Source organism: Camelus ferus, chromosome 15 (genome assembly GCF_009834535.1).
Source record: "Camelus ferus isolate YT-003-E chromosome 15, BCGSAC_Cfer_1.0, whole genome shotgun sequence".
Lineage (NCBI taxonomy): Eukaryota > Metazoa > Chordata > Mammalia > Artiodactyla > Camelidae > Camelus > Camelus ferus.
The window spans coordinates 27,910,571-28,054,749 of NC_045710.1; the positions used below are offsets into that span (position 1 = coordinate 27,910,571).

The 144,179-nt window shown below is 40.7% G+C and overlaps 2 protein-coding genes across 11 annotated transcripts; one reads left to right on the top strand and one right to left on the bottom strand.

The window, feature by feature from the left end:
* Positions 1-3,162: 3,162 nt before the first annotated feature.
* TMEM178A (transmembrane protein 178A) lies at positions 3,163-52,408 on the top strand. 3 transcript variants are annotated; one of them, XM_032497390.1, is made up of 4 exons: positions 3,163-3,716; positions 38,697-38,810; positions 41,600-41,737; positions 51,414-52,408. In XM_032497390.1, the coding sequence occupies exons 1-4, from the start codon at positions 3,317-3,319 to the stop codon at positions 51,653-51,655; spliced, it is 894 nt and encodes a 297-aa protein (XP_032353281.1). In that variant the 5' UTR covers positions 3,163-3,316; the 3' UTR covers positions 51,656-52,408. The 3 variants fall into 3 exon arrangements, with proteins under 3 accessions (XP_032353281.1, XP_032353282.1, XP_032353283.1); XM_032497391.1 differs by lacking the exon at positions 3,163-3,716 and adding an exon at positions 5,502-5,633; XM_032497392.1 differs by lacking the exon at positions 3,163-3,716 and adding an exon at positions 21,786-22,030.
* Positions 52,126-107,731, bottom strand: THUMPD2 (THUMP domain containing 2). 8 transcript variants are annotated; one of them, XR_004326251.1, is made up of 13 exons: positions 107,590-107,731; positions 100,305-100,440; positions 98,524-98,921; positions 97,594-97,671; positions 95,206-95,258; positions 90,066-90,153; positions 82,912-82,983; positions 82,308-82,422; positions 75,479-75,587; positions 65,668-65,787; positions 61,219-61,360; positions 54,440-54,616; positions 52,141-52,260 (listed from the first exon to the last, which is right to left on the bottom strand). XR_004326251.1 is itself a non-coding variant. In XM_032497387.1 (11 exons), the coding sequence occupies exons 1-10, from the start codon at positions 107,713-107,715 to the stop codon at positions 65,694-65,696; spliced, it is 1,269 nt and encodes a 422-aa protein (XP_032353278.1). In that variant the 5' UTR covers positions 107,716-107,731; the 3' UTR covers positions 52,150-52,260; positions 65,668-65,693. The 8 variants fall into 8 exon arrangements, 4 of the variants coding, with proteins under 4 accessions (XP_032353278.1, XP_032353279.1, XP_032353280.1 ...); XR_004326252.1 differs by lacking the exon at positions 54,440-54,616 and having other exon boundaries at positions 52,126-52,260; XR_004326250.1 differs by lacking the exons at positions 52,141-52,260; positions 54,440-54,616 and adding an exon at positions 60,005-61,012.
* Positions 107,732-144,179: the final 36,448 nt, after the last annotated feature.

The window sequence follows — 144,179 nt, forward strand, 5'->3', positions numbered from 1 at the left end:
TTCTCCAAGGGAGATACTGGGGATATCAGAACTGGAGATGGCAAAGAGAAACTTAAGACAAGTGAAGAACAAACTAAGTTTGAAAACATCATCGAGGGCACAGCATCGCCACAGCTAAGACATGCCTCCGCGTTCTGGTAGGATATTGGCTCTCCCATCACCCTGACTCCCCGCCAAGTTAAAAGCCCTCCTGCATCAACTGCATTCTGGCTCAGACGTCTGCTTCTACTCGTCTGCAGGTATTTAGCTCAGGTCAGGGATTAGACTATGTCAGCTTTATGATTTAAAAATGTAGGAAACAAAATTCTTCTTTTACAGTTGCCCCCCAATATGGAAGCCTCCAAGTCTGTCAGGTAGACACATAAATCCAAGATCTATATGCTGATGATAACGACAGTATCTCCCATGGAATCCTTTTGGTAAAGTTTAACTCATCCTTTGAGAACTAACTCAAAAATTACTGTCTCTAAGTAGCCTTCCTGACTCCCCCCAGGCAGTTAGTCTTTTCATTGTCCGTGTCCCCACACACTTTGTTCTTATTTCTCCTAGAGTGCACAGAAAAATCTGCGTGTCTGTCTCATGCCACGAGACTGGGAGCATTCTGAAGATGGGATCCACTTATTCATCTTTGCGTTTCCCACTCCGCTAACAGAGTGGGGTTAGTGGATGCTATTTCATTGTTGGAAATATCCAAAAGAGAAATTTTTAAGAACATGGATGGAGCAGTACGCAGTTGCTGTAGCAAAACCTGCTTACACATATCATATGTCACATCCCTGCTGATGCCGTTAATGCTGCACCAGCAGAGGCAGTGCTCTCATTACATGCTGCTGGCCCATATTTGTAATGTGTGACATTTTTTATGAAATCCTGTCAAGGGTAATCCATCATATAGTAACCATTGGATTATATGCTGAGACTGGTCTTAAACATAGACATAAATGAACTTCAAGTATAATGCTATTTCCTGAGGAGTCTGATCAAAGGGTTCCAGCTAGGAAAATGAAGCAGAGCCTTATGTTCTTTTATGTTAAACAGAAGTGCCTGAAAAAGAGGTTTCCTTCTGTCTACTCCAGGTGGGGACATGGTTGGTTATTGTGTGAAGATAATCAGGTGACTCTGAAATGTGGCAGAATGTTTATTTCAGTGTTTGAAAAGGGGATGAAGAATTGCTAAGGGTTTGCCCACCCTTGGGACTTTCAAGGTTTGTAATAACTTTATCTCAAGAGGCATTTTTTAAAAATAAAAGGACACATGACAACTTGAACGAATTGCAGATGTCAACTGTGGGCTCACAGTTAAATATATTCTGTCTGTGTATCCATAAAGATCTAGGATTTTACACATATTATAGAGCATAAATAAAAAAAGGCTTCTAAGTCTCACCATTTTTGTGCAAATCCAGATAAGACTCCTTTGATGAGCTTAGCGTTTCCTGTTAAGGAAAAGATTATAGGTGAGAGGGACACTAAAATTATAATTCTTTGTCTTCCTTAATTAGACTGGAGCTCACCATAGATCTTGCTGAAGCTGTGAGAAAATCCAAGCAATAATTCACATTGTCAGGTCAGCAGAAGTGGGCACAGGAGTCCAACATGACTGAAAGATTTGCTTAAGTGATCTATCTGTGAACTGAACCGCTCAGAAGAGGTCCACAATCTTCATGGGAAATATACCCTCTGAAAATGCTCAGAGTACAAACAGCAATGACAATAAATCCCAGCAAGATTCTTATACCACCTTTACAGATGTCATTTCAGGGGAAATATATGTCATATTAATACCAACTGATGTGGGGCACTAATTAATAAGTCCCATTAAATTGTGGAGTAATGACATTTAGCATCTAATGAATGCCTCATAATCTTTTGATCATTAATATTTCATAGCATAAGAACACAAGACTTGGCATCCCTGGGCCCATGCAGCCCAGTTTTCTGTCTGTGACTTGGCCCCAAGGGCATTAAGAGGCACAAGGGTATTATTGCTCCTCTGTTGTAAGACTCCACAACATAAGCGATTAACTCTTTCAGGACCCTGGGTACTAACGTTTCCTCATTTTAGGAAATGTGAATCTGCCAGCCATTCTCAGAATTGACATCTGTGACTGCAAGGTGCCCTGGAAAACAGAAGCAAGCTGAGATGTTGACTGATGTGTAGCACTGCTTCGTTGTTGGCCCTCCCAGCCCATGCGAGAAACTTGCACAGGAGAAAAAATTCATTCCTTTGATTCATTACCAAGAGCTTTCTTTATTCAAAGGCAATAATCACCTCACAGAGCAGGTGCCATTGCAAGGGCTTATTGATCCTACGCGCTTCTAGAAATTCCAGGAGGCCGTCACTCGGGCGGGAGATGGAGGTGGTCATCCAAAAAGAAGCCCATTTCCAAATGAGCAGGCTGAAGTGAAGTGACAGAAAATCTCTGGTCATGGGTCTGTCGCTCCAGTGACACTCAGAGCCTTTTCTTTCAGAAGAAGGGGCTGGAGCGGAGCGAGCGCTGAGAGGTGTCCGTGGGCAAGTGACAGGGAAAGGGAGGACGGCAGGGAGACAGCTGCCAAGGGGCTGTCAGGCTGCAGCCTTCAGGAGAAAGGGTCCTCAGCTCCGGATCGAGATTCCAAAGAGTTAAACATCACCACGCAGCCCGACCTGGAGGGGATTTGCCTCTGGGTACCAAACGGGACACTGATCAAAATCAACTCGGACAAGTGACGAGACTGAGTCCTATGCTGGCGGATGTCTTCTCAGGTCGTTGGAGGGGAGAGGACGGCAAGCAGTGAGCTTGGGGGTAGAGGAGAGAAGCGTCGCGTCCCGGGCAGGGAGAGAAAGGACGAGGAGCGGGGAAATAGAGGGACAAAACGCGTGGAGGAAAGAGAGAGAGGAAGAGTTGAAGAAAAGTAAGGGTAAAGTAGGGACGGGGTTAAGGGGAGAGAGGAGAGGGGAGGAAAGTGAGGGCGGCGAAAGGGAAGGGGTCGCCGGAGAGCTGGGCGGTCCCGGAGATCGGGAAGTGGGGAGGAGGCGAGGGGGTAAGGCAGGGCAGGGGGCGTGCAGAGCCCGGCGAGGGGGTTGGGGGCGGGGGCGGGGGCGGGAAAGTGCGAGCGGCGACGGGAGGCGCGGGGCGGCGGGCCGGGGAGGGGGCGGGCGCGCGGTCGGAAGGGAGCCGAGGAGGGAGCGCGCCGGGCCGGGAGCCGAGGGCGGGCGGGAGGTGGGGGGCAGGTTGGGGAGCGCGGTAGGGAGCGCCGAGCCTAGTCGAGGCCAAGTGCATTGTGTCTGGCGGCGGCGCGCGAGCCCACCGGCGGCCGCGGCGGGGCGGGCAGCCATGGAGCCGCGGGCGCTGGTCACGGCGCTCAGCCTCGGCCTCAGCCTCTGCTCCCTGGGGCTGCTGGTCACGGCCATCTTCACCGACCACTGGTACGAGACCGACCCCCGGCGCCACAAGGAGAGCTGCGAGCGCAGCCGCGCGGGCGCAGACCCCCCGGACCAGAAGAACCGCCTGATGCCGCTGTCGCACCTGCCGCTGCGGGACTCGCCCCCGCTGGGGCGCCGGCTGCTCCCGGGCGGCCCCGGGCGCGCCGACCCCGAGTCCTGGCGCTCTCTGCTGGGGTTCGGCGGGCTGGACGCCGAGTGCGGCCGGCCCCTCTTCGCCACCTACTCGGGCCTCTGGAGGAAGTGCTACTTCCTGGGCATCGACCGGGACATCGACACCCTCATCCTGAAAGGTGAGCGGCGGGCGCGCCCTGCGCCCTGGCGCCCGCGCGGGGAGCGTAGCCTGAGGCTCCCCGGGGGCGCGCGGGTCCCCGCCGCGGCCCCCGCGCATTCTTTCATCTTCCCCGCCGCCTCCTTTCTTCATCCCTCTCCCTTAATTTCCCCTTGGCCTTCCTTCTTCCCTCTCGCTCTTTTTCCTTTCCCCGACTCTGTTTTTTCCTCGTCATCCTGCTCTTTTCTCCCTTCTTCCCTGAAGTCTCTGCTTGAGCCCCTCTGCCTCTATCTCCTTTCCCCCTCTCTTTCCCTCACCTCCCGTCCTTCGCTGTCTTTGTACACCTGCCTGACTTGGAATGCATGTGTGGATATTCTGGACGCTGCTCCACAGGAGGGTAACAATCAAAAAACCCCGACCTTTCCCAGCCTTCCCTCAAGGTGTGCTTTCCTTTTAGAAATACCTTTGGAAGAAAAGTGGTGCAGACCTCCCAAGAGGAGGAAAAGGATTTTTCCTTGTATAGTACTGATGTTGGGAGCAGACAGAACTGATATAGTCGTGCCAGCCTGGCAGACTAATGGGCAACTAAGGAGGCCGCAGAAACCTTCCTCCAAACCCACGAAGTGCAGGGTTCCTTTGGGTTAGACCTCAGATAACATTAATGCATTGGTGGAGGCAGCTGATCGCAGTTAGGACATCTAGTTTTTTTTCACCCTTCCTAATGACTGGGCACACAGCATCCTCAGTGTTTAGTCACACCAGGGCAAGAAGAGCGGAAAACCCGACGAAGTCTTTTAAAGTAGAGCTTTCGGTATTTTCGCATGGAGTCACTCTACAAAATCACTCTCTTACATTTGAGATACCTTGTAATCTTGTTTTTGTTGTTGTTTGGTTATTTCACACTGAACTGTAGAGCATCAGTTTGCCCTTTTGAAATCTATACAACACCTGACTCCCATGCGTGTAATCAAATCCTTTGAATAAATATTTATGTATGTGTGTATATACAGATATGTAATTCATGTAAAAATATTCAAAGTGACAATCCTATTGCTGAAGCTTCCTTCTGACTTTCAGAGCTTCACCCTTAATATAAATTCTTTTTCTCTGAGTTGAAAAAAAAACCACCTTCTTTCCCTTGGAGTCATTATTGAAATAGAAAGGAGTAAGTCTAAAATCAGTACATTTTAACATTTAGTAACCATTCAGGAAAGCAAAGAAAGAGATTTGTGTTGAATTCTAGTTTGGAATGGAATTACATAGAAAGGAGAGGGTTAATAACATGTTGGCTTTTAGAGTCTTGTCAGTTGGCATATTCTTCATTTCTCAAGCAGTGTCAACTTCCTCCTTCCTGTGGCTAGCTCAGCCGGGGACTGCCATCTGAAATCTGTCTGTGTGTGGAAGGACTCCAGCGCTTTTGGGGGGGGGGGAATCAGACATAGTAGCCTTCCTTTGGGAAGTGCACTTAATTCTTTCCTCTCCTAACTCGCATCCAAATCTGATTTCTCCTCAGGAAGATGCTGCATAATTAATTCTGATAGTAGCATTGTACATGAACAAACTGTAAAAGCTGAATGTGGAGGCTCTGTTATGGAATGCTCATTTAGGAAAGGCAATTTTGAAAGCTAAGCAGTGTAGTCTGTCTTTGGAAGTGACAGAGCTGCATTTCCTTACACTCTTCCTGTGCCTAGAGTATTTGATTGCATGTAAATTGGATCTAAAGTCATGCCTGGAACAGCAGAGTAGAATTCCTTCAAACCAGCGGCAGGAGAGGGAGCCCACGAGACAGTTGCTCATTCCCCGCCTCCGCACCTGCCCTGGCTAGCTGAGATGCCCGGCCCCCCTGGGGCAGTCCAGAATGAAGTAATCCTAGAGGCTGAAGGAAGTTTGGAGGTGATCAAATCCAACCGCCCACCCGCTGCTCAAACTCCCTTCTTCTGTAAGTCTTTCTGACAAATGGTTATCCATCCTAACACTTCCATGAGACAGAGCTGTGTACTAGTTAAAAGAATTCTGTTTTTCTAGTCATAAGTCTCAGATTTGTACTATTGATGGTGTTTAGCTCTTCCTTCGTGTAGAACGCTAAAGGGTTCTAGGCTGTAACTGGAAGACGTGGGTTCCTTTGCTGGCTCTGCCGCTAAATCGCAGTGTTTCCTCCACGTGCCCTGTAGTTTTCTTGCCCGTAGTAGGAAGGCTCACGACTCTTTAAAGGATTTTCTGATTCTAAAGTGTGTCACTTTTGTACTAATAACAATGTTAAGTTAGTTTTCTGGGAGGTCAATGAGCTGACATTATTAAGACGTGAGGAGTTTGGAGAAAATGACGGATATTTGGTACATTGTAAGATCATAATTTGTTGTCTGGGAGATGCCAGAGTGCCTCAAGTCTTTTCAACATTGCTACTGATCTACTTTGGGCTACTTATATAACTCCTGTGGATCTCAGTTTCATCATCTGTGAAATGAACAGCTTTAAAAATCTACGATTCTAAGAATAATTTGAACAGATGATTTTTGACGCCCGTGTTAGGTAAACATTATTACCTTTGTTTTGGCATCTGACATTAGTGGCTGTGGTATGAATGTCTTAAATGAGCCCTGTATAGCTAGAAACTGACATCACATCTAATTTAAACATGTGGACAACTGGGGCCCCACGTTTCATTCTGTCTTCTCTGAATTACATTATGAGTCCAAACATTTAGAAATCTTAATGATAGGAAATGAAGACAAGCAGACTCAGATGGAAGAGTCGGGAGCAGTGGAAAGGGCCACAAGGAATGCCTGGCGTATTTAGTGAGCTTTTGAGAGAAAAAGAGGTCAGCCTTTCTTCATGTGGACTTAGAGGGCAAAGCCGGATGGTGGGTAAAAGTTGCAGAGGGAAAAAGGTAGAGTTGATGTTATGGAAGACTTTCTCACAATTGTTACTGGAGGCCAGGCAAGTATTTCTGAGCGATTAGAGGAGAAAGAAACATACAATGTGAACAATGAGAAATTGGTTTAGAAATGCAGTGTATAGGCTCTGTTGTGTTAATCTACTTGAGAGAAATCACATGAGCCTGAAAGCAGTGATCATTGGGACATTTATTTGGGAAAATCATCAAACTCTGTCACCCTTTCTTTGTGATTCTAGTTTACTTCTAGGCTGGAGTGACCCCAGAAGGTCTAGATTGGACCTCCAACCAACCTTCAATAAAAATGGAGGTACAGTTATTGATAAACCCAGTAAGAACCAAGACTAGAACTCCCTGCTATTCTACCAGGCTGACAAAGGACCCTTCACCAGCACAGTTTAAATACAGTGGTTTTTCTAGCAGCAAGTCCCCTTACTAGCACGGTATTGTCCAATCCACATTTCACTGTCTTGCCCACTGGAATAACATGGGACCTTACAAATGCTTTAGAGGTAGTCCCACACTGTATTTCCATAGTTTACTATCCAATGCCATAAATGCCCATTGAAAGCCTGCTGTGTGCACGGTAGTGTTAGGAAGATTTCAGCTACACAGGGGAGGCGGGGTTCTTTTGTATTTGAGTTGATCAGTTGCCTAAGTTGTTTTTCCCTATAGGCCCTTCTTGCAGCTATCTTTTGATGCTCAGGAAGCTTTGCTGGTCTAAGTAAAGACTGTCTCTGATCAGTATGCAAATGAAGTCATCCTCCGCCCAGCAAGAGGAGGGCTAGAACAGTTGAAGGAGCCTTGTGGGAGGAACTTGAGAGAACTGATTTAAAGAACAGGGCCTCAGGCCCCACTGTGCCACTGGGACTGTGATGTTAGAAAGAAGCCTTTAGGCCTAAAACTCACAAAGAGCCCGTAAGGTAGATGGGGATGGCATGGATTATATATGGAGCCCAGGGATTGAGAGGAGTGACCTAAAGATAGGTTCTTTATTCCCTTGTTCATCTAATTTATTAACTCAATGAACATACATATTGAGTGTCAGGTATTGTGCTAGGTGTAGACGATATGAGTGAACAAAATGGATAAAAAAGCCTGCCCTGATAGAGTCGACATCAAATGGTGGAGTTATTTTCTAGTGGGTTACACAGTAACTACTCTTAGTAGGCTATGGGAGGACCCCTTTGGGAACGCTGCTAGCACTGGTGGGTAAATGACAGGAAATACAGTGCAAAGTGCTGGAGAGCTGTACCCTTTGGGGGACACCTGGCCATTTCGGTTCCAAGGGCAATTCTTATGTTTAAACTCTGGGATGAACAGTAAAATAGGAGGACAGATGGAAAGAGACTCAGTTGGAAACATTATATAATGCTTCTTTCAGTTACTGAAAACACTGACTTTAATAAATAAACATTGATGAGTCTTGTGAATACATTATGTGGAACTTTGGAGAAATTAATTTTGAATAGAAATTAGTCATCAAAATGATATTGAAAGTGCCAACTGTTCTAACTGGACTTCACTTTAATTAAAACAAATTTAATTAAAAATTTTCATTAAAAACAACTGGCATTACTTTTCAAATATATATACCTTGTTTACATAAACCAAATCTTAATATGATATATTGCCTGCAAGATACAAAAGGGAAATGAATGTTGTAGTGTTTTGTTTTTATGAAGTGAAAAGTGAGAGAATTTCAGAAATGTGAAGATTAAAATTCTGTGGGTGTAATGTTAACTTGTATAAATCATTTGGGATTGAATTCTTGAAACTTGAAATAGAACATGTCCTTGTGGTTTCAGAGCATTTTTCCTTTAATGAGATAAACAGAGATCTCAAAGACAGTAGGACATAAATACTTTGTCATTTTGCTCTCTGCAAGAAAAAGAAAGTAGGAGAATTGGTTGGAATTCATTGGGTCTCTTCTTCAGTCTGCTAATGATTTATCTGTTTCCCCTGTTGGCTTATTTTCCATGAAATTAATAGTCTGTGTAGGACCCACCAAGTTCTACCTGACACAGAAGAAATAGATTGATGATTTTCTTCAGCTTGTTTGTAGACCGAAGTATCATTTGTGTTAGAATAATTATCTCCCAAGAGCAGATGTATCTGGGAAATCTGAGAGACTAGTACTCTTTCTCCTTCCTGACCCATTTGTTCACATACTGTTCGCGGACCTTCTCTTGAACCAGAAGATGCTGCTGGCATAGGGGTTCCTCAGTTTTGGGGGTTCCAGGGGTATCATTAAGACTTCCTTTTCCTTTCTGTAATTCTCAAGGCAAGTAGGTCTCCAAAATTGTTTTAAGCATCACTCTTTGTCATTGATCTTTACTCATTTTAAACCTAGGTGCATGGACTGTACTAACATACACATCATAGAACACAGATGAAAGCAAACTTCGAAGGGATGTGGTAATAAATAGAAATAGAAGTTCAACTGTTTTCACCCTACCCATGTTCCAGAGAACTGCTTGTGTGCCCACCGGCATGTACACATTCCGTTGGAAGACTCCTTTTCCCATTGCCCATCAGCAAAGTCGAGTTTCTCATCTGGGCAGAAGAAGGAGCATTTTTCCCATCGTGGCTGAACTCTACGATGGGACTCCCAGTCCACCACTGTATCACACATACTCATCTCATACATAGGAGAGAAGAAGATGCATTTTATTTCTGTATCATCCCTAACAGTAGGCACAGTGTTACCTGTGCCTTTTTGATTAAACAACTGCGAGCTCATACTACACAAATCTTCATGACTAGATTTGTAGTTTTGTCCCACAGTGTCTTGAGGCTGAACAGACCCAAGTGTGATAACCGATGTTTCAACACAGCCTCTTGCTAACACTCCTGAAGGTTATCTTGCAGAGAAATTAAATTCTTACTCGCCATCCTGCTATCCAAAAAAGACACCTGATCCCATCCTTTCCATCCACCCAGGGAAGTCGTCTCTTAAAAGTGATTTAGAAATGCTAAAAGTGGATGGTGCTTTAAGCGGTTTGTCATCAGAATTGCCAGAATCAATGACATTTCTATTTGCCATGTCTTATAGATAACATTTAGCAACGGCCTTGGGGGGGAAAAAGAAGATTTTTTGGCTGTGTCATAGAAATTCACATCACTTATCCCCCCATCACTGCGATTTCTTCCTTAGCTCCTGATTTTTTTTCCTTCAGAGCTCAAAAAGAGCCCTCAGACCCCATCAGGCAGACTGCTCGTAATTGCAAGTGTTCTTGATTGTCACAGAAGATAGGCTTTTGTTGGTGGAGCGTCTGGAAGTTTCATTTCATTGAGGGAGGAAAGGAGACACCCAGTGCCAGTGCTAAGTGTGAGACCGTGAGTGGTAACATTGAAGGACTCTAGGCAGGTCACAGGGTTTTCCCAACAGTTACCAAGAGTGAACTCTCCTTCCATCTTCTAGTGCATCTGCAGGGCAGTCTACCCCGGATTACTGATCCGTGACCTCTGCCAAGCAAGCCATGACCTCGCGTTGGCTGTCTCCTTATTCCTAGAGGCCACCTTTCCTGTGTGCACCTTATCTTTCAGAGAGGTTCCGCTGTTCCTTCTTTGATACTCAATTGTGTGACCACCTGAAGCCCATTTCCTTGTATTATTTGCTGGCTGGAACAATAAAAATAATCAAATATGCTCACCCCCTTCACTTCCCTCCCCCTTGCAACTGGTGAAATGAAAGGAAGAAGCTGAAAACAACCAAACTGGAACTTTGGCAGATAATACAGATAGCAAATATATCTCCTTTGGAATAAAGCATTAGCTCAATAGATTGGGGCAATTCAGATAAGATCATTTTAACCCTGTAGACTTGCTTGAGGTTTAACAAATTAGTCTCTTCTCCAATTGATATTTTTTTTTTTAAAACCTCACACCATTGCTATTGCTGAAAGCTTTACACAACTGGTGGTAATGATTTTTATCAAAATAAAGGCATTTGTCAATAGAAAATGGACTTTATCTTCAAAACCTGGTAAAATGTATGACAGTTTATTTGGGTTTTGTTTGTTTGTTTGTTTGTTTGTTTTGCTTTCTTGCAGCATTTCCCTGTGGTTAAAAGTGATTGCAGTGATTAATCTGTTTTATTGCAAGTTTTAACTAAAAGCATGTGACTGAACTTTTTGGAGCATGAGAGAGTCTGCCTGGGCCGTCATGAAGCTGACAGCCTTTGTTTGCTTCAGAGTAACGGGAAACTGCAGGCTGTTCTCCATCTTTCTTGTAACTCAGCCAGATAAGCTGATTGCAGACCAAACAATAATGTCATGGGGACACCCATCAGGGAACGCATTAGCAAGTGAAAAGGGGGAACAATACAAACCATATTTCAGTTTCTGGTATCTTGACTTACTGGGGACACACTGAATTATTTTCTATAACTTGCTGGATGTCCCTCATTGTTCAGATGTCTAAGTATTTTGTTCATAGGTAAAAATCAATCAACTCATTCCTCCTCTAGGGATCAAAAGAATGTCATGTGTTCCTTTTGGCTTTTCCAGGTTATTTGATACCACACAGGCAGACAGGGAAGCGATTCCAGAAATATCAGTGGGAAATTCTTAATATATAGATAATTCCAGAAGGTTTAATTGTCCCTTTACAATAGGTCGCTCAACTGTAAATCAACACCCATGAGTCCAACTGCCACTCCAGTAAGCACTGACTTGCATACTTAGGGTCTGTAACAGGCAAGGTTGGGAGAGTTGGGGTGGGGATAGAGGTGGGAGGCTATCTGTGAATTGGATCTCTTTTGCATCCATTTTGAGACGTTTTAATTTGGTGTAGGGGATGTGAGCATTTGCTTCACTCAGAAATCAGTCAGGATGGGGAGGGTATAGCTCAGTGGTGGAGTGCGTGCTTAGTATGCACAAGGTCCTGGGTTCAATCCCTGGTACCATCATTAAAAAAATTAATTAAAACCTAATTACCTCCCCCCAAAATAAATTTAAAATGTGAAGTTATAAAAAAAAATCACTCAGCAATGTTACTGGGTGTTGAAAAGAAATGCTTTTTGAAAATGAGGCTGCTTAGTGAAGAAGACGGGTGCTATGTCCTCCTCGTCCTGTGAGGTTATGCTTTCTCTAACTACACCCAGAGTAGTGAGGAAGAACATCTGAGGACGTGGCTGATGGGTAATTTGAGTTTGAATTAGCATTCTTATGTTCTCACAATTTTGAAAACTACTTCTAGTAATGCTTCGAGTTGTTGTAGCATTTTAAGCCTGTGCATCCTGTTAAATGGTATTCAAGGAAGTTACCCTGAAAAACAAGAGAGCTGATCACCTGTCAAGTGACTGAAGAATTGTGGAACTGATCATGAGAGTGACAGTTTGACATAGTGGAAAGTAAACTGTAGAGGGGAAGAAACCAAATATATAATGGCCGTTGGGAATCACCGAGTCTGCACCAATGGAAGCTTAGCGTATGTTGTATGCCACCGGTACTTAATCATTTATTCCAGGTGATTTAATCCTCAGCATCTAACATATTTTGGGGAAACTTTGTGTTCAGAAAATGGAAGTATTGGTTGAAGGAAACTAAAACTAACAGATACTACAAAAATAAAGAGGCTGAACTTGAGTGGCAGGAAGAGTGACAGTGACTGCTAACATGGACATTTCTGAAAAATACTGTCTTTTTGTTCAGATGTTTAAAACAAACAAAACAAAAAAGGCACAAGGAAACCGTTTACTATTCAGCAGTGAAAGATAAAATCCAGCCGAAAGATATCCGCTGAAGAAACATCAAAGTCATGTGTTTTTTTCCCTTTTTTCTCAAGGGTTACCTTTTTCTTTCTGAAAGAAACTCAAATTGGTTGGAGGAAAATGGGTAAGCACATGTAGAATCAAAGATTAATGGAGTTGAAAGGAGCTTTGAGCCATGATCCTCACCCAGTTTTTTTCACTGTGATGCGGTGATAAGGTGATTTTCACGTGTGCTACACGTGCCTGTCAATTACATCATAACTCCCTCCGTTTCTCTCTGAAAGTGTATTTTCAGAATATCTGCGAAGGAAGGGATGTTGTCATCAGCGTAATCTCAAATCAGTTTTAATTTATGAAACAGAGTCTGTCATTTGGACAGGGGAGGTGCTTTGATCTTGTGTCAGAAGAGGCTTAGAGACTGCAGTCTGATTGGCCGTGGAAGTGGGGGCTTTATCCAGATTGTCTAATTTTTAGGGGTGAGGCTTGTACAGGGAGCTGATGGTTACTGTGAGCATGGCTACTTAAGTCTCTCAAAGTCATCCCTAGGCACCACCACTGATTATGGAAATTGGGAGCTGTATTAAAATAACTCATTACCTGTTAGTCTGCTGAACCAGTCCCAACACACCTAATTTGAGAAAGTTTAAAAAAAATGACGGGAGAAATCATAAAAGGTCACAGTTTGGTGTGTCCTCCAAAAGTGACTGAGTTATTGAAATAAATATGTCTGAGAGCCCCTGAGAGGCATTAAACAGAGCAATTCACCCTTCAGTAAACCACACGTAAGATGATTCTGCTGCTGTATTTGATTATGCCGTGGGGGAAATTGAGTGCTTCTTACTAACATGCCCTAGATTTTCATTTTGGAAGTTTGTGGCAGGGGTCTTCTTCAGAGCGTGTTTTTATTTCTGAATTATCACACAGTTCTTGTTTGAGCACTTTCCCAGTTCTGTTTGTAGGCTAACATGGCAGACCTGGGTTTTTTTCCCTCCTGGCCAAGTATTCTCACATGTAAGTAGCTTTCTGGAGTTGTTTTTATTCCTGAAAAGGTCAGGTACAGAAGCATTTCTGATTAGGTAGGAAACATTATAATTTGGGTTGTGAGTCTAGTTTTTCAAAATGCAATGAATAAAATGCTTGATAAACATTTACCCGCTCACATAGGTGGGTTTAACAGCTAAGGATCTTTTAGTGCCAAATAACAGAAAACCTAAATAAAAATGGCTTACCCTGTAAAATAAATGTATTCCCTCTCATAACAAGAAGTCTAGAGTAGCCTGTGCCTAGGCTGATTAATTAAAGATTGACTTCTCTTGGGCTTTAGTTGTTCCAACATGGGTGATTTGGCCTTCAGGTTTGTCTCTTGCTGGTCACCAGCTGGGCTGTCAGCCACTTCCTCACACAGGAATAGTACAAAGGCTAAAGCAGGAGAGAGGCCGTGCACCTTTTTGGTAAACCATTCTTACAATGAATGTAATTTCCCAGAAGTCTCTCTGCAGACTTCCCATGGGTCTCATTGGCCAGAATTATGTCACATGACCATTCTTAAACCAACCCCTGGCAAGTAGAATGCGATTACGATGATTCCCTTAGGCCAATCAAGCTCCCCCCTTATGGAGGCTAAGGGTTCACTCTCCCCAGGAAGCACTTGCCTGCCTGACCCCTGAACAAAATCTGGCTATTTTTAGCTAAGGAAGTGAGGATGTTGTGTACACAGCCATAGTGTCCACCACAGCAGGGAGGTCCAAATGGCAGTCCCATTCTATCTGGGATCATTCCATGGGTAGAATCTGGCTGAGAGGAGAACCTGATTTCTAGCCCGTTCTTCAAGATTTAGCACATCCTCTCTCCACATCCTGCCTTGATGGGAATAGGGGAGGAAAAACATCTTTTTCCCTCTAGATTCCTGAGTTCTCAGGTTGGGTCCCTATAAATGGACTGACAAAAGACAGATTAACAAGAGAAAAATACACAGAAGTCACTCACATGTGCATCATGCATATAGAGCCCTCAGAGTTGGGTAACTCAAAGGGGTGGATAGAACTTGGGATTTTGTGGCATCTTTTTTTTTTTTTTAATTGAAGTATAGTCAGTTATAATGTGTCAGTTTCTGGTGTACAGCATAGTGTCCCAGTCATGCATATATATACATATTTGTTTTTACTTTCTTTTTCATTAAAGATTGTTATAAGATATTGAATATAGTTCCCTGTGCTATACAGAAGAAATTTGTTTTTTATCTTATATGGCATCTTAATGAAAGAACAATAAAGTTTTAGAGAACTGACAAGACAAAGGAAAAGGACTGAGTTTCTAGGGCGGACAAATTGTGGGAAGGCAAATATAAGGAGAAACTAATGGTGGATAAGGGCTAGTATGAGCAAGGATTGCTATGTGGATTCTTCTCGTACCATCTCTGGACTGATAAGGGTCTAGAGTTATCTCCAGTAGTAAGTTTCTGTCCTTCCTGGTAGAGAGAAGGAGGGGGCATCTTTACAAATTTAGATCCAAATAACAGAAATTATTTTAGGCAAAATAGGGGAAGGGCAGGGAGATTTCCTTGTATCTGCTTCTCAGTTGCCTTCAGCTCAATATAATTCTCATGCCAAAGTGGCATATTCTTCTGTTCTTCATGGGCATTTGGAAGCACCCTGAAAGCCCTGTGCTTTGCTTTTTGAAGTGCTGTTTGTGACTCTTTAATCTCTAGTAACCCAGAGACTGCATGGTTATTTTTGAGGAGGCTTATTCATAATTGCACTTAAAAAGATGGAATGCAAAATGTTTAAAATTGTGCATTTGTGGGGATATCGATGTACTCTTAAGATCTGATAGTGCAGTTGCTGTCAGTTTAGCACACATTGGACTTGATGAGGTCAGTGTTACAAACCTGGAAGGCCACCTGAGGAAGCGGTGGTTTAGCAACATATGAGTCTGTGTTTGGAGTGGGATGGAGGGTGCGTGTATTAAGATGAAGCCCAGGCACTTTGGCGGGAATGTTCAAGTCAAACCACTCCAGGGCACTTCACCTTTCCTGATGGACTTGCTGTGCTCCTCCTGGACCTCTAATTTGAAACTGAGAGGCCTATTTATTAAAGCCCGATGCCTCTTTAGAGCAGGAGTTACAAAGCAAGAAAACAATCTGAACTGTGGCAGATGGGCTGAGTTAGCAGGATTTGAGCACAGAAGTCTCAGAAGATGGTGTAGAGCCACAAGGTATGTGGGAGGACATATATTTGGTCCACCAGATTGCCTGCCAATTTGTAGGTTCAAAAAGAAAAAAAGCAAGTGAGGAGGCAGGAAAGAAAGGAAAGCAGGAAGGAGCAAATGAGCAACTATTTGGTGACTCTTTGGGGAACTAACTCTATGGGATCTTGTTTCTTTCAATATCTATTAGGTACATTTCTCTTTCTAAAATACAACCTTCATCACGTCTTTCCTTTGATTAAAAATCACTGACTGATGGATTCCCCCCAAGTTAAAAATAGATTTACCAAATGATCCAGCAATTCCACTCCTAGGAATAGACCAAAACAGGGACTCCAGCAAAAACTTACATGGGAATGTTTGTAGCAGCACTATTCACAGTAGCCAAAAGGTAGATACAACCTAGATGAGCTGGTGAACGGATCAACAAAATGTGTTGTATTTATATAGTGGAACATTATTCAGCCCCCAAAAGGAATGATGTACTGATACATACTACAACCCAGATGAACTGTGAAAACATTGGGCTAAGTGAAAGAAGCCAGACACAAAAAGCAAAGTATTGCATGATTCCATTTATATGAGTTGTCCAGAGTAAGCCGATCCACAGAGACAGAAAACAAGGAGGGAGGAGTGGGGACTGACTGCTTCATGGGGATAGGGTTTTCTTTTGGGTTGATGGAAATGTTCTGGAGATAGAATGGTTGCACAATGTACTAAATGCAAAGGAGTTACGCACTTTAAAACGGTGAATATGATCAAAACCAAACCAAACCAAACCAAAAATCTCTTGGCGGATTTCCACCGCCCACAACTGCACGCCTAAACTTCTTTGCAGGTCATAAAAAAGCCTGCACCATGTGACTCCAGCTCCCTCTCTAGTTATGTACTCAGACACTTCTCCATGGAATCTAGGAAGAGGCTCCACCAGACCAGTTGCTCTTCCCTCAGTGCACATGCCCTTCACTCTGTGTCACCGTGGAACTTGCTTCTGCTGCTGAAACCCCGTCTTGTGCATCTGGGCACTCTTCTTTGAAAGCTTCCTAGTGCTATTGCTATTTCCTCTCTAGATTTCCTTGACTCTCCCTCTAACCTCTCATTACCTGCAGAATTAATCTCTGTTACACTGAGACCCCAGTGTGCTCTGTGCCTACCTCTAGTATAGTACTTTCTACATTGCCTTGTGGTTTATTTCCTTGTCTGTTTCACCCCTACCTTAAGGTCAGGGACAGCCATTGCCCTGCTCAGTATCTGACACATGGCACTCTTCCCCTTGAATAGCTGTTGAAAAAAATTGTACTGGATTGATTGAAATCACCATTATATCTGGTCCATTCTTTTTCATCCTCTCCAGCATTTCTTGTTCAATTCAAGGACAAGGAGAAGAGAGAATTATTCTGAGCTTTCAAAGACCAGGACACTAATAATTCAAAGAAGACAAAGTACTTGGCATGTTTAAAAAAAGCAGTAATAGTAGTATATATTAAAAAAAAGCATTTATGGTTGCTTTTATTTTTGAAGTCTTCAAAAAATCGGTGTAAAATGAACAGGATGCTTCTTTACGGAGGATTTTCCTCATAAAGTATTCTTAATCCTTAATAGAAGGATTACATTATTACTGCGATTTTCTTGTCTTTCTGCTTATACCCCATAGTAAGTCCCCACCTTCAAGGAAATGTTCCTTTGTTGCTCTTCTCTTCATAGGACCTAGCCAGGGTGGTTTTTCAAATACACTAGAAAATCAATAGATGGGTAGGGTTTTCCCAAGTTTGTTATAAGTATTTCTTTATACACTTTTGGCTTATTAAATACTCTGTTTTTCAATAAAACTGTTGCCAGTCCAATTACATACTTGCTTTCACCAGAAAGCCCAGTAGCTAGAATGAATCACTGAAAAATTGCCCTTTCATCAGGCTCTTGGCTGGGCTATTCTGATGCTGTGTCAGACGTCTGAGGACAGAGGCATCTGTATGCTGGAAAAAGCCTGGGGGACCATGCGGGGTTCAAGAGTGCTCTTCAGACTCTTTAAGCAGAGAGAGCTCTCCAACAGACTGGTGGCTTTTCTGATGTGCTGAAGTGATCTCTCCCTCAGCAAGCTTATTTTGCAGTTTATTGAGGTGACAAGAATCACAGACTCGAGGCACCTGCTTCCCTCTGCTGTTAAGTAGCTGTGTGACCTTGGGCGAGTCACCTCACCTCGGCAGGTCTTCATCTTCTCATTTGTAAACAGAGAGGTTGGATTGGTGTAACCTGGTGGGTCTTTTGCAGCATTAACTGGCTGTAATTATAGGATGCCCAGAAAACAGCAGCTTAATTAACTCAGCAATGTGTAAGGACAGAAAAAGGTCAGTTCTCTCCAGAAGCAGGTAAGCGTTAGGATGCTCCAAACATGAGAGCCTTTTTCTCTTTTCAGTTGTTCACCCACATGTCTTTCCTTTGCTCTTTTGAATGTGACATGCTTTCTTATTGCTAATTTTCTTTTTCATTTCCTGAGGCTTTCAAAGGAGAAAGCAGGACTTTCTATATTGTTCCAGGAATTCTCTTCTGTGGGAGCAGTGTTTGCCATTTGGTTGAAAGGACTCCACTATATAATTTTTCTCTTCTTAGATAATTTCCCAGGGAATTGATAATAATAAGTTATATCTGGTTTTTAGGAACTGAAGTTAGAGTTCATAATAGAGAGCAGAAAAGGAGTACCCTTTAGAAAATTGCATAGTATAACTTAAATTTTGCCTTACTTGCTCATTTTAAATTTCGTTGAAGAACTTTTGAAAGATTTTGATGAAAGAAGGAAATCATATACTTTTTCTTTGTTACAGGAAAAAGTTCTAGGTTTATTCCTTTTTTGCTTCATGAGAGTATTAATACTCATAGTCCACATGAAGTCAAAGAGAAATCCACAATTATCTATTATGATTCATTTTATTCGAAAGTTTTAGAGATGTGCTTTCTGAATTTAACAATCCACTGTGTTAAATACCTGAAAGTTATATCTGATCACTTTAATTCATATTATGAATTTTTTTTGAGATATATCTTTTATTTTATTGAGGTATAGTCAGTTCACAAAGTGTCAATTTCTGGTGGACAGCACAATGTTTCAGTCCTACATATACATACATATATGCCTTTTCATATTCTTTAATTCATTTAATGAATCTTGATTATTCATTTGTTTCTTTTTTCCCCCCCTCAAATGATATTTCAGGCAATTTGCCACATATTGTAATTGACATAACAGTTAATTTCACTGAAAGTCCTACTCAAGAATTTTGAACATGGTATGACTTCCCCTGACCCCAAATTTTCTCCTTTATGTGGATGAAAGTGTATGTCCAGATAAACCTTGTTAGCCATCCATGGCAATGTTGATAATGGCAAATCTCCTGCTCAACTTCTGATGCTTGATTGGATCCGTTGTTTTTACTTAAATCCTTCCCCACAAAGCAGAGATTAGGTAGATAAGACAATCGTCTGTGTCCTCCCCATTTCGGTCAGGCTGATTCTTATTGAGAGAGCCCGAGGGTGAGTTCCAGAAGACAGAATGGATATGGTGTAAGGTGTTGAGGATACCACTGTACCTTGGGCCCGTCATTTTGATCACCTGGAAGACTTAGAAGATTATCTAAGAGGAGGGAAAAAAAACCTGTTCAAAATAGGTGAACAAAACTGCACTGAATGGTGATGATAAAGAGGGGGGAGAGGCCCCTCCATGGAGAATGAGAGGAGGTCATCCCCTACTGGTCTTAACTTTGGTCTCTTGATTTGGGAAAATATATTTCTTAGAAAGTTTCCTCATTCTTTTGGGATTTTGTTTGTTCCCTTTTACAAACAGTAACACTAGGAATAGTCTTACGAGATCCGTGGGAGACTATGAACTTGGAGACTGAAATTACTCTGTAGTAACCATATGACAAGGAGTGTGATATTCATGGAATTTGTAAGAAAAGGCACCAGCAAATTCCACCATATAACTCAAAGCAGTTTTTACAAAGAGAAGGAGACATGTTCTCTGACTAAGCTTAAGTGATTGAGGAGAATAACATTGGTGTTGCTGCTGTTAATGACCATTTATATACGGAGGGGACTGTGTCCATGAGGAGGGTGGGGAGATGAGGAACCCCGGGAACTGGGAGCCACTGGTCTGGTCTTGGCTTTTCTGCCACTGGTGGGACCTTGGCAAGTGAAACAAAAATTCATTTAAACCTCTCTAACTCTCACCTTCTCATTTTTAAAGTAAAGGATTGGACTTTATGATTTCAAAGAGTTTTCTGAATTATTACATTTTATGATTTATTTAAAGCATCAGGAGGTAAAGGATGAGTTTTCCAGATAGCTAAAACCTACCTTTCCAGTTTGGTGCAGCCATTATGGAAAACAGTATGGAAATTCCTCCAAAAACTAAAAATAGACTTAACCATATGATCCAACAATCCCACTCCTGGGCATATATCCAGAGGGAACTCAAATTCAAAAAGATACAGGCACCCCAGTGTTCATAGCAGCACTATTTACAATAGCCAAGACATGGAAATAACCTAAATGTCCATTGACAGATGACTAGATAAAGAAGTTGTGGTATATTTATACAATGGAATACTACTCAGCTATTAAAAATGAAATAATACCATTTGCAGCAACATACATGGACCTGGAGATTGTCATTCTAAGAGAAGTAAGCCAGAAAGAGAAAGAAAATTACCACATGATATCACTTACATGTGGAATCTTAAAAAAAAGACACAAATGAACTTATTTACAAAACAGAAATAGACTCACAGACATAGAAAACAAACTTATGGTTACCAGGGGAGAGAGGGGGTAGAAAGGGATAAATTGAGAGCTCGAGATTTGCAGATACTAATTACTATATATAAAATAGGTACACAGTAAGTTTCTTCTGTATAGCACAAGGAACTATATTCAGTATCTTACAGTAACCTATAATGAAACAGAATACGAAAATAAATATATGTATGTATATGTATGACTGGAACATTATGCTGTACACCAGAAATTGACACAACATTGTAAACTGACTATTCTTCAATTAAAAAAAAAAAACACCTACCCTTCCATGCATCAAAAACTTGTTTTTATCTAGCTGGATGGATATACTTACTCAATGCATCATGCACGTCTCTGCCTTCTGAAACTGCACTGAATTTAACTTTTGCTTGATGATTCGAGGTTGTCGTTATGAACTATGATGTAATACTCAGGTACCCTCAGGGAATACAGAGGTGTGTACAATGATGTCCCTCAAAACTAAATGATGCAGTACACTACTCTTTAAACAAAAATGGTTGTGCTGATTCTGATCCCTTTTTTAATGCTTGCTGCTTTTCTAAGTAATCTCTTCTTTCTGCTTCCATTGTCTATTTAGCTATCCCTTGTTGCATTCCTCTTGGCTGCTTCTCATGGGGTAGGAATAGAGGGCCACAGAGGAAGCAAGTTGGAATTAGGTCTGGAGTTAGGGCAAATAGTCTTTAGGTGAGGTTTCAGGAGGCACCCTTGAGAATGAAATATGAGGACTTCCTCAGGTCACTGCCCGGGGCCTTTGGGGTGTACTGTGCTGCAATACGCCACCCATTGATTAAGTACAGCATCAAGGTGTCTGGTGCTTCCTGTTTATGGAATGATGTTTGTGGCCATCCTTCCTAGAGGAGAAAATAAGAACAAGAGCAGGGCAAGAATGACAGAGCCCAAGGGACAACAAGAGGGCTCAGAAATAGGAAAAGGTCACTGAAGGACAGATGGGCGGATCTGTGAGAGCTTCCAGCTGATTGACAGGCTCAGCCAGGTATCATCTGTAGGGCATCCCACACGTCATCCTGTTCACAGCCTTGGCCGGCCAGTCCTTCTCCACCATGACAGCCCATCACCACCTTCTTTAGGTAACGCAGGGACAGGGGGATTGGCAATGGCAAAGTTGAATTAGGACCCATGGATGCTGAACTTCCAGTTCATTTTTATTCCCTGGATCCTCAGGACCACTGGTGGTAGATTAAGAAAATGTAAATTGGTTATTCATTTTCTGTGTATTTACATGGAGATGCCACCTTATTAGCTTACAAAATACAGTGTTGTCCATTGCAGCATAAACGTGGACACTGACTAATCTGCACTTCTTTAATCTGCAAGCTTGGCAGTTTGGAGAAGAAGCGTCCTGCCTCCTCTGTCCTCCCTCCTCATTGTCTCACCTCACCCATCCAGCAAAGCAAAAAATGTTATTTTAGGCTATGGGAGCCAGATTTTAAAAAAAAATACCACTGGATTTCTCTAGGCTTTTCTGAAGTTTTAAAATAAATTAAAAAAAAAAAAATCAGTGTTACGTGGGCCAGTCTCCTGTGGGGCTCTCTTTGCTGTGTTTTCTAGGCACTCATGGAATAAAAGCGACCAGACCCGGTGCTATCCTGGGGCCACAGCTTCCCTGCCCAGGAGGGAGAAAGGAACTCATCCTGGACAGCGGGGAGCCAGAAGGGCCTGATATCTGTAGCTGTGGATCCAGGATTGTGTTCATGTAACTACTGGGGACTGACTGTATGTCCCACCCTTTTGGGCAGGGGAGTTAAGTGTGCCACTGTTGTGTCCCACTTGTGTTAGCTTTTTCCTCTTTTTTAACACATGAACTTTTGATTTATTTATTTTGAATAAAAGTAGGTTTATTTAGAGGGATCTACACCCTATAGCGTACTCCATCTCAGAAGGCCAGAGAGGCCACGAGGCGCGGGAGTGTGGTTAAAGTAAAAGCAGATACACACTCCATAGGTAGGGTGCGGGCCATCTTCCTCAGAAGGGAGAGCCGCCACCATGTGCGGGGTTGTTAATTTTTATGGGCTCGGTAACTTGATGTGCTGACAAGTGGGAGGATTATTCCAGTTCCTTTGGGGAAGAGGCTGGGATTCCACTGGGCCATCACCCACTTTCTGACCTTTTACAGTTGGCCTCGGAACTGTTACGGCGCCTGTGGGAGTGCCTTTTAGCGAAAACCTGAACTTTTTAGCTTTTTCCCTTCTAAGGCTGCCCCCCCCCCCCCGAAAAATACTGTCATGGTTGAGCTCAAGATTCTGGAATTACAGTCCTTTTAGGAATGTAGCCTTTGGTCTTATTTATCCACGGCTTTGGGTTGACTTCTTTGTTGATTTGGGCTGATAATCATGCAGTCTGTTGGGCTGGTTCTCATGATTTTGGCTACCTTAATTATTGCATTGTGCATGGTCTGCGCTGTTCAAATAATATCTCAGCAAAAAGGATTGGACCAGCTCAAGAGTACAGGCATCTGCCTAGTTCCTGTCTGCTTCTGCCTCTAGCCCTTTGTGTCATGTTAAATGAATCATCTTGCGTCCCTGTTTTTCATTTTCCTCTCAGTGAACCCAGAGAGAATGATATTTATCTTGAGGCTTAAGATTTAGGGTCACTAAATATCAGGCACTAGTGAAATGTAAATTGTTGCTGTCCGTTTGATAGGACCATTCACACTGCCTCGATGTAGTTTACATCTTTGTTTCTTTCTAATTATAAACGTTCCTAAACACACGCTCGTTACAGAAAATGCAGAAAACAGCCAAGAAGAAAACAAAAATCAACTGTAACCGTGTATATAATCCTGTTTAAAAAGTCTGATTTCTCTTCATCCAGTCTTTATGCAAATATATACACAAAGACATATTTGCGAGAATACGATATATATTGCTTTATATCCGGCATGAAGCCACAAGAAGCTTCCAATTTTAGTCATTTTTGATATCTGCAGAGTATTTTAACCAGGGGATGCATAGCCTTCTAGTTAGCTAATCTTTCTGACTCCTGTCTTGCCTCATATCCCGTTTTTTTTTTTGCCCACCTGACAAAATCATCTCTGGGAAATAAAACTTGATCCTATCACTGCCCTGCTTAAACCCTTCTGTGGCTCCTGATAACTTGCTGGAGGAGGCTGTGCAGTGTGCAAGCAGGAGCTCTCCCTGACTGGTCTCTGCCAACCTTCCCTCTCAGCTCTCTATTTCTCATCACGCTCCATCTCACACTTTCTGCTCCAGCGGTACTGAACCTGCTGTCCGTCAGTCCCTGTAAATGCTCCTTACCTCTCACCTTGCCTTTGGCTGTTCTTCTGTCTGGAATACCCATTCCTGCCTCTGATGCCTACCGCCCCTGTGACCTGGCTGACTGGCTCCTTTTTAAAATTCACTCCAGGAGAGAGTCACTGCCCACCCACCACCCTGCCATCAGGAACCGGTTTCTCTGGGCAGTTCTGTAGCAACCTGCTTGTATTTCCGTCACTCAAATGACTCTGCCCGTCCACCCCCCACTCCAGTCCATTCTTCACGCTAGGGCAAGAGGGAAGTGTGTTTTGGTTGGTTTGCTTTAAAAAGTCAATTCTGATCATGCCATTGATTCTGGTTATGCACAGTCTGTGGTGGCTTCCACGGAGGTTCATGACAGAGACCATCTCGATCCGCCATGATCTAGCCCCTCTCTCCTCTCTAGCGCCATCTTCCCTGACACCCCTCCCCAGTCTCACAGGCCTGCCTCGTCCAAGTCTTTGTTCCTGACCACTTCTCCATGAGGATGATCCTGCTCGTTCTTGGGACCTCAGCCTTCCTGGACTGAGGCTCTGCCTTTCCCTCAGCGCTCAGGCACCCTCTTCCATGGTCTCCGAGCACTGCGTGCTTCTCCTTAATGTCAGAGTTGTAATTTTGCATCTATTTGTGCTATTATTTCAATAATGCCACTGTCACTCTCTAGACTTTAAGCTCTTGGAGAATAGGACTTGTGTTCATTTTTAGTTTATAGATAGGATTGCATTGGGGAAAAGTCACAAAATCCAGTAGCTGAGATGAGACAAGCTCCTCAATAAATCGAGCAAGGTAAGACCGATTCAGTTCGATGTCACCATGTGGGGCAGTGTAGGAGGCATGGATTAAAGGTGATCGTGCATCAAAAGTGCCTGATCTCCTATAGTCCTTGGAATAGCCTGTGAAATCAGCATTATCAGCCTCATTTTAAATAAGAGATTTTCATAAAGGTAGCAGGTGGCAGGGCCATAATGTAGTGTTAAGCCAGCCTGGAGGAAAGGGGGGCACCGTGTGGAATGAAGAAATGCTGGCCCAGGTTGTCCGTTGGGAGGTGGTGCACCTCCGGGTGTGTGGTAGTGGGGCCCTGTGTGTTTGTCTGCGTGTCTCACGGTGCATTTTGGCAGCTGGCTGGCTGGTTGCACAGTCTTAACCCAGCCAGGCATTGAAGTGGTGCAGCCAGAAGCAGGGAGCGCTGCGGGGGCTGAATTTATCTCTGCTCATCGGTGCTCCTGGGAATTAATGGTGTTCTCTGAGTCCTTTTGCATTGCCCTAGAAAAGCAGGGGCAGCTGCTGGCCAGGATGCCAGAGTCCTCAGAGAGCAGTGTGTTAAATCCTGAGCAAGACATCACCAGGTGCTCAAACCTAAGAAATCTCAGGTACTTCTGAGCCTGGGGGCAACGGAGGTGGCCTTTCTTCTAGTCCAGGGCTTTTAAAGTGACCCCCAGAGGGGGCTGAGGACTGTGGATGCCTTGGGACACTGGCTATCTAGCCCCAGGCTTTGAAAACCAAATGAAGGCAAAACCGAAGTCTCTGTAGAGGAGAATAATCCATAAAGGATGTTGCCAGAGAGTTTTAAAACATTTCTTCCAAATTTTCTTAAATTAGGTTTTTCTTTTAATTACGTAGTTATCCTTCAGAAGCTTGGAACAGTCTCACTCCTTATCAACATATTCCTTGTCAGTTATGCACAGGCTCAGGCTTATGGTGCCGAGGGTGATGCTTAAGTACAAGGCAGCTGGAAGTTGTTCCCCTTGGGTTGCGGGGAGTGATAGGAATGCTAATGGGCTCTAGTTCTGGGCTGAGCCGGCAGCTGAATGAGAGGCCTTGCCCAGCCCAGGGCTGGGAGGCTGGGCAGGGAGCAAACGAGAGGCTCATTGCCTGGCTGCTGACCCGACTGGATGAAGGGGGCTGGGTGTTAACCTTTCATTTTTGTGATTCTGATAAGCTCTGCCTCCTCGCCGGGTTCTTAACATCATATCCTCAAATAGCTGATTGAAGTGATGCTCTGCAGAACTGCCTGTTGGCACTTTTTGGCTCTTTTTCTTCCCCCTGCCCGGTTGTGTACATCATTCTTGCTGCTTGATGTAAAATTAGGGCTGGAAACATTTTGTGGGCATGTTTGGATGAGATGTGGGCATGAAATGTGGCAGCGAGTGTGTGTGTGTGCGCGCTTGCGTGCGCGTGTGTCAGCAGGTACAGTGAGAACAGTAGTAAATAAGGTACAGCTCTGGACTGTGTGCAAGTTATTTGGTCCTGTCCTCGTCCTCAGACAAGGACTTGTGAGGACTAGATGTGATAAGCGCTGTTGGAAAACAGAAAGAATTACAGCTCTCCTTCACGCTGTCATTGGAACTGGGCCAGAAGGACCTTTCTGTTTCAGGCTCAACCCCTGCCCAGTTATTTTGACTGCCTGAACTAGGTGGGTAGGTGGGTAGTTCTGGTGGGAGGAGGGATGGTGACTTCAGTTTAGAGTGTGCAGCTGGGGGGCGGGCCCTCATTTCCTCGCACACAGAGAGGTCCCTGGAGGTGGCAGTTCCTCTGGACTGAGAAGCAGTTTCCCCTGCCCATCCTCACTTCAAGTACTGAAACCCCTCCCCCATCTGAGGTCTGTGTGTGTCTGGGGTGCCAGGGTGGAATCTCTGCCCTGAATGGCCCTCCTTCCCCTCCCATCTTCCCCGTGCCTTCCCCTTTCTCCCCTAGCCACTCCTGTGCCCCTTCTGTTTTTCCTCTGTTTTAGGCACCAGGAAACCTCGGCAAGCAGGTAAAGAAATCTTTGCCTGCAGAGGTTTGGACAGTGATTTCCTCCAGCCTTTGTTTCTGCTTCCTTGCAGGTAGAGGGCAGTGTGAAAGCAAAGGGGATGGAGATACCCAAATTAATATTATGATAAAAGCAATGCCACCTGTCAGTCTGTGCCTGCCTGCTCTGTCCTTGTCCACTTAAGAGGTCTAATTAGGCGTGATCAGATGTAGTCATGGAGATTCTCCTCTGACCAAGTCTGTGAAGATACCTAAGGACTGATTTTGGAAGCAGATGCAGATTCAGTGCCAGCTCTGTCACTTGTTGGCTTTGGGACTTCAGGAAGATTATTTAACCTCTCTGAGCCTCAGTTTCTTCCTCTGTCAAACAGAACCTAGCTCATGGGGAAAATGTGGGTAAAGCTCTCCACTGGCACATAGCAAGCCCTAGGTAAATTATCATTGCTATTTAGTTATGTGGCCGTAGGCAAGTAAAAGGCACAGGCTATCTGCCTCATGGAACGTACAAGGATGCGTGAGAAGGCACTTTGAATACCACATCACGGCTATATAATAAATAAAAGTGTGGTTATCATTTCCCTGTAACTACTGAAGCAGTTCGGGTGGTCTCGGAAGTATGCTTCTCTGGCTGCACATTCATGCCGTGATTTAGAAATGCCTGTGGAGCTGTTGGAGGAGCTGGGAAACACATGGGAAATAGTGGTAAAGGCTGCCAAAGACAGAGGACCCTGCCCCGACTGTCATCTTCCTGCCGTGGCTGCCAGTGCTTTGAGATTTGGCTTCTTCTGCCATAAGGTTCTTGCCACCGGAAGGCGGTGAGCGCCATCCCCAGCTCCTGTTGGAGTGAATCCTTGATAATGCATCCAAATTGGAGATTTTATGGCTCCTTTGTTTCTTGTCTCTGGTACCTACCAGGCCACCTGATTAGGAGAGGGTGAGCTGAAGAGGTAAAAGGAAGTGACGTTCAGACTGGGCAGTTTTGCTTAATCATCCTTAGCCTTGATCATTACTTAGAAACTGTTGAAAATATTGTTTAAAAACAGCTTATAGTGTTTTTTGAAATTGATTTCAATCATCTGTCAGAACCTGGGAGTACAACTCCATCACTGAGCTAGCCAGCAACAAAAAAGGCTCTCTTCTTAGATCCTGAAGCTGGCTTTCCAGGGGCTCCTGGTTTCCATTTATCTTGATGTGTCTCTGTGACACATCCCGTCGTAAATCCAGCAGCCCATCTGGTGAAGGGGACATGAGAACATTGCTCATGAGAGCGAATATGTTTATGTTTTTTCACAGTCTGAGCAGAGCTGTTGCCCTTGTCTGAATTTTCATAAATGAGCCCCACCAAGCGTTGCTTTCTTCCTCTCCCTGTGCAGTGGGAATTAGTGAATTCAGCTTGGTCCAGGACTCATGTTCAGGAAGGACACGTACTTTTGAAAGTGTAGATCAGTTTGAAAGATTCTATCAAGGCACCTGCAAGGGGCCAAGAGTGCACTGCTTTTAAGGATAATTTGCCCCCAGACACTGCCAGCCCACTCTAAAATGGGCAGCCTTTCTCCAGTAAGTTGCTCTTTTCTGAGTAGTTGGGAAACTGCTAAAGCCATCAGTATTTATAGGTCATCATGTAGCAGGCGGGAGTTCTCTCTTTCCCTGTGTCTCTCTCTCTCTCCCTCCATCCCTCCCTTCTCCTTCCTCCCCCACTTCAGAGTTATGGTTTAGTTTCATTTTGTTGTTAGTTTTCAGTTTTTGTGGAACTGTATTCTAGACTCAGAAAGTAGGTCCTCCATCTAAAAGACACTTGCTAAATAAATGTTTGTTGAACAAATGAACAGATGAAAGAAAGAATAAATGAGGAGATGGTTGACTTTTGAGGGCAAAAGGTAGTGATTGATCCTAGGCCAATAATTTTCTTCCCAAGTACTGGAGACAAGGGTGAAATTACAAGTATTGTAGTCCCTCAGGTCAGGATTCACACTTTCCTGGTCTGGCTTATTAAGTGGGTGGGAGGAGAGCGAGTGGATGGACACTGCCCTTTATTTAACTTCAACTGTGGGCTAGGCATGGTTAGGACACTTTGTTATCTCATTCGACCCTCATGACAATTCTGAGATTGTATTACTACCATTTTACAAGTGAGGAAATGGAGGGTCAGAATGGTGCAGGGTACTGTTCTCAGTCACACAGCTTGCTCCAAAGCCAATATTCTAGTTTGCATTCTTGTATGCTGCTTCTTACACACGCATATTAGACGCAGGAAAAAACCCATATTCCCAAGTTTCTCCCAATACTTGGAGTACAGAGGTTTAACCTTCTGATTAAATAAATACATTATATTCATCGATGCTCACACTAAGTGAAAAGGTCGTGGAGATTGGCGAGGGAAGAAAGCTTCAGTTTGCTTCCTGCACTGACTGTTTGGGTGCCTTCCTGAATCCAGGAGATTTTAACTTAAGGTGCGTGTTAACAACGGCTTTAGACCCGTGTACTACAAGACAGCTTTTGTCCAGACTGTATCGATCTCTCTGAGGTCGGCATGTTGTGACTAGGGCAAGAGTAACTAGAAGTGACTGTTGGCCTGTCCCTGTAACACGGGATCCCCTGTGGGAGGGAAGCTACCACAGTGCGTGGCGGCCCTGCCCCCACTGAGGCGGTGGCTGTGTTTGGCTTCACATGAGACGGGGCTCAGGGAACAAGGCGTGGGATGCAGCGCTGGTTCCTGATGAGTCTGCCTTCTCTCCAGTGGCATCATCACATCCCCCTTTCCCACGCTGGCAACTCTGAGATGGAGAAAAGGAACAGGACCTGTCTCCCCTTTGTGGTTCTCCTGTCTCCTGCTAGAGAGAGCAGGTAAAGGAAAGAAGATGAAACAGGGAGAGAAAGTGAGAGGGGGAGGGAGACTGCCCAGCCAGCTGGGCTGAAATCCTCCATAAGCCACATAAAATCACATCCTCTCTTTAGCTTCTAATCGTAAATCCCCAACCCACCAGCTAAGTCACTGATGTATGCCGTGATGGTTCTGAGAAACTGAGAATCTTTGGTTTTCAAGTTTTACATATTTTATTACTTTTTATTGTAGACCCAGCAAAATAACTAAATTAAAGGAAATTTAAATTTTAATTCAGCAAACCAGTCATCATCCACTATGCTAACCGAATGACAGTTTCCACCTTTGTACAGGATCAGACCTGTTTGAACAGTGTTATTTCTTGTTTTCTCTACTGTCACTATTTTCTTTTAAGCTGATGTTCAGAATCTCTGCAAGAGGTTGAACCTATCAGGCTTGGCCTGAACCCTCCCTCTTTGGACCCTAGAGATGATGTATTTACAGTTAAAGGAACTCACCTGAGTCTTGCCTTTAAGGAATAGTCCAGTTGTCTAGGTTTGTCAGGTAAATAAAATAGTAACAGTAAAAGTAGTAGTAGTTATAATAATGATGATGATGATGATGATGATTATGGAAGTTTGCACTAATAGTATTATACAAATATTTATGTTATGTAAGTATTATATGTTTAATCCTCCTGTGAGATAGACTATCACTGTCTATTATTACAGCTGAAGAAGCTGATGCCCAGAGAGGTTAAGTAACTGGCCAAGGGCACACAGCTAGTGAGTGATGAAGCCAGAATGCAAATCCAGGCTGTCTTGCTCCAAAGAGAATATAGAGTGAACACAGATATAATCCCATGCTTCTAAAAAGTTGATTCTCCGTTAGAAATAAGTAGCTATAGCTGAACAAGCTAGTATGTTGTGGAGAAAGAATCTAAGGAAAGAATAACGTTCACACCTTTCAGGCACTTGCTTTTGCTTTAATTGGAGTCTTACTCACCTTCATCTGGAAATCTCCTCCCTCCAGTACAGCAGCCACCAGCCATGTGAGACTACTGAGTACTTGAAATGAGGCTTGTCTGAAAGGAGATGTGTTAAGAGGAAAATAGACACAAGGTTTCAAAGACTTGGTGTGAAAAAAGTGTGTAAAATACCTCATGAATAATTTTCAAAATATTGATTGCATGTTAAATTAAAATATATCAAACTTAATGTCACTTGTTTATTTTTGTAGTATGACTGTTAGAAAATTTAAAATTATACATATGTGTGTGTATGTGACTTGGATTCTGTTTCTGCTGGACAGTGCCACGCTAGATCTACTGATTTTATATCTCTCTCCTTCATGATGGGTTTGCCCTTCAGCCCTGGTTTTGGTCATTTGGGGCTTAAACATCAGCTTTAAGCTACTGTCCTTGGTTTATTTATCTAAGTGAGGGCTATTCATACTCATTCATGGAGGTGATGAGGAAAACCTTTTCTTTTGTCTGTTGAGCACCCGATTCCCTCTGAAATTAAATCTTTTGGACGGGAACGTGGCAGCCAGCCTGCCCTGTGACCCCACAGTTGGTCTTTCCTCTTGAAACTGAGGTGTGTGCAGGCAGAGCTTGTGGGGAAAGACTTCTTCATTTCTCTGCCATGGGCCAGTTATGGAATCCCAGGTTGCCTTCGAAATGCAGACTGTTCACGGACCCCTTCACCTGCTGGAGAAGCTGAGCGTCAGTTATACCGTAGTCATCAGCCACTGTAAGCAACTTTTTAAATGTCGTGGACCTAGAAAAAAGTCACAGCCTCGGCTCTTAAGGAACTTGGGACGTCCAGAGGGAGGCAGACTTTCTGATCTGTTCGGAAATAACAAAGACAGTAATTAGAGCCAGATTGTGTGGCTCTGCCTGTAACATCAAAATAAAGCCAGAGAAGAGAGGGAGCTGCGTGGGCTGCAGTCTTCAGGGAAGACGTTTTGAATGAAGGCTGTGGGCCTGGAGGGCTGAGTAGGTTTTGGACTGTCATCGGGTGAAGGCTGTAGATATAGGGGAAATGGGCACGACACTGCCAGGGGACACATCTGGGCGGGGTGGGGGTAGCACCTGCGGACCAGTCACCGGTAAGTGTGAGTGAGTCGGGGACAGAGATAGATGATGAAGGTCCATAACCTGGGCTTGATTCAGGGGGAAGTTGATGGTATGTTCTTGGATGGGGCAAGACAGCTGGATGATGAAAACCCCAGGTTTGTTGCTCTCAGGGACCACCAGAGATTTCTCATTTGTTTGCCTAAGTGTGGAAGTTGGTACATTTGCACAGCATTAAAGCTACTCAACAATTAATTACGTAGCACTTACTATGGTTCAGATGCTTTATTTTTAAATAAATACATAATTATAAAATAAATACATAGTTACATTACGGCAAGTAAAACTGTGTTCCACTTACAGTTATCAATATAAAGAAACCTTTTAAGTTCATGATACTGTAAAAGACAGGTGGATAGAGCAAAAATCTGAAAGGTTTTCATGCTCTACATTACAGATGGGCAACCGAGGCTGCAGCGGCCCCAGATCTTCACACAGCAGATTGATCTGAGTGGTGCCAGGGTGGGATGGAGGGTGGAGAGGTAGTTGGCCAGGAGGCCAGTTAGCCTGCCGTTTAGGAGTGAAATGGACTCTTTATGGTCTTCTGAGAGGTGCTGAGAGTGGAGAGGAAACACAAGAGCCACTAGTTAGACCATTGTTCAGGCAGTTCTTTCATGTGTCTCTTTATCTCTATGTGCACTTGAGTTGCTCTGCGATACTCATTTAGGGGACAGACTCCTAGAGTGTGGCAATGGTTCTGTTGGTGAACGTGGACAGATGCCATGAGATAACTCGTAATTGAATGCTGACATTTGTAGAGTGCTTAGAGTGGGCCACATCCTATGCTACGTCTCTTTCAGCCCTCACCATAACCCTATGTCTGTCTTTATTCCCTCTCTTACAGATGAGGGAACCCAGGCTCAGAGAGGTTAAGTAATTTGCTAGAAGTCACACAGCTGAGATTCAAATCCAAGTCTGGCTGACTGCAACTGCCTCTTCATTGGTTGACCCTAATGACTTTTTACAACATCTTCTGCTTTTTTTCACTTTTCTTCCTCATTTAACCTAGAGTGTGGGTTTCTGTAACTTAGCTTGGAATTTGATTTATTTCTGCAACCAGCAGAAACAACAGAAATTCGCCAGCTCATAAGCCCCATTTTTCACCCTTGTGCAGCATATTTATATATCTTCTTCTATGCTTTATGGCATTATTAAAGTGGCTCTCCTTGGCCCTTTAAGAAGCTAATTAATCACTAAAAATAGACCACAACTTGTTCTTTTCAACCCCCCGCGTGTCTCTTCCCCCCATTGTGTGATGCCATCTGGTGCTATGAGCTCATGCTTTTTGTGTTCCTTTGCAGAGAGCCAGATTCATTGCTCTCAAAACCCGGAAAGCCAGTTAATATCAAAGTTTGCATGCACGGCTTTGAAAAAATTTGAATCTAATGCCTCCTTGTGGATTTGCCTAGTATCACTTTTTAACATAATTTCGCACGGAACTTCTGTCTTTACCACCATTTGTGGATTTATGGATGCTTATCTTTTTACGAAAAGGACCTAATTTGTCTTTGGCAAGCCACCAAGAAACTCCAGGTCTCTTCCTGTGTGATTTTTTTTGGTCAGGTTTCATTTTGTCAATTTTACACGAGTGCTGTAGGCAGCCAAAGCTTAATAATATACTTTCCTCTTTGGATCTACTTGACTTTCTGCTATGACAGTGGAACAAGTGTTCAAGAATAAGAAAATAAATCTGCTAATGGCAGGCCTCTGACACAACTGCTGATCTGTCCTTTACTTCATCTTTCTCTAGTCATCTTCCGAGGGAATGGAGCACCAGGGCCATAGAGGATTTTCTTGCAAACTCCAGGGAGATGCTCTGAGTTCATCACAAGACTCCCTCTTTGGGATCTTTGGGTACTGCTTGTTACTCTCCAGTCCAGACCTTGTCACTCTCCCTACCTCCTTTCTCATCTCATTTCAGAGTTCTTGGCAGTTTAAATTTAGCCTGCTGGGGAAGGAAAGGTAATTTGGTGATGCATGCACTGCTTACCTCATTCCTGGCACGTGCGGGACTCCCCTGGGGGAGCGGGAGAGCACTGGCTGGCTGCCTGCCTCCTTTCTGCTACTCTGTCTGCCCGCTGGGATCATGCCTGTTCCCAGCAAGGGGCAGAGGAGGAGATGGGCTCTGAGAATATTTGCAATGATGTAAAAGGGACCACACGCTTCCCTAGCGCAGGAATTGGCCTAAGGCCAGCCCCTCTGAGTCTGAGAGAACAGTTTCTCCTCAGTGCATTCCTCTCCTCTAGCATTACACAGCTTCCAGGAGACGCAGGTCGGATGAAGCCACTGAGTCAGCCATGGAGCCCATCCAGTCTCCAAATAACACATGCTGAAAGGCATGGGTAATACACAGACAGGAGCCTCAGTCAGGTATCAGCTTTGTTTCCAAAAGAGCATACATTTGTACTAAACTGAAAAATTTGTTTTTCACTTCAAACTGACAGTTCATTTAATAACTATACTTCTCACTACCCACAGAATTAAGATGCATTTCTAAAAGATTAACGATTTCTAGCTTTGCTGAGTGAGCATTATATGAAGTTTGGGTAACAGCATGTATGTTAAAGCTTGGTTATTACTTTGCACTGTGGCCTGGGGCTAGTTACTTAACCTCTCTGAGCTTCAGATTTCTCTGCCTACCTAATGGAGCTAATAATACATATTTTATATCTAGCCCTTAGGGGATTTTGGTGAGTATTAAAAGAATTTTGTCAAATGCTTTTTTTTTTTTTTGTATTTGTGAGATGATTTTGTAGTTTCTATGCTTTATTCTGTTGATATGGTGTATTACATTAATTCACCTTCATTTGTTGAAACAATCTACATTCCTGGCATAAATTTCATTTGGTTGTGATGTACAATCTTTTTTATATGTTTCTGAATTTAGTTTGCTAATACTTTCCTGGGGACTTTTGAATACATACCCATAAGAACTATTTTGTGATATTCTTTTCTTGTGATGCCCTTTTTTTTTTTTGTATCAGGGCAATACTGGCCTCATACAATGATGTGAGAATTACTTCCTCCTCTTTTTTTTTTTTTGACACTTTTATGAAACGTTAATTCATCTTTAAACATTTGGTAAAATTCACTAATGAAGCCATCTGGACTTCTCTTTGTGGGAAGTTCTTTTACTTTTACGCAATCTCTTTACTTGATGTAGATCTATTCAGATGTTCTATTTCTTCTTGAATCAGTCTTGGTAGTTTGTATCTTTCTAGGAATTTCTCATTTAATATCCATTATCTAATTTGTTGGCATATAATTTTTTCGCAGGATTCTCTTAATACCACTTTTTATTTCTGTAAGATTGTTAGTAATGTCTTTTGTTTCATTCCTGATTTTAGTGACTTGATCCTTCTCTCTTTTCATCTTAAATGATCTAGATAAGGATTTGTCAATTTAGTCTTCTCAAAGAACCTATTTTTGTTTTTATTTTCCCTATTTTTCTATTCTCTACATTATTTCCATTCTAATTATGTAATCTGTCTCCTGCTTTGTGTTTAGTTAGTTCTTCTTTTTCTAGTTTCTTCAGGTGGAAAGTCAGGCTATTGATTTGAGACCTTCTCCTTTAATGTAGGCATTTACAGCTATAAAATTTCCCTCCAAGCAATGCTTTGGTTCGATCCCATAAATTTTGATATATTGTGTTTTTGTTTTCATTAATCTCAATTTCTTACATTTCCCTTGTGGTCTCTTTTTTGACTCATTGGTTGTTTAGAAGTGTGTTACTTAATTTCCACAGATTTCTGAATTTCCAAAATTTCCTTTTGTTATCGATTTCTAATTTCACTCTATTGTGGTCAGAGAACATCTTTTGTATGGCTTTCTTTTAAATGTATTGAGATGTGTTTTATCACCTAACAGATGGTCTACCCTGGAGAGTGTTCCGTGTGCACTTGAACAGAATGTGTATTCTGCTGTTGGGTGGGGTGTCTGTAGGCGTCTGCTTTGTCTAGTTGGTTTATCGTGTTGCTCAAGTATTCTGTTTCCTTGTTGACCTTCTGTCTAGTTGTTTGCCCATTACTGAAAGTGGAGAACTGACGTCTCCAACTATTATTGTTGAATTGTCTATTTCTCTCTTCAATTTTATCATTTTTTCCAAGTGTTCTGGGGCTCTGTAGGTAGGTGGATATATGTTTATAGTTGTTATATCTTCTTAGTTGATTGACTCTCTTATCATTATCAAATGTTTTTCTTTGCCTCTAGTAACAGTTTTTGTCTTAAATCTTATTTTGTCTGCTATCAGATAGCCATTCCAACTCTCTTTTGGTGCCTGTTTGCATGGTATATCTTTTCCCATCCTTTTACTTCCAACCTACTTGTGTCTTTGAATCAAAAATGTGTCTCTAGTGGACATCATAGAGTTGGATCATGTTATTTTATCTGTAATGCCAATCTCTGCTTTTGACTGGGGTGCTTGTCTGTTTACACTTACTGTAATTCCATTTATGTTTACCCGTGTTGTAATATTACAACTGTTCTTCATTTCTTAATACGGATTCAATTACTGTCCTTTCATTTCATCCTGAAGGACTCCCTTTAGTATTTCTTGTAGGGAAAGTCTGCAAGTAACAAATTCTCTCAGTTTTTATTTAACTGGAAATATCTTCATTTTTCCTTCATTTCTGAAGGATAACTTTCTGCATATAGAATTCTTGGTTTATAATCTTTCAGTGCTTTGAATATGTCATCCCACTCCCTCTGGTCTCCACGTTTCCTGATGAGAAATAAGCTTCTAATCTTTTGAGGAACCCTTATACATGATACATTCCTTTTTTCTGGCTGTTTTCAAGATTCTCTATCTTTGACTTTCAACAGTTTGATGATGATGTGTCTGGGTATGGATCTCTGTGAGTTTATCCTATTTGTAGTTTATCAGACTTCTTAGATGGGCCAATTCATGTTTTTCATCAAATTTGGGAATTTTTTGACAATTACTTCTTCAAATATTCTTTTTATCTTCTCTCTCTCCTCCTTTCCAGGACTCCCATTATACTTATTTTGGTATGATGGATGGTGTCTAGTCACTCTTTGAGGCTCCGTTCATTTTCTTTATTCTTTTTCCTTATTTTCCTGAGATGAGATAATCTCAATTGATCTGTCTTTAAGTTTTCTGATTCTTTCTTCTGCCTGTTTAAAATTCTTTTGAGACCCTCTAATAATTTTTTTAAAATTTGTTATTGTACTTTTCAACTTCATAATTTCTTTTCTTTTCTTTTTCTTTTCATACTTTCTGGCACTTTACTGATATTCTCTATTTGGTGAGACATCATTCTCATACTTCCCTTTAGTTCCTTGGCTACGTTTAGTTCCTTTAATTCTTTGAACATATTTAAAACAGCTGATTTAAGGTCTTTGTAGGGTAAATCCAGTGTTTGGTCTTCCTTAGTGACAGCTTCTATTGACTGGCTTTTTTTTTTCCCCCATGTGTGAGCCATATGTTCCTTTTTCTGTGTATGTTTTGTACTTTTTTATTGAAAACTGGGCATATAAAATCATATAATGTAACAACTCTGGAAGTTAGATTCTTCCTTTTCTCCAAGGTTTGCTATTGCTTTTCTGTTGCTGCTGTTTGTTTCTTTGATGACTCTTCTAAACAAATTCTATAAAGTCTGTATCCTTTGTCATATGTGGGCCCTGAAGTTTCTGCTTGGCTATCTTAGTGGGAAGTGAATGATTGGTCAGAAGTGTCCTTAACTGCCTGGAACCAATAAATTCCCAGTCTTTGCCTCCAAGCTCTGTATGTGTGTTGGGGGCATGTGTTCAACCCTGCTTTAGCCTTCACTTCCTGCTTACATGGAGCCTCAAGGTTAGCCGAGGAAGAGTATCAAGTGGAATGATAGTTTGGAAAAATACAAATGTAAGCTGTTAAGACATTTGCAGTCTGTTATCTGTTGTTATTCTCATACCAGATCATTTGCTCTTTGTAAGCACAGGCTTTTTCTGACTTTTAAACACATAACTTATATGTCAGCACTGACTTATATGCCTTAGACCTCACAACCACTGCCATGGACCCAAGTTGAAGAAACAGAAAAATAAAAGAGCTTTGAGCTTTTAGAGAATCTGTGGTTTCATAGGAAAAAAAAAAAAAAAGCTTCCACAAAGCAGAGTTAGTCTTGGGTAGTGTTTATAAAGCTGCCTGCATCTTAACTTGGGATGTTCGTTAAATTTCAGGTTCCTGCCTCCATTCTGAAACTTTTGATTGAGAATATCTTGGGTGGGGTCCAGGAGGCTATATGTTTAGCTCCCCAGGTGATTCTTATGCACACTGCTGACTGAGACAGTTCAGGGAAGATGATCCTGTAGATGCCTTCACATAAGGGACTAACTGGCTCATGATGTAAACGGTGCTCAAATATTAATCTCCCCCTTTCAATGCCTGATTTTTAAAAAATTTCACTGTATTATTACATTTCCTTGAATTCCACCAATTAGAGACTTATTTGCATCCACAAGGATATTTTTTAACAGCTGCTGGAGTTAAAGGATTAACTTTAACTCACCGCTCTTTAAAAATTAATCAGATTGCATTTATACAAACTGACCAAGATGACTTACAATGAAAGAAGGATGTTTTGTTTTGTTTTAATTCGAAGGGAGGATAGATACTTTCAGGGGATTTAGAAGACTTTAGGGGAAAAATAAGCCTGTGTTAATTTATGCAATAAAAGCATGGGTTGGGAGGGAGGGTAGGAGAAGATACCAGAGAAAACAGTGGGTACACTTGCCCGTTTCAAAATATTGTGCATACAACCAGAAAAGGGAGGGGAAAATTTCTTTCTCCTTTCTGCTTTCAATATTTCCCTTTCTCTTATGACCTAGAATTCAGGGCAGTAAACTTTGTATTAAGGAATTACATCGGCTGCTCTAGGGTTAGTTAGGCTCTCGTGGGTTCTCCACAGACCTCATCACCACTTCATCCACCGTGTGGAAGATGTCTTTTTTGGAAAAACGTCTCCTGGTTTCCAAATAACACACTTCCTAATGAGCTTTTTGATTCAATCCACTTGAGAGTTTGATGTTGGATCCAGTTCAGATGTATGAAATTTATCTGTGTTAACTTAAAATTCTAAGCTAATCTCTTCCAACCATCTGTATACTTTTAGGCCATTTTCTCCTTGAGGAGTTTTGTGTTTAGTTAATACAAGTTCAATGTTGAAGAAACAATTAGGGGAGTTTAGATCTTGATCCCATTTAATACATTCAAAAATGAAGCGTAATTTTAAAAAATTATTGCATATTTTGGGTATCTACTGCTCTGATTTGCCTCTATTCATGTGAGAAATAGAGAGATGAGTAACCCCTCCCCCCTCAGGATGCGTTATCCTGCCTTCAGTTTCCAGAGTTCTGTTACAAATGCACAGACTATTAAGTCACATTTCTTATTTCCTTCCAGGTATCGCACAGCGATGTACAGCTATCAAGTACCACTTTTCTCAGCCGATCCGCTTACGGAACATTCCTTTCAACTTGACCAAGACAATACAGCAAGATGAATGGCACCTGCTTCGTGAGTATTTCTGGGAAACAGTTGGAGAGGAAACGGTGTCTTTCTGAACAAAAAGTGTTCCCACCCGCCCTCTCAGGGTTGGACTGAAAGATGCTGTGCTGACCATACGTGGGCCTCCGGGGACCCCATCCGACCTGGTCAGAGACTCACAGAGTCATTTCACTGAGCTGTGGTCAGCAATTGTTTACAGATCAAACGTGGGGCTTTGTGAGACAGGGCAGCGAGCGTATCTGTCTCGGTGGCATCAGTAGGTACACAGGCCACCTCCGGAGCCTTTTCTCTAGCAAGCCATGTGCTGCAAGGATGTGACTTGGCACTTGTCTTAGTGAACCATGGAGATTATACCTCAGGTGCTCTTATTTTTGTTTTGTTTATCCAAGATTCATTTTAGTGACTGTGTCTATCTCAGACCTCGGTATTTCTGCTAAGATACCTTTATGAGTGTATGTTGTAATTTTCTCAGAGGGTGTCTGTTACTTCCATGTCCCAATGGCAGGAACTATCTTTTTCACTGTCAGGAAGATGTGAAACTCTAGAAAGGAACATGAAAGGTGACACCCAAGAGGGTGGATATTTACCTGAAAACGGTTGATTCATATGCCGCCTAGAGATAGATAATTCAAGAGAGAAGAAAAAAAACCAGGCTTAATTCTTTTTAGTGTTTACCCTAATGGACATTGTCATCTTCCAGTGAAATAAGCAGCAAGGATGTCAGCAATCTTGTTTGGTGACCAAAGTCACTATGCGAAACCAAGCAGAGAATCATTTTGTAAGTAAATCTCTCTGCAGATCAAAGGGCTCTATTTTGAATCTCAAACACGTAAATGGGAGCTCTTAAGATACTGCCACAGCAGTGGTGTAATTTTAGAAATATTATTTCTAATTTAGGACGTGGAAAGTCATTGGCTAAAATGTGGCTTATTTCTTAAGAGTATAACTTCCTGAACATTCTTTCTTGCTGGCTGATCTTAACGATCATTTCTTGGCAGATCTTAGTTAGAACCTCATCTCAGTGCTCTTATGTCTTAATTCTTTATGAGCATGTTTGGCATTCGTTGCCTTAATCATCGGTCCAAAAGCCACATAATCACTGGTTTTAGTCAGGTGAGAGAAGATCATCACAGGGTCCTGAAAAAGAACCGTATCTCTTTAAGAGTTTGTACCCTGTTCCTGCCCAGCAAGACAGCACTGAGCATTCTCTTAATCCTCTTTGAAGTTCTCAGAGAGAGATGCTTCTTACAGTTTCATACATGGCTCTTTCCAAGAAAGTTACACGTGGTGATCTGTACTGTGTTTACCAGATGAGCTTAACATGTCTGGTACTAATGCACATCCCACGTGGGTTATGTCTGAACCTTTTGCTTTTTAATGGCCATAGAAAATAAAACTTGAACCATAGGGAATTTAGGAGGTTGTGAGATAATGGTGGTGAACTTACATCGTATTAGATGTCTCAAAATAACTTACACCTTTACATTAAACAGCCCCTTTAAATGATCCGTGCCCGCGACTCCTAGCTCTGCAGTGTCTACACGTCCTCTTCTAGGCTGTGATGCCCTGCTTTAGTTTAGATGCTCTGAGCTGGAGATGAGAAATCCCTTTAAAAGAAAGGGATGGTCCACGTGTGACAAGGGCAGGACTGGAAGCTACCATCATCCACCCTCTCTATCCATCACCTCTGAGTCACCCGGGAGCCACAGGAACATACAGTGAGGTGGCGGCACCCTTGCAGGGTAGCCCACACTCACACAGTGGAGTGTGCCTCTGGTCCGGGCTCCGTGTGTGCCCAGATGTCCACGATCCACCTTGCCCAGACCTGTTGACTGGCCTCAGAGGCAGACTTATGTTTAGGATCTGTTGCTTTCAGGAGGGTCATACAAATTTAGCTCACAATTTTAAAAATTAGCTTTGTTCCCCAAAAAGGGAAATAGAAAAAAATAAAATGGCAGGAGGGTGGGCAGTCAGAGGAGAGGTGTACCCAGGAATAGGTAGGCAGTCCAGCTCTTGGTGTGGCCTTGAAGATGAGGGCCGGGGGCTGGGTTCCTGGCCCAGTGATCACAGTTGTGTTTTTGTGATAAACCAAACTTGATGGTTGGGTACACAGTGGGGCTTGGCCCGTGGGAACAGTCCTTCCTTAGCCTGGGTATTTGGGTGCTTGGGTTGTAGGCCCTGTGTTTAAGGAGAGACAGTATTTATGAGAGCTGTCTTATGTATGCATCTTGGGCCCTATTTCGGTTACAATTGCCTTCACTTTCTCATGTCTCTTTTGAAAATAGACAGGAGTCAATAGAACTGAAAAATAAAATAATTGGCATCCTGGGTGTGCAGGTAAAACCATATTTCACTGTAGCTCACTTTTGAGGCTTTTCACCCCAAATCAGATTAATTACAGCCACAACAGTGGTGGTAACCTACATTTCTGTTGCTCTTTTAAGGATGATAAAGATATTTGGCAAACCTTCCTCACTCTCAGTTTGCTGAGTAACTTGCTCTCTGTTACCCAAGTTCACCCTTGTGTGGTCCTCTGGTCTGTTTCCTACTGGGTGTGGACTTGTCCATGGACTCAGGGAGGGTAGAAGTTGACCCCTCAATTTGTTAACACCCCATCTTTACCTGTGTGAAATACCTGGGAAGAGAATTTCCTAAATCACCCTGGCCCCAGAGACCCTGCGTCTGTTCACGGAACTTACTAATTTTTGCCATGTCTACAGGGCGCTTCATTCTCTAATTTTCAAAATTCTCTAATTTTCTTCCGCTGACTTTTGCGAATGTTTGTGTTTTGAGATTAGATTTAAGAAGAATCACTGCCGGCTTCCTGGGCATGGCTGTCGCCGTCCTGCTCTGCGGCTGCATTGTGGCCACCGTCAGCTTCTTCTGGGAGGAGAGCCTGACCCAGCACGTGGCCGGACTCCTTTTCCTCATGACAGGTACGCAGAAGGCCTCCTGCACCTCTCCCCGCAAGAGGGAGGTTCGCCGCGCCTGCAGCTATCTTCACTTTGTTCTCTCTCCGTTCATTTACTTTTTGCTTGTGAGAAAAGCGACCAGAGGGTCGTTTGGCTTTGGTAGGTAACGCAGACTTTAAAGAAAACAACAGTGTTAAAAATGCAGCCTTGATTTTCCCCCTTGTGGCCCATTACAAGGTTAGATGGAAGTATCTTGGGTTTACTCTCCCTATGAGCCAGCTCTGATTTTTCTGTCCCGTGCTGTGCCCCCAGCCTTGGCCTGGACTCTGGGCCAACACAGGCCACTGCTTATCAGGAGCCCTGGAGGAGGGAGAGGGGGCTAGCTCAGCGCAGCCCAGCCCCCTGGGCTGAAAGTCAACTCAGAGTCCACTCGGAGTGATGATGTCGTTGGGGTCATTTGTACACACAGGACATTCATTCATTTCCCTCCACAGATATTTTTTGAGGGCTTACAATGAACCAGGCTCTGCTCTATGTCCTTAGACGTACAAGGATTAAGACAGACAGAATACTCCTCCGTTTCTGTTGTAGGGAGACACAAACAATAATTAGTGGAAGTGATAAAAGCTGTGAGGAAGGTAAAGGAGTTGGAACAGGGGACCCTATTCCACATGGCGGGGTGTGCTCCCAGCCCTAAGGCAGGGATGGGTCAGTGTATGTGTTTTGAGCCACAGAAAGACAAGCAGTGTGGCCAGAGAGCAGGGAAGCAAAGGACAGTATCACATGGGGTGGAGAAGCAGGCGGTGGCTTGGATTTTAATCTGAGGGTGATGGAAGCCACCAGAAGGTCTTAAGCAGAAGAATGACCTGATCTTAAAGCAGGAGATTGGCCGGGGCATGTGGGGACATGACCGTGGTCTTCCTGATTAGCCGGTCAAGGACAGTTTTGTCTGAGAAGGAGTCAGGAGCTGGGTCTCTGGCTGACACTGACTGAAGGTGGCTGCAGGGAGGAAATCTCTCCTCCTGCTCCTTCGCGGAATGTCAGTGTGTTAGTGATTAGTGAGTGCCCAGATGACAGTTTCACAAAGCATTCTCAGTAGCAGAAGTCAGATTACTCTAGCGGGGTGGCCATTTGGAGTAAGCTTATTTCTGCTCCCCTGCGGTTCTGTTACTCAGGTTACCACGACTGGGTTTTCTAGCCCTTCTCACTGTCCTGGTCACTCCCTCAGACCCACGTTGATGGGAGGTGGCCGCACCCCTCGGGCTGGAACCATTTTCTCTGTCCTTCAGGGCTGACAGGGAGAAGGCACCTTGCCTTCTGGTTGGTCACCCCATCTGCCTCAGTAACCCACTTCTGGGACAGGGGCCCTTCCTTCTCATCCTGTCCACTCCTGTCATGCCCATGAGATGGCACTGTCATGGGCAACAGACTGGAATGTGGCTGGTCATTGTAATCATCCCCACAGAGCATTCAGAAGTCACATGAAATGCTGCAGCAGAGTACCAGCTAAAGTTCTCCAGATTTGGGTGAATACACAGAGGCTGGAGGACTGCAGCACAGGGAGGCTAACATTCTGGTTCCTGAGGTTTGGAGGAGGATTTGTACCCTCAAGACCAACCATTGGGTGGGTGCCCGCATACAGGATTCATTTAAGATCCAAATTATAGAAGGAGCAGGCGAGGCTGGCAGAGAATCAGAGAGGCCTGTGCTGCCCAGGGGATTTCTTTAAGCTTAATGGTCATGAGCAATCCCCCCCACCCCACCTTCTTCCCTCCCTTTATTAGTGGAGCGCCCGTTTTCCTGACTCTTGTCCTCCCATACATCAAAGAAGTGCAGATTCACTGGAAAGACCGCACACCGCACTCTCCGATCAGGAATATGAAAGTTGCTGAGGGCCAGACAAGAGGAAATCCTCAGTAGGAGTCGTTTTTAAAGACACTTTTAATATGGGTAATGCATGAATAATTTAGGATGCTCTTAGACAGAAAACAATTGTTGGCATTAAAATAAATCACAGGACCATAAAAGCCAGGCTTAGTGAGTGTTCCCTGGAAGGAGGAGGGGCTGGTTTGGTTTTAAATAAAAGGAGGAGGGGGGAGTTCAGTCTTGGGTGGGCTCAGGGGAGACCCAGGTGCTGAGTTCCTTCAGCCAGTCCCACCTTCCCCTGCTCAGCTCATTCTTGATCGATCTGCGGACTGTAAGGGAGAGAGGGAGAGAGGAAGAGACTAGCTAGTCTGGGCCGGACTAGCTCATGGCTCAGCAGGATTTATCATCAAAAGTCCCGGTGCAATTTAGGTAAACAAAAGCGAAACAAGCAGAACAATAGCCATAGTAGCAAAAACCACAGCCACCCCTGAAGCACCCCAAACTTATAAACCTGAAGTTTGATAACCAGTCCAGAAGGACCAATGGACACAACATTTTTTTTTGTTTTTTTTTTGCTTTTGATTGCCCAAACAACATTGTTTTTGGAATAAAGGAGAAATCCATTTCTAGATCCCACCACCTGAAAAATTAGGTTGTTAAAATTTTTTCCTTATTCTGGACCAAATCTTACCCAAATGTTTTGTCTCATAAAACACACACACACACACACACACACACACACTCAAACAAAACAAAAAAACCAACAAAAGAAAAGAAATCAACAAGGACCTACTATATAGCACAGGGAACTGTATTTAGTATCTTGTAGTAACTTATAATGGAAAAGAATCTGAAAAAGAATATATGTATATAACTGAATTATTTTGCTGTACACCTGAAACATTGTAAATCAACTGTAGTTCAATTTAAAAAAAAAAGAAAAGGAAAAAATGTTTGCAGCCATCATCACATGGAAAGTATGTAGTTTTCTGGGCTTCCATTTAGCATCGTAACCACAAGCATTCCCCATGTGTTGTTCTGTATTTGGTTTTTAATAGCTTTTAGTAGCTGCGTGTTCTTCCATGGAGTGGATTTGCTGTGTTGTGTTCCCTTCCTGTGGGATTTAGGGAGGTTTGTTTCATTTCTGCTACTACAAATAACCCCTTTCCTTTCCCCTTCCCTTTGTAAACACTGAAATAACCATGTTAATCCACAGACTGAGATAAATAAGCAGAAGGACCTTCCTGTGTAGCAGCGGAGTTGAGAGCAAATCAGGGTTAAAAGAATGTATTTTAATTAAGCACAAGTGTCTTCATCAGCTCTCGTCGGTGTCACTCCCACAGATTTCTGAGGCTAAACTTAGCCTCTTCTAATGCGCCGGCATCTTCATTCTCTACCTGAATTTATTAGCCAAACCTTCATTGAAGATCATCAGTGATGTGACAGTTTAAGATGCTCAGTGGAAAACACTCTCTCTCCTTCTGCCTTACTGCGCACAGACAGCCCTTGGTTACCCTCCCGCAGAGCAGCAGGGCTGCTGACTGTCAGTTCTCAGTCCTAGTCCCTGGGGCCTCTCAGGGGTCTTTCAGCCAGAGGACATCCCTCAAGGGCCCCAGATGTAGCCCTTTGACTTCATGTCCTGTGAGGTTTCACCCCCAGCATCACAGAGGCTTCCACAGAGGACTGAGGGAATAAGACTCGTCACCTAGCGGGAAGGGGCTGCCCATTCCCAGACTACACTGCTTTCAGGCCCTGTGAGTGCATATCTCCGTCAACTTTAAGTGATGCCTTCTATGAGATTGCCATTGTGATCATGATGGCTTATTATAGGTTATAAACATAAATATTTTAAAGGGTTCATTTATTCAATGCAAACATTTTTAAATCCAATTTTTATGTCTCCCTTGTAGGGTTTAAATAATCTTTTAATATACTAGGAGTCTCAAAAATTGGAAGAAGCTTGGTCCTCCCTTGTTGGGGACTGCCATTCCCCTTCACAGGCTGTGCCCTGAGTGACCACGGCTGATGGGGGAGGGCCTTTGGGGCAGCAGAGAAGGAGACCAGCCCAGGCTGTCCCAGCAAAGCTCAGGGAAGGGGAACACCCATGTTAGGCAATCCTTTGTTTTACTTCAATATATTATATTAAAAAAAGAAAAGACTCCTTTGTAGATGTATTAAATTGTCTAAGTTATCCATAGATTATGACCTAAAACTACAGGTCCTTAAAGACATATCTGAAACCCTTGAGGCCAGGTGCATCTTGGAATTTATTTTAGAAAGGTAATATAGTGCATACAGTCCATGTTATCTAACACCCCAAACAGGGTCTAAAATCAAATACTTTAACATTTCTGTAGCAAAACATATGAATATTCACACTGAGCGAGATCAATAAGGACTATAAATAGCCTCATGTCATGTCAGGTCAGGATTTGCCACTCAGTGAGTTGGCTGCAATCTTTCAGAAAACGAGCAGATGTTTTTTGAATTTAAGAATTGCAGAGTGTGGATTTTGTATTCGATTTTTTTTTTAAGGTTTGTCTGTCTCATTAGTCCTGCCCAGTCATTTAGCGAAGGCAACTTAGGAATAGCTTTTTGAGAAATCTGTGTGAAAAGTAGCGTGAGGCATTTTTTTTCCTGAAATTGCAAAGAGACCAGAATGATGGGCAGACCGTCTTTTGAAGGAGTGGGAAAAAAAATCAATGTTTATGCCTTTGGGCGTTACAGCTACGTTATTTATCAAGCAGGCTAACCAGGGTGAAGCCACTTCCACCCCTTTCTGCCTTTCAAGCATATCAAAGGAGGGCGGTCAGAAGACTGGGCCGAGTTACCCTAATTATATCGTATCAGCTGGCCATGGGCACCGTGAAGATTTTAGGGAAGGAAATTAGGTTGATGATCTGGGAGGGCAGCATACATTTACTTCTGTCCTGATTCGAAAATATCCCTTCCGGTCCCATAATTCTCTGATATCACGGTATCTTCTAATTAAGAATACTGGCAGAAAACCTTTTAATATTTTATAAGAAAAGTAGCTGCATACAGAGCTCTATAGAACCAGTAATTATTCACCCTTTTGAAGATGCTACCCGCAATAGCCAGGACTGAGTCTGGGACTTAGGAAACCCTTTCCCCTGGTGCCAGCACGCGGGCTGAAGAGTATCAAGGGTAGCAGCCCCAGGGAACTCCTGCTGGTCAGGGGAGAAGCAAAGGGGCAGGCAACGCCTAAGAGGAGAAGGGAGGAGAGGTGACCTCTCTCCTCGTGGATTTTCAGGAAGGACTATTAATTCGACTTTGAACTTTTGGAATGCAAGGCTAGTGCCTTATGTTGTCATGCCCTCATCCCATATTTTGTAAGATTGCTACTGACAAAAATGCAACTTTATCTGAGAGAACTTGCTTTCCAGGTAAATCCTACAGGAAGCAATACGGGATGCACTGGTTCTTGGCTGTGTAGAACTTACCGTATCGCAGAACTCAGTTTTGTTCAGTAGTTTTGCTGCCTCCATGTCCTCGGCACTATTAGACTCTGTGTGGGACTTACAGGAAGTCCGGGAGGTCTCCACTGCTTTTCCCTGAGATGCACACTGCACAGTTGAGTGGAAAGAACACTTGGGGTTCCTGATCACATCAATGTCAAACCAATGATGGCTGTGACCAACAAGAGCTTACTAAACTCAGCTACCTCTAAGAAGGTCACAGTTGGGTCTGGGACATAGTAGATGCTTGATAAATAACTCTTGAATAACTGATTAACATTAAAATAGTAAAATCTTGCTTAGGCCTATAAACGGAATAGAAATATACTTCATACACTGACTCCTCCTCCCCATGATGTTATCAGCTGAATTGTGCCCCACTCTGCATTCATGTGATGAAATTCTAACCCCTAGTACCTTGGGATGTGACTGTATTTGGAGATAAGGCCTTTAAAGAGATGATTAAGTCTAAATGAGGCCCTTAGGGTGGACTAATTCAGCATGACTGGTGTCCTTATAAGAAGAGGAATTTCAGACGCAGGTGGTTACAGAGGGGGGGGCCATGTGAAGGTACAGGGAGAGGACCACCACCGTCTGTAAGCCAAGGAGAAAGGCCTTGGAGGAAACCAGCCCCACCAGGACCTTGGTCTCACTTTCCAGCCTCCAGAACTGTGAGACAGTGAACTTCTGTTGTCTCTACCACCCAGTCTGGGCTGCTTTGTTACGGCAGCCAGAGCAAACTAATAGACATGAGGACTGTGCACAGGGAACCAAAATAGAGCTCCACAGCATCAAAGCTGCCCTGAGACTGCTCACCTGGCTGCAGCTGAGATGTTTTCATCCTTTAAAAAACACTTTTTCTTAGTGCCTTCAAAGTTAGAAGGGTTTTTCTTTCCCCTCTTTAAGGTATCTTGAATGGGTTAGGTCTGTTTTACAAAAGCTTGTTGCATACGTTGGAAATGGTGCTTTGTCTCCTCTTTTTACGTTTCTTTGTAATAATTAGAAACAGTCCTGCCCATCCCACAAATAAGAGGGGTCACACCTCCTTACGATGTGAGGGTCTGGAGAGGGGAACTCTTAGATATGCTCTTTTGTTCATCTTTGCTTTCCTATCCCCCAGAGCCACTTCAAGAGTATCTTGCAGGGAGAAAACATGTCACTAAAGACCAGCCTCCGGAGGCTTTTGTGGGAAGGGGGCGGGGCAGACAGAGGGCATATTTCCAGCTCATGGTACCTCCTCCATCACCTCCTCCCTCTCCTGAGAGAGTAAAGGCAGCAGGAAATAAAGCAGGTTTTCATCAAGATTTGACAATGCCTTATTCCAAAAAGAACTTAAGCCACACAGAGCTGTATATATTATTTCAAGATAAAATAAATACAAATAAGTAATATAAATAAGACAAAGGAGCAATCAGGTTTGCAAGGCAAGATGGAGCCAAAGGTGAGATTAGTAGCCAAAAAGCATGCCATGAAGTCCCCTATTTGTGCCCCTGGTGGGCCACTAATGTAGCTTTAGGGGAGTTTCAGCTCTCTGGCAACTCGGTCAAGGAAAGACATTTTGTTAGTGACGTCATTCACAGTGTCCGTGACATCAGCACAAACCAAGTGCTCTGGGAAAGCACAGCTACTCAGGACACTGAGGGCAGAGAAGGTCATCCTGAGGTTAAATTCTCAGGTTAAGTCTTTTCTTAATCTTTTTCTATTCAGTATGAACTGGGATTGTTATGTTAACATTCATTTCACCAAAAGCAGTTTTATGGAGTGGGCAGGGGAGAGGTGCTAAAAGAACAAATGTTGAGGATAAAATCAAAAGGAGTTTGTGCAGAAAGAAAAATCCATGACATTCAATTTTGTTTTTAGCTGCATAATATTGAGTACTAGATTCACTCCTATTTTGGGAAATGTTCTTGCTCTATTCTTGCCATATTTTGGGTAACAGAGTCACAGAAATTTGACACTGCAAGGGACTTCAGGAACCAAGTCCCCCATTTTTTTCCCTAGATGAGGTTCAGAGAGGTTGGGTTAACTTCAAGGTCACACAGTGATTAGTAATAGATCTGGGGACCAGAATATGTATTCCCTGCATCCCAGCCCAATGCATTTGGACATCAAAGGATGCTTAAAAGTCTTAGTTTGAACTCAAAATTTCAGAGGTCAGTAAAACCTCATTATTTGTAAAAAGCCTTGCTTTTAGGTATTCAGCCGTGTGCAGGCAGTTAAATGTAGAATAGAGTTGTTTTTCCTGTGAACAAGTCATTGTTCCGATATTCTTTTACCTGTTAATGCTCCAGAGATCAGTTTTTTCTAACTGGCTTGTTGTTCTGTTACCAGCATTCATTAGAAGGACCTCGTTTGTATATAAATGCTGTCTGTGTTTTGGTGCCAGTGAAAATATTCACGTAGATGTAAGAACGTTTGCTCTTCACAAAATTTGAAAAAAGCACAGGAGTATTCTTTTTTTGACTGGACCATTCCTTTATGAAATAATTCTTTCCATCATGATCTTTCTTTGGAGAACTCAAAAAGTGTTATGTTTACTGTAATAATCCAAGAATAATCTAATAATAAAGCAAGAAGTCAGGAGACAATGTTTTATCCTCTTTAGAAAAACAGAATCACTTTAGAGTTTAAAATAGCATTAGGCAAAGAGTTAGGAAGTATCATATTGCCTCAGATCAACTGTCCTTTTCATTTAAAACATTTCTTTTCTAAATGCACATTTTGAAAAAGATTCAGGCAGTGTGCCCTTGTATGATTTGAGTGTAGGCAGAATTCTAGCACTTAAAAAATAGCATTGAGGTCACCTTTATTTCCTCCCGGTTGCTGCCTGTTTTGAGTTTGCTTTTCTGCTAGTGTTTCTGATCCCCAAAGCTCTATGAAAAAGGGGTAGGGGGGTCTGTTACTTCGAGCCCTCTCTTTTCAGTCCCCAAATCTATGTTTCTGTTTCCTATGGAGATGCTGCTAAGATCCCTAAGGTTACCAAAGCAATTTTCCAGCCAATAGATGTAACCTCCATTGTACATGGGGATAAACCAAAGTATGAAAAAGAGATGCGTACGACTTGGGACAGAGCTGGATGTTCCAATACTTGACTGGGTGCTGGTTTTTGTATTTATCACGCGTCTTCAGCTCAGCAACTGCTTCATTGTGATCACATGCCCACTGAGGGTGAAATAGAAACATCTACATCCTTGAGTACTAAAAATCCTGCGTTTTTTGTTTTTGTTTTTTTAATTGAAGTACAGTCAGTTACAATGTGTCAATCTCCGGTGCACAGCACAGTGTCCCAGTCATGCCTATACATACATATATTCATTTTCATTTTTTTTCCATTAAAGGTTATTACAAGATATTGAACATAGTTCCTTGTGCTATACAAAAGAAACTTTTTAAAAATTATTTTTATATATAGTGGCTAACATTTGTAAATCTCAAACTCCCAAATTTATCCCCTACCACCCCCTTTCCCTGGTAACTATAGGACTGTTTACTAAGTCTGCGAGTCTGTTTCTGTTTCGTAGATAAGTTCATAGTGTCCTTTTTTTTTTTTTTTTCCATTTTGGGCTTTTGAAGCATTTTTTTTTTAAATCAGAATGCTGATTTTAGTGTTCTGAAAGGATGATTATACATAATGTGTTGGTATAAAAAAGTAAAATTTGAGGTCTGTCGCTTTTCCTTATGCCACCCAAATTACCTACATTCTGAATGGATGAATTATATGATCTTGAAATGTATGATGTCATATGATGTCATTAATTCCAACTTCCTGGCTTTAATTTATATTATTTAAAATCTTTTATTCATTTATTTAAAAAAAGATTTTTGAGGCCCTAGAATGTGCCAGGTGCTGTGCCTTAAAAAAACTTGTAAAAATTCATTTCAGACATTTGTCATGGGCAACATGATAAATACTAATGATAATGGTTATTAAAAAAGAAAGCAGACTTTGTATGATGACTACAACTGTCTAAAACGGTGTCAACTCAGGTGTAGAACAAAGGGAAATGAAAATCATTTGTAATAGGTTTCAGTGATTATAGAAGATTTTTTCCCCTTAAAAATAATTAAAATTTTTACCAAGTCATTTTTAAGAATAAAAAAAAACACAATTCAAATATACATACCATTTAATCAAGATAATTCTGAATAATTCAAGTTATCAGAATTTTCCCCTCTGTCTCTTTCACTCCTGTATCTCTGGAACCTCGCATTCAGTCTGGGCTGTAAAGGTTTTGCCAGTGTCTGGAATGATCATCTCGTCCGTTGATCTGACTGTCACAAAGGCCTGTCTGGCATTTGCCGTGTAGCAGGCAGGACTGTAACCGATCATTCTGCTCTCTTTGTATTATTTATAGGAATATTTTGCACCATTTCCCTCTGCACTTACGCCGCCAGCATCTCCTATGATCTGAACCGGCTCCCCAAGCTGATTTACAGCCTGCCTGATGACGTGGAGCACGGCTACAGCTGGTCTATCTTTTGTGCCTGGTGCAGTCTAGGCTTTATTGTGACAGCTGGAGGTCTCTGCATCGCTTACCCATTTATCAGCCGGACCAAGATCGCACATCTAAAGTCAGGCAGGGACTCCACGGTATGACTGTCCTCACTCAAGTTCACAGCTCGGTGGCCAGTCTACAGTGCAGATGACTCTTAAAGGGGTCAGACCGGAGTTCGAGTCAGGACCCCAAGCACAAAACAAAACGGTCTTTTACATTCCAGCCTGTTGCCTGCCAGCCCCTTCTGGATGACTGATATCAAATCATGCAAAACCTCCATACCTTTCTAAGGACAAGACGACTGTGGATTCAAGTGTTCAAGTGCTTTAATGACTCTTTATGCTTTGACTCTGAGGCATGGGGAGCAGTGCTATGGAACATTTCTGGGTTTTAAAGAAAAAAAGGAAACCGCAGTAGAAACATTTGTATGATTGCTGTTTATTTCAGAAAGTTTGTATATAACAATTCCCCGAGTGTCGTTTCTATTGGCAAAAGGACTCCTAACAAAGCAAGTGTAATTTTCTTGTCATCATACCATGCCTGTTCAATTTTAACGCAGCACCTTCAGAACTTGTCCTAATGGTGTCTTGTTGTGTCAGCACCAAATACTTGTGCATTACTTGTGGATGTTCCTTGTCACAGGGAGATTCTTCTGTTGCTGCCTTATGTATTTATTTTTAATTGAAGTCTCTTCCCCGTCCTTGTACTGGAATCAAAAATCATAAGAAAACCCAATCAACCGTGGAAGAGCGAATCTGTAACACTATGCAGTATTGCTTGAAGTCCTATCTGTCGTTCAGCCTGTCTCTTTATGTTAACTGGATTTCTGCATTAAATGACTGCCCCCTTGTTAATCTGGGCGTGTTTTCCCGTCTTTCAGCCCTGGCGCTACATCTCCCTAGCCCTTAGGACAGGCGAGAACTCTAAGACTCTCATCAGGCCGTATGGACTGCTTCATTTCAGTTAGGGCGGTCACTCTTATCTTTTGTAACAACCACACACTTGCTAATTGATAAGAGATGTCGTTTTTCAAACTTCTTTTAAAAACCTTACTGTAGTATTTTGAGTTTTCTTCTCTGTTTACCATCTGCCTGGTATTTAGCCAGTGATAGATTCCTGGTCTCTGGCCTTATCCTTGGACCTCCTAAGCCAGTGGGTTTCAACCTTGGCTGCACACCAGAATCACCTGGTTAATTCTTTAGCTGTACCTAAACTGGACCCCACCCCAGACCAATTAATTCAGAATGTCTGCAGCTGGGTCTGGGCTTGAGTATTTTTGGAAAAAAAAACAACAAACATCTCAGATAATTCTGCTGTAGACCTGGGATGGGAGCCACTGGACTGGGCCAGAGCTGCAGGTCATCTCCTTAGTAGCTAACATTTATTTAGCACTTACAAATTTGCCAGTAACTGTTTTTTTCCAGGTATAATTTCATTTAATCCTCTCAAAAGTTCTATGAGGTAGTAGTGCTGGGCTGCAAGCCTTGTAGCTGCCCAGGCTTGAGACCGAAGCAAGAGGCCGGAGAGAGACGTCAGTGGTTTATTGGACAGGGGATTTTACACATCGGAAGCAAGGTCCTGGAGCAACACCCCAGTATGTGCAACAGATGGCGGGCAGGACATGGCAACAGCCTTCACTACCCGGGGAGAAGGAGGCTACAATCTATAGGGGGAACTGACACCAGGTTGGCTCATCAGTTACCAGGGAAACCAGCAGCTGAGGCAAGAGGCACGTCCCTCACAGCCCCTCAGGTTAACGAGGATCACGAGGGGAAAATGCTGCCCTTTAATAAACTGGTAGGTGGAGCTGTTCTGGCCTAAGGATTAGAACCATCACTGGGCGGGGCAGGGGGTGAGTGCATTCATGTGAGCAGGGTGTCTGGGAAGCAGGGGCTGGTCGAACAGGGGATGCACAAAGAGAACCGCTGTCAGCCGAGGGATGCTGAAGAGCGTTTCCAGGAGGTGAGCTGCCCAACTGGAAGGTGTGAGGAGCCGACATAATGCGCGAGGAGCCCACACGGAGCAAAACAGTACTTTATTGCAGTACAAGCGAGTGGAGTGCGTGGTGGGCGGCGCTCAGGTGTACGCACTTGCCTTTTTATAATGCCAGTGGCGCTTGCGTAGCGTTCATAATGCGGACTCACACTACTGGCGCATGCGTATTGTTCATAATGCGGAGTCACGCTACTAGCGCATGCGTACATTTACCTCTCACCCTGTGCAAGGTACTGTGAACTTTGGCTTGGGCCCCGCGCCCTACTCACTTAAGGCTGCCGACAGCAGCCATCCTGAGTGGCCCGACCTCACAGGTAGGAACTCTTACTCCATTTTCCTAATAATGAAGCTGAGGGGCGGATGCAGAACATTTGCTCATTTTTTTCTATGTGTGGGTATAGGACAACATTAAAACCCTTCCATGGTGTTTCCTTATCCTTAAATGGATGGATGGGCACTAGCTAACTTCTGAGCCTTGCCTTCTAACTCATGCATTATCCTGGCTTCTACGTATGTGTGAGAAAGATGCTTTGTAAACTTGGGGAAGTTGCCACACCAGGAGTACAACACCGTTTCAGATTTTAATTTTATAAAAGATGCTTTTTTTTTCTTCCCTTCATTATAAAAACAGATTGGGTACTCAAAAAAGGGCCATGATAATCTGCCTACCCCCCACCCAGAAACCAAGCCTGATTTCCAGGTGACAGTGTCCACATATTGTCACAGGAGCCTTTCGGAGGAGGTGGAATGATCTCGGTGACCACACAAGCTCTCACCGCGGCCCGTGGGTGTATTCCCCAGCAATCTCTCAGGCCTGTTTAATAAACCCATCCCTCTGGAGGAGATCAGAGACATATAGAAAGGGGCAATTATTTTCATGTATTACTTACGTGGGAAATTTCCAAAGCAGAAGAGCTATTTCTTTGATGTTTTTATTTAAAGATCCCTGCAGAAGATGCAAGACTCTTGAACATTTATATTCCAACCACCAAAGCGGCGTCTGAGTGAGTGACTTTTGAAGTTTCTGAGCAGCTTCCTGGGGCTTTGAGGTGTGAGTGGAAGAGAGCCTGGGAGTGACAGAAGGTTGAAGGGTTCACACACCAGAAAGATTTGCCCAGAAGCTAGTCAGAAGCCTCCCTGACTTCCAGCCAAAGTAAGCTCAGAGCAAAGTCCCTTACTCTCTGTTTACTGTCACAGAGTGTGAGTGAATGTTGCCAAAGTCAGGCATTTGGTCCCCAGTCCTTAGGCTTCTCTTTGGGGTGTTTTCTTAATTGGCTTGTGAATGGAGAGGGATGGAAATGGCTGCACAGCACTGCATGGGGCAGGAGTAATGGAGACAGTTGTGCCTCCTATGTTCTCTCGGTCCCACTTCTGGTTGCCTGCCTATAGCCAGACTTTTTTTTTTTTTTTTTTTTTTTGCCTCGGGGAATTTTTGCAGGGCAGAAAGCAGAGGTAGCTGAGCTCTTTGAAGTGAGGATGCAGTGGGTCCAGAGGACTGACTTTGTGAATGAGAAGTGCTCAGGAGCATCCCGGAGGCTGGAAAGAGAAAAGGATGGCAGCCCTTTTATTGGCTGGGTCCACAGGGAGGGTGGCTATGGGGTCTCCAGAGATACAGGGGCCCTGGCACCCCCAACCATGGTTTCAGAGCAGCAGAATCAGGGCTGGGAAGGGCCAAGCCTTGGGAGGATGGGCTTCTCAGTGGTAGCCAGTCTGACCCTTGGAAGGGCCAAGGACATTGGCACCGCTGTGTGTGTGTCCCCAGTAATGACTGAGGGCAAACTCCCCCCAGCCCTGCAAGAAAGGGCTTTGAGTAGGAAGTAAATGGATTTACAGAACATCTGGGATTGTAGACGAAGTGTTAGAGCAGGCAGATAGCTAGATATGAGCAGAGAAAGGGGGACGGTTGCATCTGTCGGCAACAGAAGGATCATGTCCACTTGCTACATATAGACAACATTTACAAAAAAAAAAGGGGGGGGGTGATTTACCCAAAACCTTGATTAGATGTCCATACGCCCCACGGGCCCTTCCTTTTAACAATGTCTTCCTTGGTTTATCTGCAATGTTAGAACCATTGCCATCCACTCCAAGGGAACCCTGCCCACTCCTCCTCTGCAGCACCATGGACCCTTGACCATTAAAAGTCCAGGATGTAGGAAACTTACATAGAATGTAATTTCTCCATAAAAGTCAGTGTATCTTTCAGTATTTATTGAATTCCTGCTAATGTGCCAAGAAGTATTCTAGGCACTTAGGAAATATCAGTGAAGCAAAACAGACCAAGGTTTTTGCCTCTGTGAAGCTTATTCTAGTAAAATGCAGTAAAATACAAGTTAAAAATTCACCCTTTCAAGCCCCACATGATTTCATAAATCCAGAATGAAAGTAATTCAACACAGTTATTAAGATAGATTTCTTCTGAATTAAGTTTTCACTGGCTGTGCAGTTCCACTCATATCATTCTTTGAATCCACTCTCAGTAACATGAAAACTACATTATTAACTTTTTTTTGAGGGGGAGGGGTACATTTGCCTCTCGAAGATTTCCTATTTGAAGCTTTAATCTGAGAATGACAGAGGTGTACTGCAGGAATAAACCTCAGTCACCTGAGCTAAGGAACCTGGCTCCAAAGGTTACCTGAGCCAAGGACGAAGAGGGACCTGGGATCCTAGAGACTCAGGAGGCCACAGGGTCAAGTTAACCGGCCCAGTGGAGGCCAGTGCATCTGGGGTGCAAATGCCACCTGGTCACTGCCTCCGGGTCTCTGCTCAGGCTGTTTCCTCTGCCCTGGGGACACCTCCCATACCCTTTCTCGCTCAAGCTGACCTTTCCCTGAGTCTCAGCTTCAACACAACAATCCTAGAAGCAGCCTTGAGCACACTACACAGCTTGAACCCCTTTCCCACCCAGTCACACTCTGCCTGCTAATCACCTGCTCACCCCTAACTGCATCATAGACTCTTGTAAGGTGTAAACTGTGTCTTGTTTGGGTTTTGTCTCCAGGGCTTAGCCTTGGACCCCGAGAGATACTCATGAATCTCTGCAGAATAAATGTATGAATTCAGAGTCACAAAGACGAACTCTCCTCTTGCCTGGACAGAACTGACTCCCTTAGCACGAATTTTAGGGAACCCATAAAAAAAAAAATAGACAGTAGTGTAATAGGCTAAATGGAATGAGAATCTAGCTTGGCAAGAAAGGAAGTCTCATTAGAATAATTAAAAGGACTATTAACCCAAACTAACTCAGATATAACTTGCAATGTGTTATGGATTAAGTACTATGGAACATTTATTTGATGGCTCAAGCAGTATTAGGTTAGTAACTCAATATGGTTCTACACCTCAATTTAAAGCTTTCCCATTTACGTGCTGATATGTTTCACATCTCTAATTGGAATTCTGAAAGGAAGGCTTCAAAGATGATTTCCTTTGAATGCAAATAGCTGTACCAACCGACCAAGAACCCTTTTACATTGCATTATTTGAATTTCCCTGGGGCCATGTCCTTTGACCAGAAGTTCTCACTGCAGGACAACCACAGATGCTTGAAGACGCTCAAGGCACATTGTTGCATACTGGGAGCATGGCTATCGAATGTATTTCCCCTTTGTATACAACCCATACTTTGCCATCCTTCAAAGCAAGATTTCTAATTGTTCTAAGACCTATTAGACTATGTCTTCATGTAGGGTCCACAAGAGGAAAACAAATTGGCTGGCTATAAAATAAGATACTTCGCTGTCTTATTTTTCTTCTCTGTTAGGATGTACTGTAAAATGCTGCCTGCTGTTTGTAAGGCCTTGGGCTACACATGGGCCTCTCTGCAGACAGGAGCTGAGAGAATAGTGGGCTGGAGAGGCGAGAGCAAGTGGGCAGTGGTGTAGGCGAGATTTCCAAGATAGGCAGAGCCCTGCTGACACTGTAAGAAGACAGGGTTTTATCCTGGCAATGGAAGTCCTTAAAGGACAGTGGTGGGATCTGATTTCTATTTTAATGATGTCAGGGTTGTCACTGGGTGGAGAGAATGGATTGGAAAAAGCCAAGACACGAGATGGAGAAGCCAGTTGAGGAAGCTGGGTGTTGCAGGAATCCAGGAGACGCGATGATGGCTACAAAGATGGCAATGAAGATGGGGAGAAGTGATATATTTAAGATGTATTTTAGAGGTGGAATTGACAAGATGTGCTGGTAAATTGGATGGAGGGGGAAGGAAGAGACATTATCAAAGACGTGACAACGAAGTAATTTTTAGAGTTAGGTTATTTACTAAGAAAATTACGGTTCTTAAAAAGGGGATACCATAGTTTGAAAAAAGGAGAAAAAATATGAAGTTTTATGGCAAAACCAGTTAGGAAAAATCCTTAATTGAGTGGAGCCCAGGCTTGAAAAGCTGTAGTTGAGAATATGGCCCCATGACCCCACTGCACCTTCTTTTTAATTGATCCAATAGCCAGCCATGTCCTGTTTGGTTCCTAGTTGTCCTCCAGAAGCTGCTGATAACCAGGGTTGGCAAAGAGGATTCAGTATGAGTGAACTTGATCAATCAGTGGTGACTGGGAGGATTTCAGTCCAGCCACAGAGGGAAGGATGTTGTGATGGTGACTGAATGGGAAAGGCAGATGTCACTCGCTGGCCACCCCCAGCTTAAATCCCACCTGGTAGACTGTTGGCCTGCTCTCGTTAAGTTTCCATCACATCTTAGGGCTGGCATTGCTGACAGTCACAAAATGCACAGACCACTGCCCCATCATCTGCTCATACTGGGTGGCCAGGACTCAAATGTTGTCACCACCTTGAGCATGGGTTGTGAAGATGGATGAACTGTACCCTCAGGTTCTTTAGGAAACGTTCTATATCTTCATGGGACCATAGAGGTAAATTCCCTCAGTAGCTGGATAGATGTGGAGTGACTTCCTCTGGAGATTCTGGGAAGTGCATGGAAGCCTTGCTGGTGCAGGGGTTCATGGAGGCTCCGCTAGAACCAGGCAAGAAGGGCCTGGGACTCCACTGACTGTGCTCCCAGAACACAGTAGGTCCCTCACCGTCACAGACAGATGTCAAGCTCGGGACGTTTGGTTCTTGAATCATAAAACACCTTTTATTTTTATCCTCATGGCTTTGCCTGTCAGTCATGTTGACTGTGGTGAGGACCTGAATACTCGCTTTAGAAATCTGGCTGTGCCTGAGCTGAACTTTCCTGAGCTGTGGCATTAGTGGGCTTGAAACTCATTCCCTACAACGTAAAACACCTCACAGCTCATCACAGCGGCTGAAGCTGTTTAGCACAGCAGCCCGAAAAGAACCCGGACACCTGCATAAATTGCTGAGGTTTTCTCATCTCTCCCTAAGCCCTGGTTTCCATTTGTTAGTTCTGGATTCTATTAGTTTCTCAAAAACCACTTCCCTCTTTCAAAGCACTTGATTCTAAGAGGATGATGCTGGAGTCCCATTCCTGTCTATTCCTAGGTCTCCTTGATCCTTGTAAATATTAGGCATAAAGAAGTGGGAAAGAGAGCTGTGATTCTCAAGGCCTCTCCAGTTCTGTCTCTCGACATTGATGAGACACCAAAGGGACTGACTGAGGTTCCTGAGGGGCTATTCCAGGCCACGCTCTTTATAAACCGTATCTTGTTTTTATAGCCCCTACTTTATAGACAGAGAAACTATAGCTCATAGAAGGTAAATCACCTTCCCTAAGGTACCAAGTGGCAGAACCAAGGTTTGGATGCTGGCCTGTTTGCTGCAAAGTCATTATTCTTTCCACTTTCCCACCTGACATCTGCATCACCTACCCGAAACCCAGCACAAATGCCAATAGTGCACTTTTAACCGTATGTGCGCTTATTTTCCAAAACTGTATACAGCTAGGAAGGTTCACGTTCCCCCTCATTTTTCATGGTTCCCCTTGGAAGTTATGGCTCTGCAGTTTTTAATCCAGCTGCTGAATTTCTCTACCGGAGCACACACTGCCCTTTGTAACTCTGTAAAGAATGCCAGACCTGTTTTTATAAGCACAGCACCTCTCCTTACATGAGTGCCCTTGAGGAGCTCCTCTACTCTGCAGTCGCCTAAAGGTATGACAGCAATTTTAATTACTTTCTTGGCACTCCCCCCCACAGAACATTTTGAGAAATTCCCATGTCACTTGGGCGGCTCAAAGATTAATATTTTAAGGGGGTAGGTCCTCTTTCCTTTGTCCTGTGAAAGCATTCCTGATGGCTTTTTTTAAAACATTATTAAATGAAAGTGATTATTCAAAAAGGAGGCTATCTGGTTAGAGACAGTGTAGGAACTCAGAAACTCATGAATTTTAGTCCTTGTGTTGTGACCATCTTAATCTGTGGTCCTGAAAGTCATCAATTCTGAAACTCTGGTGTCATCCACGAGCTGATGTGCCTTGCAGGGGTATTGGCAGTAACCACACTTTTAAGAAGCCCACAAAATACTTCAAACACTAGAAACTTTTATTTATCCAAGTTGAATGATTAGTAATTCATTACTAATACCGCATGTAAATTACACAAACAGTAAAAGAAAGCCATCTGATACTGAGTTGAATAAGGATATCTTCCAAGTTTTTGAAATTATGAATCAAGGAGAGTTCTTCATTTTATATTTTCTCTTGAAGAGGTTGGTCTCTGTGTGGTGACTTCAAAACCAAACCAAACCAAACCTTGAGACAGCCTTGGGAGGTATGTGGAAGTGCTAATTGTCATCTTGTTGACAATAGACTCTGAGCATTAACCCAAGATCTCTCAGCCAGTTTCTGGCAAGGCATCTACCCCCGCCCTGCCCGCCAGCAGATGAGCTAACTAGGTTTTGAGGTCCACAAAGTGTCTATTCCTGCAAATGTGTCGATGGAACGTCAGTCTCTGCTTTATGTCTCTGCTGTGACGACAGTAAATCGCTCTCCTGCCAACATGTTTCTCAAAGAAAGGGGACTCGGGAATTGAAACTAAACCAAGTGTGAAGGGTGATCTGGGGGAGACAGTGCATGTGATTAAGGCAGTATTGATTCAGAGGACGAGCCAGTTCTTAAGCAAAGAATTTTCCAAACAAAGCAACAAGTTTAAAGAGTGCTCACAGGAGTGAGGAATGATGTTCGAGAGAATTGGAGTGAGGGGGAAGGAAGAATGAGGGTGAGCAGCAGTGAGGTGGGCTGAGGGGTGAGGGTCCCACGGAGCCACGTGGGGCTGGATGTATAGACACCTTCTCACAACCTTGCCATAAAACAAAACAAACAAACAACCCCCCCAAGAAAACAGTAACTGTGGGGAGCCAGATGAGCCAGATGAGTGAATAATGCAATGGGTTAAGGTGAAATTTAGTCCAACTTCATTATTTTTAAAAGCAATCAGCCTGCAGGTCTGTGATACGCCTACATAATCAAGAAGGGTGTCACGGAACATGTCGAGCTTTTACCTGAGCCGCTGGTTCTGTGCTGCGTGATTCCATACATTCTAATGTCAGAGGGAAAAGGAAAAAAAAAATTTCCCTCAGGGAGTCACAGTTGGAAATTTTTTTCTTTTTTCCATTGTGACATGGGAGGGCATGGATTTGGGCAGAGCGAGAGGGAGCTTTGTCTGGCATCTGGAATCTTTCTGGCACTGTTGACCTGGTTGGCAGATGGGCGTGGAAAGGAATTATCACGTGGTCATTCACTTACCAAATCTGTATTGTGTGCCTAGCACGTGCCAGAGACTGACTTCAGTAGAGGGGGATAAATTGTGAGCAAGTCAACGAGGCCACTGTCTTCGTGGAGCTGCCATTGTGATGGTGGAGAGACGGTCCACAAACAGACATGTCAGCTGTATGGAGAGAGATGGAGACAGCTAAGAGAGTGGAGCATGAAGGGTGAGGTGGTGGCTCGTTTAGCTGGGGGGCCAGGGATGGCCTCGCTAATAAGGGGACATGTGAGCAGAGAGCCTGGGCAGTGCAGGTGCATGGGGACTTGTCCAGGGAGAGAGGGCAGCAAGTCCAAAGATGCATGGAGCTTTGCATATTCCAGGGTCAGCAAGGGGGGCCGAACGAAAGGGAGCGTGTCAGAGAGGAAGGAAGAGGGGTACCAGGGGCCAGAACAAGACTTGGGGTTTTCTTCTGAGGAAAATGAAAAATCACTAGTGGGTTTTGAGCAAGAGAGTGATATCATCTGATTTACAGAAAAACAAAAACAAAAACCCCTCTGGCCCAGTGAATTACTTTTCTTTGCTTCTCATGTTAGTACCCAGAGGCCAGGCCTGGGCACTTGGGTCCCCCTGGCAGAATTCATGGTTAACATGCCCACTCTCCCAAGGTGAACTCAGTCTCAAATAGTGTAGACGTATCCAGGGCGGGAGCCACAAAAGGGCAGTTAGAAGGATGACCACTCAGTGGTAGAAAAAAATGTGCATAAGCGAGCGGGGCAGGCAGGGAGCAGACCCGGAGTCATTGTTCTCATTTGTTACACGCTTGGGAAGGCAGTTATGCACTGAAGGAACGTGATGAAAACTGACAATATTAAATGCTTGTGGCATTCAGACGGCAAAATAACACTGCAAATTCCTGATTCTCTAGAACATAATAAGTTCATAGAACGTAAGTAAAGACGAAGCTTACCACACCTAGGCATGTTTTCAGTTGTTTTTTTAACTTTCAAAAAAATCCATTACTTTTCACTGTCAAGTATTTGCCCGGACTCTGTTCATCTTTCTCTCTCTGTCAAGCTTTTTCAGAGAGTGGTTTTATCCCTCTGTTTCCAGGGGTCAGGGATAACCCTATCTGTCAGACACTGGGACCTCCGCATGGTGCCCTCGTGCTCCCTGCCTGCCTCTCCTTCTAGGCAGCGGTCACAGTAGCATTGCGGGCGAGGTCCCTTAACCAAGGAGCACCCCCAGAGCCTGTCACGCAGTAAGCACTCAGAAATGCCTGCTACATGAATGAGTGAAGGAGCAAATGAATGAGTGAAAGAATAAGACAATCGAAAGGCTATAAACACTATGGGAAAATACCTAGGGCTTTGTATATGAATGAAAATGTATGAAAATACTCAGGATTTCTTTATTACCAGGATTTCTCTGTTAAGACCTTGCTTCTCACCTAATTTTTGTCCAAAACTTCCTTGCACAGCATCTTGAACAGTCATATTGCCTAATATCCAAGTGCCTCTTGAAAAATCAACATATTTTGAGTCCCCAGTGAGACTTAGCTTTCGAGGTTATGTAGGAAGTAGGTAGGGGTCTCCCCTGACAGCTGTCTGTCTCTCAGATGGCTTTCTGGGTGTTCCTTTGATTTACTGTCCTCAGATCCACAAGCATTTATTTGTTCCCTTCTAACAGGAGCCAGTTTAATGTAGTTCAAGTAATATGAACTGTTCTTGGGTGCCACACCCTGTGCCAAAGCGGAGGAAATACTGTAGAAAACTAACTAGAAGATAGCCTCAAATTTTGGAAGATTTTCAAAAAGATTTATTGGCTTGCGCATTTGTTAAAAGATATTTTAGCAGAAACTGAAACCATGATTTAGTTCTGCCAAATACACAGAGATACTTAGAAGCACTGCCTCTCATGATCACCACCACTGTCATTCACGTCAATGAAGAAACACATTTTTAACACATTTTTTTTTGCCATTTGCTGCATCTTGGTTACCTACGTAAAAGATGTCCACCTTTACATATTTTTTTTTCTCCTGAAGATGCAAGTAAGGCTTAGGCACAGAATGAAAAAGACTGTATTGTCCGAAATCTTTGAGAGGCCAAAACATTAAAAGTAATTTGGGGTGGGGGAGGGGCGGCAAAGAAGATACAGTTGAGACCGGGAAAATACAGCAGAAGGGCACATGCCCAATATATGTGAGCCTCGCACTGAGAATGAGACGGGCAGGGCCTGCCCGATAGGAGTGGGCTTCAGTAACCGCTGCGTGGGACGAGGTTCCCAGCTGCTATGGGCAGAATCTGCTCTAGGTCATTTAGCAGAAAAGGAGTTCCTTAAAAATATACACATATGAAGGTGTTCAAGAGGGCAGGAAATGAGTCTAAGTGGCAGTACAGCTAGGAACGCCTTCCAAACCCTGTGACAGAACTGTTGTCACGGTGACCCACTGCAGCCTCTGCTGGGTAGCCACACCACAGCTGGCACCACTGCTTCTGGGTCTGGAACCCTGCCCTCTGTCCCTGCTGACTCCTGAGGCCAGGAGCTTCTGCTGACGTCCTTCCAGGCAGTGGGCTCCGTTCTGGTGCCTGCCTCATTAGAAGCGCTGGGGTAACAGCCATCCCTCCCACTTTCACCCCTTGGTCCCTTTATTCTGACTTTGGGAGAAAGAGCACCATCTACTGGTCACTGGTTCATCCTGCAGGGAGGCGTCTCACCCCCAAGAGTTCTTTGCCGGAACAGAAATTGTGTTCAGTAGGCTGTTCCGCCGTGCCATTAAGCCTTCTGTTTCAGGTGACGGGGTAGATTGTAAGAACAGAAGCCCTATGAGCAGAGGTCTGCTGTCTTACTCACATCACTGTAACTGAACTCTGGTGGGAAGCATTGCTGCAGGGAAGTAAATGATAGTAAGCAAGGCACTTTTTAAGTCCCTGAAAGGCGTGGCTGGTCTGGAGAATCCAAGTCCAGAGTGAGCAGTTCTTCCAGTGAGGACGAATTACTGCCCTCTCTGCAAGGGGCATTCCCGCCTGGATGTGGGATTATAATAAGTCTAGGTTGGTTGCTGCTGCTGAAAACGAATCAGCAGGGGCAGTAGGCACATCAGCCTTGGTGAGGAGTCCTTGTCGGGCTAATGCACTATCCCCATCCCTGACACCATGGCCACCTTGTCCACGAGGCCACTGAGCAAGAGTGGCTGAGGAAAGGGCACAGGGCAGGCAGTCTGCTACCTGAATACTTGGAATCTCGTCCTTGATGGAAACTCTTGACCATTCCAGTGGTCAAGACACAAATATGCTCCCATATTGAGGCTGGTTCTGACATGTGCATCAACTTTCCTCTTCCTCAGACCTCCTTTCCTGTCACTGACCATCCTTTTGAACTGGTAGCCATTGCCCGTGACAGAGGGGGCTACTGCCTCTCAGGCTGTCTCTCTTTCCCAGCAAAGTGTAAAACGTGGACCACTCCTAGGAGGGTCTCCTTTCCCTGCTGTCCCTCAGCCCCATGTGGGACTAAAATGCCCCAGCAGTGAAATGCCACCAGGTACCAGCAAAACTGGCAGGGCCATCTGCAAACCAGACTTGACTTTCATCCTCCTTGGTGAACTGCTCATGGGAACTCCCCACAGGGACCCTGGTCATGAGGGAGGGGGGCTGCACAGCTGGCGGGAGGCACAGGGCTGGATAAGGTCCCAGCAGCTCACGAGGACAGTCAGCTATGCACACTCAGTGCTGATACAATCCCCTCCCAACTGATGGGGGCGTGCTGCTGGGCTGGGCTCACTGTCCTAGCTTGGTTGATCAAATCACAAGATGGGCAGTTCAGGTCACATGGTCACCTAGTGTTCTGTGGTCAAGCCCTCTATAGCAAGAGTTATTTCTGAAAGGAGAATGATTGCTTGCCCAAGAGAGCTTGGCTGTGCTCCAGAAGCGAAGAGGATGCATCTGCACTCCCCCTACTGGGACTTGCTGCGGGCTGCACACAGCATCCAGGCGGGTCACAGACACTAGAGCACTATTCGATCTCCTGGGTCATCAGGGCAAAACAGCTGAGTACAGAGGGCCCTGGACCAGCTGGAGAGCCCTCTCCTGCCCCGGCCTCCGTTAAAAGTAAATGAGTTAGAGCAGCAGACCCAAAGCTGACATAGGTTGCCTTCAGATGCCAAAGAAGTCCATAGTTCAGTGGTAGAGTGTGTGCTTGGCATGCACGAGGTCCTGGGTTTGAGCCTCAGTATTTACATTAAACGAAAGAAGTCTATCAAGCATCTGTGCCCCTTTAACAGCACCAATAGCTGCAATTCCTAACAAAGATACGGTATGTTTGTGTTTGGCCTTTTGGGTAGGAAGAGGGAGCCTAGGGAGTATGTGAACTTGGCCCTCCAGCGAGAGGCAACCTTTCTCCACGGTTCCGAAGCCATTGTGGGGATTCTTTTACTGTGGAAGGGAGCTACTCCAACTACGGACTCAGGAACTGGGGAGATGGCCACATACCTTTTCACTGAGAAAAACTGAAGCAATCAGAAGAGAACGTCCACCGTCTGCCACCGCCACATCCGTCCGCCTTCCAGCACCTGCGCCCCCTTGCAGCCTGTGCTCCCACACTGCGCGTTTCTGTAACGAGCACCGACTCAATTATTATCGCTCGGTAGGGGGATGATGTCACTTGTAACGTGAAAATTGGGTTGGATCGTAAGTGATTTCCTCCCCAGTACCTTAATATATTGTTCCTCCAGGTAAGAGCAGCTGAACGTGAAGGCCACCGACGGGATGAGCTGACTGGGGCGAGCTGCGGAGGAATAAGGTACTTAACGTAAGGCCCGCCCACTGCGCCTTCGTCGGGTCAGTTTCAACACAGGTTCTGTCTTGGGAATGCTGGTTGTGCAGTTAAGCAGCTCCTACCCTTCCTTCCACCAAATTCCGTCAATCTGTGTTTGCCCTTTTCTTGGAGCTGTGGAGTGTTAGGAATGTAAAGTTTTTTTTTTTTAAACTGTGTTAATTGGTGTTTCTGATAGTTGCGCAGTGTGCAAAGTTGGATAGGTTTGGAATGGTCTGCCGCAACCCTATTTTCCCCATCAATTCTGTTATTTTTAGCACATGAATTTGTGAATGACAACATTTTCAGGAGCACGCTTATCATGTTGCTGCAGAAATCCTATATGCTTCTTCCCGCATATAACCATGGAGAAATTATTCATGCTCTTATGTAAAGCTGATTCCTCCACCTGTGGCCGGCATTCCATCCCCTGATTCAAGGACACGGCTCCAGCATTTGTCCCCCTTTTTCTAGATCATCAGGTTTTCGTCTTTCCTGGAACATTCTCTTCAACATAAAAAAGCATGTGCTACTTCTTCCATCTTACAAAAACAAAAAACCAAAAAAAACCAAAACCCCTCATTTTCTTGATTCCACTCCCCCTACCAACCTACTACCTCCCTTCTTTACTCCCTTCACACCAAAACTAGTTGAAAGAGTTGCCTGTACTCACTACCTCTGGCTCTTTTTCTATTTTCTTGTAAGTAAGCCCAATCCAGTCTTGTTTTGCTCCTTCTCCACTCCACCAAAACTCCCACTGGCAAAGTCGCTAATAACTTCCCCACTGCTAAATCCAATGGTCAATTTCCAGTCCTTATGAGAAGGATTAGCAGCATTTCCTGGGTGATTGCTCCCTCCTCCATGTTCTTTGTTCATCTGCCTTCCAGGCAACTGCCCTTTCCTCATCCTGCCTCACTGGTTGTTCCTTCTCAGTCTCCCCTGGAAATTCCTCTTCTGACCTCTGAGTGTTGGAGGAACCCAGGGCTCAGCCCTGCTCCTCTTCCTCTTTCTCCTTCACTCAGTCCTTTGTTGATCCCATCCAGTATCATGGCACCTGTACGCAGCAAATCCCCAAGTTTCTAGCTCTTGAGTAGACCTTCTGCTCAAATTGCAGACTCACCTGTTCAGTTGCCTACTCAGCATCTCCACGTGGATGTTTAATGCACGTCTAAAAGTTAGCAAGTCTAAACCTGAACTTGTGAGCTCTCCCACCAAGCCGGCCCCTCCTGTAGTCTTTCCCTTATTGGTTGACTGGGAAACTCCACTGTGCCAGGTGCTGGCCCCAAATTTTAGTCATCCCTGCCTCCTCTTCATCACACCACACATCAAACACATCAGTAGATCCTGCTGATTCTACTTTCAAAATGTATCCAGAATCCACCTGGGGCAAGCTACCGTTTTTCTCTTGCCTGGATTATTGCAAAAAACTCCCAAATGGCCTCTCCATGTCCACGCCTACCTCCCTACAGTCCACTCATAATACGGTAGTCACAGCATCCTGTAAAATTTGTGTTAGACTGCTACTTGTTCCAAACTCTACAGTGCTTTTGAGTCAAAGTCTTTCAATGGTCCTTAAGGCCCGCTGTGGCCTAACCCGCCACCGCCTCCTGCCACTCACTGCCGCTTTAACCTCTCATTCTCCCCTCACTTGCTCTACTCCGGCCACATCTGCTTCTCTGCTGTTCCTTGAACACATCAGACACTCGCTCACCACAGGCTGTTACATATGCCTGAAACACTCTTCCATGTCCTTTAGGTATTTGCTCCAACCTCACATTCTCACTGAGGCTGGAGCTATTTAAATGCCAAACACTTCTGTCCCCACCCTCCGGTCCTCCCGCATCACTGCTCATTTTCCTCTACCCCTGCAGTGCCCCTCCACCTACCATCTTTTAACCTGTCAAACACATTACTTATGTCTACTGTTTCTTACCTGTCTTCCCCACTAGGTTTAAGTCCTGGGAGGGCAGGGATCTGTTTGGTTCACTGATGTGCTCCAAGGGCCTAGAACAGTGCCTTGGCAGATAGTAGGTATGTGATAAATACTTATTCTGTGAATACGTGATAGGCTCCAGTCACACCAGGCCTACTGTGAGGGGCTCTCAGGTGAAAATTCCACTTCTCATCTGTGCCCCACTAATCCTACTCTGACCAGTGGACCTTGATACTGGGCCAAAGTTATGTGCCACACCCTAGCTGGAAAACAAGATTTGCTTCTATTTTGGAGAGCTGGGATTCATGAGGTGAGAATTTTCCAAAACGTGGGAAGGTTGTTCAAATGGTACTAAAGCAGCCATGAAGCTAAGCCACCACATGAAGCTACTGAAAGAAAAGAAATGAAATGATATTTTTCATCAGCTTCCTGTTTCTTCAAGTAGTGAACACAAGGAATGCCTTTTATTTAAATCAGAATGAGGTCACAATTTATTAATGCTTTTAGGAAAAAAGCAAAGTTTATTTTTCATGTTGGAGGACACTGGCTTAATTCACGTTGCTCTTACTGCCACTGACTTGTGTATGGCACATACACAGTGTATTGCAAACACAAGTTCGTTTCATTCCAACGGAGAAGAAAATTACAGGTTCAAAAAGTCAAGTTTAATATCAAAAGAAGCTGATGTCAAAACATGAAAGTTTCTACATTTCAAAAAATTTGATGGTGCAAACATTACCAAACGTGTGATGACTGCCATATACTTTATGGTGAGCCTCTAAAACCTTTGGTTTTGAAGTTGAAGCCTCTGCTCAGAAACAGTGCAGGCAGAGCTGATCTTTTCACATTCTGACGAAAGGCAAAGCTTGAGTCCGTTGGTTCACATATATATTAATTGTTCTTTGTCAGAAACATCCTTCAGCGTGTGAAGCAGGAGCTCTTATTAAGAACAAGTATCCAGCAGCCCCAGCCCCTGTCTTAGGGGCGTCTGTTTACTTGGAACCCTCTGGCACTGTCAAGAGTTCACAGACAACCATCTTCTACTGCTGTACAGCTGGCACAGCACCGGAACCCAGCCTACGGCAGCAAGCCTGCTATGGTCCAGGAGAGTGCAACTTCTTATATTTGCACATGAACGCATCTGTTTTTCCCAGGCTAACTTTGTAGCATTCCACTGGCACCAAAGAGCCAAATGGTGGCATTCTGTCCAAGGAGTCCTGGTTACTGGCTGCGAATGAAGGTGACACTGGGTCTGATATGCCAGTTTTCCCCTCAGGATTCAAGCACTCTTCACTCCCGGGTTCACCTGCGTGGCCCTCCCTACAGTTCAGAGGGATGCTGGTCCCTCCGTGATCTCTAAGGCGCCTGCAGTGATCTTCGCTGAGCAACAGCACGGCGGTTCCACCAATATGAAGCACTCTGCGACAAAAAATGATAATTGGTATGAGTGTTTCTTTCTTCGCAGACAACAAACAATCCCACTTTGTTTAAAATATTTGGTGTTTTTAATTTGAAATTTAATTTTATGTATTTAAATACGAGGATTTTGATAATTAGGTAGTATCTTCCATAATGCATATTCATTATAGTAATTATGAAATCACTAGTACAGATCTGCTTTAATTATCTATTTTTACTCTATTTAAAAGGCAAGCCTCAAAGTAATTTGTAGTCACAGTCTAATAAGTGATTGTACAAAGGAAAAGCAAGTGAAAGAATCCAAAGGAATCAGCGTGTGTCAAAGGCAGTAGGCTGATAGCAGAGTAAAGTCACAGGCAGGAGTGAGGACAGGAACAAAGAAAGGGCAAGAGGGGAGATCAGAAGAAGAAGGAAGACCTTCAAGTGTCAGCTGGTGGAGAATTCGTTTTCTTAATCCTTTGACCGAAGTCTGAATGGCACTTCTGTGGAAAAGGTGCCAAATGACATACAATCCCCTGAGTTGCTAAAGCGATGACCGAACAGTGGGAGAGGCAAGTAAGTGAGGAGTGACAGAGCGCAGCAAACGCCACCATCGGGCACGTGTGGGGTCTGCAGGAACAGTTTGGGCGGGAGTTGGGGAAATCCCCAGAGGATGGGATACCTACACGGGGTGTCAAGGACCAGCAGGAGGGGGCTGGGCGGAGGGACCGCTGGGGATGGGGGCACGGGGGTCCTGGAAGCAGAGAACAGCAAAGGCAGGAAGAAGTGAAGAGGAGGAGCATGGCATGCAGTTCAGCCTGGGGGCGAGTCACGGGTTGGGGGAGGAGAGGAGGGGAGTTCTGGGTGGACTGTGCTGAGCGTGGAGGGGATGAGAAAGGCCAGGGCTCAGGGCAGAGATTCCAGTTTCTAACAGTAAATGGGAGATAAAGCCATAATGGTAGATGAGATCGCTGGGGTGGCAGCACAGAGAAGAGACAAGGGGCCAAGGAAGAGACTTAACATTCAAGGCAGGACAGAGGAGGAAGAGCCCATGAAACAGAGCCTGTGAGAAAATCTGGACAACAGTGGTATCATATGGTATTTGTCTTTGTCTTTCTTTCTGGCTTACTTCACTTAGAATGACAATCTCTAGGTCCACCCATGTTGCTACAAATGGCATTATTTTATTCATTTTTATGGCTGGGTAGTATTCCATCGTATAAATATAATACAGCTTCTTTATCTAGTTATCTGTTGATGGACATTTAGGTTGCTTCCATGTCTTGGCTATTGTAAACAGTGCTGCTATGAACATTGAAGGGAGGTGTGTATCTTTTTGAATAGAGTTTCCTCCAGATGTATGCCCAGGAGTGGGATTGCTGGATCATATGGTAAGTCTATGTTTAGTTTTTTGAGAATCTCCATACAGTTTTCCATAATGGCTGCACCAAACTGCATTCCCACCAGCAGTGTAGGAGGGTTCTCTTTTCTCTACAGCCTCTCCAGTGTTTATCGTTTGTGGACTTTTGAATGATGACCATTATGACTGGTGTGAGGTGATACCTCATTATAGTTTGGATTTGTGTTTCTCTGATAATTAGTGATATTGAACATTTTTCTTGTGCCTGTTGGCCAGTTGTATGTCTTTACTGGACAATTGCTTGTTTAGGTCTTCTGCCCATATTTGGATTGGGTTGGGCTGTCTGTTTTTTTTCTTATTAAGTTGTATGAGCTGTTTATATATTCTGGAAATTAAGCCCTTGTCAGTCTCATCTTTTACAAATATTTTCTCCCATTCTGTAAGCTGTCTTTTTGTTTTGCTTATGGTTTCCTTTGCTGTGCAAATGCTTATAAGTTTAATTAGATCCCATTTGTTAATTTTTGCTTTTATTTCTATTGCCTGGGTAGACTGCCCTAAGAGAACATTGCTAAGATTTATGTCAGAGAATGGTTTGCCTATGTTTTCTTCTAAGAGATTTATTGTGTCTTGTCTCATATTTAAGTTTTTAAGCCACTTTGAGTTTATTTTTGTGTATGGAGTGAGGGAGTGTTCTAGCTTCACTGATTTGCTTGATGCTGTACGGTTTTCTCAAAACCACTTGCTGAAGAGACTGTCTTTTCTCCATTGTATATTCTTGCCTCCTTTGTCGAAGATTAATTAACTGTAGGTCTGTGGGTTTATTTCTGGGCTCTCTATTCTGTTCCATTGGTCCATATGTCTGTTTTTCTGCCAATACCACACTGTTTTGATTACTGTAGCTCTGTAGTATTGTCTGAAGTCTGGGAGAGTTATTCCTCCGCCTCTTTCTTTTTCTTCAGTAATGCTTTGGCAATTCTAGGTCTTTGATGGTTCCATATAAATTTTATTATGATTTGTTCTAGTTCTATGAAATATGTCATGGGTAATTTGATAGGGATTGCATTAAATCTGTAGATTGCCTTGGGCAGCATGACCATTTTAACAGTATTGATTCTTCCAATCCAACAGCAAGGGATATGTCTCCATTTCTTTACATCATCTTTAATTTCCTTAATCAGTATTTTGTAATTCTCCATGTATAAATCTTTCACCTCCTTGGTCAGATTTATTCCTAAGTATTTTATTGTTTTGGATGCGATTTTATAAAAGGGATTGTTTCTTTACTTTCTTTTCCTATTTCATTGTTAGTGTAAAGAAATGCAACTGACTTCTGCATGTTAATCATGTATCCTGCTACCTTGCCAAATTCTTTTATCAGCTGTAGTAGTTTTTGTGTGGAGCTTTTAGGGTTTTCTATGCATAGTATCATGTCTTCCACATATAGTGACAATTTTACCTCTTCTCTTCCAATGTGGATCCCTTTTATTTCTTTTTCTTGCCTGATTGCAGTGGCTAGGAATTCCAAGACTATGTTGAATGGAGCACTGTTTTAAATGCTTTGTATTATATATCATTTAATCTTCAGAATTCAAGTATATTCTCAGCATAGCCATTTTGCAGATGAAGAAGCTGAGGCACTGTGGTTTTAAGTAACTTGGTCATAGAGTAAGTTTGAAAAACTGTGCAAAGATGTTCAGAGCATTGTTCTTTATTAAAATGAAAAAGTGGGCATTACCTAAATGTCCATCCATAAGTACCAGCTACATAATGGTATATACGTATAATATATGTGGCAGCCACTGAAAAATACAATGTACATTATAACAACTGATCAGAAAAGAGATTCATGACATATTTTTGAATAAAAAAAAAGCAGTTTATACACTGCAGTAAATTAAGGATGATCCTATTTATGTGAAATTGAAAACATGTATCTACTTGTGTATATGTACATGGAAACACGTCTAGCAGGATATTCACTAATTTATTTATTGTAAATTTTTTTCAAATAACAGGGAATATAAGAAAGTAAAAATCACCTGAAATCCTGCTACTCAGAGATGAACATATTGGATAAACTGTCCTTCCAGGCATCTTTCCATGTTCGTATACACATAATTTCTTATTAAGAAAGCTATTCAGAAATTAAAAAGCAACATTTCCCAAGTTGTAGTCCTCTGAACACTAGTGTAGTATGAGAGATTATTTCCTGTAAAAACAACAAGAATTATGTGCAATAAATCGGGGAAATCCTGTATCAAACAACATGAAAGAGATTTCCCTTTTGCATGTGAACCTGCATGATTAGGGGTTGATGGTACAAATTCCCAAATTATTTGAACTTGGAAGGCATGAGGCCTTAACCTTCTACCACTGTCTCGGTTCCAAGCAGTCCAGTAAATTCATTGTTTTTTGAATACCCTTTTTGCTTCACTGTTTACTCAAGATGTACTCAAGTTGAGTATCTGTATGTACAAAGCATGGCGTGGTCTTCTTTTTTATTCTTTGCAAATTTCTAAATTTCACTGAAATCCTGCTTCTTCCATGAATCCACCTCGAGTCTTTGGGGATACAGTGACTTCCTCCTTCAAGCCGAGCAAGCTGATTTCTAATTTTGCTCATGTTTTACATGGTTATATTAGAGAGGAAAACTCAAATATTATACTTGTCTGAATTCCTCACTGCACTTTGCATGCATGAGACTGTTACTGCTGAAATAAATTAGGGGAGGAAATAACTGAGCTAGGAGTGTGTAGCTCACATTACCAGAGCAGTCATCTGTCTGATGATTTAAGAGTCTGAGGGCATGTTCTTTCTTGAAGAATCCAGTGCTGTCTTACATTTAGGACCAACTATGAGCATGTTTACTGGCCTCTTATATTTTTTCTTATTTTTGCTAACAAAATTCCCTCTCCATTCCCTTCCATTTTCTATTTAGAGTCTTAAACTATTGGTAAACCACTGGGAAAAAAGTTATGTTGACTTAGATAAATTTATATATATATCCCCACCTAAAGAGGATCTCAAAAGGATCGGAAGTGGCTTAAGCTAAAACAAAGCTAACAGTTACTGAACGCTTTGCAGGTGCCAGCACTGTTCGAAGAGCTTTAAGTACACGGACTCCTCAGAGCAGTGCTGTGAAGTAGGTACTGTTACCTAAAGACGAGGCACAGAGTGGTTAGGCGCAGTGCCTAGGACAGAGGAAGTGTTAACAGAGCCAGGATCAGTGCCAGGCAGTCAGGCTCCAAAGCTGGGACTCGGCACCACTACACTGCACTGCACTGCCTGCATCAGCCTCAGACCAGAAGAGGGCAAAGAAAACCACAAACGCGAAGGGCAGGCAGCAGGGAGGCTTGGTCACAGGAGACGGGAACATTCCTTTTGTCCAAATATGTTAACCTCGAACTGATCCTACCAAGGTTCTCAAATTATGTGGGAAATCTGGAATATCTTCCTGTTTCCCAGGCAAATATTTGAGTTTACTGAAACAATGTGATGACAGTCATGTCTGTTACTGTCTCATTTCCAGCTACCTAGCATAAAAACCAAAACTGGCCTAGAGTAAGTCAGGCTGGCATAATTTTACTAATGCTGAAAGGACTGCCTACTCCAAACACTGCCCTCCACTGCCTTGTGGACATGTGTGAGACATGCAGACCTAGACCGAGGGACGGTAAGCCGCCGTCTCTGGGAGGTTCCAGGTTAAGCGTAAAGTTCCACATTCAGTCTAATATGCTCACACACACTGGTATCTCACCACGAGCAGGCTGAATAGCATAGCTGGTGAATAGCTCACTAGGCACGAAGGCTGGGGTCGTCAACCCTGGCGCACGACAGAAGCAGTTCGGGAGCCCTTAGGAAATACTGACGCCCAGGCTCCCTCCAGACCAGTGCAGTCGGAGCCTCGGCCGGGAACGGCAGAGAATGGGCAACGGTGTTTCTCAGAAGCTCCTGAAGTGACGTTAGTGTGAAGTCAGGGTTGCAGAATCTGCTCGAGGGGAATGTGCTGTCAGGCAGAGGGGAGTACGGGAGCTCAGAAAGCGTCTGACTTGTAGGTGTGGCCCAGAAAGGAGATCCCAGGTGACAGCAGGGTTACCTGCAGGATGGATGTTGTCCTGCACTGCCAAGTGCTTAGCTGACACAACTCCATACGAACTGACCGCTTATCCATGCCCTTTCATTCCTCTACGCATTGGAGGCTCTCTCCTTTATCAACTTAAATGATCAGGAAAATACACTTTCAGGCCACACTGTTTGAAACTCTCAGAGAAATACTTTGAATTATATTCCCTGAGGCTGACCTTAGAAACACAACACAAATAGCATCTCTTCATTTTCAAATCACCATCAACAATGGTGTTGTCCATTCTATGTGTCTGAATGTTCTCTGTGGAAATTCTGTTTTGTTGTTCGGTAGCTCTGTGATCTTGAGAAAGATAAACTTTCTGGGTCCCAGTTTCTCACCTATAAAGTGTGGGGGATTTACACACAGGAGGCAGGGTTTTGGGGAGGATTAGAAGTAAATATGTAAATTAACTAGCTCAGCGACTGAAAGAGAGGTTACTATTTTAGATACTCAAATTTCAGTCAACAATGAAAAAATACTTTTTTTCTGAATAAAACTTACAGTGTAAGATGATATGGAATAACTAATTATAAACTTCTGATTTGAGACTTTAGAAAATTAAGCTATAAAAACTGTGGGAAATTATTAAAATGCAGTCAAATCTTAACTGAAGAGCTATTTTGGTTAAATGCCCAATAGCTCAAAAATCATGGAAATAAATCCACAACTTACCTTTCCATTTCTTGTAGAATGCTTTTGATGTCTTCTCCTAACTTAAACTTTTTCCCAAATGGAATGTCAGAAATAATAGTATCGACACTTTCTGAAGGCAAAGGCAATTCTGAAATACAAAAACGACAGAATCCTATTACAGTAAGTTCAAATATTTAAAACCTAAATATGAGATAACTGAAGTACACAGGATTATTTTTACATATTAAATAAAATTTAGGGTTACTAATATTGTTTTAAAGAAATTACAGGATCCTGAAAAGCTTTCAGAATCACAGAGAGATGGTACAGTTGTTGTGTTCTGTTCTTTGAAAATTAGTTTTTCAGGTATAATAAAACACGACATAAGTTGAGCAGATTTTTTAATTAACCAGAAAATTCAATTCTTTAAATACATTACATGAATAGAAAGTTGCTAGATCCAAGAGGAAATATATTGTCTAGAAAAACCTTTTACAAAATTACACCTATAACTTTCACTTCCCTTTTCATGGTTATATATAAAATTTTGCAAGTGTAGATCTATTTGTTTCTAAGGAAGATGGTCCCTAGCTTTCACTGTATTTTTAAAGGAGACCCAAAAGGTTAAGAACATCTACTTAAGTCCAAGACTAGAGAAAAGGCTAAACAGTCAATAATCAACACAATGAGCATCATCACTAAATAAAATTAAATACAGTGTTCGATTATTGAATCTAAATTTCTCAGCTTTACATTTTATTCTCAGAAATTAGATTACCATAAGGGGATACACTCAACCTTAACTTCCAGATTTTCTGAGTAAACTTCTCACTTTCTCTTTATTTTATTTCCATCACCATCTAAAGTAAGTTAGGTCAGATACTTTCATTTTGGACAGCATCTAATTCTATAGAATTCCAACAGAACTTAAATAATCTTTACTATTCTGAAGACAATATAAATTTTTGTTGGCAGGAAATTTAAAAATTAAACAAAAAATCCTGCAGTCTGGGAACGTCTAATGAACACTTGTTAATCTTTCCTAGTTCTGACCCTTACCTGAGGTTAGCAGGAGAAAGAAGAGCAGGTTGTTAGAAAACAAGTAACAGGATAATATACTGTCAGGGCTGGGCAGGAAATCTTTTTTCTAAGGCATGTTTTAACTTCACACACATAGCTTTAGGGTATTGATACAGGACACATCTATTTGCATACTATACACTATACTATACTGAATACTGTGACGATACTTTTTGCAAAACTACTAAAGACAATGAATAGACAAGGAAGGTGATCATGGTTACCAAGTGTTTTATACCTGAGGAACCATGCAGTAATTTATTCCTGAGACCGAGCCCAGGTCTTTTGCCTACACACACATACATTAGTTACCCATGTGCAGGTTTGGTAACATTTTTTCCCCTTCTGGTTGGTCTCTATTTTTATTTGCAACTTTCCTACTCTGTAACATATAATTTGCTGAACTGCTTTTAAATCATTTTAGAAGCTGAGGAATAAACTTCACCTAGATAGAAGAGAATAGTTTTTATTTTTACAAAGTTCTATAACTGAGCAGTGTCATCTACCAACACAGCATAAAGTAACCCAAGCTTCTGTTGACAGGGCCGAGAGTGCAGACTCTGGTGTCAGATGGTGTGTGTTTGGCTCTGCCACTTACTAGCCATGGGGCTTTGGGAAATTATTGCTTCAGTTTTCTCATCTGTAAAATGGGATAAAAGTACCTATCTTAGAAGTGAACAAGTGAGGAACTTATGGAGAGTATTTAGAACAGGGCCTGGCACAGAGTGAGCACTCAGCTGTCAGCTGCTGTAGTCATGATTTCCAGCGTCCTCCATGATGCGTATGGGGGAGACGACAGCCAGGTGGAGACTAGTGGGCTGGATGGAGCCCTTCAGAGAAGCTCTGCAGAACATAGCAATCCCTTCCCACGGCTGCTCAAAGCTAGGTAGGACATCTACTTCCAAATGGGCCTCTTTCCAACTCGCCTTCCCTTGAGGGCAGTAGTTCTCAAGGTGTGTCCCCAGGCAAGCGGCATCAGTACCAACTGGGAACCACAAATGCAAATTCTCAGGCCCTCCTTAGCCAAACCTATTTAGTGTGTTATCAGAACCAACTGAAGGGCTTGGTAGAACACAAGGTTGGTCCCACCCGCAGAGTTTCTGATGCAGAAACTCCTAAAATCACGAGCACCTGACCCATAAGATTCAACACAGAGTAAAGTCTTTTAAATTATTAAATATTTGAACTGCCTGTGAACGAAGTGTTTGTAACTAAGGAGATAAATTTCTGAAATAGAAACATAACTCAAAACAAACAAGTAGAAAATCAGCTCTTTTTTGCATCTCTGCAGGATGATTCAAGAACATGAAAAAAAATTTAAATACTGGTATGTCTTAAATAAAAGAAGTGTCCATTTCCTCCTTCCTACTGGGAGAAAAATGAGGAAGAACTGCTTAAAACCAGGGTTATGGCCCTAAGATGTTTTCTTCCAATAGGTTTTAAAAGCCTTAAAGATATCTTTCCATTTGCATACTTAGACAAAAGACTAGGTGAACTGAGGACTTCTATAGAATTGGGCACACTTTTCCTATTTCCTTCCATCCTGCTCTCTGCTGTTTGTTATTCTTGCCACCGTCCAGATTCATAGCAATGGCATTCTGTCCTGTAATTCCCGCTTGTTCAAAATCAGTTGTATATTTGATTCAGTCCTCACGACTAGTCACTTTACCTTGGCTTTCTCCATTTTTCAGTTGGTTCGTCTCTTAAATGTCTGGATTTTATTAATTTTCCCCCCAAAAGTGCTTATTAGTGAAATGTTGCCTGAACTTTTCTATATTTGAAAGTATCTCTGTACTAAAATGACATCTTGGTTGGGCACGATATTTTTGGTTCACACTTTGCCTCAGTAACCTTGTAAGTAGCCACTATTCCATTGGCTCTTGCTCTGTAACTTTCTCTCTTTCTGTCTTGGCCAGATTTTGAAGTTTATGGCATTAGATTATGCACTTTCCTTGTCTGGTTGCTGCTGGTGAATTTTTTCTTTCTATTTATGCTATTCTTTTTCTTATCTTATTAAATATAGGAGAATGCAAATACTTCAGTGAAGTTTCAATCTGTTTTCTTAATCTAGAAGTCCATAATTAGTCTGAAATATACAAAATGTAGTCTGACTTCTGGATCTGGCCACCATTTAATTTATAGTTCAGGCAGAAATGTTGTTAAGAACAAAGGGGTTAGAAATAAAAATAAATTTCTATATAAATAAATAACAAATAATACTACATTCTATATTTATATTTATATAGAATATATATGTATTTATATAGAATATAATATATTCTATATTGTCTAACAAATTGGTTTATTATAGTGAATCTAAAGACAACATATCTGGCACAATGAATTTTTTTTAATACAAACTTTAAAAAGTATCATTTAACATTAAAAATAAGTGAAATAATTATTTGTGGTCTGTATTCATATACTGATCAGTTTCTCAGATGTATCTGCTTAGATGTATCTGCTCTCTCACTGGTATTTTTCTGAAGAATGTAGTACTTTTTTCTAAAACGTGAACTTCTAAATTTTTTTAAACAATTGCCTGCAATATTCTTCAAAGTTTCATTTTTATGTTTGATAAACTTATCTGGAAATGATAATATTTTTATTTGAGAAAACAGTTTCTCTATAGGAAGTAATGGTAGAGAGCTTAGAGTAAATTCTGCTAAATGGAGGAGACTGTCAGTCCTACTTCTTTCATAGGGAAAGTAAATATTTCAGCCCTTTGGTTCACAGCTTCTCTATTCAGGTGCCTTTGACAAATATTTTCATAACACAGAACTCAGATAAGTTGTCTCTATTATTTTAATTGTTTTACCAAATTCAGAAGCTATAAAATCTAATAAGCCCTTCTCAATTCCATTCCATTCCATTCTAGAATACACATTTATCCAATTCAAATTAAGGAAGCCTTTCGAAGGTTCTCCCCATAAGACTATCCAAGACTATATTTACAGAATTCCAGAATAAACACTGTGCATTATTGAGCTCTCACTGCTTTGTTCATTTCTTCCTTGGTGTTTTTAGGGGTAGATTTTTAATGTCCTGTTGTCAGTTTTGTTTTTAGTAACTATAATTCATCAAAAATTTCAAAAACTTAACTTCTTTTGGCACTCCATTTGTTGAATTCTTGGATTACAGATTTCCAATGACTTTTGGAAAAAAAATGCAACCATAGCAAGGCAACTTCTTTAAGGTAGCAGTATAATGTGCGATACTCTGGGCTAACTTACAGTGTAATTCTTCAAAGGCTTAAACATTTTAAACCCAACTAATGACAGGCAAACAAATAAAGCATGTGCTGTCATGCAGAATTTTATTTTTTTGCATTTAGTCATCTTTATCACCGACAGTCTGCAGTTCAGTTACTCTGTATATATTTTAAAAACTTTTGAAACAGTCTTTTATATTTTGATAAGTTTCTATTTCAATTCAGAATGTCACAGCTTGTTTGGAGGTAACTATGAATTATGTGGGTACCACATCAAATTCCAAGTACATTTCCGTCTCATAAGTTTCTTTATTTAGTAAGAACGTTAATTTTTGCCATGATGCTGTGGTCTACCAAACAATGTGTAAACAGACACACAAGCAGTGCTGAGCTGAATTTACAACAGTATTCACAATAATGAAAGATGTTTCATTTCTGACAGAAAAAACTTCCTTAATTTCCTAGAACTGGGGGGGAAAAAGCTAAATCACTACTGGAATTGACTTAGCTGATTTCCCTTTTTGTAGCATCTGCTAACACCAGTATAAAACTGGCAACATGTAACTTTCTGCAGAGGTCTTCTGCCAGTGGAGCCAACATATTAACAGATACAACTTCATTTTGTTTATGTACGTAAGAAAACTCGGAATTGTAAATGAGCAAAATGAATTTAGAAGAGTGGTCATTTGATCTAAATGAAAAGTCATGCTTCATAGAGTGATATTTAAATGCATTTCCTTCAGCTGCATGTGCTAAATACTTAACTTTGGGCTTGGTCTCCTTAAAATAGCACCTTCCAGAACTCTAAGCATCTCATCCTCAGAGAAAGGCTCTCTTCTCTATTTGTACTCATTCCCTAGGTGATCTCAGGGATTTAAATGTTATCTACACTAGTGATGCCCACCCTCTCCCCTAAACTCCAGATCTGTATACTGAACTACTACTTTGGCATCTTCACATGGTGTCTAATAATCATGCGGAACTGAACAAGCCCTAAACTCTAACTTATTCCCCCTGCAGCTTTCCGCAGCTCGATGAAGGGTAACTCCACCCTCTAGCTGCAGTCAGAAGGCCCAGCATCATTCTCGTTCTTTTCTTACCCGGATCACTGCAGTAGTCTTAACTAGTCTCTTTGTTTCCATCCTTGCCCCACTATCATCTATTCTTAACTTGGCAGTTAGAATGATCTTTCAAAAAACTAAGATGTATTGACTACTTGGTATCATAGAGAACTTTTTTTTTTAAGACACTTAAAAAAATAACAATTAAGCTCCATTGCTTGTTTTTAAAGTGAAATCTTATGGGAAATGATAGAAGCATAAAAACTGGTAAAAGTGGTGTTGGGGGCACAGCAAAGGAGTGCATCCTTCCTCATGCTGCCACGGCCCTTTGGAGACTGTAGAGGGTTTGGAAAAAAATCACTGCTCTAACGCTACTTACAGAGCCATTCCATCCTTTCTTGAAGGTCTCAAAAAACAACTTTCTTAAAGAAATTAGGGTGTATGAAAACTTGATTTCGGTCTAATCACTCCTCAGCTTCCTTTGGAAACGTGTGTCTTATGCAGAGTTCTGTTAGAAACCTTGACAGGAAGTCTGGAAAGAGTTACTGGCAGCAAACGAGATCTCAGTCAATAAGACAATCTTTTCTTAGAGGCTGCTTTATTAATGCACTTATACAAAAGTTATCCGAGTATTTTTTTCTTGTTGATAACTCATCTCTGCTACTTTTCCACTATAATGAAAAATTTTTAAACAATATTCTGTTCCTTTAGATTACAGGTCCAGTACTGGGACTTACCTATTACTTCTTCTCGCTCTGACAAGGGAATACAGTTTTCTTGGCTGGGAATTAAGGGTGGTTACTTTTAAGGGAGAAAGGTGTACTTAGGGAGAGAAAGAAGGAATGTGAGCCTTTTCTAAAACAGTCTAAGTCCCATGGCTCTTAGGGAAATATTATTTTGGGCTCCAGAGACTTGATTCCTCATCATGTTTGCAGATTCCTCATTAGTGAACTGGGGGTAATGGTGTCCCTCTACCTCACAGGGTGACTGGCTGTCCGGGTTTGCCCCAGACTCCCCCAGGTTTAGTAATGAAATTAGTACTGGTTTAGCAAACTGGGGTGGCTGGGTACCTCGCCTTCATACATCATAAGAATACTGAGGAACAAAGGTGAGGAGAAGGTAAGATGACTCAAAACATTTCATATAGTTTATTGAAAGAAATCCAGAGAGCTTTATTATTATTATATTGTTCTCTTTATTTTATGCCTGTATTAAGTGATCTCTGGTTATGATACGAGAAATGGTTCAGATGCAACAAACATATCTTAAAAAGGCATGCTTTTACTTAAATGCTTAGGGAAACTACATAAATATTGTTCCTGATTGAATTTTTTGAAAAATAAAAAAGTTACAATTGTAATATTCAAAGTAACCTGAGTATTGGGCCCATAGATATATCACATGGTATAAAGAATTCAACCTTCATATATGGGAAGTGAATCTTGTTTTATATTATGATTTAAAGTGTATTTACATATGTTCATTATTCCAAATGTTTGCATTTTTAATATCTTACCTATAACAGAGGCTTTAATCAACTCAATTTTATCCTTAAGGCCTGCAGCTTTCAGATTGTCACACGCACCTAGTAGCTGTGAGTCACTGACATCAGCACCCACATAATACACATCCTACGAGAAAAGAAATTCGTATTATAAGAATAAATAAACCCATCAGACATTTTAGAGTCAAGAAAATCAACTTGCATTTTCTCAGATGATGAAAATGAAATTAATAGATTAATTTGTTAATTTATGTTAAAACAAATTTAGAATATTTCTTTAAAATGATATTCAGTAGCAAAAAACAAAAGTTTTTGTTAAAAATGTAAAATCTGTTAGTATTTTACAATTACAGATGTCTAAGGAATTTAGGGATCTGTATAATCTAGGGCATGACTAATTACTGGAATTCTGTCATATGTTCCTAAATTTATCACAGTACTTAAAGAAGTAGCATAGCAATTTAGTTAACCCTTTATCATAATCCATTCTGACTACAGTAAATAGCAACCCATGTAATTAAAAATTAATCCCCAAACAGAAAGTCTACCTGTAAGTAACACACGCACACTGATTAAAATAACTACACTGCTTGGTTTACCAAACTTCGGAACTTACTGGCCATTCTTTAGCAGCTTCCAAAAGTATTGTTCCAAGTCCACACATTGGATCTAAAACAAATGCACCAGCCTACAGACAGAAATATTGATTTGATATTATTAAACCTATTATAATAGGTGTTACAAAAGAAATCTAAAGCTTGAGGAATCAGTATTTCAGAGTAAAGATTCCTTTTTACACTTTATTACATTTTAGGTAGTTAAAGCCCTAGAGCAGGTGCATGCCTGGCAGCACAAAGATCAGGAAGGAGACCAGTGTGGCCAAAGCACAGTGAGTGAGGGGGCAAGGTGGCGATTACATCAGAGAGGTGGCCAGGCAAGGAGTAACAGCCCCCAAGTCCTCAGGGTTAAAGCACCATGTAGCTCAGGACACATGCCCACAGCATCACACCTGGGGCTGCTTCTGCTCCTCACTCTGGAAGCCAGTGACAAAGTGGTCACCATGTAGAGCAGTGCCATCAGTGTGGCAGAGGGAAGGAAAACATGTCAGATGATGCACTGGCTCTGAGAGGTGCCATCTGGAGGTGACATACAACACACTTCCCCCAACATTTAACTGGCAGGTCAGTCACATGACACACACAATTTGAAGGAGCCAGGAAGGTGTCATCCTATCTGTAGCTGGGAGGAGAACAGGAAATTTGGAGAAAAAACTAGTAACTCTCCCATCTGGGGGGGGGGGGGTCAAATCACATCAGATCCTGTAGGTGTTATAAGGATTCTGGTTCTGTTCTGACGGATGGGAACTATTGGAAGGTTTTGAGCAGAGGTGTAACATGACATTACATTTCAAAGGGATCATTCTGGCTGCTCTGTTGAAAGTGGACCACAGAGGGGTTAAGAGTGTTACAAGGAGGCTAGTTAGGGAATCCAGGTGGAAGTGATGGTGGCTTGAATAAAGAGTGCTACTGGTGCATGCAGTGAGAAGTAGTTGGATTCTGTGTCTATTTTAAAGGTGGAACCAACAGGATGGGTTGGATGTGGAATGTTAAAGATTGAAAGGTCTGAAGTGACTGACGGTTCTGACCTGAGCGTCGGGAAGACGAGCTACCTGTTACTGAGCTGTGAAGTGTTGGGGAGGAAAAGCTACACAGGAGACAAGAGTATATAGTCCTTGACATGTTAATTTTGAGATACCTCTTAGACCAAGCATGGATGTCAAGTGAGTCATTGGACATAAGCATCGAGTTCAGAGGAGAGGTTCAGGCTACAGATACAAATTTAGATGTAAATCAGGAACAGTGGTTGTTGTCCAGTTTATGAATAGTATTTAAAGCATCAGAACTGGATGAGCCATCTAGGAGGCGAGAGAAGTTAAAAAAGAAAAGTCTATGGGTTGGACACTGGTGATCTAGGAACAGATGTTTGGTCAGTGACGACGCAGCAATGCATATGGCCAGCAGCACGCCCTGACGCGGCAGTGGAACCTAGGGAGGGGCTCCCACAACAAAGTGGACACATCCACTTCAAGAAGGAGTGATACTGGAGTCCAAGTGTGAACAGGTTAGAAAGGTGAACATCTTCAGCAGAGTGTTGGTGATGAAGCCCTGATGGAAGTGGGCACAAGAGAGAGTGGGAAGAGGAGAAGCAGACACCAAATACTCACAGCGAGCTACAGGTCTTCCTGTGAAGGGAAGCAGAGAAGGGGCGGTAGCCGATGGAGCATGCGGGCTCAGGAGAGGGTTATATTTCTTTAAGTTGCAGTCTATTACAGCATGTGTACATGCTGATGGGAATAACCCAGTAGGGGAAAATGCCCTGAAGTAGGCAAGAGGGAACGGAAGCCTGGACTCCGGTGCTGGAGACGAGGATAGCTCATTTATTACAATGCTGACAAGGCGGTGGATGTGGGCGCAGGTTCCAATACGCTGGTAGACTTGGTGAGGAGAGCGTGTTAAAGTCCTCTTCTGATTCTAACATTTAAGTCAAACAGGAAGCAGGAGAATGAAAAGCACCAGCAAGGAAATGACTGGAATGATAGAACATAAAGTTTAAACTGTGAAAGAAGACTGAGGACAGGTGGTGAGGAGAGTCAAATGACTAGAGGTCCCATAGGGTTAAAGAATCGTGTCAGGAAACAAGAGGAAGTGGATGGGAAAGAGAAAGAGGTTAAGAGCAGGATTCTTGAAACTGAGATTTTCTGGAAGGTATACCCTTCTGGGGATGATAAGGTCTGGGATGTAACTGAGGCAGGTCATCAGAGGCAGGGAAGCCAAGACATTAAGGGATCAGACCACACAGACTACACAGTGTCCAGACTACAGTGGACACTGAGATCATAAAGAGTTCTGACAGGAATACAGGTCTATGCTATTACAGAAATGACAGGAAGAGATCTGCATATGACCGGGGCAATCTGACAGCGAGTGCCTCTAAGGGAGTGAGAGATGTGGGGCAGGAGGGGCAGTGGGGGGCAAGGCGGACACCTACCCCACCTCCAGGCCCAGGGGTCCCTTGGTCTGTCTACAGAGGAGGCCGAGCGCTCAGTGACAGCCAGGTTTCAGCCAGAGCCAGGGGGTACCTGGGGGAAAGAAACAAAATGTCCTTCAGGAAAGGGACAGACTTTCCCTGGGTGCTAAATTCTAAGGTGGGAATCATATGGATCCCCCAGGAAGGGGCAGAAAGTCACAAAAAGAATGAAGATGTAAATGGTAGTTTTGTTTAAAATTAATAGTGGTATCAGGACTAATTTTTATTAAGATCTTAAAATGTACCAGACCCTGTGCTCTTTCTCCCCCAAGGTCCCTGTTCAATGAGGTAGTCTGACCTCAAGTATCTTTCAGTCTCTTTATTTTACTGTAGGACCTTTCCAAGCCATGACATTTGGGTACCAGGCAGAAGTAGAGACGTGTTTCCATCTGCTTAAAATAATAACTAACTTGATTATCCTTACTTGTTATGACATGTAGGAGGGAGAATGGTTTACAGTACACATGAAATGTATCTGACGTCCCCATGGCTTAACTTTCATTTTTTGAGGCACCGGCCTCCCCAAGGTCGAGCTGCTTGTGTGCCGCTCTGGGTACCGAGCTCCAAAGAGGGGCCTGGGTCAAGGCTGGACACAGGGATGACTTACACTGTGGGTCATCGCTGCGTCCCCTCTGCAAAAACACTCTGCTGTGCTACGTCTTACCTGCTTTAATGGACCCTCTTTGTTGGCAGTCACGTTTAGAGAAACAGTTTTTACTCTAGGTCCTTGCAGGGCAAACTGACAGTAAAGGAAATTTTATTGAGTATTATCTGTGGATTCTTTTCCAATCATTTACTTTCTACTTTTCTGAAAAATGTATGTCTACATCAAGGTAAAAGTAACATTTCAAATTTGTGGGTGGGTAAATAAATTTATGTGTAAATACACACTGGTGAAATCACTGGCAGTTTGGGAAAAAATGAATTGTAATCATACCCCCTTCTCCTTATTAAAAGAAACTGGACCTAAAGATTTAAATCAAACAAAACAGAAAATCATAGATTCTGGGAACATGGTGATGTGGAAGTAGTTCTTTGCTTTTTCTCTCAACTCCAAGCTATTTACTTCTTCTGAGCCAAGTGATGCTCAGAACTAGAGGGACCTGGCACTAAGAGAAGCCCTGGGCTCTGCTGAGGTCCCAGAAGGAGCCGGTGTGAGGCTTCCTCGCCTTGGGCTGGGTGAGTGATCAGAGACCATCACTGGAGCCCAGAAGGCAGGATCACTGGAGCCAGGGAAGAATCTGGCCTTCCCAGACCTGTGGACCTGCAGCGAGACCAGTGAACAGGGGGTCCCAGCACGGCTGAGAGTCTCCTTACACTACCAAGCCCAGGGGTGCCAGACATCCACCTGCCTTTTACCACTTACAGGATTCTGGCCATTTAAATACCTTACTGTCCCACGCTTGAGCCCCACTGAGCCAACAAAGAAGAACAACGGCACATCTAAAGGGAGGAGGTCCCTCAGCAGCTAGAGAGAACACGGGCAGAACAAACAGAACACATGTCTGGTGAATAGAACTACTGGAGGAGACAGATAAGCATCTGAAAAAAGGTAAGAGCTTCTAGAGACATCACATAAAGCGCGCGCGCGCGCGCGCACACACACACACAACTTCTCAAACTAAAAAACCCCTATGATTTTAAAGCTAAAGGTTTCAATAAATAAAGCAGAGCACATCTCTATGACTCTTGTTATAGGCTGGAAGATAATGTCCAAGAATAACTCAAAGTGCAGAGCCAAAATATAATGAGACGGAAACCATGTGAGAAAGGATAAGCGACTTGGAGGGGAGATCCGGGAAGCTCAACGTGTTTGTAACAGGAATCCTAGAAGCAGAAAAAAGGAAGCAGTTTAAGGTTAAAGTCACTAAAGCAAAATAGTTAAGGAAATAATAACTAAATAAATAATGGATGAAAGAGTGCCTAAGCTGGAGGGAAAACATGATTTTTGTAATTATTATATATTCTATAATAATATATAATAATCATAATAACTATAATCATTATTACTCTTGGGGTCCAGGGAAGGCTGCCCCATAATATGCCTCAATGACACATTGATTATTTTGAATTAAAGTGACTTGAGAAACAGCCAGTAAAAGAGAAAAGATATTTTTAAAAAAGGCACTCTGACCCCCTTCTTTCCTCCTGAAATCAGAAAATAAATCTCCCATGTGAAGGTGTCCCCTCTCTACCAGGATAGAAAGCATCCTTATCAACACAGTTAGGGAATTCAGGGCTAAGAAAGTTGTATGAAAAAACACTGTTACTTTGTCACTAGTCTGCTACCACAGCACAAGCCCCCTTGTTTCATTAAATCTTCACTAATAATTGTTTCTTCGTCTAAAGATAATATATAAATAGCTTGCTTTGGTCACTTCAGGGGTCCCATTTCTATAAGACTTCCATGCATACGAATGAAACTTGATTTTTTTCTCCTGGTAATCTGTTTTATGTCAGTTTAATTATTAGATCAGCCAGAAGAACTGAAGGGTGGAGGGGGAACTTCCCTCTCCCCAACATTACTAGGCAGAAGTTACCACTTACACACTCTCTGTACGCTAGGCACTGCTCTAACTACCTGAGAAATGCTAATTCACCTAGTCCTCACATGACTCTATGAAATTATTATTTTCATCTTGCAAATGAGAAACTGAGGCAGAGAGATGTTAAGTATCTTACCTCATGTTTCCCAGCCAGTAAGTGGCAGAGCCAGGATCAGAACTCAGGTGGTCCACTCACCAAGTTCTGGGCTGAGTAGAAAAGACACTTACATAAGTATATCCTGGTACTAATTCCTGAACTTCAGAGGAGTCAAGAGGAAACCCCCACCAGCTTACAAGCAGGAAGAACAAGGTATAAAGGAAAAGAAAAGTCATCCTGGCACCAACTGCGCACCTGTGACACCGGAGCTAACAGACAGCGGAACAGCGCCTACAGACTGCTGAGAGAGAAGGACCGCAAGCCGGGAACCTGGCGTCTAGTCAAGGTGGGCGTCCCCAGGATGAGAGGAGGACATCTGAGCATGTGGAGGAAGCTGACAGTATATTGTTCAAACACCACATCTGAGGAAAGTACCTAAGAAAAGACTAACCAAGCAACAAATAAACCAGAGCGAAGACCTTCAAAGGGAGAAAGACAAAGTGAAGGACAAAGGCAGGTGCCATGCCCCTCACACTGCACCTCTGCGTGTTTACACAGAAAGTGTGTGACACACTGTATCTTAGTGACTAAGGACAGGCTGTGTAGTGTAGGTGCTGGACAAGAACTTTTGTGACAAGATCTCTTGTTTGTTTGTTGGGGAGGGGGGTAGATAATTAGGTTTATTCATTTATTTACTTATTTATTTTTAATGAAGGAACTGGGGATTGAACCCAGGACCTCTTGCATGCTAAGCACACACTCAACCACTGAGCCTTGTATAATAACTTTTGAAACAAAAGGATTTACTTTAAGGGAAATTCTGATACATAATAAATAATTTAGTTCAATCGAGTAGTTGGGAGTTGGTCTCATTGAAGGGAGGAGTAAAGGTGGGGGCAGGAAAAGAGAAAAAAGTACCCTAAAGTCTCATCTTAGGATAGGGGAGAGGAGACAGAGGGGGACGATTAGAGTGTCTTGGTGGTGAAAACTGTGTCTTGGCAGAGAAAAGAGTTGATGTCTTGTTTTAAAGTAAGAGAAGAGTCCTATGTGTTTAAGGAGAGCTGGGGGAGGGAACCATTCATAGAACAGAATGCAAAGTAAAATCTCCAACCTCAGTGACAACAATGAAATAACTTGATCAAACTAACAAAAATAAAGAGTAAACTGTAAGAATTATAAACAGAGTGAAACAGGAGGAATACAAGCAGGAATGTTGGCCACAATACTGAATTCTTTCATTGAAAGACAGAGGCCAGCAGAGTGGGTTAAAAACAGAGCTCTGTGTTTGTAAAACAAAGAACCCACTGAAAGCAAACCTGAAAATAAAGTAGTGCCAAGAAGTACTACAAAGGAAAATGCAAAGAGAAAGAAGAGTGAAAATGTTAATAAGATGTGGTGAAATTTAAGTTTAGATTCACAAACCAAGACAACAAAAATTTTACATAACAATAAAAAGGCACAATTCAGGATGAAGCAGTAACGGTCAGATATATATACCAAACTACCCAGCAGCTAAATGAGGGGACGACTAATAAAAATGAAAAATCTTTTAAAAAATGTGATAACATAGTAAGTTTCAAAATACCACTTTCAGAACTGAGCAGATAGTAAAATAGTTAAGTAAAGATACAGAGGCCATTTCTTGACTAGAAAATAAAATTATTTTCTTATGTCCATGGGGCATTTACAAAAATTGATCAAGATCTTGGTCACAGAGGAAAAACTTGAAGTTTAAGAAGAAGAGGTTGTACAGGCCACATGATGGTGACAAAAAAAATGAGAAGTAATAAAATGTAGCGATCTTTTGACTCAGCTTTTTCATGGCCAAAATACTCTCAGAAGTTCAGCGATATATAAAAACATATCACTGCAGTTCATAAATGTAATGGCAAGAAAAAAATGAAAAGAAGAAAAGAAAAAAAAGGGCTAAAGAAAAAAGAAAAGAAAGCAACCAAGATGTCCATCAGTAAGAGACTGTGTGAGTTAATTATGGAACGGACCTTGCTTTTCTGTTGATAAGAACGAAAACATCTTCTGTACCTTAATTTCCGCGAGAGAGGCCATTGCCCAGGCTGTGGTAGATCTCAGCCCTGCTGTCTTGATGTAAGCTCTGCTGGCTAAAGGAACCCTAAAGGTCAAGAACACCCAATGTTACTGTATGTTAAAGAAAATAATATAAACAAAAATAATTAACCTGTTCATATCAGTAAATCATCTTTACATGTTCAGACAACACACACTAAAGTATTCCCCAAGTTAGAGAGTACTTAACATTTATTACACAATTACTTTTTCTAACTGGCACCATATCTAACCAGCCAGTGTGATATTTCAGAAAGGTAAAATATTTAGACAACTGAAATTTAAGCCCTTATGTGTTTAACTTATAAAAATGTAATCACATGGGGGAAATCTCTCTGAAGTGTTCACACACTTTGCTGACTTCCCATGGGGAGCAGACCTTGCCCATTGATCTGGAGTCTTCCCAGGAATGCTGTTCGGTGAGCAGGGCTGAACGGATGCTAACCCTCAAAATATGTTTTCTATAAAGTCCCTTTTGTAAGTTTGCTTTTTGCTCATTTGCATCTTTCTCAAAAGATGGGATGAAGCATGACGTTGCACTACCTAAAATAACGTACTGACTGCAGGGCTGGGGCAGACAACTCCCCAGTGAGTTCACTGGTCTCCATTAAGTATCACTTCATACTTTGTCCTCTGCCTCATCACTGCCACTATCAGTGTTTCCAGATTTCATAGAAATTTTCAAAATATTATTTCTATGTTTCTAATGCAGTGAACAAGCATTGCCTTGGACATTTCAATGCACTTTTCTATTTCATTTATAAAATCTGTTGCTAAGATGTGAAGGTCTGATTTTAAGAATTAGTGCTTGGTTGTTTTGGGGGTAGGCTTGTTCCAAACCCACTGAGGGGGCTCTTCCACTAACATGACACAAAGCCATAGTGTTTTCCAAACCTTATTTCCTTTCATCATTTTCTTTCTCATCTTTCTTTTTTTTTTTTAAGGTTTCTCAGGAAATAAAAATTCGCATTGTAAATTGTACTATATCCATAGATTTGGAATTGGGGATATAAACTTTGCAGGCAGAAAGACTATAAAATATTTGGATCAGTATCTTACTACAGAACACATTAAAACCCAGATTGAGAGATTATTTTCACCCTAGATACACACACACACAGGAGAGAAACAGTCTGGAAAACTTTCTTTGTCCACATATATCACAAAGCGCTTTTCTAAGCATCAGGGATTTATGCAGAACCTTTGGAAGTTTTGACCATTATGCACATATTTCTACTAACAGGTTTTATTTTATGGGAGCCAACTCTATTAATATGTGACAAAAGTGAACGCATTCTTACTTTGTTTAAACTTGGGCAAAACCAATCTGCTATCACTTCAACAAAAGGGCCCCGTTATATCAGTATCATAAAATTATTCAAAGGAAGGAAGTATTCAGAAATAAACTCCATAGAAATAAAAATAATTCTCTACTTTCATAGGATCTGGCTAATATGCTTAATCAGAGTTTAGCTGGATGTTACCATAATACAAAAAAAATGTGGTTTTTGATTCTCTTTTCCATTTATGCATTTCTTCTTCAGTCTCTTACATGCCATCCATCACCAAGTTGAAGACATTCTCATCCAAATCTCTAGCCTAGACGTGTCACCTGAGTCCCAGATCTTTGTCTTCAAGTGTGTGTTTGGACACCTTTTACTTGGAGGTTATTTAAGCACTGCAAAACTTGCAGATATCAACTAAGCACACTCTCCTTTCCTTGTAGTTCATACCTCAATACATTTCTTCTTTTTCTTAGGCCACTTACCATCTATGTATTGGGTCTGAATCTACATCTCCAGCCTAGACTTTTGTCACCTGAACCCCAGGGCTGTAACTTTAAGTATCCACCTGGGCATCTTCCACTGAACACACACTACTTCCTTTCCCCGCATTCTGTATCTCAGTGACTGACCAGTGTCTCTTAGTTGCCCAGATCAGACATCTGGAAGTCATTCTAGGCTCCTTAACTTTTTCTGGAGTTCATGGCCTCTATTGCGTTGCCCCCCCCCCCCCCCTTTTGCCTTAGTTCAGTTCTTCAGCTTTCACTGCCTGAACTACTGTAAGAATTTAACCACCTCCCCCCACCTTTCCTTTTTATTTCCCTTCCACTTTAAAATATCATTTTCCTGGTAATTTTTTAAAATCACAAATCTAAAATTATCACTCGTCTGCTTCAAATTCTTACTGCTTCTAGAAAGAAATCCAAGTTGTTTAACACGGCTTACAAGATACTCGGTGAACGGTTCCTAATCATCCAGTCTCATTTTCTCCTACTCTCCCTGTCCCATCTATGCTGAAACTACGCGCTGTCCTCCGTGTACCTCAAGCCCCCTCCACCCCCCTGCCTCTGCACATGCAGTTCCTTGCTGGTAAGATCTTCTCCTCTTGTCCACTTACCTGTTATTCTCCATTTAAGTGATGCATTAAGTGAACTCCTCTCTGTTCTTTTGCTTACCTGTCCTCCATCAGTTGGGTCCTCTTTTCTAACTCTAGTCAAGCACTGATCACATAGCTGTTCCACCACTGGACTGCATCCTTTGTACTCAATAACCATTTTACTCATCTTTGAATATCAGATCTCTAGCACAATGTTAGATATCCAGAGTAAGTACTTACTATCTGTTTCAACTGAAATCAATAGAATGAATTAATCTTACTCTGGTAAATGCTTCTCCCATTCCTTTCCTAGTTGCTGGTCTGTTGAAAAAGTAAAATGGTTGAAATCTATTCAACCCATACTGAATCCTAAAAACAGTAATCTCGTTTTCCCCTGTGCTGTCTCATTTAATCCGAACCACAAAAGCTGTGAAGTACACACTACTCTTTCCTTAATTTTATAGCAGAGGGATGTGATCACACGCTCGACCCTTGCAGAGTTCTTCTGTGGAGAAGGCAGACTTGAAGTCTCAGGTCCTTACCCCCGTGCCATCCTGTGCCATACAATGTGCGCGGCGTGGCACAGCGGACACAGTTAATGCCTAAGGAGCTACTGGTACCCAAATGCTTCTTTACTCAGAGAAGGAAGAGCTCCATCCAAACGTCTTTAGGGACTACTAAGATGTACATTTTTTTGTATCCCTCACACTCTGTGGCTGCTTCCACACTCCCTTCCACCACTTCTGACTTTCCTCTCTCGTCAGGGTCACCAGGCTGCAGCTCCTGACCTCCATGTCATGCCTTCCGTGCACTTCTGTCTGTTGTTCAAGTCTTCATACACCCCCTGTTCCTCACACACCGGCCAATTGTTCTTTTTAGCCAACACGTATCATGACTGCTTCCTCCTTCGCTGAGGTAGTCAAACTGACTAATCACAGAGCATCTAATGTAATCTTATTTTCAGCCACTGCCCATTCAGGGCCTGAGCCTTAACTTTCAGACACGCACGTTTTATTTGTCAAGCTTTTAGGTATGTTACCAGAGGTGCCATAAGCATGACTTCTTGAGGATGTCTAGCAAGCATTAAATAAAATTGTACTCTGTTTAAAAACATATAGAAACTTAATAACAAAAGCATAAAATTTAGTATGTTATATATAATTACAAATTAAAAATGAGTTCTTTCATTTGGTACTAAAAATATAAATACATTCATGCTACCTCCATCAGCACTGCTGGGGATGAAATGTTCCTCATAAACCAATATTCTAGATAATTAAGCTCACCCTTTTCTGGACCAAAGTGTTAAAGACTATTTAGCTGCTTTATGAATCCTTCTAAAAATATATTTCCTATTTAACTGTTTTACTAGTCTTACTTACCCTTGTCTTGATGACCATCAATAACTATACTAGGTTGAAATGTGGCCATCTTTCAGTTTTCCCCACCTTTCCTGTCAACTACTATGAAATTTAAAAAACCCAAGTAGGCAAAATTGTTTAAAAAAAAAATCAAAGAGTTTTACAAATATTCTGCAGGGTTAGGGCCTAGGACTTCAAAAGGCACTGGAGTAGGAGGCCCTGGACACCTTTTAGGTGTAGGTGTGAAACAGTGGGTTAGGTTTGCTCTGGGAGAGTTTATAGGGAGTTTGGGTGGGTAGCGGCCAAGGGAAACCAATAGGGCATTGAGGCAGGTGATGACCTCATGTCTGTTAAGGTGACAAGAAATATTATTTAGCTCATGATTTTCGTAATCCAGAGGCTAGTGGAGCTACTGTATAACTAGCATACAGCAAGAACTTGAACATCAACCATGTTCTTAGCAGTGTGCTGATCAACTGCTACAGCTTGCTGTTTGATAAAGCTATTACAGTGAACTTAAGCATTCTTTCTTTACATCCTGATTGAGGCTTACACATGCCTCAATGAGAGCTTAGGGTACATGGGGTATTCCCATGGGACTTCTATGATTTTTCTTAAAAAACATTCCATGCCTAGAATCACCTAGAAAAAGGGTATCTAAATCTCTTTATACTATGTAAACAGGGCTATGCGTATAAAATGTTTTCAAGATGCCAACATTTACATCCTGCCAAGAAACTGAAAATCATTATTTCCATCCAACCAGCTCTTTCCTCCCAAAGCATCTAGAAAAGTACTAGTTGGACAATAAGCATTCAATAAGTATTTCTGAATAAGGAAATGAATCGTTTGCGTTTATTATTACATAGTACCCAACATGACTAAAGAAAAAACCTGAAGAATATTTTAAAAACTGGAATCACTCTCTCCCACCAAAAAAAAAAAAAAAAAAAAAAGAATAATTGCAATAAAATTTGAAAAATGTTCAAGGTGAATTTTAAGAATTGGGCTGTATTTTCTATTTTAATCAGAACTCCAAGATACCAACAGACTAAAATTATTAACTTAAATGTGGGCCTGTGAAAATCATTTAGTAACAGAAATAATTAGTTATAATTTTCAGTATGAATCATGTAATCAGTGGACTGCTGTGATCAAATCTTTCACAGCTCTACCTAGTCAGATCAAGTCAGATCCACTAGCCTCCATGAAAACACTTGACTGGCTCAAGCAAAGAACTCAAATGCCTTTAGCCCCCTCTGACATATCAATGTTTCATACTAGAAATATAAGCATAAAGTTCTTAATTTTACAAACTCTCCTAGGGACAAATCTGAAGCTAAGAATACAATATCTACCTGAACAAGGGAATTCCCACCACAGAGTAAATGTCACTTAGATGTATAAAGACCTGAAAAAACAAACATAGAAGTTAGAATGGAACAGGAAACACACGACCGAATTATTGACAGTTTGAAAGCTTCCATTTTGAACCTATATAATCTATATTTTAATGAGAGATTCCAAGGTCTTATTTGTCATTTCTGGGAAAATATTCCATAATATCTTTTCTTGAGCAGAGGCAAAGTGAATTTTAAGCACACATCATAGAAAAATTCAGAGATCAGTTTGGTTATATTGAGTTATATTGAGAATTGTGAAGGAACTCAAGATAAACTTTCTTCCCAGAGATTCTCTGAATGACCCTAACTAAATCAGATTTTTCAACATTTTAGGTTAGAGAGGACTATCTAAATGTGCCCTGATTCTAACCTCAAATAAGACTTGAGGCCACAGTTGACAGAAAAAATTCTTTAGGCCCAATATACTGTAGCAAGGGTGACCTTTTCCCTCCCTACCATCTCTAGGTGAGCAGTCTTACTGAGAAATAATTGACATACATCACTGTTTAAATTTATGATGCACAGCATGATGGTCTGATTTACATATATTATGAAATGATCACCACAATAGGTTCAACTAACATCCATCTTCTCAGATAGACACAATAAAAAGAAAAAAGGAAAAGAATTTTCCCTCATGAGAAGGACTCTTAGGATTTACTCTCTTAACAACTTTCCTATATATCATACAGCAGTGTTAGCTGCAGTCATCATGTTAGGTCATAATGAGGATTTAAATGTCTCAAGTTATAATTAGTAGCTCATATAAATTTTAAAAGAATCTTATTTCTGTAGCCTGATGAGGTTTATGGAATATTCTAACTCTGCTGTTTGACCTCGAGAACATTTGATCCCTGATACTTTCACTCCAAAGTTATTTTAATATAGTTTCATCAGAATTATTACAATATTGATAAATTTTTATTAAGAAAAGAGTAATCTGGAATGAACTCCATTTAGTCAGTTTAATCCCTTGATCACTGAAGTTAAACTTCCCAATTTTGTATATTATTCATTTTAGGAAATCTATTGATTGGGATTAATTCTCTTCTATTTAAAATTTATATTAAAGATATGACATATTAATATTTTTATATATCAAATGTCAGGAATAGCTTTTCTGACTATAAAGTTTTTTCTATTAATTTTGCAGAATAAAATTTGTTAAGATTTGATTCTTCTGTCAGTTTCTGTCACACAGATTTTACTATGTGTGAATTGTTGCCAATTTTGTGTTAATTATTTCTACCAATAGTTATTATTAATTGTAATAAATGAGTGACAGGAATTAAATTAGATATATTTATGAACTAAACCATGAGAAAACTATAATTCTGAGACAGTGAGATGGAGTCGGGGGAGAGGGAAAGGAGGAAACCAGGAAAGCAAGGAGAACTGGAAAGGGGGCAGTGAAGAAAGGCACTCTTACATCAAAACATTCTTGGGGTCAAAATATTTTCCATAGCAGAAATAAAGGCTATACACCAGGTGCTACTTTTTAAAAGCAAAAAATATCAAATAACAAAATTGAAAAACAACACAGAATCTTCTGATTTGGCCAGCCATTACTCCGAGCTTTATAACAATAAATTTATGAATGAATGAATCATAAAAATGACTAGACTAACTGTTGAATTTATGAGATGGTTTTCAAAAAATAGTGAAGACTTTTTTATTGCTAAAATTTGTTTCCCTGCATGTTTACTCTGTTCCAATTAAACACTGTGTGACCTCATTAAATTAATTTTGCAAATAGAGAAAAAGAAAAGAAAAATAACCCCACACCCTAACAAAGCCACTATTAACACACTATTGAGCTTTGTGCCGGCTTTTTTGTTTTCCTTTTTTTTTTTTTGCCATTAGCTAGAATTTCTTATTATAGAGACCTGTCATATGTTACTGTGATTAAACAAAACATCTCTATAACCTTATAATAAGTGTTTTTTAGTTCAACTGTGACTAAACAACTCTATTCCAAAAGTCCTATTTGGATGAGAGATTTTTCACAGTGAAAACTACTAGCAAAATTATCTGTAGTAGTCTAATGCAGAAGAGAAAACAGACTGCTGCATTCTTGTACACATAATTTTTAAAACTCTAGAAGTACAGTAAGAGTAGATGACATGGCGATAATATTGTAACACCTTTGTACGGGAAGGACGGGTCTGGACTTACTGTGGCGATCATTTTGTAATGTATGTAAATGTCGAATCAGTATGTAGTTCACCTGAAACGTAGTATTTTACATCAACTATATTTCAATTAAAAAAAAAAAAGGAATAGTTGGCATTGTCTTTAAAGAATTAGGTTATAAGCATATAAAATAAAATGAACATTCATTACCTCTAAATTGGGATTCCTTAAATCTGCTTTCCATCCAAACTGTTTCATAAGAGCAATTCCAAATACTCTTCCTACCTCCTGGAAAAGCAGCAGGTTATAGAAAAGTTAAGAATACAAAAAAACGAAAATTTTAAGTTTAAGTGTAAGCAAAAACTAACAGCCTGTAGCCTGTAGGAAAATCAAGTCAGACTATCTGACGGTAATTTAAGGTTATGATACTAAAATATTACACTAACGCGTTAACGTCTGCTTGTGTGTAATCTCTATTCTTGTCACTTTAGACACGTGAAATAACCAGACCATGGCCTGATCAACATGGTCATTCTGGATTTTAGGAAACAGATGCAAGCTGAAAAATGAACTATTTCAGCTACTGCAATCCTATATGTTTCAAAACGACGAGATCAGTAGCATTAGGCCCAAACTTCAGGGTCTGTATGATTTTAAGGTTGCCCAAAGGACCCAGACTGAAGCCCTTTATTGTCCTGTAAGGGTCTGTGTGTGGTGTTCGCTCTCCCTTCGAGTACATCTGTGTATCGGCAGTCTAGTCCTGGGATGGTCACACCTGCAGGACCTGGAGCAGAGCAGCCAGTCCACACACACACAACTGAACTGAAGAGAAAGCCAAAAAGCTTAGGACCACAATCCTAGAATTTCCAAATGTAAAGGATATCTATGAGTTGGAGGAAATGTTTAAGGAGAAAGTAAAAGGAGGTCTGTACCCAGAGTGGCATACTATTCCTCTTTAACGTTTGAGGTAAAGTTAAGAAGGAAAGTGCATTTTTAAAGAGACTAAATTATATGAGATTAGGCCCAGTTGTCTGTCTGGACCTGGTTATGTACTCTGTGAAAGGTTTTCATGTCATTTTAGATCTAGAGAGTAATGAATTCTTTCAGAAAACGGGAACCCACTTTGGGAGGTGCGCATACCTGTGCAGTAAAGGTCTTCGCGATAGCGCCACTGCAGCGACAGGAGACTCTGAAAGTCAAGTCGCTGTGGGTACGAGTGCCCACTGCATCATTCTGAAGATCTTCTAGAAATTCTTCTCTCTTCGTGATGCGATGTCCTTGCTCCAGTGTTTCTTCTTCTATTTGTTTTTCCAGTTGGCATTCCTTATTCTCACATATCTCTTGCATTTGTTCTGTTTTCAACTTTTTAGCAACGATGACATCATTTTCTCCCATTTTTCTTTTTAGTGGGTTAGCATCTTTCTGAGAAAGTTTTTCCTTTTTTGCATCAAGTTCAAGATTTTTCCAAATTGAAATGGCTTTCAACCAGCTTTCAGGATCGTCATTTATAAGTCTTTGCATTTCATTAAATATTTTTCCTAAATAAATAAAATCTCAGTTTATCCTATGTTGAAGCTATTCATCACCCTGAAATCCCATTGCCTTTATTTCTTTAAAATAAGTTTTATTAAATTGCTACATAGAAGCTGGCTGGTTAGCTCAGTTGGTTGGTGCTGATAAATTGCTACATAGTGACATCCCTTTCATCGGAATTTATATAATTTAACATAAATACTGTACAGAGTAAACTTTGTTCTTATATTCCATACTTAGCATCAAAACTTTTAAAATTCTTCCAAAGATAGTACATACTTTACCAAGATCATTTGTCCCTATGTTAACATATGTAACTCTTCAACATACTCATAGACCTAGAGTGTGTGCTGATCTCTGAAATAATGCTGATTTTAAAAATTAAATTTAAAAAACAGAATAAATTGCAAAACACAGAGCTCAAAAACAGAGCAACTGAATCTTGGGACTATTTTAGACCATGTAATATTAGCACAGGTGATAAAACGAGTTTCCATAAAGTAACACTTCAGATATCCACAACCCATTCATAACTCAGGCTGCCAGCCATGCTTGGTAAGTGTACTCTTTTTTTGATGAACAAGGGCGGTCAAGATGACCCAAGGATAATTACTGTAGTTCTCTGAAGATGAAAGTGTGCAAAATATTGGGATGAAATTGACCCCATGGTATAATACCTTAGTATTTGCTTTAAATACTGTCTTGATTTCTCGCCATTTGTATGCCCTTGACACAGTTTATTATAGGCTATGATTACGTGCTCTCTGGTGCACAAGCAGCAATCAAGATGAGGTTTAAGACAATGTTTAATCCAGCTGTATCTAATCCTTCTTTTGTTGCTTTTATCAATATCTTTAAATTATTTTAGCAGCATATTTATAAAATTAGGGAGGGATCAGGAAACTCTTAAGCCCCTTTTAGCTCTAATGCCTTATAAATGAGTTTAAGTTTATTCAAAACATTTAGAGTCACCCCAACAGGAAATTTTACTATGCAGTATTCTTCCAGTTATATCACTCATCAGTTAAAATTTACGAGGTGACAGTTTTGACCAACTTATTAAATCAATGCATTTTGGGTTATTACATGCTCCTAAATCTAAATAAATGCACTGACCATACATATCTCTAGAGAAGGTGTCTGACCACGATTCTCAAGGATGAAATGTGACTTGGGACAATAAAATCTCAGAAAACAGACAGGAGATTGCAAAGAGAAGAGATACAACTAGGTGATAATATGCAGGAAATACAGAAAAATACCTAATTAATGAACTGACAGGTATGAATGAATCTTAGAAATGTGAAATGGCTACATACTAATTATCAAGCAGGAAACTCTGGAGTACAATATATGGTGTGGGTAAAAGTGATAGGTATACACCGTACCTTTACTTCCAGAAGAAACATTAAGTGGTAACTGCTTTTTAATCAGCAAAAATAATCTTTCTGCAGATTTTAGTTTTTTCAGCATATTTAAGTCAGAACAAGTGGTGAAAAACACTTTCCCTGAAATATATTCAACCTAGAGATAGAAAAAATTAAATATTAATGTAACCCAGTGTCACAGTAAGAATCATTTCTTTCCCCCTTCTAAATGAATTAAAACACAACATCTAGATTAACAATAATAAAAATGACTATTGCTGAAGTATCTTCTATTTGTCAGACATTGTACTAGGCACTCTGGACACAATCCCCACACCTCCATCCTTATAACAACCCTCTAAGGTAGCTTCTGTCATTCCCCATTTCACAGATTAGGAAACTGAGGCTTAGGTTCAATAATCTGCATGCAGTCATAAAGTCAGTGACCAAGATCATATCTATGTTCTCTTTTGGAAAGTGTGTGTGTGCACGTGTGCAGACACACACGTGCACACACACACTACTAGAAAAACAGAACATAAAATACTCAGTAATTACATTACCAAACCTCACACACTACTGAAAAGTTGGCAAAGGAAAGGTATAATAGGTAGGACAAATTAGGTGCCTGGCCCAAGGTCAACATCATCAGCAGGTATTTATTAAACACCTGGTCTACAAGGAAGCACACAGTACAGTATATACCCTAAAGATGAATAATAATGCAATAGACACACATTGACATACAAATTAAAATGTAAAATGTATAAGACAATAACTTGCATTGAACCCAAAAGAAAACTAACAAGTTAACATAAACATGCACTGATAAGTTGTAGGTACAAGAAGCAGCACTAACTATGGAAGTCATCATTAGTAAAAGTCTTGGGGAAGAATCCTGTAAGATTTGGGAAGAGGGATTCTAACGAAAGAACAAAGGAGGAGAGTGCAGAGGTGGGAGAGACAGCCTGCTGAAGGAAACTGTAGGTCCGCATGGCAACATCTCTGTGTTATGCTGATTGATAGTGTCAGGTGGATGGGTGGTGCGGTGCAGGCCAGCTTGATAAATGGTCATGAAATCTGGAGTAGCACAGACGGTAATGGTCGCCCATTACAGACTTTTGATGAAAACTCTGGCAGCACTAAATTAGCTGGCAGAAAAAAATTACTTTGGAAGAGGCACAAAGGGCTGAGTGTTGAATGTGATGCTGGAGGGAGAAGTAGATTACCAAGGAAGAAATGATGAGACACTTGGCTGTGGAACCAGAAAATGGATAGAAGCAAGAAACATGCATCAAACAGAAAGAGGCTTTGGAAACAGGATGGAGATGGGGTAAAAGTCAGGGAAGAAAGGAAAATGAAAACAGCATTGGCTCAGAGAGAGCTGAATGAGGTATTGGAAATGGTGTGCAATACTAATGGAATCCTAAACCTTTTGGGTCAACCCAACCCCTCAAGCTCAGGATGGATGTGGATGGTCTTTGCATTCTTCTTCTAGCAGTGGCCATGGGCTGACAGACATGGTTCTAAGTCATCTCCTAGGACAGAGGCAGCCTGGGAATCTGGGGTATCCCATGTGTTTAGGCAGCTCCCATTTACTGGGAACTTGAACTCCAAGTGTTGTTGTATTTTTGATCTGACCTGGTCTAATTAAGCTTTTGGGATGGTAATTTCTGAGGTTACCACTCTAGCTTGATGAAGAATCTCTGTGGAGGAAGCCCTAGGTTGATAACAATTAAAACTCCAAAACTTCCAGTCATAAGATTAACAGGTTCTGGGGTTCTGACGTACAGCATGATAATTACAGCTAATAATACCGTGTTATACAGTTGAAAGTTGCTAAAAGAGATCTTAAATGTTCTCACTACAAAAAAGTAATAGTAATTAAACGATGGGATGGAGGTGTTAACGAATGCTATGGTGGTCATCATTTTGCAATGTATAAATGTGTCAAATCATCTTATACTTACATAATGTTATATGTCAATTATACGTCAATAGAGCTGGAAAAACAAATATAAATAAAACCCAAATAACTTAGGCACCAGCAGTGTAGCTGACCTAGAGACATGGAGGAAGTAGGGAATGAGAAGAATGTTTAGGAATCAGTATTTAAGGGGATAATGCAGTAAGTAAAACAAGGACTTCTGGTTTCTACAATTTACTTCTTTCTCACTACAAACGTGACATTTTCCCACTGAAGTCAAAATTAAATTACACACCTCAGAATGCTTAGAACTTGGAAACAAAGTTTTTAAAAGTAAATTTTTTAAAGTTTGGATTGTATATTACTTGACCTAAAAATATAACTGCTATTAAGCCATCACAAAACAAGTTAACAGACATGAAATGCCTTGTCAGGAGTCTGGGGGAACTGAAATAATTATTTTACTGAAAAATGTATGGTTTTAAGGTCCAAATCTTACAAACAAACTGATGCAAACATCTAGACTAGTGATTTTAAACTAAGTAGTCAGTGATCTAGACATTATTTATTTAATTGTACAAAGATCTTATGTTTTCTCACTTACTTGAATATCAAGGGAAATGGTTTATAAAGAACTTCCTCTAAAATATCTTTTTTGGTTGGGAGTAGATGGAGAGCAAAGGGGGAAAAAAAAAACCTGACTGAAAATCAAGCTGATTAAGAGGACCTAAAATGTGCTTTAATTTATTTCTGGTGTCCAATCATAAGACTGATATGTGTTCAGGCATTAAAATGCTAAATACATTCTCAAGACCAAAAGCAACATTATTCTTTTTATTTAAAAAATTAACATTAGGCTTATAGTCCTTTTGCAAGTAATCAGCACGTGATCAGAAGTGCTTTATGAAACTGTAAAACAGCCATTGTGAGACTCAGTCATATCTATGAAAGCACTTTAACTGTTCACCCTTTGTGAAGATAAAAAGTATTATATCTTAAATTAGTAGAAAATGAATTTTGGTATTTATGATTTCAAACACTGTCAAAGCTACTGTTACTCGTTTTCTTCAGTTTATTGCTTGTAACTGATCATATTCAATTACAAAACTTAGGGAGAATGCTGGCATTTTAGAATATTTCATCTTAGGATTTGCTACTTGAAAATTTATTTATATATACAATCTGTTTTTCCCATTTGGAATTAAATCATAACAAAGTGTCTAAAACCAGCTGGTTTTATGTCTAACACTTCAAAAGATGAAATAACAGCCTTTATTAAAGTAAAAGCTCTGTTATCTGCTAGCATATCTCAAAAGTTAGCATTTTTGCCTTTCTTTTAAAATTCAGGGATTCAAGTCTAACACAAAGATGAAAAGCTTAAGCCCAGGCAACAACGTAATGTACAGTAATAGAGATATGAAAGTTCTAATTTTACAGATGCCATTTCATTTCAGACTTAATTTTAAAGTGCTAAGTGAAGAGCTGAGGTGGTGTGTGAGCTTCTTGGAGTTCATTTTAGAAGTAATTTAAAAATATGTTTCACTTAATCTTAAAACCAGTATCCAATCCACAAGGAATGTAGACTCTTCAAAAAAAAAAAACAAAAAAAAACCAAACCAAAACAAACAAAAACCCCCAAACCCCAATAACACCCTTATGTAATCACCCTGTTAAATGAAGTAACTTGACTGTCTGCTTGTCTCTGCCCCACTACCCTCTATCATCATGACCTCACCAAAAAAGTAAAAACGGCTGGCTTACTCAGGACCTGGGTTAATAGTCTTTGCTATGTGGGTTTGTTTCTAAAGGTCAGTTAATCAACTGACAGGGAGTCCCGAGTAGCTGGTATTAGGAACACCTCTACTATACCGAATTTCATCTTAAAAATTACTGTTCCTACTTTATTGTTATAATAAATAACAGTATTTAATACATTAAACATTATTACAAAGCAAAGCTTAATTTTACCCAGTATATTTCTTTACCGTGTTCTTTATACTATGTGCTATATACTACATACTATAGTAGATAGTCTACTTAATGTGCTATAAATTAAACATTTTAAAATACCCAGGAACCTATAGAGAAGCTTGCCACACCACCAAAAGGGAAAGATAAAAAAAAAATAAAACCTGACTATGACCAAGAGGTAGGTACAACTTATAGGACTTCAATTTACAGAAAATATAGAGGATGGAAGAACATGTCAAATTACACCATGGAGATACAACTGGCAATGTCTAGACCAGGAGAAACTTTAGCAGTGCTGTCCAACATCTTTGTGCCTAAGATGTTTATTATCTGGCCCTTTACAAAAAAAAAAAAAAAAAATAGTCAACCCCTGCTTTAGACTATGGGACAAATAACCCAGCTTCTTTAACAAACTGCTTGGGGGAAAAATAAAAAGAGATAAAGTGGAAATCTACAGATTAAAAGAGACTTAAATTTTTTTAAATAAGAGACTTAATATCAGCCAATCACAATGCGTGGAACTTATTTGACTCCTGATTCAAATACACAAAGTTAAAAACAAAAGTGACATTTATGAGACAAACTGAAATCTGAACACTGACTAGATATTTGATGGTAAGGAATTATTAATCTTTAGATGTGATAATGATATGGTGGTTTATATTTTTTAAAGAGAGCCATTATATGTATCATCTCTTTTACATTATACTACATATATCATAAGAGTCCTTACATTATAGATATACAGGTATATATAGATATAAAAGTAAATATTTACAAATGAAGTGATATCTGGGATTTGGTTCAAAAAATGGAGTGAGGGATGGGAAAGGTGATGAAGAATTCAATCATTGTTGCAGCTGGTTGATGAGTACGTGAGATTCATCATGTCAGCTTTTGTGCATGTTTGAAATTCTCCATGATAAAAAGCTAGACAATATGAAGAATATTTTCTATCATCAGCTGTGTATTGGAGGAAGCTCCTACATCAGAGTCCCCCACCTAGGAGAGGAAAGAGTTTGTGAGTTAAAATGCAAACACCTGAACTTATCTGCAGCCCCTCTAAAAGAAAAGCTTTTGAAGGATGAAACTAGAGATACACATTTTCAATAAGCTCCCGAGGGGATTCTTGTGTTTATTAAATTGGAAAACTACTGATTAGAACAGAGTGATTACTCTGCACAAGTAAACAATCACTCTGAATTAATCTGTTTTGTAAATTCAGATTTTACCATGTTAATTTTCCTGAAGTGAACTAAAGTTTCTAACAGACTCTCTTGTCATTGCTAGAATGATTTTAAGTATTTCTGTGCAACTCATTCTTGGGAACATTTATTGAGCACCTACTATTTGCCAGACACTGTGCTATATGTGCTATGAATCTTTACCTCAAGGATTCCATACATCCTTTAAAGTAGCTATTAACATCTCTATTTTATATTCACGGAAAGGGAGGCTCAGAATTTGAGTAAATTGTCCAAATTAAAAAATCTGTTAAAGAATGATCTAAGATTGCAATATATTTCTTTTGACTCGAAAGCCTACATGCATAAATAACCTACATCCAGGGTTCTGGGGGGCAGTTCCCACAGTAATTTAGAATAGTGGTAAAGCACATGGGCTTCCAAGCAAGAGAGAATCAGATATAAGTCCCAGCCCCACCACTTAGCATCAGTTTTCTCCTTATTTCTTTGTTAAATGTTGGTAAAAATGACCTATCACACAGGATTCTTTTGAGGATTAAATCATAACGTGTCTGACACATTTTAAGTGCTTAATAAATGTTAGATCCTATCGTTATTATTTCAGGATTGTCTTAACTTTGAGAGTTTATACTAGTGAAACTGGGATGGAATATCAGAGGTTATTTGTCCAGATCCCATGGCCAGGCATAACTATCCTCCAAACATACACAGTCTTTAATGTGGGAATCCCCAAATCTCTTGACACTTAATTTCTCTCATTGCCAAGAAGTTTTCCCCTATGATTAATTGAGTATTTTTTTATTGTCCCCACCAACACCTCATTTTGTCTTTCAAGATTTCAAGCTTAAGAACAAGCAGAGATCATCTTTCTTTTTTCCAATAATGCAACATACTCAGATTTGGTCAAGCCTTCTATTTTTCATACCAAGAACTCTATATTAACATTTAAAAAAAATCTGTGTGGCACGATGCCACGGCCACATAGTGGTTAAGGAACTGGACCCAGGTGCCAACCTGCCTGGGTTGAACATGATAATACACTCATGCCTGATTTCACAGCCAGCTTGGGTTTGAATCCCAGCTCTGCCCTTTTCTGGTTCCATGACTTGAGTAATTTATTGGACTTACCTTTGCACCATTTTCTGTTTCTGTTAAATGTGGAGCCTACCTCATAACACAGGGTTGTTGTGAAAATTAGTGTTCTGGACACATTAAACGCTTAATCCATGTCAGCAGTTATTAGTATACTGTTGCTTTTTTAGATTAGTTACATTCAACATTGTATTAAATTCTGTGACCAAAACCACAAATGGCAGGTAATCTTAGTAAGTTTGATACCATTCTTAATGACCCCCTCTACGCTCCTCTCTCCGCACCCTCTTCACAGGAACTCCTTTCCTAGGCTTTCAACACTGTAGGAGCTGTGGGAGTGGAGTGGTCAATTTCTTTCAATAAGCTTTCATTTTTCCAAAAACATATCATTCACACTGTCATATAAACCCCATCTAGATAGTGGAGACTTTTTCTAGGACATCTTTTCCCTCTGCTTTCAAGAAACCAGCTCAGCATGTCCTAAAACCTAAACTGATGGTTAAAACCTTCATTTCATTGAAATTAACCAGCAACTGTTGAAACTTTCTCCATAAGCTGGACTCTGAGGCCTCCAAGAGCATATTATTTTTCTAGCTACCATTTACTACGTGTGTGAGGTGCACTTTACATACACTATACCATTTAATCCTCCCGACAACCCTATGAGATAAATACAATCACTGGCAGGAAACTGACAAAAGTAGCTGAACACGAAGATCGTATTTGCATTTAAAGGATGGAGAAAGGATGCTAACTCCGACAGGTCTAATTCTAATTATAGGCACGATCAAATACCTTCCTTTAAAGAGTCTAGGAAGTAACTCGCGTGAACCCCACTTAAAAAAGAAAAAAAACCACTTGGGCCGTGACAGACAGGCGGTAACAGAGGTGTAGGGAAAAACGACTGGCGGTTCTTTCCGGCAGTAATTGAAGGTCCTGCCGGCAGAACTCCGAGGGCCGCGGCGTCGCCTCAGTGGCTTCGGGGTCGAGGGTGCGGGGTTCGCGTCGCCTTCCCGGGTCTGAGACGCACCCGGGCGGGGAGGGAGCACCCGCAGAGGCGGGAGCAGGGCCGCCCGCCTCCCCGCCCGGGATCGCAGCGAGGACGACTCACCTGCGTGGCCGCCAGCCGCGCCCGCACCTCCCTCGTCAGGAAGGGCTCCAGGCCGCGGCCCGCCGTGCAGAAGAAGCGGGCGCCCGCCGGAGGATCGGAGCGGGGTCCTCCGAGCACCGCCGCCATGGCGGCCCGGGGTCACGTGGCCGCGGGCGGGCGCGCGCGCCGCTCGTTCCCGCGATCCCGGAGGCGGCCCGCAGGGGCCGGAGGGCAGGGTGTCGCCGTAGGCTGCCAGGGCATGAAGGTTCCGGGAGGGAGGGTCGGCCCCTGTGGCTGTGGGTCTTCTTGGTTAACTGCTTGAGACCTCCTTGATTAGGCATCTAGAATTATTTAGAATCACGGGTGGAAGGGATACAATTAGGATGTATGATTGGGATATATGAAAAGAATGTAATTGGCATATGTAAAAGGGATAAATAGAGGGTGGCAGAGTTCACCTAGAAAGAATAAAGCCGGCCACCGATCTGTTAGATCCTTAGCAGATGATATCATGACACACCTTTGCCTCTGATACTCCTAGCCTCAAGGTGCTCAAGAAATGAATGATGACAATAGGGAAGCAACACATAATATGAAAGACCGTAGAGACTAACTCATGCATTGCTTAAAATACCAACTGGATTTCACCCCAATTCTCTTCCCATAGCGAGATAGTGGATGGGATTACTGATTTCTGCTTACAGTAAGATGTATGAATGAATGAGAAATCCTATGTCAACTGATTGTTGGCGAATAAAACAGATGAATAACTTGTCAAAAATATTTTCAAATGAAACATATTTTAAGGTGGGAAAATAAAGACTTAAAAGACTTAAAAAATGATTTCTTGGGGAGGGTATAGCTCAAGTGGTAGACACATGCTTAGCATGCATGAGGTCCTGGGTTCAATCCCCAGTATCTCCTCTGAGAATAAACCTAATTACCGGCCCGCTCCCAAAGATTTCTCTATAAAGTCTGTAAATGCTACACTTTAAATGACTATAAGGAAAGCAAGGTACCTCAGTAACAGGTCCTTCTCTCGTACCTTGGAGAAGACTCATGTCATCATAAAGTCAGTCGAAACTTGGATAAGAAGGCCTCAGCAACGTGTGCTATTATTTCTAATTTTGACTGTAACTCTAAAAAGCAGTAAAAATCAAGCATTAGCATAGCTTTAAAACAAATTAAATCTCTGATACAACTTTTAAAAATAAAGCTATGAAAGATTTTTTAAAAAGGAGATATATCATCTAATCCATCTATCTTGTTCAGATAAAGGAAATTGATGCCTCCAGAGGCCAAGGGACGGTGAGTTTGTGGAACAGCTGAGGCTGGGACCTAGACATCTTGATATCTAGTATAATGAGCTTTCTTCCTTTCCTCCCAACTCCCCCTGGCCTCTCCCCGCTGCTCTCCTCACACAGGAAGCCTTGCTCTGACTTCGCCAAGACTTGGGCAAAAATTGGGAATTCCCAGGCCCAAGAGCAGAAGTTCCCACTCTCCAACAAAGTGTCTTTATGTTCATGAAACACATCACATTTCTTTTTTTAAAATAGGTTCCTTTTTTTTTAATGGAGTTACTGGGGATTGAACCCAGGGTCTCACACATGCTAAGTATGTGCTGTACCACTGAGCTATATCCACCCTCCAAAATTCTTTTGTTTCTCTTTGTTTTTCATCTGAATATTTTCTACTAGCCTATATCTTTTGTAATCACTTCCTGTCTTTCTGTCTGCTTTGAAGTGTAACTTTCAAGTTCCTAATATTAATTATTGCAATTTTCACATCTAGAATCACCATTTGGTTCTCTTTTTGGCTTTCACCTCTGCTGAAATTTTCAAAACTTGCCTTTTTTTTTGTAATTAGGTTAATTAATTAATTAGTTATATATATATGTATGTATGTATGTATGTGTGTGTGTGTATATATATATATGTTTAAATGGAGGTACTAGGGATTGAACCCAGGACCTCGGGCATGCTAAACATGCCCTTACCTCTGAGCTCTACTTCTCCCTGAAACAGGTCACGTTTCTTGCACTAAGTTAACTGTCAAGGCAGTGCATATGCCATCCAGTTTGGGGCACTTGATTTGATTGACTCTCTTAAGAGTATTTGAAGGGCTTTTTTCCCCTTAACTCTGAATTTTAAAATGACAATGAATATATTACTTGGGAGGAATAGAATTCATATTATAAAATGAACATCATTAAATTAGCTCTGTAGTTCTATGAATCAGATTTATAGAAACTATTAAATTTTTATCTCTCTGGTGAGTGCCTCTCATGTCCTTCACAAGGGGATACCAAGGTGAATAACAGGATAGCCACCCCCAGCCCCCAGCTCATGATCACTAGGACAGTATTAAGAGAATTCTTTTTTGTCGTTGTTGTTAATGGAGGTACTGGGGATTGAACCCAAGATCTCACACTAGGCACATACTCTATCGTTAAGCTATACCATCCCCCCGCTGAAAATTCTTATGGAATCAGGAAACATGAACTTTTCAAAGCGTCAGTCCTAAAATGTCTCAGACCCCTCCATTTTGGTGAAGTCATTTTTTCCCCTCCAGACTTATGTTCTTGTTTTCTTAGCAGTTGCCATAGTTCATTCCATCTTCTCTGTACTTTGGGGTTCCTGACTCTCAAGTCTGTCTGGGGAGACCCATCAAACCTCCATAGTACATCCTATGTTCTATACACAAGATGGTAAGCACTCAGACATCAGGGATCCCATTCAGTTCAACGCGTACGGGACACCCACTCTCTGCCAGATGCAACACTAAACCGTGATTTGAAGGTGAGTCAGCAAGGGTCTGGACTTCAAGGAGTTTATTGCACAGTGAGATTGACTTTGTGTGCTTCGTGGAGAAAATCACAACCAAAGCGAGCCATGAAGGATGTGTGAGAGTTAAATGACTCATTAAGGGTTGGGGATGGGGATGGGGATGGGGTTGAAGGGGTTGTAGTAACAATGTAGTGTTTTATGTAGAAGAAGTAGCAGATGCCAAGTGTGTGTGTGTATGTGTGTGTGTGGTGTGTGTGTGGGGGGGGGGAGGCCACAACAGCAGTTAGGTATTATTAGAACATAAATTATACGAATTGAAGTCGATAGAGTTAAAGGTAAAGAGGTGGGCAGGGGCCAGGTTCCTGCCCTGCTGCCCGAGGCGGATGAAGGGAGAACTTCTGCAGCCGAGAGGTGGCCGGCAATGTGCTCTCCCCGACAGAACCACGGCTGAGCTGAGGCTGCAGCCCTGCAGAGCCAGTCTTCCTCTTATACCCCCTTCTTCTGTTGTCATTTCCCCTCCAGGAGCCTTTGGTCAGCAGGGTCAGGAGCTACTCTTGTTCCAGTTGGGGAGGTCAAGTGCATCTGCTCACCTTGGGACCGTGCTGCAGCACAACCCTTCCAACAATGCCTCCCACACAATGCTGGGCATGAGATAGGTGGAGGGTTGCCACTTTAGGGAGAAAATGACTGGTTTTCTGGAGAGTTGCCTGGATATCTCTCTCCCCATTACTCAGATACCTTTTCCTCCATCACTTCTGCTTCTCATTAAAAAAACTGACTCTGCTGAAAAAGAACCACTGACCCCTATAGACGGTTAGCATATCCATCTGAGTTTTGCTGTTGGAACATTGCATATTCAGCATGTAGGAAGTTGGAAGTTGGCAGAAGCGATTTTAGAACAGATACACTTTTAATTGGGGTGTTTTAGGAAATTAGGGCAAGATTATTTGCTTTAAGATCTCTCCCTGCTTTGGTGCAATTGGCAATTCTTTTAGTTCTTAAAAGTGTTTGATGTGTGTACTTACATTAGAATGCGGTGCTTCAGACTGTGAGCTCCTGGGGATGGGATCCCCTCCCTCACCCGGGCGTCTGCGGAGAGCGCGAAGGCTGCTGCGTGGTGGGCCCTCAGTCAGTGTGTGCTCACCTGGAGGGAATCGTGACTGAGTGGAAGGAGGGAGGCGTGGCTATAACCACCGTATCAGCAGGGGCCTTCGGATGAGCTGTAGGGATAAGGGTAGGGAGCTGAGGCCAATGGAGGGAATTCGGGGCACAGGACGACCCCAAAGATACACTTCTTCACAGCTGGGCCTGCTGCTTCCTTCCTCCTCATCCTCTCTACCCTCCCATACACTTTAAAAATAATGTTTCTTAAACAGGAATATTCCTCAGAATGACTTGGGGAGTCTTTCCAATTTGTCAGGCTTGCCAACCCCCTCTCCCCTGGATTCTGGTACAGTTGAGTGGGGTTGGCGGCCAGCCAGGGCCCTTCTCCAGGAAGGAAGCATTGCTATTAGCCAACCAATTCATCTGCCGACTTCTCCAAAATGCCCTCTCTTTCCGCCATCCCAGGCCTTTGTTTATACTGTTCCCTTTGTCTGGAACCCTCTTCTGTTTCATTTCCTTTCTTTAAGGCTAAGCCAGAATACCGTGTTTCCCGTGATGCTCTTTCCCTGCCTTTACTACATGATATGTTATACCTTTATCATTTATTTATGCATTCATAAATATTGAGTCCATGGCAATGTGTCAGTTGATATGACAAGGTCCTAGCCTTTCAGAAACTTTCAGTCTATTATTTTTTAAATTAACTAATTAATTAATTTATTTTTAATGGAGGTACTGGGGATTGTTTGAACCTAGGACCTCCTGCATGCTAAGCAGGCACTCCATCACTGAGCTATACCCCTACCCCCTGAGAAACTTTCAGTTTAACGGAAGGTGATGTGATGGCATTGGATTGCTGAGAGAGACATATAAAGGATGATAATATAGTGTGATGTGTGGGAAGGAAAGGAAAGCCACTGGTCTTGGCATATAGTAGGCACTTAATAAATGAGGTTGAACAAATGAACTAATTCTGAAGTTGAGTGAGCATTTGTCGTGTTTTTGGCTTCTCATCTCCCTTTCAGCATCTTTGCCAAGTTGGGAACCTCTTTGCCTTTGAAAGCCCACCTCTCCACAGTAGATAAGTAGTTTGTAAGCACCGTGGAAGTGTGATGAACTTCTGCTCACAGAATCCAGCATAGTAACTTACAGAAAGCAGGATTTTATCAGTTTTCTAAATTCAGTGAAATTGTGACATTGTGGTAAACCCTCAGATACAGAGGCAGAAGCCTGTCGGACACACATTCCAACCAAGTCAGTGCAGGCTGTGCAAGAGGAGCCAACATATTTGTATGTGGTTATAAAAGCAATTTGGGAAAAAGCTATTGGTCACATACTGATCGTTTAAACCACTTACATGCACACAGTAATCATCCTGAATGATGCTTCTTTGCATGTACAAGTCAAAAAAGAAAATTTAGCAGAAAAGTATTGCATTGCATATGTAAATACTGCCTGTAAAACATAATTTATTCATTACTTTTTATAGCACTGTAGTTCTAATGTAGCATCAAAATTCAACACCGTGCGTTGATCTAGAGAGACAGTTCTTTTATAGGTAATATCTTCCTTTTGTTATGCAGAGCATGAAATTATTATTTTGATGTACAAATAAAAACTAGTATATTCAGTGCTTTTTCAGAAAAGCATGCCGTGTGTTTAATGCATATTTCAAAACACTAGGGTAGTTGATGTGATTTCATTTGTTTAAATGTATTTTGAGCCCATAAAACTGTATTTATATGATAGACCCTTATAATACCCCAGTTGGAAGAGAGTATAGGAATTATTTCTTTGATATATTTGCTGACTGAATGAATGGCGGGAATCTACAATTTTCTTCAGTTTACTTGAATGAACTATATTGCCTAAATAAAATAAAGCCATTTCCTTCTGGCAGTTACGTGCGCCTCATGCAGGCTGCTGTTCTAACTTTCCTTTTCTTGTGCTGTGCTTCTGTGTGTGTTTACTATGAATTATTCTCCTTTAGGGGTTTGCTATGACCTAGCTTTCTATTTCTTAGTCCAAAGAAAGCCCCCCAAATGTCCAAGACTAGCTAGGATTCCCATATTTTTGTATTTCCCCCTTTCATTTTCCTGTTAAGTCATACTGCTTTCTAGGAGTTGACCATTTATTTTGCCTGTTTCATCAGTGGTAATTGAAAAAAAAAAAATCCCCTTAAAATTCAAGCAGGTATGATCTGCAAATAAACAAAAAAAAAACCAAGGGACAGATTTTATTTCCTCAAAAATACAGGTAGAGCACCCTGTTTTAATGTGAATGGTATTTGGCAGAGTAGAATCTGGAGGTTTTATTAGAATGTTGGCTTAATTCAGTCAACTTCTCTCCCCTTGTTGGCCTGAAGAGTTGAAAATGGACTGTGGAACAACCAGACTTACTTTATTATGTATTCATAGATTTCTGTTTTTCTTTTTGTTGAAAAGTGATGATTCTTCAATTAAATTAATCAGAATTGTTCAAATTTGTTATCTGGACATTGTACGTAGCTTGTCCTGGATCTTGTGTCAGCTGTCTACACTGCAAGTAGATTAGAGCGCAGATTTTCTAGACTTCTTTGACTTTTGGAGTACACAACACTCATTAAACTGGAAGCATTCTTTTTAACTTGGGCGGTGAACTTCGATTCTTTAAAGAACAAGTTCCTAAAGTTGTGAATGATTGTGTGTGTTGTGGGAGGGGGGAAATGCTGTTACAAACCCTGAGTCTTTTTGTGGGCTGTGTACAGCAGTCATAGTTTTGGAGAGTTGGATTTCCTTGAAGGCAGCTTTGACACTGAGCACTCAGTGAAGGGAGCTGGAAGATGTAGAAAGCGACAACAAATTTTGGGAACCATTGTTAATCCAAACAATTCCAGGTAAATTTGACACCCATGTGTTTTAAATGTATGGCCCAGGAATGGTAAGTAACGGCATTTGCTATTGCAAAATGGGTATGCATAGAATTAAAAGCATTCATATGTATAACTCGAAAACAATGTTAGGTGATAATTTGATTTGTAAATTCCTTGCTTTTCCTTAAATTATAGTTGGCTCTCTACCCAGATGCTGTCAAAGAGATATTCAAAAACTTGAGGAAAAACTCTCAATAATAAGATAAATCTGATGGAGGCATATGCAAGGGAAAAATGAGGAAAGACTGGCTAGGCACAATTTTAATCCAAATTTAGCTGTTACAAGGTAAATAAAAGTGGACCCCAAACTGACTCCAAACTGCGTATTTATTAACAATTTTTTAATAGTATTTTCTGTCATTTATTAGAATAATTTTATTTTTGACATGGATGTAAAAGTAGAGAAGTTTAGAGGAAAAACTGAGGAAAAACTTCCTCACGTGGAAGGGTAGAAGGAGATGAAATTGTTTATCTTGCTGAAATGAAGGAAGGTTAAGAAAAGCCTTAAACATCTTCACATATACGAATGGGATCATTAGTGGGATACTGGTCTGTCTATAAAGAAGACTGAAAAACTCAGGGGCTCAACCCTTTGAAGCATTTTGAGACTTCAAGTCCCCTGGTCTGATGTTCCGGCTTTCCAGTCTCCTGATCCCTTTCCCATTAAGGTGTCTTCTGGGTGGCCCAGCGTGTAGCTTTTGCTGTTTACCATTTGTTAATCACATTCTAAGCAAGGCAGGTGTCCCAAGATCAAGTCATAAAGAATGAAACTGATGAGTAGAGACAGATGGTTACTGAAAAGGATAGTTGGGTGATTATTCACTTCCAAAGATTTTGGTAAGTGGTGAAAAACCCTTTGTTCTCCCATAGCCCTTTGCTCTTATTCCTCTGCTAGGATTTACCATATTGGTTTTTGTTTTGTTTTTGTTTTTTAAGTTGTGATAAAAGTCACATAAAATAAAATTTACCATCTTAACCATCTTTAAGTGTATAGTTTGGTAATAATGATATTCACGTTGTTGTGGAACAAATCTCCAGAAGTTTTTCATCTTGTAAAACTGAACCACTCCCTCTTTCCTCCTCTCCCCAAAACCTATCATAATGGATTTTGATGGGCTTTTTTTCTTACATGTTTATCTATCTCCCTCATTAGTCTCTAAATTAAGAACTTATTCATCTTCTGTCCCCGGTGCCTAACACTTAGAGGATGCTTAATAAATGTCTTCTAAACCAATGTAAGAATGAACAACAGAATGAGTCTTTTCAAGCAGTGTTGTGGTAATAATAAGTTAGGGGATGTGGTTAATGCTATTTGCTTTCCTGACCCATAACCCTTTACTTCTTCCCTTTTAAACAAAAGCCAAATTTCACTCATGGGGACGATGTGGCTGATCGTAGCAATGACTCTTGAGTGGTCCAGTCTGTGGTCCTCATCCCTGCCTGCACTTGACCCTCACCTGCGTGACTTTCAAAAAATACAGACTCCTGCTCCTCCTCCGTGATTCTGATTTAATGGGTCTGAAGTGGGACCTAGGAATTAGCAATTTAAAAATCCCTCACTAGGGCAGAGAACCATTGTCAGGCAATCCTGTTCTTTGCCAGAACTTTGCTTTTCCTGCCTTTTTAATCTCTGGGTTGGCCATGTGACCTAGTTCTTTCTGGCCAATGAATCTCTGCTGTGTGTTCTGGAACCTCTTTTTGCTTTCCTGGTAAAAGGGACAGATACCAGTTAACTCAGTGATGTAGTATCTTCCTCTTTTTTTCTGTCTTGGGTGCAGGTGTGGTGCCTTATGCTATGGTAGCCATCTTGCAACCATGAGGCAACAAGCATTAAGATAAAAAACCCCAACATGTTGAGAATGGGGAAGCAGAAATTTGGAAAAAACCTGAATCTTTAATAACATTGTTGCACTCTGGGACAGCCTACTTTTTCTTGTTTAGTAAACAATAAATGACATTGTGGTTTAATCCCCCTAACAGTGGCTCTTCTGTCATTATCTGCTTATAAAAGCATTCTGAGCTGAAACAAAGGGTATCCTAGACTATGCTCAAACTGGATGCAGATAAATCCCCAGGGTGAAATGTTTTTCGGAAAACCTGGCTAAAACTCTAAAAACTATTTGCCTAAATTTATAACTGGTGTTACAAAAGCTCATGATATTTCGCATTAAACACTCCCTGATGTGACTGTCAAAAACAGACCAAGGTTGGATAAACTATCGTTCTTGCTCAGTTTTGCATTTATGTTTTCATATTTCCATTTATTAATGTAAGCATGGCAGAATGACATATCTAATAGAAGCAACATTTATTCATTGAGCAGATATGTATTGAGCATCACCTCTTTGCCAGGCACGATTTTAGCTAAGCATATGGGAAGCATTAGTGAGCAAAATAAATATCTCTGTCTTTAAAAATACCCCTGTGGCACTTATATCCCAGCTAGGGGCTGAGGGAGGCAAGCAAAGAAATTATCATCATACTAAATAAGATATGTGGTGAGTTTGAAGGTGAAAAGTGCTATAAAAAATAAAACAGACTAAGGAGGGCTAGGAGTGCAGGAAAGAACAAGACTTAGAGTTTCAAGTCAGTTTCAATGGAGAAGGCAGACCTCACTGATTTTACTTTTGACACCGTGTATCTTTAAATACTTAGATAAAAGCATCATTATAAAGAATGAAATAGAACCTTAAATACTAGATTCATTTTCTGAATATGTACTCTAACCAACGTGTACTCTGCAAAGGGCCAGTGAAGTTTATGCCTGCTAGCCACAGATAAGGGGAAAAGAGTTGACCCTTGATTTTGCGGAGATTGTATGTCCCCCGGTCTATTTTATATTCTCATTGGACATCTTCTGGTGTATAAGCTTTGGGATCCAAAAGTTGGCATTGTTTGAATTTACAGAGTTAAAAATAATGGTTTTCAAAAATCGTAATTATTCTGTGTGCTGGGACTATGGCAGTGAACAAACCTAAAAAGGTCCATGCTCATGGAACTCATTTCTGATAAAGGAAGGAAGTTCCTCTGTTGGTTAGTAAGCTCGGGAGTGTTCGCCATGTCCCTTGGGTTCTGGCTGATTTTAGTAAGATTAGCCATAGCAGGACATTGTGATGGCGACATGTGCTCTATTTGGAAATCGGGAAGGGACACAACCAGCAGTGAGCTTTCCTTTCTGACCTGTGGCTGGTGCTACTCTCGTTACTCTCTGATCTCCAGCTCTCCTTGGTCGAGGATTTAACAGCAGTTTTGTGAATTCCCAGGGAAACCGCACCAACCAGGAATGCAAAGAGCGGGAAAGAGATGGATATAGGAATCAGTCTCTCCTAAGAGTCTTCCTCAGATTTTACCTCAGTTAATTGCTGGAGATATTTATAAAAATCATACACATAGATTATTAATTTTTATGTGACGCATTTAGAAAAGTTTGTTGTTGTGGGGTTTGTTTTATTTTGTTTTTTTTTTGGCTTACACAACAGACAACAGAAGTTTATTTCTCACAGTTCTGGAGGCTGCATAGTTCAAGACCAGTGCACTCTTCCAGAAAGGTTTTTTTTTTTCTTTTTTTAAACTGAAGTATAGTCAGTTTGCAATGTTGTGTCGATTTCTGGTGTACAGCATTAATAGTTCAGTCATACATGTACATACATATATTCATTTTTTTATTCTTTTTCATTATAGGTTACTATAAGATATTGAATATAATTTCCTCTGCTATACAGTATAAACTTGTTGTTTATCTATTTTATATATAGTAGTTAGAATCTGCAAATCTCAAACTCCCAATTTATCCCTTCCCACCCTCTTTCCCTCTGGAAACTTAATGAGTTTGTGTGACTGTGAGTCTGTTTCTGTTTTATAAATAAGTTCATTTGTCTTTTTTTTTTTTTTTTAAGATTTCATATATGAGTGATATTATACGGTATTTTTATTTCTCTTTCTGGCTTACTTCACTTAGAATGACATTCTCCAGGTCCATTCATGTTGCTGCAAATTGTATTATTTTATTATTTTTTATGGCTGAGTAGTATTCCATTGTGTAAGCGTGTGTGTGTGTGTATGACAACTTCTTTATCCAGTCATTTGTCAGTGGATATTTAGGCTGTTTCCATGTCTTGGCTACGGTAAATAATGCTGCTATGAACATTGTGGTGCATGTATGTTTTCAAATTAGAGTTCCCTTAGGATATATGCCTAGGAGTGGGATTGCTGGATCATATAGTAGGTCTATTTTTAGTTTTTTGAAGAATCTCCATACTGTTTTCTGTAAAGGTGGAACCAAACTACATTCCCACAGCAGTGTAGGAGGGTTCCCTTTTCTCAACACGTTCTCTAGCATTTATCATTTGCAGACTTTTTAATGATGGCCATTCTGACTGGGTGTGAGGTGATACCTTAGTTTTGATATATATTTCTCTAATAGTTAATTATACAGAGCATTTTTTCATGTGCCTATTGGCCATTTGTATATCTTAGGCAAAACATTTTCTGACATAAATCTTAGCAATGTTCTTCTAGGCAGTCTACCCAGGCAATAGAAATAAAAGCAAAAATAAACAAATGGGACCTAATTAAACTTATAAGCTTTTGAATAGCAAAGGAAACCATAAGCAAAACAAATAGACAACTTACAGAATGAAAGAAGCTATTTCCAAATGATGCAACTGACAAGGGCTTAATTTCCAGAATATATAAATAGCTCATACAGCTTAATAACAACAAAAAGAACCACCGAATCCAAAAATGGGCAGAAGACCTAAACAAGCAATTCTCCAGTGAAGTCTTCTAGAAAGGTTTTAAAAGATTTCTTTTGAGACAATGGTAGAAAACAAGTTTTTTAAAAAAATACCAACATCTCTGTAGGCCAAAAAATACCAACATCTCTTGAATATTATTGATATTTAATTCTTATCAACTAAGTATAAGGGTTCTTATGGGGAGCCCAGTGGGGGAAATTCTTTACTAGCTACCACTTGGCTTAGGTTTCTAAAGAAAAGTCTTTTTTAATGTACTTGGTAGAGATTGGGGGTGGGGGGAGAGCATGACTAGGGGACAGAGCAAACACTGAAAACCAAGGAGAAGGCTATTTTCTTGTAAAAATATCCACGAACAAGGACACAGCTTCATCTTTAACCAAACTGCAGCAATGTATGGGGATTCTCATGGTCTCTTTAAGGCAACTGATTTTGCATATTAAGAATTTTTTGCAGAACAAATTGAAGTCTCTGGAGTTCAAGGCCTTTGGGAGACATGATCTAGGGCTGGTTGATATTTTATGGCTGCGTGCTTTTAGTCCAGTTTGGTTTTATGAAGTGAGAGGAGAAAAAAATGTTGCTTGGAGTGTGCTATGTTTTATTTACCTCCCTGAGTTACTGCAACGGCCTTCTATGCGAAGTTTTATGGCATCAAATAAAACCTGTTTATTTTACCCAGGCTTCAACATCTGACAGAGGCAAATCATCCAATCTTACATCCTGGATTAAGTGTAAACGAAAGTGTGATAAGATACAAGCTAAGGAACAAATTTTAAAAATAGCAATCATCACTCAGGAACAGTTTTTATAAGCTCTTTCCTGTTTATTCCACTTGATTGCATTAACGCGAGCATTGCCTACAGAAATGAGATTTTGTAATGTGTGTGACATTATTCTTTCTTCCTTTACTGTTGAAATTGAAAACAAATAGTTCAGTAAATAAATGTCAGAAGAAAACCTGTATCAAATTTCAGGTTGCTTGGTGGTGTTTCTGTGATTTTGAAAATCAGCATAGCTATCGATTTTGTGTGTGGTAGGGCCTAATTCAATACAAATACTTAGAAACCGAAGAACAACCTGTTCTGTATCCTAGGAAAAGGTGGATCAGTAGGTGGAGTGTTAATGAATTTGTTCTAAATATTTTTCTTTTGGAGTTGATAGTGTAATTTATTTAAATGTAAGTTTTAATTCAACCAGTCCAATGTTTGACAAGAACAGTGATACAATTCAAGCTATTAATTTTTCCGAGTTTATTTTGGGGAGATTCCTAAATAGCAGTCTACATGAAAATGACCAATTGTGATAATTATTGATGAGGCTTGAAGAGGTAATAGAGCAAGCTGCTCTATAAGGACTTACAGGCACAAGAAAACATGTCTTTGAAAAAAAAATGAGTTCAAAGTTTTCCAATGATCACTTAAGAGATTCCCATATTTCATAGAAAGGGTCTCAGATCACATGAAGCCCACGATACACAGTGTCAGCCATGAGTCCAATAGTCCTATTTATATAAATGATATTCCCACTGAGAAATTTCCCACAAAAGAGACTCACGATCTTGCAAGAAACTTCACCTAAAATAATGAAGGTATTCTAATCTTCCACTCTAGGCTTCTTTTGTTACAGAGGTTATGGTTATGCTTTGAATTGTCAACTTTAATAATGTAATAGCCAATTATTTTACCAGCAAAAGTGAATTTATTCAGAAATAGCCAGAGGAATTGCAATTTGGGATATGTGGACCATAAGCAATCCAGAGAGCAAGGAAGGCAAACTTGCTTTTATAGGGTAAAGTGAGTAGGGAGGGGTTCTAATAACCAAGGAGACCACTGGAAGAAGCTTGGAGTCCAAATTATGGAGGCTTCTTGTTGGTTGGGCTACTATCAGATTGGCCAGAGTGTCGGTGGACTGAGAGTTTCCTTCCCCCTGCTGGACAGTAAAGTAGGCAACACCTTCCTGTCAGAGATACAGGCATATGTCTTTTCCTTTTGGGATAATTGATAATGCATGGCAGGGCAAAGAGAGTTCCTCCCACAGGCTTGTCCTGACTCCAGTTTTAGCTGAGGTTTCTTTAACTAATTCCACATTTCCCCCTTTTGATCAAGGTCTTTCCTCAAGAGCATCAAAAGTCAGGATCTCTGCATGTAACAGTTTGTCCCTCAGTGCCAGGAAAGAACTTCCCTGGTTGTCATGTCCCATGTTGGAGGGAAAGTTATAAATCAGACACTTCATGACGCCACATTTAAGTAACAAGGAAAGGTAGTAGGGAGAACTTTTAGGAGTTCCTTGTTGAAAGTCCATATTTAGTGGGGAGGGTAATAGCTCAGTGGTAGAGCACATGCTTAGCATGTGTGCAGTCCTGGGTTCAATCCCCAGTACCTCTATTAAAAAAGTCCATATTTAGTCAAGGTTGTAAGTACTAGAAATTATCTCACAGCACTCATATTATTAGGCATGTCATTTTTATAAAGATTTGACAAACAATAGGTGTAGAACTCAAAAACAAGTATACAGAGCAAAATTTAAAACATCATAGACCCAGTTTGCAAGATGGTCTAAACTAGGAGCGCAGATCTGAAGGTAGCCAGCTGAATAATTCAGAAGACAGTGAGTTGTCAGGTGATATTTGCTATAACCAATGTGTTTGCTCTTTAATTTTATGTAATTGGGTCTCTTCTTCCCCAGAGGAATTTATCCAAGTGCAAAAAGAGGTGTTTGCTATTGCACAGACACCTCTTTGCTCAGCAAATTGGTAATCATGGGCTATGCTGTTATCCAAAACCACTTGTGCTGATGCATTAAATGACTGCTGTTGGGCTGAAACTGCTTTGGCTATGTAGTTAGCCAACTCTCCTAATGTCAGGAAGAGATTCCTGCTCATTTTGTTCACTGGTACTCACTTTAATCCATGGAAAGAAATCTCTCCCTATAGACGCAAAGCCAGAATCACATATGCCTCCTGGATGGTCTCTGATAAGGCGGCTATAGAAGTTTAAGGGAGAGACCAGTGAGATACATCTGTTTGGTTTTGTGGAAAGACCAAGACAGTGAATACAGCAAAGGCATTGTGTCCTTATATTTCCCAGCTATCAGGGCAGTGGGTTGTCCAAGCAAATCCTTGCCCAAAACAAGGCCACTTCCAAAACTTCTACATATGAAAGTATAACCAAGGGGTGTTACATAAGCCCCCACGTAAGTGATAGAGTCTGTGGATTCATTCATTGTTCTGGAGGCATTAGCATTACTTAACCGAGGCTCAGACATTACGTTGTTACCCACTGAGAGCTTACCTAGATATAGAGATATGATAGCAATTGACCCAATTTGCATTGGCAGCTCCACAGAACTTTTCATGCAAATATTCAAAAGATCTTGTTTTCTCATCACAGGTCTGGGTCAAATTGAAGCAAGGAATGAACTGTGCAGGTTTAGCACCCTGACTACAAAATGAGCCTGTGGAACAACTTGGACAGACAAGAGCCTCGGGAACCCCAGCAAAATTACTTGTAAGGTCAACCAAAGGGTCATTGTTATTTTGGATGGGCTGAGGTTTCTGGTGGCAAATTCAATCAGAGAGGTTTCCCCCTTTCACAAGAGATTGGAAAATATGGATGAGGACACTGTCATTTCATGAAGGGAGGGAGAAAACAAGGTGTAAGTGACAACATATAAAGAAAGGTAGATAGGCCTGCTCTGGATGTCTCGGGAAAGCTGTTAGCCTCAGATGTTGTCACTTTCAGACCCTAGTGGGCTTTCTCTTTAGTCTGCCTGATGGTGTGCAGGTCCATTTGGAGTTTGGAACCTTCATTAGGTGCAACACGTGGACCCAGGAGTCTACTCCCTGGGGTTTGATGGCACAAGAGTTAGTCAATGATATCTGATAGGTGCCCTTGCAATGAGGCTGGAGAGAGTACCTTGAAGGTAGCTTTTCCAGGATACACAATCTCCAGGCTGCCGAGTATGATATTTATCTTCATTTTCTAGGCGTGCACTTCAGAGGTAGTGTTCTCCCAGAGCATGATTATTTTTAATAGCAGCAACCAGGCCTTTATAATACAGAAATAGGTCCCCCTTTATCAGTTTTGGATGAAAAGAAGGAACCAAGTGCATTGGGCAACTGGTTATAAGGAGAGCAGACTCCCTTCAGACCTATGCAAATACATACATTGCCATTAACAAAAGAATATTTAGTAAGAGTTTCAGAACTCTTGAGGGATCAAGCAGGAAGAAAAAGACAAGTGCTTCAACCTTTGTTGTGGAGATACACTTTACCACATTGTTGTAAGTTATAAATAGCTTAAAGGAGAGGAGTAAGGGGGCCCTTTACATCTGGTAAAGAGTACACTTAACCTAATAAATTTCCATTAGAGTTTTAGAAATTCTTTTCCAGTTCAGTGCTATGATTGTAAAGTTATCAAAAACCTGTAATTCCAGAGTACCTTTAAGAGTCCTTTCCATGAATTTCTCTGGAGTTCAAACACATTTGCAAAAGCATCAGAATAAAACAGTATCTGTCTACAAATGACAAAAAGACCTGAAAATGCCCGTTATCCAAAACCTGATGAGAGGTCATAATGGGTTTGACAGGAGGATTTGCGTATTTCTGTGACATACATTTAGAATTATGGCCAATAATGTATCAGGACATCTTAGAATTTTAGGAATTTCATGCAATTTTGGAACTCTTATGTTAACATATACCCATGCAAATATAAGGTAAAAAAGTTTAGTATTCTTCCTTATTTGACAAGCTACCCATGTAATTGAGCATATAAAATTAGCCTAATCGGATTAACATTTTAGCAGGTGAAAGACAAATCTTTTGGGATTTTCCAGGGGCCCTCTGGAAAAGCCCAAAGTTAGTTCAAGGTCAAAAAGACTTCATTTAGAACCCAATTCTTGGGAAGTTTGTAAAAAATATCAAAAGGTTTTGGACATTTGACCAAAGGACCACAAATCATTATCAAATGATACTTAATTATTTGGCCAAAATAACAATAAAAGATTTCAAAGGCGAATTGTGAAAAGGTTACATAGTTGCAAGCAAAACTTTCCTCTTTTAATATTAAGAAGACTCAGTTTTCTTTAGTAGTCAAAGACCTGATTAAGACAACATGAAGTATAGAAAATTATTTTGATAACACAAATCTTTGTCTTCTAAGTGCATTATTTCAAAGGTAAAGAAAAATCGTTCATAATTTGCCCATCAGGAGCAGACCAACATTCCAGTAAAAACTTGTTCTTTAGCAAATGAAAGGAAATTAAGTTTTAGTTTTACATAAGGGCATTACTGATTTTAAAGCAGCTTGTTCTTAAAACCCTTATAATAACAATTCAATTTTAGCCAACTTGGCCACACAAAAAGTTCATTTTTTTTCAAACATTCCTTTTCCACAAATGTTCTACAACTTACTGTTTCCGTTCAGCTTTTGTCCTGTTTTTCTTCTTTCCTATTCTGTAACAAACAAAATCAGTAATTTTGTCTCACTTTAGGACAAAATTACTTTCTTTCCCCTCAACAAAATGCATTTCCATTGCTCATAACTTTCCTTACCAAAAACATATGTCCTACTTTTTTTGCATATAGAGTTGTTTCCCTTATTACTGCTGGTAGCTTTAAAAAATTGTGAACATTCTGCTGCTGACAAGTTTGTAAATACATTCCATAATTATAAAAAGTACACTTTCCTCATGGTAAAATTTCCAATGTGGCACAAAACATGTTTCCCCATAGACCTAGATATCGTTAGTTCCTTTGTAAAGGAAGCCAAAAATGGATGAAACTAACTTTAGTAATGTTTTAGTATTTTCTTCTTATTTAAAAGTGAACTAGATGGTTAATGACTACCCATAATTTAATTTAGGAAAACTCTAAAGTTTCAAGTTACCAAAAAGATTTGGGGAAGCTATTTTTTACACACCTATATGTTAAAACATAATTATTGCACCGTTGAAGCCCTTATCCCATTTTCATCTATATAAATCATTTTTTCCTAACAATTGTGTATAAGTTACAAAAACTCCATATGTCATTAAAACAATTAGCCATTATTTTAAATAATTTTTCTTGGTGACAAATTTTTGCCACAAAGATAACATGAAATTATCTTACCAATAAACTCAGGTAGAATGAAAATTGTATACCTGCATTATTTTCCATATTGTTAACTCCAAAGACAGGCCTGTTATAATTAAATCAAAACCTTATGCTAGCTTTTATTTAATCCTAGATCACATGAACTTGAAAAGCATTTGGGGTTAGTTTCTGTAATATTTATTTAATTCATATAAATGTTTCTTTGTCTTTAAGCCAATTAAATAGAGCTCTTTATAGATTAATTTTAGCAATGCCTTTTGGAGATAGAAAATATGACATATCTACAACACATATATACACATATACGTAAATGCACATGAGGATACAGACAGATGCAAAAAGGGACCTCATAATTCTGTCTTAAATTTCAGCCATGTGCCAGATACAAACTCAAAAGAATAGTTGGATCCAAACTGTGTTTCTAGCAGATGGAGTAAGTTAAGGTTATGTGCTGTAGCCATAAGGATCCTTTTAGAACTGCTTTTGAGCTAATTTGTCTTTTAGAAACTTCAGCATATCAATCAAAGAATAAAGTCCATTGTCTTCCAAGAGGTTTGGAATCCTCTCTTTCAAGGGTATCCCTTAAGGTGGGCTTATTTAAAACAAAGCCTCCCTCTTTCCAGCAGGAGGAATGACTTACCAAAAGGCTTCAGCAAACAGACACAGGAAGCGAGTTTTCTCTAGGAGTTTTTGGAGTATATTTGTCTATTGTCAAAAATCTAGGGCAATTGCTGTTTAAAACTTTCCTTCCAGTTGTTTATTTGCTCCAGTTAACTTAGAGACTGTAACTAGGGGTTGAGCATTTGGATCCTCAGAGGTTCAATTTTAAAGGAGCAGATTTTCACAGAGGGGGAGAGAGAAAGATGGCACCAGAGACGGAGTCTGAGCACAGACAGCTGCTGGGAAGGCGCATGAGACAGCACCAAGACAAAGGAGCTAGGGGGAGGGAGCACAAGGAACGTGGGACTTTAAAGCCATTTTGATCTTCTCTAGCTTTTAAGTTATTTCAGCCAATTTGGAAATAGGTATCTTGCAAGGAGGCAATTTTAGAGCTTTGTGTACATTTGGAAACTTCCAGATATCCATGAAAATAAATATACCATTTGTTTTGTTTAATTTTAGAACTGTGGTTCTTCAGTTTAATCTTAAGAAAAATGAATCTAGAGAGACTGAAAGTTTCCCATAATGGCCATTGTAATTCTGGATTATTTTTATTTTGTTTGACCCATTTAGTTAAAAATATGCAGGTGGGAGGTCCATAGTTTTTAAAATAAAATTGGCAGGAGTCCCTGAAGGAGGGCTGCTCTCAGAGAATTTATATGAATCCCATTTTCCTAAGTTCTCCTGAAAACCCAGGAAAGTTGCTAAAGTCCTAGCCCAGATTCCAAAAGGAAACTAAAAACACAAAACAAACTCTTGGATTCCAGTTTGCTTGACCTCCGGAAAAGAAATTCACTACCAACTGCTTTAGAAAACATCTAAAGTATTCACCAAGGATGAAACCTTGAGCCAGAAAGGATGAAAACTTTCCTCTGAAAGGACAAAGACTTTCCAGACCCTGAAAAAAGTCTGAGAGCCCCAGATACAAAAAGAGAAGAGCCTGGAATCCAAGAGGAAACTTAACAAACTGAAAACAGGTGGTGACCCACAGAAACAAGGACCACAGATGGCCTGGTGCAGTACCTGCTCTATTCCAGGGCCTGTCATCTCCCAGGGTTCACATTCTTTGGATCCCACTTCTGACACCAAATAGGTCAACATCAATAATACAGTAGCCAGTTACTTGACCAGCAAAAGCAAGTTTATTCGGGAATACCAGAGGAATTACAATTTGAGATATGTGGACTTTGATGGACCATAGGCAAATCCATGGAACAAGGAAGGCAAACTTGCTTTTATAGGGAAATGGAAGGAGTACAAGGAGGCTGTAATAACCAAAGAGTCCCTTGGAAGAAGCTGGCAGTCCAAAGTATGGAGGCTTCTCATTGGTTGGGCTGTTACAGTCTCTGATTCGGTCGACTGTCAGTGGGCTGAGGAAAGTTTCCTTCTTCCTTCTGAATAGCAAAGTAGGCAACCTTCCTGTCAGAGATGTAGACATATGTCTCTTCCTGTTTAGAGTAATTGACAGTTCATGATGGTGCATGAGTGCTCTCCTTACGGGCCTGTCCCCACTCCAATTTTAGTGGAGGCTTCTTTAATTCTACAAAGTGAATTTCCAAATTAAAATGTTTATCCAGAGACATGCAAATTTAAACTTTCCCCCAAAGCATCATTAGTGATATATTCTGGGTCCAAGTTCTACTATTAAATCAGATCTTTGAGTCATGAGCTTTGCCAGTTTATCTTGGTTTACATTTATTTCTTATGACTGTATACTAAGAAATTAATCCTCCTAGATTTTGGAAATCTGATTATCCTGTCTTCTATGTCTTTCCAGCCCTGATCAGATGAGATGTAGCTTTTTGACCTACAGCATCATGGTTATAGTTAGATTTAAGAAAAAATATCCTTTGGACCTCTATTCTTAAAACTGATTTTCTATCAGAGAGGACCTTGGTGCTAACATCTTGCTTTCTAGGGTACTGATCACAAAAACATCTCTGGCTTGACCACCATGCATGACAGTCATTTTTAGGAGCTATTCACAGAACTAAATAAAACATGGGCTTCTAAAATTGGATTTCCTTATATTTTGAGTCTATTCTCCCCTTAGTACATATATCAGACTCTCCCTGCCCACTCCCCACAATGCTTCTGCTTCTAAACTTGGATATTCTTAGTGAATGAAAGAATAAAGGATAGCAGTAACCTGTATTCTCAAAATATGACTGGTTCAACAGACGATACAAAAGGAAAAAAATTTAAAAACTTAAAAGAAAGTAATTTCATAGTACAATACATCTGGAGTCATAGAGGTTTCCCAATTATCAACCGAGTGGTATCCCTATTGCCAATAGACTGACAACTTCCTATGTACTAGTGACTATGCTGAGCCCTTTTCACTTACATCATTTCACTTACTACTCCCAGTGACTCCATGGTTAGGTGGGTACTATTGTTAGCCTCATCTTACAGATTAGGAAATTGAGGCACAGAGTGGTTAAGTGACTTTTCCAGACAAACACACTGCTAAGGGGTAGAGTTGAGAATGGAATTTGTGCTGCTTGACTTCAATGCCCAGTCTCTTATCTGCCATTACTCACTCTTTCTCCTTCAAGGGATGTGCTAGATGATTCAAGTAACTGTACAGTAATGTTTATTTTAAATTTGTTAACAAATATTCACAGTTGCATTGAGACATTTTACCAATCTATTCGTCTGTACTCATTTAAATTAGCACTGAAAGTCTGTGCATTTGACAGTCACATTAAAATGCCTTTTCTTAAGGTGCAGATTTTCATCTTATTTACCTAGCTCTTATGTTTGTTTTATTCTCTAATATTGTGATTAGGGTTATATTTTAGGAATCTGGGGTTTTTTTTGTGCAAGGAGGGTAGAATTAGAGCTCGTATGGTTTTTTCCCCCTTCATAGTTCTTGATTTTATCAGTATCTATATCTTCCCTTTGACTGAACTTTGACTCATACTGTTTGTATTTGAATGTTGACACTGCCTGTTACTATGTGTCCTTGTACAAGTTTCTTCTTGTACTGGTTTCTTAGCTTCTCTGTGACTCAGTTTCCTCATCTGGAAATGGTGTCTTGCTTCTGATGGCAACCTCTGTGCCCCTCTTTTCTGAAGAAAGACTGCTTACTATCCCCTTTTAGCTCTGGATTATTATGTATATTAATATTTTTACTCTTTTGCTTTTTAGACAAAATAAACCTTTCTGAATTATTTGTTTACCCTAACCTCCTTTATATCAGGTTTTTTTTTCTTCTTCCTTAGAGTACTTTTTAAAGGATATTTCCACAGTGGGTCTTTGTGTAGTATATCTTTTGAGTTTTACAAATAATATTCTTATTGCAAATTTAAATGAGGTTTACTGGACATAAAATTTTAACTTCAATGTTCTTTTCTTGAAACACTTAAAAAGTATTTTTTCACTTTGTCTAGTGTAGCTGTTGAGAAGAATGATCATCTGAATTTTATTCTTAGTAGTTGAATTGCTTTCTTTCTAGAAGTTTTTTATAATTTTGCCTTAGACTTTGAAGTCTACTAGTTTTTCTCCATTGACATCTAGATTTTGGATTCTCTTTTTCTTCTTCCTCTTCTGTTTGCCCCTTGATACTCTATGTGTCATCTTTTTTTTTTTCTCTGATATTAAATTCTTTTTTAAATTGAAGTATAGTCAGTTTACAATGTTGTGTCAATTTCTGGTGTACAGCATAATGTTTCAGTCATACATATACATATATATATTCATTTTAATATTCTTCTTCATTATAAGTTACTACAAGATATTGAATATAGTTCCCAATGCTATACAGTAGACACTATTACAGTAGACACTATTTTATATATAGTAGTTAGTATCTGCAAATACTAGAACTCCCAGTTTATCCCTTCCCACCTCCTTTCCCCTCTGGTGACCGTAAGTTTGTTTTCTATGTCTGTGAGTCTGTTTCTGTTTTGTAAATAAGTTCATCTGTGTCTTTTTTTTTTTTTTTTTTTTTTAGATTCCACATATGAGTGATATCATATGGTATTTTTCTTTCTCTTTCTGGCTTAGTTCACTTAGAATGATGATCTCCAGGTCCATGTATGTTGCTGCAAATGGCATTATTTTATTCTTTTTTATGGCTGATTAGTATTCCACTGTGTAAATATACCACAGCTTCTTTATCCAGTCATCTGTCGATGTACATTTACATGTGTCTTCTTAATCTGAGAGTTTTCATCTTTAATTCTGGGAAACTGTCAGTCATTAATTTTTCAAATATTTACTTCCTTTTGTTTACTCTCCCATTACAGTTGACCCTTGAACAACATGGGTTTGAACTGCATGGATTCACTTATATGTGGATTTTTTTCCAATAAATATGTATTACAGTGCTATATGATCTGTTGCTGGTTAAATCTCCAGATGCAAAAAGAGAATGTGACAATGAGTGTATATATGTTCATATATAACTGAAAAATTGTGCTCTACACTGGAATTTGACACAACATTGTAAAATGACTATAACTCAATAAAAAAAAGTTTAAAAAAAGAAAAAGAAAAAATTTCTAAATTAAAAAAAAGATCTGTAGATGCAGAACTGTAGATATGGAGGGCCAACTAAGGTTATATGCAGATTTCCAGCTGTGTAGAGGGTGAGCACCTCTAACCCCCACATTGTTTAATGGTCAATGCATACTATTATGCAGATGGTTAAACTCTTGTTTCATATCTTCTAAATATATTCATAATATCCCACATATATTCCATCTGTTAATTCATCCCTGAACCCTGGCCTGGTTCTTTGCCTTGATCTTCCAGCTCACTAAGTTAGTTTTCCACTGTATGGATATTGTCTTCCATGGTTCTTCATTGGTTTTTCCTTAAAATTCTTGTTTCTGCACCACATAACCAATACTTGATCTTATGCTTACTTTAAATTCTTAATCTGTTTCTTCCATTAATTGAGCTTTGTTTGGTATATGTTACTGTTTATTGTCTTCTGCTTTGTAGCACTTATGTTCTTCAGATGCCATTTTTCCTTCTGAACTTATATTCCCCTGTGGGTATTTGCTACCTTAGCTTTTAATGAGTATCCAGGGAGAGGAGTCTGAAGTTGAGGCCCTGGTTTGTGAACCTCCTGGGGAGGCTGCCATTTCCTCGCCACTTGAGGCCATAACCACCTTCTAGATCTTCAAGAATCTCTTACGAGTTTTATGTTAGCTTTTAAAATGCATGTGATTCCCTCTTGGTTTTTAGTTTGTTTTGCTTATTTTTGCTGTTTTAGCTTTTGCTTCTTTATGATTGTGTTCAGGAGAGGGAGCTAGGAGCCTGGGCTAGTTGATCGTCATGCCACAAGTGTCTATTCTCTATAATCTTACCAGTCCTCAAGTTGTATAAATGTGTTTAAAAAGGACCGTGTGTACTCTTGCTTCTTCCCAAATTTCAATAACTTTAATAATCATTGCTTATTATTGTATAGTTGGCTTGACCATATCAATCACTCTCTCCGGAGATTGCTGACATGAATAGAATGGGGTGCCTGCCGTATATAGACTTGGCTCAACTTTTTCTTTTCTTGATGAGGCTGAAAGGACCAATACTCTACTTTCAAAGGTGTAATTTATGTACTTGAATGATTCTCTGGTTCCACCTCTAGTAATTTTTACTGGTCTTGATGATTTACAGCAACAGTAAAGTCACATCTCAAAATTTATGTTATTTTAATAAAAAGTTTAAATTGAATTTTACTTTCATTGATTTCCACAAAGTCAAGCAATTCACTTCAGCATTATAAATTCTGCACCTACACCAGATCTGTCAGGCAGTGAGGATGAAGAGTGATGCTCTTTCTGTTCTTTTCATTTTCAAGCAACTTCCTACTTTTGTAAGTCTTTCTGTGGAGAGGTTTGCTAGAGAGTTCAACAGAGAGTCCTATCACCAGCGTTATGGAGCTCATATGATATTTATTCTCCTGGAGGAAAAAGAAATAGATTTAAGCTGTAGGTTAAATTAATTTAGTTTTTTTAAAGATATTCCTATTAAGATTCTGAGTAATAGTTAATTTAGTTGATAAAAAGAGTTTGTGTTAAATGCTGAAATTAATTACTGAAATCTTCCTCTGGTGGTCTTTAAATATAGGATCTATTTTTATCTTTCCGAGGTGGCTAGCTTTGGGGGTACTTTTAAAGATGGAAGGATTGAGATGATATCTTTTCAATTTGAGCCCTTTGAATGAAACTGTTCTCCAATTTTAGCTGAGAAATGCACCTTTAAAAAGTACTTTTGTGCAATTGATATTCTTCAATGTAAAGCCTTGAAGAAATTATATTTTATCTGAAAATTTGCACTAACCAGTTCTTCTTCCTTATCTCTCCTGGTCATTTGTGTGCTCCCATTGCTCTTTATTTTTGTCGTAATAACTCCTGGAAATATTTGAGACATTCTCTTTACTCCTCCCTAACCCTGGTTTAATAGCTTTCTGAAGATTTACCTTATATGTACACTGACTTTCTCTCTCCTTCTCACAACCCTCAGACAAATTTGTCTCAGTGGCCTAGACTAGAACAATAAATATTACTATAATGGTGGCCTGAGCTCTCAGCTTAAAATGAAAATTATAACTGATAAGAAAACATGTCATAGTTTGAGAGCTTTGTAATATTTTGTTTTTAATCAGCTGCATAGTATATCACTGGATGCATATACAATAATTTATTTAACTGGTCTATTGAAGTGTAGTCAGTTTACAGTGTTGTGTCAATTTCTGGTGTACAACATAATGTTTCAGTCATACATATATGTATATATATTTCTTTTCATATTCTTTATCATTATAGGTTTCTACAAGGTATTGAATATAGTTCCCTGTGCTATACAGTAGAAACTTGTTGTTTTTCTATTTTATGTATAATAGTTAGAATCTGCAAATCTCAAACTCTGAATTTATCCCTTCTCACCCCCTTTCCTCTCTGGTACCATAAGTTTGTTTTCTATGTCTATGAGTCTGTTTCTGTTTTGTAAATAAATTGTGTCTTTTTTCAGATTCCTTGAGTGATATCATATAGTATTTTTCTTTCTCTTTCTGGCTTACTTCACTTAGAATGACGATCTCTAGGCCCATGTATGTTGCTGCAAATGGCATTATTTTATTCTTTTTTATGGTTGAGTAGTATTCCATTGTATAAATATACCACAACTTCTTTATCCGGTCATCTGTAGATGGACATTTAGGTTGTTTCCATATCTTGGCTATTGTAAATAGTGTTGCAGAACAGATCTATTTATGATAACTTAGATTGCAATCTTTTGCTTTTGCAAACAATGCTACAATGATGACCTTGAACATGGATCATGGGGTTAGTAGGAGCTTTTTTTGTAGGATAAAATTTCTAGAAGTAGAATTTGTATGTGCATTTAAAGTTTGATAGGTCTTCCTAACTGGCTTCCAAAGATGTGGTTGGTGGTTTTTTGCTTGTTTGTTTTTTGTTTTTGTTTTGTAAGAGTTTGCCTCAGATTTATAGATCAACTTGGGGGGGAATTACCATCATTACTGATGTGATTTTTAAAAATATTTTCAGCTTATCTTTTGGTTATTTTAGAAGTAGACTTTTCCTTAATATATATATTGCATATTATTTTTATCTTTTTGTTGCTGTTGAAAATGGAGTCTTTTAGTTTAACTTCTACCTGTTTGAAGTTATTCAAGGCAATTCTTAAATAATTCAGTCTCTTTCAAGTGTCATTGAAAAAAATGGTGCATTAAGTTCATCTAAGATTTGTCCGAGATTATAAAATCCCCTAAGGAAAAAAAAAAGCTTAGTTAACAATGGAGGAACACTTTCCAGATTTCTTAGAGGAAAATAATGTTTTACTGGTGCCTTGAAAAATATAAAAGATGCTGAGGTGCCTTTATCTGGGTCTACTTATGGCTGATAAGTGAATGGATTTTGATGTCGTGTGCTGATCCTATACCTGAATTCATGTTTAATGATGTTGTCCCTGAGTATAATGCTCGTAACATTCCTACTTGGGAGGAATTGACCTTAACTCTGTTGACCATCCAAACTACCTGGACATTTGTTATCATCCATGTCATTTAGTAATGTTTGTACTTTACATCTAACTTTCCCAAGAAGTCTTTGTCAAGTAAAATGTTCAATTCCATCAAATAGATTTGCAAAAAATTCTTAATCTAGATCCCTACTCTCTTCTCCTTCATATTATCATTAGGAAAGGGTGTTTTTCAGCTATAATGCAAATCTGTTGACAGGCCACACGCCGTCATACTGGAGACGTGCCGTCTACATCTTGCTATTTCACTTGGCCAGGGATGCCAGCTTTTTGTGAAGAGAAGCTACTTTTCTTCTCCACGAGGACTGCATTCTGTACGGTTATATTCTGTAATGCGCTTCATTAACAATGTCAAACATAAAGTGGAGATTTCAATTATGAAAGCATTGCTAATTTATGCCACCAGTGGGTTTAAAGGAATTTTTTGTATTTGTTCAAATTGTGTTTATTAGTTTTTTTAGTACAAAAATATAAAGAACAGAGCAAAAATGGCCTGCAATCTCATCATTCTGGTAACTATAATTGTTTAAAAAAAAACAAACCAAAGTAATACCTGTGTAGTTAGAATATTAAAGCAATCCAAAGACAAAAAATTAAAAGTAAATTTTTCTTTCTACCCCAGACCCTTTTTCCAACTTAAACTACTGTGAGCATATTCCTAGGTATCATTTCCCCCAAAATACTTTCACAGATACACATACTCACAATTTTGTCCATGTGTGTGCATGCGTGCGCACACACACACACATACACACATACACGCATACACACACATACACACATGCATAGACACACACGCAGTCATTTCTTTTTAAAAAGGAAACTACACAAAATAAATTACATTATACACAATATTTTGTTCCTTACATATTTCGCTTATGTCTTTAGGTCTCTTCATGAGAATACATACAAGATCTAGTTCATATGCCAAACATATGGGCATGTGGATAGCTATTAGTGGATGTTTAGATCAAGAGCAGATTTTTTTTTCTATTTTAAACCATGCTGCAATAAACATTCTTGTTAGGATTTGGAACACTTCTGAGCCTATATCTCAGAGCAGGCCAGGTAGCGTAGTGACTTATGGCATAGATTCTAGTGCCAGACTGCCTGGAGTTTGGATTAATTACTTGCTCCTTCCTGGCTGTGTGAACTTGGACATGCTATCTGGCTTCTCCATGCTTTACTTTCCTTAGGGCAGTACCTACCAGAGTTGGTGTGAGGATCACTATATATAAAGAACTTGGAATGATGCTTGGCATATTGTAAGCAGTTGATAAATGCTAGCAATCATCATCTTTATTATTATTGTGGTAAAATTTTGGATATATACATGATAAAAGACTTCATTCTGGGAGAAAAGAAGGAAACGTTGAAAATGAAGGGGGAAAGAGAGATGGAGGAGGAAGAGAAAATAATAAAGAACAGGAAGAGAGAAGAAAGAGGAAGAGGGAGATGAGAGACAGTTTAGACAGAGAATGGTGGAGGAGGAGGAGGAGAGGGTGAGGTGGGGAGGAAGGACCAGTGGAGAAAGCAACGCAAAGGAGGATAGAAAACAATGACACGTTTATAGAATAACTGGAAGCTCACACTGATGGTTGGGGACTTCCCTGATTCTTGCAGACTGTTGCTTAGAGCAGGTGCAGAGGGTTGGGCTAATCTCACCCCTCGGTTCATAACACATATGTTGGTCATCTTTTTTTCCTTTTCTAAATTGCCCGTTCAAATTCTTTCCCACTCTTTTCTGTTAAGAGTCACTTGTTTCCCCCCATTGATTTGTAGCAGTTCCTTTCATAGTACAGCTGTTCATCTCTTATTGGTGTTAAAAGTTGCAGTTCGCTCCCTCCGTTTTGTCATTTGACTGCTATCATTGTCCCTGCTCTAAATGATCAAATGGAATGCAATGTCGCCTCTTGGTCACAAAGATATTCTACTCCCCCTGCTTCGTCGTCTCCTCACCCTCACCCATATTTACTATTTTTTTCCTTTCACATTAAATCTTTAATTCATCCCGTGTTCACAGTTGTATGTGATGTCAGATGGTGATTGAGTCTCTTTTCTTCCTTCATTGTGAACCATCCTCCCAATACCCATGATGAAGCAGTTTATTCCTTCACCATTGAATTGTGGTATTATCTTTATCATTTATTAGGTTCCTCTGTGTGTGTGCAAGAGAGGGAGAGAGAGAGGCGGAGAGAGGCACAGCACGGGCAGGGGATGTTCTTAACCTCAGCACGTGGAGAAAAAGATAATAGAACTGAGTGGAACTAGAGACTCAGTCTAGGGTTTCAAGAAGAAGGGGTGGAAGTCCAGTAAGTGTCGTGTTCACAGAGCAGTACCTTACTACAGATGCACGTCAGTCTCATCTGAGGGTTATCTATGTATAAGTAAAGCATGGCAGGAGTGGTTTTCATTAGCTATTGATTGTATTATGACAACTCTTACTTGTGTTATATTAACGAACTCTGAATTGGCTTTCCATGTCCAGAATTCCTGCCTCCTAGGCTATTCTAAACCAGTTCTTCTCAAACTGCAGTGTGCTACGTGTTACCCGGGGATCCTGTCAACATGCAGACCATGGATCTGTACTTCCAGAGTAGGGTCTGCGAGTCTGTGTTTCTAACGAGCTAATGACAGATGCTGAAGCGACTGGCCTGGGAACCACACCTTTGAGACCCAAAGTCTACATAATATTGTTAAGTTAATCTTCTCACTACCAAATTCCCATCATGTTATTTCCCTATTCAAAATCCTTCTGTGACACTCAAATGCCCACCCTGACTAATTAAAAAAAAAATCTTCATCTTGGTAGGTGTGCCTCTTATAACATGGCTTCAACCCACCTTCCCATTTATGTGTCTCACTAATCTTCGGCTTATTCCTGTGCTTTGGCTCACCTGGTAAAGTCCGCGATCTTTCCTTTACTCGGAAAGACACTGGACTCCCTCCACGAGTCACATCTTTCTTAGTTCTCTTTCTTAAGTATTCTCGACTCTGTAAAAGCTATATAGTCTTCCTTTGCTTATGATCGGGTACTTTTCTTATCTCTGCCTTTCGACCTTCAGGTCTTTGGTAGCTGAGTCTGTGTCTTACTTTTGAATCCCAGTAGCATCTGATTATGTGTTATCTATTGATGTATTTGTGGAATTGAATCTCTTCACATCATGCACATCAGTTGTGAGTGACATTTTGCTGTAAGGGAAAAATGCCACCAGCAGTCAATACATTATTTACATTATTTCCTTTATAATTGGTGTTTTGTTTTCTCTCCTTCATTTGTAGTTATTTCCCAGTGCATTTCAGTTAAAATAGCTCTCTGTTGCTTCTAATTTACTCTTAAGTTTAAACCAATTACTTTTAACTAACGTATAATTCTAAGTTCTTCTCTGGCCTAAAAGTGACTTCTGTTAAATAGTAAAGTATAGGTGTTTTTACGGTAATTAATTCTTTTTCACTTATTTTCTCAGTTACTATCTGTGTTGTGGATAATTGAAGTTGTCAGAAGTTAAGCTATTTTGTTTAACATTCCATAATAAATGCTTAGGCAAATGTATTGAATAATGACTGTGACATTTTTCTTTACAGCTCAATAAGCTTTGATTAAATTCCACAAATGTTAATTGGACGCCTACTACACACAAGCCGCTGTGGGTGATACAGAAATTAATAACACATAGTCTCTGCCAAATGAGAACTTTCGTTCTGTGCAACCACTTGTAGAAGCTCCTATAACTCTTCCCTTTTATATTTCCTTCACGTAGGGGTGAAAGGTAGAGAGTAACAGATGGAACGTCTCATTTTATTCAGCTTGGAGCTTTGACAATCACCAAATGTGATAATTCTATTTTACATTACAAATTGTTTCACTATATCCAAGTCCTGTTAAACTATGATTGACTCATTTTACACAGGTGGTAGCATTGTATAATAGGCCACCATGTTAAAATGTAAATTTGGCTAAAAGATTGTAATTATATACGGAGTTCACTTTTTTTAATGTTGAAAAAAAATTTTTAAGCCAGGCAGTGCAAGTTACTGAATCCTTTAAAAAAAAAAGTGTTGGTCTCACCTCAAGGCATGAGACAGTGACTTAAGATGAATGCTTTTCTATAGTTGCATGTGCACCATAGATGTCAACTGTACATCTTAGATTTAATGTGACAAAAAGTCACTACTTGATTCTTACATGTCCCAACCTATTCTTCCAGTCATCTTTCCAATCTCAGAAAATACTGTCTCCAGTTTTTCCTTTCCACAGGTCAGAATCACTCATGTCATCTTTCTCTCCAATCCCATATTCAACCCAATTGTATATACTATTGGCACTAACTTCAGAATATATCCAGAATCTATTAGTTTTTACCACCTACATCTAAGATGGTGATCTTGATCTAAGTCATAGTTACCCTTGCCTGTCCAGTACATCCACATCTGTCTTATAAAACAAATAATTGCATGTTATAAAAAGCATGGATATATTATAGTTTATTTAACTACTCTGTTTTTTACTGGGTTGTTTCCAGTTATATATAATGGGATACTACTCTGCCATAAAAGAGAAGGAAATAATGCCATTTGTAGCAACGTGGATGGACCTAGAGATTATCATACTAAGTGAAGTAAGTCAGATAGAGAAAGACAAATATTATATGCTATCACTCATATGTGAAATCTTAAAAAAGTGACACAAATGAAGTTATATACAAAACAGAAACAGACTCACAGATGTAGAAAACAAACTTATGGTTACCCAAGGGGAAGGGGTGGTGGAGGGATAAATTAGAAGTTTGGAATTAACTGATACCAACTACTATATATAAAATAGTTAAAAAATAAGGTCCTACTGTATAGCACAGATGGCTATATATTCAATAGCTTGTAATAACATATAATGAAGAAGAATATGAAAAAGACTATATGTACATGTATAACTGAATCACTATGCCGTACACCAGAAAATAATACGTTTAAATCAACTAGACATCAATAAAATATTTTTAAAAAATAACAAACTGCATTGAAATAAGCCAATCACAAAAGGCAAATACTCTATGATTCCACTATGTGAGGTTCCCAGAGGCATCAAATTCATAGGGAAAGAAAGTAGAATGATGGTTGATGAGGGCTGAGGGAAAGGGGAAATCAGGAGTTGTTTAATGGAGTTTCAGTTTTGCAAGATGAAATAATTTTGGAGATTGGATGCACAACATTGTGAATGTACTTAACATTACTGAACTGTACACTTAAGAATGGTTAAGATAGTAAATTTAATGTTATGTGTATTTTACCACAATTTAAAAAAGGAAAAACAAATTAAATAGCATAAGGAAGAATTTCTAAAGTCAGAAGCTGTTAGAGAGGTATACCAGTTTAACCACATAAAAATTGAAAGTTTCTCTAATAACTAGGGAATTTCAAATTGTTTAACTGAGATATTACCCACTTACCTATCATTTGGTAAAAGTTGATATTACCCCATGTTGGCAAGAGAACAGGAAAATAGGCACTCTCAAACCCTATTGGTGGGAGAGCACATGAGTAAGACCATTTTGGTGGGAAATTAGTCCATTGGTATAAAACTTTAAATGTGTACTCTTTGACTCAGCAAATCTACTTCTTAGAAATACATGCTTACATATGCACAAACAACAATTGTACAAAGACATTCATTGAAACTTTGCCTGTAAAACTGAAAAGTTGAAAGATAATGCTGAAAAAAATTTCTTGTCCCACCTTTGTACATAGGTGTAGATTCTTTTCTAGGAAAGACGCCTGTGGCTTTCTGAGACAAAGAGCCTATACATTTAAAACATGAGTAGGTACTGCTAAACTGCCTTCCAAAAGCCCTCTGGCAGTTTATATTCATATGAGTGTTTTGCCAGTTTTCCCAAGACTGAATATTATCAAGTTATTGATTTTAGCAATTTTGTAGTTGAAAGTATGATGTCTAATTGTTGTTTGAATTTGCATTTCCCTGACTGCTAATGAGTCTGAGATCCTTTCACATGTATATTCACCATTTGTATATTTTTTTTTTGTGAATTGTCTTTTCATATACTTCATGGTCTTTTTATTTTTAAGGTCTTTTTATTTGTTTTATAGGAGTTTTAAAATATCTATAATCTGGATTTTATCTACCTGTCTGTCTGTCTGTATGTCTATCTATCTATCTATCTATCTGATGAGTCTGTGACCCCAATCAAGCATGTAAGAACTACATTACCTTATGTTCTTTAAATGCAATTATATGCATCTTTCCTAACACCATGGCAGTGATGAGAAACTCAAGGGCAGTCATCACTGGGATTCTCCTAAACCTTTATGAACATGGGAAGGCTCTCTTATGCAGAGCAGCACATTTGGGCTCTGTAGTCCACATGGATTCTATTCACATGCCTGTTATTTAAGCCCTCAGTGTCTCTGCTTCTCTACTGGACTTCGTACAAGACTTTTTTTTGCTGAGACCAGGAGGCTTTATTTCTTTTCATTCCTTTTCTAATCCATTACTTCATTATTTATTTTCATTGGTTATTCATCTTTAGCTCTTGAACTTATCTGGGATTTGTGCAAGCCTCTGTGTATATCTGAGGTCTGTAGTAAGAATCTAAGTTTTATATCCTTTTAGACACCCCATTGTCTGGTCACCATTTACTGAATAATCAATCCATTCTTTTCAGACATGAAAGACAATCTGTAACAAATGCTAGACTGATAAAGGAAGAAAGTCAACTCCCAGCAGGAATAAAGGCTATGAATCTTAGGCAAGTTAAAGTGTGCTAGAAAAAGAAAAGGAGAGGCTACTAGCAGACTTAAGAGATATAAACAGACTGAACTAGACTCACCCCCCTCCCTAAAAAAATTTTTCCGTAAATGGAATTAAGGTAAAATTGAAAAATTGGAGACAATATTTTTTATTTAAATGATAAAGGGTTGATTTTCTTTATATAGAAAAAGATTATCCCAATTAATATAAAAAGATACATTTAATAGAAAAATAGGCAAAGGATTTGAAGGAGTGAAAACAAAGATGTTCACATAAAGTGAAAATATACAAATAAATATTTTGTCCACTGGAAATTGTACAAATTCCTCTTTTAGCCATTTTTACCTATCAAAATGGCAAAGGTTAAAAAGGCAATAAAACTCAAACTGCTCTGTGAAAATGTTGCTTGGCGGGGGGCATAAAGTGGTGCAATCTTTCCAATGGCCAGTTTGGTAATATATTTAAAAACTCTTAAAATATGCATATTGTTTTACCCAGAAATCTTACTTTTAGCCATGTTTTCCTAAGAAAATAATCAGAACTGTGCACAAAGATTTACACAGTGTTATTTATAGGGAGAATGACCTAAGTATATAATAATTGGGGGGATTAAAAAAATACTTCTACACAGAGAACATATGTTGGCATTAAATTTCATAACATGGGGACATGTCCACACAGATCATATGTATATTGGAACAATCTGCTTATGAAACAAGTTGTGCTTGTTATTTTTATAAATTTTTTTTATAAAAAGGAGTGGTATTTTTATAAAAAAGAGTAGGGAGGAATTAGAAACTACTAGCACAAGAAAACAGAGTTTCAAATATCCTTGCAAGCCTTTGATACTGTTTCGAAGGTGATAGGTTGTAATATAAGCTACCAAAAAGCTGAAGGGACGGGTGGCCACGCTATGCATCTGTGTCTGCCATGCCCGGTTGCACGGTGTCAGCCGAGGAGAAGACACAGCGGGACCTCGGTCTTGTGTGTCACTGACCTGTGAAAGAAAACGTCCCTCCCCTCAAGTCAGATCTGTGAAGCCGAAAGTTTACGACGAACTCCCACGGAAGTCATCATCATGTCAGAGTTCCTACCTTTGCTCAGTATGAAATAAACAGTTGGGGAACAATTTTGCTTCTTTCCCTCCTGGTCCCGACTGTGCTGGGCTTTCCTCCTTCCCTGCACTGTGATTAAAACTCTAACACTCAATTGCTATAAACCCACAGCCACTATTCTCTATCCCAGAAATAGGCCAAGTGCTTTTAGAAGCAGAGTGCCTGAGACTGTAATTATAGGAAGGGTTAATCACTTAGGCTAAGTAAGTGAGGAAGGAAAAAAAAATCTCAGGAAATCTGAAAATCAGGGTTCCCCCACCCCAGGGGAATAGTGGGTTGGTGAGCACAGCTGTTGGGGAAGCAGCTTGTTCTGGTGGTTTGCCTGACAGATTGTGTATAATAAACCAAGCACCTTCCACCCACTGCTCTCTGTCTCCTGACAGCAACCACAGCCGCCATAGGGCAGGAGAGGGGCTGGTTCCTGTAGGGAAAATAAATTGAGAAATATGCATAGTTGCTCTGAACCAGATGTCATTTTCCAAGCTGGTTTGGCCCACAGGGAAATTCAGCTTGTTGAAGCAAGTTGTGTTTGTACCACAAGATGCCACCCTTCCCTTGAAAAGAAGAGATTAAAGTAATGAAATAAAATGCAAGCGTTTTATGAGTTCATCTCACTCATTTTTCTATCAACAAGCTTTATCTTGGATGAAGGAGAAGCTGTTGAATTTTGTTCTGTAACATTTGGTGGGAGGAAAGAAACTAGTTCCTTGTTAGCAAATTTCTAAAACTCTTTTAAACTGCTGTGGAAATGTTACTTTTCCATCTTATCTGACAGTGGATTATAATTTTGCACACAAGCTATATTACTTTGAGTTCTTGTTAGCCTAGCTTTGGGTGTACAGTCAGGCTGCTACAAAAGGCCACAAAATAACATATTGTCACTCTCTACCAGTTTAAGCTTCCAGTTTCTTCTGGAGAGATGTTTAGATCTCTGGTCTGTAGAAGCAAAAATTGGATACGGGGTTTGTTTTTAATTATATGTTTGATGGGTTGCTTCCACGAATCCCCACAATCCTCTCTGCATCCATCAGCACACAGCCACCTGAATGCAAAGTTGAAGTCTGCATGGTAAAAAGCTATTGACTTGCGAAATGGAAATCGGTATAGGTCACAATCGAGTATTCTTTATATACTTAGCAGAAATCAATACATATTTATTATAGTCCTTGAATTCATCTTTGAGTTGTGCTGAAAGTGAAATGTCAAGAATTATCTATGTGGCCCTAGTCTTTTGCTTTTGCTTATTACCATGAACCTTGTAGTCCTGCTGTCAGTCTGCTACTGTCAATAATCAGTCCTTAATCGCCTTTCTGCACGGGTGAGAAAAATGGAACTATTTCAGTTATTCTTCCTAAAGGAAAGTCGTGACATAGATGTGACCTTGAATAGCTTATTTAACTTGTTGGCACCTCCATTTTTACGTGTAAAACAAGGCATTTTACTGACTACTCTGTGTAAATTGTCTTCTACACTTTCGAGGAGATTTTTATGATACTCCCTCGTTAAAAATTCATATAGCCAGACTACTGGTATGGTTGGTAAAGGAAAATATTGGGAATTTGAAGGGATACCAGTATTTGCAATAAATTCTGATGTGATTCCTATAATCCTATTTTCACAAACTATTCTGCCTATTGTTAATAGTACATCTATAAAAAGTTTGTTTGCATATAGATATACACATTTTCAAGGTTGACATGATGGAAGCATTTTTATGTTTTATTTTCTCCATTTGAACTGTTGTCATGGAGAGGAATCTAGAAAGTCTAAGTGCCTATTATTCCCCATCAGAGAAAGGCAATTGAGATTTTTATTTCTGTGTGAAATTTCTGCGGTTTGCACCATATTTGTAGAAATGGTTCATCATTGCTGGCCATACTAGGGATCAGTGTTTAAGCCAAAGTCATCCAGGATGAGCTGATCATTGGAGAAGCTTGGTGGGAAACTCCACGCTGATAGTGACAAACCAAGCCCAACGTATCCTTTCTCCACTGGGCCATACATGAGAAGACAGGTCGCCAGCATTTAAAGGGTCTTTTCCTCCCCAGAACTAACCTCTTTTTCTGGTTCTCCATTTGATTTGGTATCTTGGAAGAAATCAGAGTAGGTTTGCCAAGTAAAATACAGGACATCCAGTCACATTTGAATTTTCAGATAAAAAATAAAATTTGGGGGATATAGGTATGTCCCCAAATTGCATGCATACTATATTAAAAAGTTAATTTATTATATTAAATTATATTTTATACTAATTATACTGAAAATTAGTGGTCTTTAAATCTGAAATTAAAATTTAACTGGTCTGCTATACTTTTATTGGCTAAATGCAACCTTAATTAGGACCCAAAGGAAATGTGAGGCAACTGAGATGGTTTCTAATGAAAATTTTTATCAGGTAAAAATTACCC

Excerpts from the sequence above, each read along its gene's own strand:
- TMEM178A (XM_032497390.1), top strand. The coding sequence starts at position 3,317 with ATGGAGCCGCGGGCGCTGGTCACGGCGCTCAGCCTCGGCCTCAGCCTC. Across the intron at positions 38,811-41,599 it reads AGATGAATGGCACCTGCTTC|ATTTAAGAAGAATCACTGCC; the intron begins GTGAGTATTTCT and ends TTTTGAGATTAG. Across the intron at positions 41,738-51,413 it reads ACTCCTTTTCCTCATGACAG|GAATATTTTGCACCATTTCC; the intron begins GTACGCAGAAGG and ends TATTATTTATAG.
- THUMPD2 (XM_032497386.1), bottom strand. The coding sequence starts at position 107,715 with ATGGCGGCGGTGCTCGGAGGACCCCGCTCCGATCCTCCGGCGGGCGCC. Across the intron at positions 97,672-98,523 it reads CGAAGACCTTTACTGCACAG|GAGGTAGGAAGAGTATTTGG; the intron begins GTATGCGCACCT and ends CTGCTTTTCCAG. Across the intron at positions 69,342-75,478 it reads ATTCTACAAGAAATGGAAAG|AGTGCTTCATATTGGTGGAA; the intron begins GTAAGTTGTGGA and ends TTTTTGTCGCAG.